This window comes from Mustela erminea, chromosome 8 (genome assembly GCF_009829155.1).
Source record: "Mustela erminea isolate mMusErm1 chromosome 8, mMusErm1.Pri, whole genome shotgun sequence".
Lineage (NCBI taxonomy): Eukaryota > Metazoa > Chordata > Mammalia > Carnivora > Mustelidae > Mustela > Mustela erminea.
The window spans coordinates 41,592,022-41,734,154 of NC_045621.1; the positions used below are offsets into that span (position 1 = coordinate 41,592,022).

At 50.5% G+C, this 142,133-nt stretch overlaps 1 protein-coding gene and 1 long non-coding RNA gene across 4 annotated transcripts; one reads left to right on the forward strand and one right to left on the reverse strand.

Moving 5' to 3' along the window:
• The first annotated feature begins 6,308 nt into the window (after window positions 1–6,308).
• On the forward strand, window positions 6,309–88,397 carry SH3BP4 (SH3 domain binding protein 4). Of its 3 annotated transcripts, XM_032355246.1 has the most exons (6): window positions 6,309–6,514; window positions 42,556–42,631; window positions 71,668–71,914; window positions 75,825–78,181; window positions 85,515–85,703; window positions 86,440–88,397. In XM_032355246.1, the coding sequence occupies exons 3-6, from the start codon at window positions 71,797–71,799 to the stop codon at window positions 86,662–86,664; spliced, it is 2,889 nt and encodes a 962-aa protein (XP_032211137.1). In that variant the 5' UTR covers window positions 6,309–6,514; window positions 42,556–42,631; window positions 71,668–71,796; the 3' UTR covers window positions 86,665–88,397. The 3 variants fall into 3 exon arrangements, with proteins under 3 accessions (XP_032211137.1, XP_032211138.1, XP_032211139.1); XM_032355247.1 differs by lacking the exons at window positions 6,309–6,514; window positions 42,556–42,631 and adding an exon at window positions 67,915–68,019; XM_032355248.1 differs by lacking the exons at window positions 6,309–6,514; window positions 42,556–42,631 and adding an exon at window positions 73,818–73,909 and having other exon boundaries at window positions 71,829–71,914.
• A 19,022-nt stretch (window positions 88,398–107,419) lies between these two features.
• LOC116597662 lies at window positions 107,420–113,025 on the reverse strand. The gene is made up of 2 exons (XR_004288728.1): window positions 112,822–113,025; window positions 107,420–107,515 (listed from the first exon to the last, which is right to left on the reverse strand). It is a non-coding gene; the product is annotated as an uncharacterized LOC116597662 (long non-coding RNA).
• Between the last annotated feature and the right edge of the window lie 29,108 nt (window positions 113,026–142,133).

Genomic DNA, 142,133 nt, shown 5'->3' on the forward strand with positions numbered 1-142,133 from the left:
GTCAGGGGCAACGGTTGAGGAGGGCTCTGAAGGGAGAAAGGTGATCAGAGAAGACCTCTCCCAGGACACAGTTGGTCAGAGATGGGACAATGTGAGGACCTGAGGCAGGGGCACGGGTTTGATAAAACAGCAGGTCCAAAGTTGCCGAGGCGGGCGCCTACTAGACCAGAGGGACCTGCCCAAGAGCCTGCTGCAATTATTCAAAATGGTGGAACCCAAGCCGACTTGCCCTGCCTTGCCCCTACTTTCCCATTGCTGACATTCACCTCCCTCCTCACTCTGCCTCCCAGCTTACCCTGGTGCGGCCCCGCACACCAGGCCTCCTGTCTCTAGGGAGACACTTCTTCCTTCATGACAGTCACTTCTATGGCTGTGTGTCTTTCCATGTCTGGTGGAAACAAGTCCTGGGGACTCTTAAAATAGTTCCAACTCTGAAGTGGGGTGATGAGAGTTAGGCCCACCTCAGTGAGTGGCTTTGGGGCTTGAGTACAGTTGCCCAGAGATGGTACGAGGTGCAAGGTCCCTGCCAGGGACTATAAATCGAAACTTCTATATTCCAGGGCTTCCAGTGATGCTGCCAGAATGTGTCCCTCTCTAGCCCAAATTCTTCCCTCCCTTCGATGAGCTCAGCTGGACCCTCTCCTGGCAATAGCAAAAGGCCACCATGTCTCCACATGGCTTCCCACCCATGATGCTTCCAGAAAAATCCTGAAGTTTAAGTCCCATTGGCTGACCTGAGTCACGTGTCCATCCCTAAGTTTTGGAGGTTCTGATTGGCAGCGCCTGAAGTTGGGGATGGGGTCATGACTCCCCAGAGGAAAACTGGATCCCAGTCAAGGAATGAGGGGATTCAGATGGCAGACAAGATAATCCAAACACACACACAGGAAGCCAGCAATTCAAATGCTTATCGTTAACTTTTGGGGGGTTAAAGACCACACGCTGAGCAGAACTTTATCTAGGCCCCCTGAAAAGTGTGCTATTGAAATGGTAATCTCAAGTACCAGGAAAGAGCAGTGAAGACAAAAATGTGATTAAGATGATAAAAAGACCAAGAAAGTTTATCATCACACAGAACGCTAAGAGAGGAAGGAAGCAGGATGCCAGGGTGGCTCAGTCAGTTAAGCGTCTGACTTCGACTCAAGTCGTGATCCTGGTGTCTTGGGATAGAGGCCTGTATGGGGCTCCCTGCTCAGTGGGGAGCCTGCTTCTCCCTCTGCCACTCCCCCTGCTTGTGCTCTCTCTCTCAGACAAATAAATAAATAAATTCTTAAAAAATATATAAAAATAAAAGAGGAGGAAAGGACCATGTGGAAAAGCCACGTGCATACCACCAAAGAGATCCAGGTAAATCTCAGACCTCCAGGCAGACTTTTCTGCTGTTCATGCTATTTTCTACTCACAAAATTGGCCATGGGTTGCAAAACTGTCATGTCTCTCTTCTGTTCCCAAACTGACTGAGCACTTTTATTAAGTTCTCACAGTTTGACATTGAAATACTCCCCGTGGGGAGGCCTGGCCTTATGCAGTTGGGGTCCTGGACCCCGGAGGACTCCCCGGCCTTAGAGCTAGCCTGTGTGTCCACACACACTTCCTGCCCCATGCCACACGCTGCTCCCTCCCTGCCCACGGCCCCTCCAGCATTCAAGTTTGGTACTGGCAGACCCTGCCTGGATGCTGTCCCCCTCCCATTTCTCCCCTGTAACTATTACAAATTCAACCTTTGCCACCCCAGCCATGAGGATGCCCAGCCCCACTTGCATCTAGGCTGGGGCAGGTGGCTATCCTGGCACACATTTGCCCTGGAACCACTCTATAGCCTAATTGCTCGTTCCCCAGCTGTGCGCTTCTTAGATAGAAGGATCTAGAATGTACTCCTCTTCTTATCCCCAGCGTCTAGCACACCACCTGATGTACAGTAAGCATTCTAGACATAACTGTTAAATGAGTAACTGAATAAAAATGAGTGAGAAAATGAATATTCATTAAGAAGTATTTCTAGAAATTTCCCGAAGAAAGTCACAGAACTCCCCTCAGCCGACTGTTTTGTCTGCATCCCTTCTGGATTCTGTGCGAGAGAATCGTGTGCTCCCTTGCTGCCCTAGTTATGCCCCTGTGTGTTTGGAGTAATTAAGGACAACAGCAAGATGGAGGGCTCAGTGTTACAGCATCTCGGGGCTGCAAGGGTGGAGGCTTCCCAGAATGGCAAGCGGGTCACCCAACATTTTTTGACAACAGACACTCTCTTAAAAAGCTAGTGCCTGCTCGAATTCTTGGCAAAGCAACTTTCTCTGAGCTGCCGCAGGAGGGTCAGAGGAAAGAGCAGCATCTGAGCACCCCACACTCCTACACAGGCGATGCGCTTTGGGGGGTCCAGCCCCCGCCATCTGTCCGTCCTCACCTGTCCCCATTCTTCACCTCACCTTTTCGCCCCAGCCACACAGGGTGGCATTTCAGTTTCCTAAACGTGAAAAGCTTTTTCTGGCCTCGAAGTCTTCACATGTGCTGTTCTCTCTGCCTGGCCTGCCCCTCCCTGGCTTCTTTCACTTTGGGTCTGATGTCATCTCTCCTGAGAGGGCCCTGTCTGGTGTCTCCTTTCTCAGCCCCTGGCGCTTGCCTTGAGAGCATGTGCCACCAGCAGGCTGGCCCCTCTCCAGTCTCAAATCACCGCTGGGCTCTCGGCACCAAGACAGTGGAGCTGATTCTGGCTCTCTCAGCCTCTGATTCTCAGGGCCTGGCACACAGTAGGTGTCTATTTGGAGAAGCCCCTAACATGAATCTTTGGTCGTGGCAGTTGGGGTGGATTAAGTTTAACCTATTGCTCATCGAAATAAAAGATGTGCATGTTCCAACCCCACCACGCACCCTTCCTCTAACTCACATGCATATTTTACTTTCCAACCCACAAGAGACCTTCTAGGACAGCATTTTCCCTTCATGCCCTTTTTAAGGAGCCCATGCTCAAGGAGAAATCTGGCAAGTCTGAAGCTTGAAGTTCACGTTCTCAGACCATCTCATCAACCCTTCCGCCTCAGAGCAATGTGGTCGCCCCCTTGGTAACTACTTATCAAGGAGTCTTGAAAAAAGATATTTCTATGTATAGCTGATGCAAAACTAGGATCGTTCTCTTGGTTTTTAAGTGACTCAAAGCACAAGTTGCAAGTGTGTGTGTGTGTGTGTGTGTTAGTAATAATGACAGTAGCATATGTTCGTAGATGGTCTATCTGCACACATTATCTCACTCAGTCTTTGTTAGCAAGCACTGCCCCCATTCTCAATGTCTTTGAGCATGTGTCTACAGATATGGGGTGTGTACACACATTCACACATGACCGTGGACTCTTGGGAGACGGTATGAAATTGGGGATCGATGCCCACTTGTTACACTACACCCATCTCTGATCGTTAGTATCCTTTGAAACAAACGTGCGTTGGTTCCACACCTAAAACACCAAGTTATTGATTTTGCTCTATGTGTTCCCACTAGAAATGCTTACTGAGTAACTGAACATTAGGAATATCATACCTTTTTTTCCCCTTTTGTCTTTGGAAGGGCAAGTAAGAAAAACTGGTGGAACGAGAAAGCATATACTCAACTGGAAGCAGTATCTTGAGATCTCCTTGACTTCCAGAGCCAGGAAAGGCGAAAGGGTCCACACACAAACCTCCGCCTAATCGTGTCACGTTGTCACCCAGCTCCTACCAGGCTCAAGTGCAATTCAAGCCGTGGTGGTAAAAGAATACACAGTATGCTCTCGTTTCTTCCGCCACTGTCTTTAGACATTCTGACCTCTGGGAATGCCTCTCCTAGAATGTAAAGGTGCTGATGGCATCGTGAAAGCCAAGTCCCCTTGGTACAACTATGGTCACCATCAGGCAGGCTCTCTGCGTGCTCCCAGGCAAAATGAGTGAGCGTTTTATTTTTTTCGCGTGGTATCCTGCATGTCCACAGTACTTTGTTCCTTGTGATTTTATTGTCTCTTCCTTACCGCTCAATGAGCTCAGCTTCTCCCAGACGAGACTCTGGCTTTCTTATTTGATTTATCCTTATGTGTTGCTTTTCCTCCCTGTATCAGCGTGGCTGTTGGACCATTTGTGGGGCCTCTGGGCATTGTCTTTTCATACCTTTTGTTTATTTCCTAATTTTCTACTAGTTTGTCTTTTCTTATGCATCACAGACATTTTTTACACAGCAAGGATGTCATTCGGAATAGCAGCTGAAATTTATTGAATGCTGATCTGTGCCAGCCATTGAATGCTAAACTGTGCTAATCTGCTAAACACTCCACAGGCGGCATTGAATTTTCATACTCGTATAGGAAACTGAGTCACAGAGAGGTAAAATAACTCACCAGAGACCAGAACCCAGTAGGCTCGCTCCTGGGTCAGAGCTCCCTGCACGTCCCTATACCACTGAGAACTCCCTGGGCCCCCGCCATGCCCCCTGGATGCCCTCTTCCTCTCTGAGGCTCCTTCCAAAGCCTGTGGCATACATTTTAAGGCTAACTGTATCCGTTTTCAGGAATTCAGTTGCTCACACCCAAATCAGAGCCCCCGATATCCAACCTTCTTGAACCACATCTCTGTCCTCCAGTGAATCCTTCTGCAACACAGACAGCAGATCAAGAAAAACAGATTCCTTAGGTTATGGGAGATCTCCAAGACAGAGGGAGCAGCAAAGACTTGGGATCCAGAAATTGCAGGGATTGAATTTAGGTTCATGTGCCCCATGAGATCATGATAAACATAAGGTCTAAAGTCACCTATCAAATGAGAGTAAGAATATCTGCCTTGCTAGGTAATGGTGAGAAACGCCTCCTGAGATATCTAGGTCTGGACCTGGTTGAGGATATGAGAGCTTTTGTCCCAGGGAAGACCTGTGCTTGCTCCTTTCTGCATTGTAGGGGGCCTTCAGTCCTGTAGGGGACTCCAGTCTTGCAGGAAGACAGCTGGCAGTCCCCCAGGTAGTTAGCTTCTAACCTCCAGAGTGACCTCAGGTCTAATTCTGGTTGTACTACTTTCTCACTGTCAAATCAACCCTCGGAGCTTCAGTCCACTCACGCGTGAGACGGACTAAAAGGAGTAGCCAAGTACGGGATTTTGGGGGGATTGTGTCATTCCATGGAAAGTGCTTGCCACACAGTAGGTGGTGGTTCAGTTTACTGAGCATTTATTGAACGCTTCTCAGGTGCCAGACATGGGGACACAAGCTAGACCAAGTATAAAAGGTTATGATACTATGTATTCCTCCAGCACTCTGCTCAGCCGGAAGTTCTCCTTTGTAATGTTCTATGTGACTTTCTTCTCGACTTACTTTACAACTTCGTGCTTGCCCCCCACCGTGTGTGAGAAACCGGATTCTCAGCATTAGGGACCACCCTCCGAGTCCCGGCTCACGCCCGCGGAGCCGTACCTCACCCAAGGGTCCCCGCGTGGGGATCTCCGAGAACGAGTGGGAGGATGGGGGGGTGCAAGGAGCACTGGAGCGCGACCAAAAGGTAACGATGAAGCTGCCTTATCTAGATCTGCTCGGTTCCAGGGCCCACGACCCCGGGGGGGGCGCCCCCCAGCCGTAGACCCCATTAGACGGCTGGCGCCCGGAGGAGGAAGACTAGGAGGCACCGAAGCGGGGTCCCAGCTGGGGCTCCGGGAGACGCGGCGCCATCCCCTGCCAGCGAGCTCGTTCCCGGGCCGGCTCCCCGCGGCCCCGCCTCCGCCTCGCCCCGGCGCCCTCGCCCGCCCCGGCAAACCACACTCCGCCCCGGCCTCCGGGTGGCCCCGGCCCGACTCCGCCCCCTTCGCGCTCGCCCCCGCCCCCGGCCTCCGGGCAACAAGGGCTCGGCCCGCCCCCTAATTATCCACATTTTCCCCCTCTCGGCCTTTCGGCGGCCTCAGCTAAGCCCCGTCCCGCCTTAGCACTGCCCCTAATTATTCCCACCCCGCCCCAGCCTAGCCTCCTCCTTCGCTAAACTCCACCCCCTTCAGCCTCGGCCTCCCCCCACCCCACCAAACCCCCCAGACCCCCCCAACTCATCCACACCCCGCCCCTGCCTCTGGGCCGCCCCAGATCGGCCACGCCCCCTCCGCGTTTGCCCCGCCTCCGCCCAATCGGCCTCGGGAGGCCTGCGCTTGTCCCCCTCCTCGTCTCCCTTTCTCCCTGTCCCCTGTCTCGCTAGGGACCTCGGCTCAGGCTCCGCCCTGCCCCCAGGCTCCACCCCCCGCGGAGACCACCCCTGCCCTCCCACCTGCCCCCCCCCCGTCCCCCGCTCTCGCCCGCCCCGCCTCGCGCGCCGCGCCCCCGCCCCCGCAGCCCCGCCCCGGCGCGGGGACCACCCTCCGCCCGCTGAGGCGCGGGCCGAGCGCTCGGGGCACTCTCGGCGGTCCGGGCCGCTCGCCGCCGCCGCGCGGATATTCGCGCGGAGATTCCCGCGGAGCCGTGCGCGCCCCCGGTCGGGCTGAGCTCCCAGACCGTGAGGAGAGCCGCAGGAGCCGGCGGGGACGCAATGCGAGCCAGGTAGGCAGGCGGCGGTCCGGCGGTCCCCTGCGGGCAGCTCCCGCCCAGTGCCCGGCCTCGCTCCCACAGAGCCTGCCGGGGCTCGGCGGGCTCTCACCCCTCGTGGGCGCCGATCGTTCCCCGCCGCCTGAGTTCGGGGTCCGGGTGCTCCGGCACGGCTGGCGCCGGGCGGCTTCGGGAAGCCTCTCTCCCCTTGCTGCCGCCCGGGAGCCTGGGTTACCCGGGCGCAGACGGGCGGGCCGGGGTTCCCGGCGCCGAGCCGCTGTCGGAGCCCCCGCGTGCGCCCGCGGAGCTCCCTCCCCCGGCCCTGGCGCCTCCTGGGCAGGCCCTGCGGGGTGGCCCGGCGCGGCGACCGCACGCGTCCCCGGGGCGCCCTCTCGCGCGGTTCTGGGGAGGAGAGGGGGGCGTGCGGTCCCGGGTTAAACTTGTTAGTGACAATGCATATTTCAACTTCGGAGATGCCTGGTTCTAGGATGGAAATACAAATCCCGGGTTGTGGCTGAGCCGTCCGGGGAGTGAGCAGTCGCGAGCTGACAGCGCGGGCTGCCGGCGGGTGGGGACGGTTGGAGGAGAGGCACGTTGTTCTCTAAGTGATGTTTCCCGGGAAGCCTGCTCCGCGCTGCGGATTGGTGGTGCCCGAGAGTGCGGGCGGCTCCTGGCCCGCGGCCGCTCCTGCAGCTGGGGGACCAGGCCGACGCTGGCCCTTCTCCGGGGTGCTGGGCGGCGCGAGAGCCGCGGGCCCTCTGCGTGCTGACCGGCTTGCGGATCCTCCCCAGCAGTGAGATTTCGAGAGGGGACGCCGGGCTGGATTTTATTCGTGCTCATTCTTGGCGAGTTAGTGCAGCAGATTTGTAGTGTGTCCTTTATCAGTAATAAGTTCGTATAACTTTTGTTTTGATCACAGAAGCAGTATATGCTTTGGGGAGAAAACGTGGTAACAAAAAGAAACATAAACAGTAAGACAGAAGACATCCGTGACCCCACTGTTCCTACCCGCCTTTAATATTTACATTCTTGGGGTCACAGGCTTGCGGATTTAATGAGTAAGTTGCAATTGGGGCTTCTCTTGCCTAAATCAAAATAATCCCTTTACACAGCTCTCCTCTCTGCAACCTTTCAAGGGTAGTGGTCTCTGAACACCTAAGTTTATCTTTAGTGGCCTGCCTCCCTTCTGAGCTGGCTCCCCTTTTGTGGGCCAGAGGTGGAGAGAGAAGGGAGCATCAGCCTAGAACGCTGGGTGAGACTGCATTGGCCTGGTTGTTCTCCGCCTTGCCCTGTGGTTTGGGTTCCTTGCCTTGTAAAAATGAAGGTAATGATTCTCAATCTGCTTCTCAGGCCACCATAAAAATTAATGGGTGGTTTGTGAAGCGTTTTGACATCCATGGATGGACAGCGACTGTACTTTAAGGGGCTAGGGAGCATTTTGCTGTTCACGTTGCTGTCATCATCCAGTGAAACAGCGTACCTTCCACCTGGCCCTCCTGACCAGGAAACAGATTCCAGGAATGTCCGGTGAAGCCTGGAGAACGTTCCTGGTTCTGGGCTCTTTGCATTCTGTCCAATGAGGGTGGCAGGCGGCGGGGGTTTGATTAGAAGGAGACGCACTCCCCAGTCCGCCTCCTCCTTCCTTGCTTTGTGCATATGGGTGGACTTGGAGAGGGTAAGGGGCAGGTCCCCCGTTGCCCAGGCCCGATGCTTGTCCATCTGTGGAATGCCAAGGCCATGCTGATCTGGGAGGGAACAGTTAGTTCTGGGAGGACTCGGAAAGTGAACAAACCTGGCTTCCTAGGGATTTGTCTTATGGCTCCCTTGTTTACTAAATGAACAATGAGCCGCTCAGATCTGTGGTGCCTGAGAAGCTTCTGTGAGCTTTAATTTTTTCCTGTTGTTCCAGGACTCAGGCACCACACTCCGTGGTCCTTTCCCACAATGGATAGCGACTCACACCATTTGTTAATTTCAGGTATGCAGAGCCCCAGTGGGGAGAGGCACACACAGGTTGCCTTTTGTTCCCAGGGCGGTGAAACCGAGCCTTGCTGGAAGAGCCTCTGTAGCTGGTCTGCGGGGCTTCATTCTGTCATTTGATAGTTTTCATTTTTTTATTGTTTGATCCCACCGGCACTTTGATCTGCCCGAGGTCTGGTGGCTGATCCCAGTCCAGACACAGGGGGATTTCCAGAAGGACCCAGAAAGGGGGCTGGACAAGTTGCTGCTAAGTGTCCTTAACTGGGCTGTCTGCCAATTAGTATTATGCTCTTAATTTTCTCGGTGGAGGGAGGAAGAGGGAGTCTTCCTGGATTTTCTCCTTTGCTGTTGTTTGCTAACTTGATTTCTGGTTACCCAGCAGCCTGGAAGTGCTTTCCTGTGGCTGCTGGAACAGACTTTTTCTTATTCTAATGGTTTCTCATCTGTTGATAAGGTATGCTAATGCGAATGGGGGTTTATGCCCTTGGGTCTTGAGGCCCCTCCCGCATTTAAATCTTCCGATCCCAGCCGGTTGCTTGTGGGAGGAGGCCACTTGGCTTCCCTCCGATTCTCAGTGGAGCCCTTGGCCCGAGCAAGGTTAAGAGCCACGGAGTTTGACCCTTGCTGTCCTCCCTGACTCTGGGCAGACCTCTCTGGCTCCCTGTTTCGGGTATCAAGCTTGTTTTGACTGATTAGCAGCTGCTGTTTTAGCAAGTGGGCCCTGGGCCAGCCACGTGGGTTTTCCTTAGCTTTGTTATTTTCAAATCCCGCACCTGTACTGGATGGCGGTGTGATTTCTCTTCTGAGAATTCCAGCCAGGCCCCTGGGATATTTCTGAAGGCCCTGGAGCTGGGCACTCGGACTTCTTTGTCCTGAGGTCACTGCCTGACAAGCCGGAACCGGCAAGGGTCACCGAACAGCTATGGAGACTTCACTCAGAGTGCTCTGGCCGGCTTTGCTCCTGGCCAGGAGGGGAGCCTGGTGCCGTCCTGTGTGGGGGCCTGAGCTGGGCTGCCCACCTTCTCAGGGATTGGCACACTATCACCCTCTGGAGGAGTGACAGAAGAATAATTCACCGAGTCCCCAAACACCCAGGGAACAATCCTGCTACTTACTGAGGATCTCTCAGGAAGCCTGAGCCTGCTTTTCAGTGGGCCCCCGGGGGCATCCGCGAGTTACATAACAGCACCTGATGCCATCTGGCCCAGTGTCTTAAGGGAAAGGATGTCAATACTCAGCCTTCTGAAGGCCAGGGCTCTTGGAAGGTATTTTAGAAATCTAGGGATGAGCGGTGTGTTTCGAGAGGGGAAGGGTGGATCCCACAGAGTGCATCAGTTCCCGCCCACCGCCCCAAAGTGGACTAGCGCCTGCTCAGACTCGACCATCAGTAAGCCAGTAGGATCTCAGGAAGGAGTTCACCTAATTTGAGATTTGGGATATTTTAGGGCTAGAAAGAGGTATCATTTGCTGAGGGCTTACGAAGCACCGGGCCTGGCCAGCACACGTTAAGATCCTCACCAAAATCATGAAGGGTTCCCTCCTACAGAGAAGCTGTGAGGATTTACGCAGTCCCCGCACAAGGGTCCCAGAGTGCTGGAGCCGGGAATCGAACCTGCGTCTGCCCAAGCCCAGCGCTCTTATTCACATCTCCCAAGGTGCTGACATCAAAAGCGCTCGTGCACGAAGACAGGTGCGTGAAGCCTCCTTACACAGTTACAGAACTTGCACTCTGAAGGTGATGAAATTCTTAAAGCCTGCAAAATGTTTGCAGCCTGAGCGGAAGGCAGCCAGTTCCACCTTTATTCCCGGGGATCTGCGCCCTCTCCCTGTCTTCCGCAGGGTCCAGGTTGGTTCCATTGGAAGACTGAGGTGTTGCCGTTGAGGGTAACACGGACGGGAGCCCCCGTGAAGTCTGTCCTTGTGCCCTGAAGCGAGGGTATAACGGGCAGACCGAGGTCAGGAGAATAAGATAAAGATTACGGGCAGTCTCTCTAGTAGGTGTAAGATAAGGATTCCACCTTCCACTTCGCAATGAAATAAATGACACACTCAGGAGATTATTCTTATCTGCTCATTAAAAGCTCAGTCTCTGGAGAAACTCGGCTGGTTCCTGTTAGCCCAATGCTTCTGAACAAATTGAAAAGAATACTTCCTGTGGAAGGATTTTTGTGGTTCCAGATTCCTGTGATTCATCTTCTCCTCTCTCCTTCCCCTTCCCCCAGGCTGTGGGACTCAGGGAAACCCTGCCCCATTTTTAGGAACCGGGAAGCTTGCTCTAGTCTCTCGGGGCCTGAAGGGAATACAGGTGTCCTTCCCTGGCTTCCCAGTGTCGAAGGCCCTTGTGCATGTGGTCTGTTGATAAACCAGCTCGGAGGAGGGGAACAAAGAGCCGTGACCGTTGCACCTGCTGGCTTCAGTGGTGTGGTCTAAACAGCACCACTCTGGCCCCTGGGCAGCTACCGGGTTGAACCACCCATGTGAGCCAGTGAGAGCCAGCTGCAGCTCGCCCTTCATTGCCCTGAGCCCACCAGCCAGCCCTCCTTAACAAACAAAGGGGGCCACATGGTTGCCTGGCTTCTGCAGGGACCGAGTCTGCCCAGCAGCTGGGCAGGGAGAAGATTCGGATGTCATTGGGTGGCGAGCTTTGGCCAGCTTCAAAGCATACTGTATGTTGAAATCACCTGGGAGGTGGCTTTTGTTTTTGTTTTTGTTTTTGTCTTTTTTTAAATCCATCTTTGCGTGCCTGATCATCCCCAGGGGAAAGCAGATCTCGGAGGGCGGGGCCTAGACCTGGACAGTTCCCCAAACCTCCCATCAGAATCCCCATTCTCCTATGTATCCAGGTTGCTCTACGCTGAGGGAGGGTGTCTATTGAAAGGAAACCAGAGGTGTGGTTTGGGACACAGGGCAGACTCTGTGTCGGAGGTCAGGAGGGAGTTGCCACTTTCCCCTTGTGGAGCTAGGGAAGGTTTTCAGGGCCAGGTGAGGCAGGCAGAGGCCCAGATCTTTCCAGTTGCCAACTGGAGATGTTACTCCATTGACCCTTTCTCTGCATGGCTCGTGATCCACGTACTTGTTCCTCCTTGGTCGCTCTAGCTGGTCTAGAACAGAAAGGGTCTTCATGGAAAAAGGGGGTCAGGATGAACCCAGGAGCTCTGTCCTTGGAGAGACTGCTACTTGGTTGGTTTGATGAGCTGATCTCTGATGTTAAAGCAGAGAACCAGAGTCTAGAGGAGCTTCCTGGGACCACCCAAGTGAAGACAGGAGAAGCTCCCTGGTTAAGGGTTTTGTCAGTCTGCACTTGGTTGCATACATAATTCGGATTATTTTTTCTCTGCCACAATTAGCAGTAAAATTGTTGTAAAATATGAGAGCTCCTTGGGAGGCAGCAATCCACGTGGGAAGGGGGGAGTGTCCTTAAACGTCTGAGCCAGTCCTGTTAGCAGGTCTGACACTAGCAAGAGGGAAGCCAGGCCCCTGGGGTGCAGAATTGAAGGAGGGGTCCCTGGGGTTGTTCACCTGCGGGGTCTGCCTCACTGACCGAGAACCCTTTGAAAGGGCCAGCTCAGGCGTCATTTCCTTGGGGTTGAGCCCGCGAGTGTGGAAGAGCTCCCTGGAGACTTGAACATGAGGCGGGGGGTCTGGAAGCATGCTTCCAGCTCACCTCATGAAGATGGGGCATGAAGGCCAAAGAGAGGGGGCAGAGAAGCAGCTGGAGGAGGGAGAACAGGCAGGGGGTGTCCCTGCAGCCGGGCTGCACATGGCGGGGGGGGGGGTAGAGGAAGGGCGTTGGGAGCCCAGCGCAAACAGGACAGTTGTGGGGTTGATCAGAGAAGCAGCAACGAGGGGACAGGGAGCCACTGGGTTTGGCTTGTTAGAACTGTGCAGTTATGGTAGTTGGAAGATACTAGGAAAAATAGAGAACATGGGAAAATGTTCACATAAAAGAATTAGGACTGTCATTTGATGGTGTTGAGACAGGAAGAACCCAGGGTTGGGTTGCACAGAGGGCCTGGGATGCCGGGGGGCCAGCCTACAGCAGTGCAGGGCAGTGAGTGACCTCACGCCCTGCGAGGGAAGGAGACGGACGTGGGTGGTTGTCTTCAGGAAGAAGAGGTTCAAAGACTTCCCAGATGCCTTTTCAGGCTGTTATGGTGAGGAGAGTCCTTGGCGCTTAAGACCTAATTCAGGCTCCTTCAAGAAACCTTTCCTTGACTCCCAAGGTCGGGAGCTGACTGCTGCTTCCCGCATGAACATTGTCCTTCTAGGCTGGGCACCACTGGTCACCAGTGACATTTTACTGACGGCCACATCCGCAGTGCCAGACAGCACGTCCCACGAATGTGGGACTTGACAGGTGGAGATGAGCTGACCAAGGTGAACACTGCAGGGGGCGACTTACCCTATAACCATTCGGAAGCTCCATTAATACTCTCTTCTTAGACGTCTTAGCAGTTCGAAGTGCACAATATGTGACAGAAGTAATTTCTGGCTTTTAAAAATTCTGGCCTGTGAATAGTAATCAGCTTACTCATAAATTCTGTCAAGTGGTACCCCCTCACTCTGACATTTAACGTTTTATTCAGAGAGCCTCACCCCGCCTCTGTTTACCCATTTTACTCCACTGCCCGCTTTGAAGGATTTGAATTTTTAATAGGTTTTAGATACAAAGAAGTAAGTGGGATATCCTAAAAAAAAAAAGTGCAGATGCATTCCAGTATTTTTTTTTTTATTACCCTGAGAATTGTTGCTTTGAGAAGGGGAGTCAAATATTTGCATGTGTCCTTTGTGTGAATGGGAAATAAAAGCACTGGGTTGGAATTTCACTGGAAATAATTACTGGAGCCGATATAATCCATATAAATAATTCACGAGAAGTGCTGGGCCCATGACCGAAGACCAGAATCGCTCAGTCAACGGTGGTGAGGACGGTGGGTGTAGGTAAACCCAGTCATCCATGGGCCCTGGTCTGATTCCCCGATCCTCCCCATGACCCCTATCCCATTACCCCTCTTAGAAGTTGGGATTTTTTTTTTCCCTTTGTGGTCTCAGAAATCAGTGTTGAAGATGTTCACAAGAGGAGAGCCCTGTCCCTCAGGGTCCTGGCTCTGTGCTGGTCGGCAGCTGTTGGATGGATGTCTTCCATTTGTAGTGCTGGACCGGGAAACCCAGGTTTCCCATTTCACTCACCTTTCAGGCCCTTGGAGAGGGTGCAGACTCCGGGTGGCGCACATCAGAAATGAGTTCTTGGGGTTTACGTAGGGTACGTACTTGGCTTGTATTTTGTTAGAACCACCTGTGATTTCGGGGCTGTTCATGTGGGGAAGAGCGTGGGGAAGAGAGAGATGCCCAGGGAACCTTCTGTGCTCTGTAACCCTGGCTGCAGCTGATGGGGCCCAGCCAGTCCCGGGGAAGGGTTGGGGGGGCCCAGGTGTTCTTTTCCTCTGGACAGGAGCTTCATGGGTTCCTTCACTTTGTCTTCTGTTTATAAACATTTTAAGAGCTTGAGAAATTCAGTTTCAGGTAATTTGACATTTAGGTGCTAATCTCTCAGAATCATAGTTACTATTTGAGGACATGCGTGCACACACACACTTGAGATACTCCTATCCGCCTCTTCACATAGGGATTTTTCTGTGGTTTTACCCAAATGGGTAAAAGGCTTTTCCTCGGAGTCAGGCCCTGTGCCGGAGTCTCCTGTAGATGGCTCTTTCTTTTCAATTAATCTGTGAGGGAATAGTCGGATTCGCACAACCAGAAGTCATATGTGCTTCAAGGAAAATCCTTATTAGGAATTAAGTGGCTAGGGATGTCTGAGTGGCTCAGTGGGTTAAGCATCTGCCTTTGGCTCAGGTCATGATCTCAGGGTCCTGGGATCCAGCCCTGCCATCGGGCTCCCTGCTCAGACAGTAGTTGTGCAGGGGTTGGGGGGTGGGGGGTGGTAAGCTTCTCCTCCTCCGCCTGCTGCTCTGCCCACTTGTTCTCTCCCGCTCTCTTAGTCCCACATACCTGTCTGTGTTCCATTCTTGCACTTCTGTTTCCTTCGAGTTTTGACACTGGATGACTTTTTGGACTTGAGACCCGGCTTTCTCCTCGGTAACATGGTGGCTGTAGATACTTAACTTCTGGGGCTGGGAAATGTTAGCGTGGAGATGTGGATTTCACCGCCTCATCCCCTCGTGTTGGGCTTTGGGCCCCATACCTATCCTGGGGTGTTCTTTTGTGAGTCCTGTGTGCACCGCGGATTTTTTCTTAAATACTGAGTAAGTAGAGATTTTCTGCGATGTTTCACCATCTGCGTTAAATAGGGCTGCAGGGCTTTGATAGTTTTAGGTGTTCGGTCTGACCTTTGAAATATGTACAGGCACAGTCTACGGCCATACCACCGTGAACGCACCCAATCTCGTCTGAAGTACATCCGGGCACAGACGAGTTGCGTGATGTATCGGTCAATGTCTCAGGAAGGATTTGCTCTCCCAGTCCTTGCCCCGTTGCTCAGGTTTCTGGGAGCAGGAGGAAATGCAAGGGACAGAGTCAGCAGGTTGTGCCCTGGCTGGTAGTGTGCGGGGACCAGCAGCGGGTCGATGGAGGCCCCTGAGTCTGGGTGTTCCAAGGCCTGACCGTGAGCAGGGGATGAGAAGCACGTTGTGTTTGATACAGATACTTTCTGGGTAAGCAGATTGTTTAGGGAATATTTTCTTGTAGTTTTCCTCCTTTTCTTAAAAAAAAAGAAAAGCCATTCCACTTGAGTTTTTTCCCTAATTACCCAGGTAATTATGCGTTGATCTTAAAAATCTTAGAAAATGCAAAAGGAGAAAAAAGTTCACATTGCTGGAACTTTGCCACCTCTGAGAACCAGTCTGGTCTGAACTGGATGTTTTTTGTCTGAGTTTCCAGTGTTGTCACATGGAAGTCTAGAAGCTTCCAAACAAAGCAGGATCAAAGAGTGGGGACTTGTTCTGTGCATAGCAATTCTTTTCATACGGATCTTTCAAATGAATGCTACACTTTTTAAAAACTGCTTTTTATCTAAAATTATGGTTGACTTATTTTCACATCAAAACACAAATTCGGCTGGGGCGCCTGGGTGGCTCAGTGGGTTAAGCCTTTGCCTTCGGCTCAGGTCATGATCCCAGGGTCCTGGGATCGAGCCCCTGCATCGGGCTCTCTGCTCAGCAGGGAGCCTGCTTCCTCCTCCCTCTCTGCCTGCCTCTCTGCCTACTTGTGATCTCTGTCTGTCAAATAAATAAATGAAGTCTTTAAAACAAAACAAAACAAAAAAACCACAGATTCAGATCCTCAAATGACTGTCGGATGGTTCCAGAAGGCACCCTGTTTAACAAATCCTTATTCATAGACAGTCCAGTCACTTGGAAATTAAAAAGAGCACTGCAGTGAACATCTCAGTACATATGTCCTTCAATACGTGGAAGTTTTTTCTTGGAATCACTTATTTAACACTGTTGTGCTCAATTCTACAAAGAATTTCTGATTATATTAGTAGTTGGATGAATGTGTAGTCACTACTCAGAAAAGTCTCCAAAGGCACTGATCTTGGGAAAAGTTTCCGTGACTGTTGTGTTCAACTGGGTGAACTTTAAGACCAGGTTTAGAAATGCTGGTACCCCATTTGTGGGGATTGATTCCCGACTGTCCAAATGCTCGGGCTGCTCATTTTGAGCTTTCAGGATGGGGTTGAGAAAGCACAGCTCAATTTGAAAATGTACACTTTCACGCCAGTTTCTTTTCTTTTTTTAAAGGTTTTATTTATTTGACACATAGAGAAATAGAACAGGCAGGGGGAGGGACACAGGGAGAGGGAGAAGCAGGCTCCCCATTGAGCAGGGAGCCCAACGCAGGACTCGATCCTGGGACCCTGAAGTCATGATCTGCACTGAAGGCAGATGCTTAGCCAACTGAGCCACCCAGGTGTCCTACCTACTCGCCAGTTTCAGAAACATCAACCTATGGGGGAAGGTGTGTGTCTTAGAACATGATATGTTCTTGGAAGGTGTATGTCTCAGAACACGGGAGGTATTTCTTTCTGGAGGTCCTCAGGGCCCCCTTGCTCCTCGAAGTGAAGGGCTGATGATTTCCCTGCGGTCAGCTTCAGGAAGGACAGTCACTGTCCATGCCCCCGAGGTCACGGCCTTCCGGGTGTCCGGTGCTGTGTGGGGAGGCGTCTGGGGTCCACTCTGTCAAGGAGGGCTGCTGTAGTTGGATCGGACGCAGGGCAGCGCCCCAGACTTGGTTTACAACTTCCAGGTTCATTAGGAGGAGAAGGTACTTTTATCCCTTCCTGGACAGGGAGGCCATCATTTGATTTCTAACTGCGGTCTGGTGTCACAGGGCTTCTCCATTCTGGCAAGAGGGGAAAACTAAATTATGGGTGGAATGTATTTTGGCCCGCCTTCTGAGCGTGGCTTTGCAGAGGGCCCTGGCTGCCACCTCCAGTCTTGGCACCACCGTGTCCGTGAGTCACCGCTCACCTATGGTGACATGAGGCAGCACTTTGGGGGCTGCCGGGAAGGCCGGAGGACTGCTCATTCACTGTGGTGGTTTGTTCTGGGGGGCGGGGAGCCCCTAGATTGGGTCTGAGAGCTGAGCCTTTTGTAACTGGACACTGTCCCTGGCCCTTTTGATGATCTGTTGGTGGATCGCATGGAGCCTGCTCTGTTCCAGGCGGGGGATGGGGAAACCACTGGGGAAGGCCTCTGTCCAGGCAAGTGGCTGCCAGTACGCAGGAGGAGAGGTCAGGGTTCCGAGGTGTACTGGGGGATCAGGACATGCTTCCTGCAGGATCCCCACTGAGTGAGGGATGAAAGAATTGGGCAGGCACCTGCAGAGGGTTTGGGGGGTAGTGGGTAGCTGAGTTAGTGCCAGAAACCCAGCGAGGTGACAACTTTCTGGAAGCACCTGTTGGGGGATACAAGGGTCAGGTGGTTGGATGGAACAGTCCTTCTGGGCTTCATTCAGTTTCGAACGTTAAGGCACTGGAAAAACTTGATTAAACATGAGGGCCTAGCTTGAAAGGGACCAGGGAGGTGCCCCAAGGCCCCACCCCTCATCCTGGACATCTCCCCACATTCTTCATCTGGGGGGCTCCCGGGACTCCACCCTGTGACCCACATGGCTGCCTCTCCCTCCCGACTTACTAGAAAAGTCTCACGAAATCATCTGATTGAATGACACTCTGCACTGTGTTAAGAGTTACCTTTGTTAATAAAATGACATCAGAAACTAAGCTAGCCGTCTGATTAAGAGAGCATTTTCATAGTCGAGAAAGGAAAAGGTATTGAGAAAGAAGGGGAGATTTTCCAGTGAAAGCAACATTGGAGGGACCCTGAGAAGCAGATCAGAGCACCTCTCCACAGTCAGCTGTCTCTGACCTGTGCCCCCAGGCCATGGCACGCAGAGCCGCAGTCAGGGCGATCCCTGGCTCTCCTTGTCAGGTTCTGAAACCCACCCGGCTGGGCCATCCTTCCCCTCCCAACAGCCCGCTTCTCAGGCCACAGGGGCCTGAGTCACTGGGAGGTGGCGGCTTTGCTGGCCATCCAGCGGATTTCTGTGTTTAACCCACATTGACCTGGCTAATCCCGGTTCTCCTTGGGGGGGTACCTTCCATGCCATCTTATGCCCTGGGAGGACCACCAGCTGTCCTCAGCGTGCTTGGAGTAAAACCATGACTTTTTCAAGGTGAAAACATATCTAAGAGCTGGAGCATGAGGTCATAAACACTGCCTTTTTGTCATTAGAGGAATTGTCGAGAAATTGGCTGCTTGCTAAATTGGGAGCCTGATGATTTTTCTGGGAAGGAGCTGGGTTATTTTGATAAGCAGAAACGTGGAGAGAATGGCAGTGATCCCCGAGGGGAGTGTGGTGTTGGAGGCCCGGAGTAACAGGTGAATGAGGCGTGCAGGACAAAATGCCGATTTATGGTTTCGCGGAGGACTGTGAATTAGGCACTACGGGAAGAATTTGAGCGAGTGTGACTTTGAATATGTCAGGTTGTTTGTAGCTGCCCTCTGCCTTCAGATTTTACTGCTGGGAATTGCAGATAGGCAGCTCTCTGGAGCCCGCAGACAGGCCTGGAAGGGAGTGCACAGAAATCATAGTGGTTTGGATGTGAAAATTGGCGGGCAAGGGTTGGGGTGGTCGCCCCCTGTCCACCCCCAGCTCCCTCCATTGACACCGAACCCAAGGGGCTCGTGAATGGGTCCACGGACCCAGCGAGAATCTGGAATCGTGGGGAGTAAAGTTTAGTTTTATGTAGCATTGGAGCCTGCGTGTTAAGTGACGGAGCTGTTTACTGAAACACGTGACCGTGGGCGCAGGGGCCTACACGTGCCGCTGTGGGTGTGGATGCGTGGTCCCTGGCGGGGAAGGACTAAGGTCACCGAGGATGACTCCGCCCAGGACGTGTCCCGCCAAGCGCAGCTGGGGTCAGCACCGCTGTGGGGTCGACTCGGTTTGACAGGCACCTCGTTTTCCATTGTGCTTCCCACACTGGGGGGGCGTCTGCGTCCTTGACCCCTCTGTATTGCTCTGACCTATAAGGATCCTCAGAAACTTGAGAAATGACGTCTTTTTCATAGACAGCAAGTAGTCCTGGTGTCAAATTAGTGTGAACATCTGCCTGGCCGAGAAAGTGTAAACACCCTCTTTAATTAAGCGAACATTATACTTGATAATAGAAATATTAAAAAACTGTGAAGCTGTGGAATGCCGCTTCACTAACAAATTGTGTTTCTATAGTTCCTCTCTTCTTTGGGTTGTTCCTGGGCGTTTTTGCGTAACGCAGAGAAGGGATGCTTGTAATAGTACTCCTAGCTAATAGTGGGAGTTAAGTCGTCACTGACATTTACTGTGTGCCATCCCATGGCTTTGTCCTTAAAACTGGTGTGGGGAGGGACTCTTACCGTCCTTGTGGAACAGGGGGAAACTGAGGCACCAGGAGGGTGGCGGACTTGCCTGAGCTGTGTGTGTAGAAGCCATGTTTGGATCCAGACTATCAACCGCTACCCTGCTCTGCCCCACACTGGGCACCTGGTCTCCCCCAGGGCAGGGAAATCCCGAGGCAAGCAAGGTGCTAACTAACCAGAACCAGACCAGGGAGCGTGGTGGGGGGGCTGCTGTGAGCAAGCAGGCAGGGTGAGGTCTCAGGTGAGATGGGAATGGACATGTGATGGCCACGTGGGTGGCCTGGATGATTCCAGTCCCCCAGCAGGAGTCAAGCTTGAGGATGGGGATTGTGGTGGGGGGGGACCCCAGTGCTGAGAGGGTGGGGAGCCCGTGAGCCTTCCCGTGTCATGAACGGCCATGGGACCATGTCCCCCTTATTTCCATCCATGCTGTCATTTGTCAAAAGCGTACCACGCTCTTGTTTAAGATCATCTGGAATCACGGATCCTCATGACCCTGAGTGGTAAATGTTCAGAGATAAGTCTTCATACCTAAGAAGTTTGCCTTCAGATAGCTCCCATTTTGTGGTGCCTTTCTGGTTAGCCCCTGTGTATTGCACTAAGAATTTGTACAGTGTGAGAAGCCCTTCTGCCCAAAGAGGTGAAGGTACCTCTGCTTTTTCTGCCACCCCTGGAGGAGCCCCACAGGCCCTTCCCTCCACCAACTGAGGGGGACCTGGTGGAGGGTCCCCCCAGGCCTTCATAATTGGGCCATGGCAGATGGAATGAATGGCAGGCTGGAAGGTCTGGAACTCAGGTTAGCTTTGTGGTAAAGGTGATGATGGATGGAAAGTTCCAGAATATTTGAACCCAGAGGGAATAAACGGAAGGGGCAGCATCCATAGAACCCTGGTGGGGACCCATGGTTATTATTGTGTTTTCATGGTCTGCCCCCCCACCCCCCAGGAATCGTCACGTGATGTCTGCCTAGAGCCAGCAGGACCCTACTTTTTCTGAGGAGTCTTTAGCTCCTATTTTAATATCGTCTTCAACCCAGGAGTCAGTTTTTTTCAAGTACTTAATGTTTTTCCTTTTCTGTTTTCCCCTCTTTCGTCCCCTTTATGGGCGACGCACTGGGGCTCCGTACAGGCTGCAGGAATGCCTCTCTTGTTTTCCAGTATTCCATGGATACTCTCACGGCAGTTGTATTTTCTCCAGGACAGGAAGTTGGCTGTGGGTCGATTAAATTCAGCTCATTGATGAGGTTGTGCTTTGCGGTAGGTGCCGTACGTGCCGGCGGTGGGACTATCGGATTTCGGGAGCTGGGCTCACGTTGCCCCACACGACTGCGGGGACCGTCCTTCTCTCCGGATTACCGCTGACCGTGTCTTCAACATGATAATCAGATCGTTTTGTCACTTCACAGTTTGGTCAGCGTAAAAATCCTCTTTAGCGTGTGTTCGGCGTTTCAGGTCCGGGTTTCTGACACTCAGCTGCCGCTCTTTGTGGGTCGTCTGGTTTCGGGTGGATTCCATGCCGTGCCTAAGCGATTCTGTTCACTGGCTGAAAGCCCCGTTTCTGGACCGTTGGTTCTGTCGCCACCTGATCTGAAGCGTTTGCTTCTCGGCCCTCTTAGGGAGCGCTTTCTCTTGGTTGGGGGTCAGTAACGGAGGACACGCCTGCTGGAGTCACCTAGGGCATGTCAGGAGTGTGTGCCGGGCTGGTTCTCATGGACTCCGCTCCTGGGGCCACCGGAGACTCTTGGCCAGGCTCCCATCCTTCAGCTCTCCTCTTCCCTCGGCCTGGTTTTCACTGAGACGTTTCGACGTGTGTGTGTTTGCGTCTGTTGTTACCCAAGTTTTGTTGCGTGGGGCTATCCCATGAGTGGGTTTTGCCGTCTTGTGTGCATATGGTTTTCATTGTGTATGTTTAATGCTTTCATCTGGGGATGACTGTGGGGTACAGTGAGGGTCTGGGCCCCAGCCGCCACCCCAGGACTCTCAAAGCCCTCTCTTCTCTGTATTGGGGACACTGCATGATACGGGTCCCGGTGGGTTTCTGTGTCCTGTCCTGTGTCACGCCTGGTGTATGCTGACGTCAGCTGTGAGTGGTGGGACTCTGTAACCCTCTCTTCTCTGTATTGGGGACACTGCATGACTCTGTAACCCTGGCCTCCTCGCACTCCTGCCGTTCCTTCACTGATTCCTTCATCACAATGGACACGGTTCCGCGGGGGCCTCTGCTCTTTTCCCAAGAACTGAAACTATGATGTGGCCTGCAGACTTCCGAGGCCTTCCTGAGTTTGTGGAGTAAGCCCAGATTTTCAGCATGGTGTGGCCTGCCTGGGGGACTGACTGTGTGGCCTTTGAGTAGTTTTAGTTCCAGCCTGCTCTTCCCTGCATGCCCAGACCGGTTCCTAAGGTTCCATCGTGGTCCCCGAGGTGATGCGTGTTTGGACCCCCGATCCCTTGCTTTTTCTGGCTCCTGCTGGGTGGGCCTCTCCTCACAAGGCCTTAAGGCTAAATATCCCTCCTTCCCCGCTGCATCTGTCTGTCTCACACACACACACAGAGCCTCAGCGTCCCGGCGTCTCAGTTCTGGTTGCCCCGGGCAGAACTCCATGGTCACCGGCATCAGTGCTGAGACCCGGCACAGGCAGCATCCTTACTTTTCTTGTGACGGTAATGGAGGTCTTGGCATATCTCTGAACGTCAGCAGGTTTAGACTCTGACCTGTCAGGGTTAAAACTATCACAAAGGTCCCTCCTCTAGAGAGTCAATTGGTCTGCAGCTGGGACCGCTGCCTCTCTAAATTTAAAAGCATCTTAAAGTGATTGCCCAGCCTGGACGGAAAAGCACCAGGTTAGAGTGACCCCTCCCCAGCCCCCCATTGGAATATGTGTCTCAGTTATCATTCTGGACATGATATTTCTAAGCTTTTGGTATACCTAAATCCATATTATAAGAATAACAAGTGCTTTTGTAACGATTCCAAGTGTTACAGACACATAGAGGGTGTAACATGAGTCTCTCTTCTCCCAGGGTCTAGACCACACCTGTGACCTTGACTGACCTTGACTTCTAGGGCTGACTCTATTGGGCCGCAGTGGATTCTGCTGACCTGTACCGCTCAGGTTTCTGTGTCTGTGTGTTCCCAAGTGGTGTGTAGGTAGAGTTGTGTTTTTTGTTTGTCAGCTTTGAGGGAGCAAGGTCACTTTTTGCAACATGAAACTATTGGCACGGAGGGGTTTTTTGTGACTGCTTCAGACCTGTCTTGCAGGTACCAGGCGGGAATCAAAAAGACTGTGTCTGTTTTACTGCAGGGTGTTTCCAGATAGACATTTACTCAGAAGCATCCTGAGACAAAGTAGGCTACTGTATACATGAACTACCTCCCTCTCTCGCTCACTCTCTCCTTTTAAAGATTTTATTTATTTATTTGAGAGAGAGCACGAGATGGGGGAGGGGCAGCGGGAGGAGGACAAGCAGACTCCCCCCTGAACTGGGAGCCTAACACGGGGGTTTGATCCCTGGACCCCAAGATTGTGACCAGAGCCTAGGGCAGACGCTTTAGTGATGGAGCCACCCAGGCGCCCTGTGATCTGTCTTTTTAAAAAAAATCTTACTTATTTTTGGGGCACCTAGGTGGCTCAGTTGTTGAGCATCTGCCTTTGGCTCAGGTCATGATCCCAGGACTCTGGGATAGAGCCCCACATTCGGCTCCCTGCTCGGCGGGAAGCCTGCTTCTCCCTCTCCCACTCCCTTGCTTGTATTCCCTCTCTCACTGTCTTTCTCTCTCTGTCAAATAAATAAACAAAATCTTTAAAAAATAAAATATTTTTTAAAATCCTATTTGTTTTTAATTGTAAAAAAAAAACCACATAATATGAAATTTGCCATCTTGATGGTTTTTAAGTGCGCTGTTCCATAGTGTAAAGTGTATGCACATTATTGTGCAACATCCCACAACTTTTTTTGTCTTGCAAAACCGAAACTTACCCATCAAACCACCTCTCCTCATTCCTCCCTCCCCCTCAGCCCCTGGTAATTACCTTTCCGCTTTCCGACTCTGATGAACGTGACTGTTTTAGCTCCCTTCTGTGGGTGGAATCGTGCAGTGTTTGCCCTCTTGGGACTGGGTTCTTTCACCCAGTGTAATGTCCTCCAGGTGCGTCTGTGCAAGAGCAAGTGACAGGATCCCCTTCCTTTCAAGGCAGGATAATATCCCATTGTGAGGGTAGACCCCGTGTTCTTGATGCATTGTCTACGCACAGATGTGGGTTGTGCTTCTGGCTCTTACGAATGGTGCTGCTATGCATGGGAATGTGCAGATATCTTTTGAGACCCCGCTTCGATGATTTTGGATGTACATACCGAGAGGTGGGCTCGCTGGGTCACGTCGGCGGTTCCATTGTTAATTTCTCGAGGCACTGCTACGCCGTTTGCACAAAGCTTGCACCTTTTTACATTCCCAGCTACAGGGTCACAAGGGTTCCAGCTTCACGGGGTCCCCAACAACTGCTGGGTTCTGTCAGTTTGGTAACAGCCCCCTGAAGGCAGGTGCAGTGATACCTCCTTGTGGTTTTGATTTGCATCAATGAGTATTGACGGTGAGTGTCTTTTCACGCTTGTTGGCTCATCTGCTTCTTCTAAATGGCATTTATTTACTTAGGTTTTCCATAAAGGGTTTTCAGCAACCCTTTTTCTTTACTCTATAGGTACCAACATGGCTTGGGGTAAAAAAAAAAAAAGATGCTAGTGAATTGTCCTAGGTGTCCGGGCTTCTCTCCCATCGCCCAGTTGCTGGGGGAGCTTATTTCTGAAAAGCCTGGTCAGAAGGAGGAGTTTCTTCTTGAAAAGAGGGAACATGCCTTCCCCCGGCGTTACTCCCAGAATGCCACCTCCCTCCCCTTGCAGATTGTTTAAAGAACCCATATAACGGAAGTCCACTGAGAGGAAGAACATGTGAAACACCCACATTGCCCTGGGGACCTGGAATCTGAGACTCAGAGCTGCCCAGGGCCTGTGAAAGCCGTCTGGTCCTTGTGAGGTCTGTTTGTGTACAAGCGGTCCGTGCTTACCGTGGTAGACTCGGAAAATGCAGCCTGCAGAAGAAATTAAAAGTCACCTGACAAGGGCAGGGGCATCTGGGCGGCTCATTCATTAAGCATCTGCCTTCAGCTCAGGTCATGATCCCAGGGTTTTAGGATCAGGCCCTGCATCGGGTTCCCTGCTCAGCAGGAAACCTGCTTCTCCCTCTCCCACTCCTCCTGCTTATGTTCCCGCTCTCACTGTCTCTCTCTGTCAAATAAATTAAAAAAAAAAAAAAAAGTCACCTGACAGCCTATAGCTCCCTCACTGCTGGGTAAATACCACTTGGACATTATTTCAGAAATGGGGTCATTCACACTCAGTCCTGCAAAACCTGCTTTTTCACTCAGCAGTGGTGGGGGACGGGCTGGCTGGCCCCACTGACGTCCCCTGCATGCGCTGGGTGACATCAGCGTCCAAGCGTGAGGTGGCGTGCTGTCTTCCCGGGGGCATCGTTGGCAGAACCTCTTCACGCCCCCAGGTTCCCTGAAAGCAGAAGCTCACCCACCCCTGCCTGCTCGAGCCAGTCTTGCCGGCAAGACTTCAGCAAGCGTCCCCAGCGACATCGACACCCTCGCTCGGCAGGAAGAGCGCAGTGCTCCCTCTGTTCTGAATTCAAGCCAGCCAAGTGTTACCCACCACCTCCCATGAGGCAGCACCAGCCTAGAGGCCATTCCCACTCGGGGGAAGAAATAGACGTTTGGGGCCCTCTGGAATGGACGGTGATTGCTTTCTCTCACTTCCCTCTGCCCTGCTCCCCTTTCCGAAGCCTGGATTTGGGGGGCTTACGGGTAGTACCGCCCACATGGAATGGGAACTCCTTAGCGAAGTGCTTTTCTGGGTCCAGCTTGACAGGTGTGGCTGGGAAACTTTGCCTGAACCTCCGAGAAGGAATGTTTTCCTTTATTGTGGGTCAGCACCTCACCAGCCACGGGGAAACTAGGTCAGAGATCCGTGAGCGCGGGGAACCTGACCCCACGTGCTCTCCTGGTGAGATACTGCACTGGGCAGAATGGGTGGGGTGCCTTACCCTGTGGACACGGGGCTCTGGGCTAACAGCGATCTGCAGTCCTGACTTTGAGGGACTTGCCCTTTCGGTGCTCAGGGAGACCGGGGGTTCCCACCCTTGCTGGCATGGACGAGCTTTCCTAGCTCAGAAATAAAGAAGGGATTCATTTCTGGGCACGGCTTCTCGGGCTCCTTGCTGCTTCCTCCCTCCTTGTGGCGGCCCCTGTGTTCGCTGGGTGGTGTTGGGGTGCTTTTTGGCCGAAGAGTGGGAGGAGGGAGGAAACTAGGTAGATCCGAGCCCGTCAGTTGCGCCCAGCCCGGAGTGGGATACGGTTCATACTACAGCAGGCCTGCCCGGCTGGGACGCGTGGCAATTCGTAATGGGGATAATCATAAAACTTCCCCTGATTACAGGCGCGTGTGACATGCGTCTGGCACACATCTTGGCCTTGCCTCTGGGAGCAGGCCGAGCGTGGCCCGGCCAGCAGCCGCCTTGCACTTTGCAGGGTTTGGGGCCTGGACAGGTGAGGGCTGGGCGTGCGGGGCAGAAATTGAACTGTCACAGCCACGAGGAGCCACGGGAAACCAGACCAAATGTCACGTGGTGTCTTGGATGGGATCCTGGAACCGAAGAAGGACAGTGGAGGGGGAAACCAAGGGAATCTGGATGACGAGTGGACTTCAGTTAATGGTAATGTGTCTGTGTCCGTTCATCCTCTGGACACACGTGTCATCCAGTGTGAGAGGTTAGTCATAGGGAAACTGCATGTCGGGGGGTATATGGCAACTCCCTGCGCTATCTTCACGTCTTTTCTATAAATTTGCATCTATTCTAAAATAGAGTTTACCTTTAAGGATAGACAGAAGAGTGTCAGGGAGGGAAGTGAGTGAGTAGTATGGCTCTTGGCCGGGCTGGCCCTCTGCGGGCACATCTGCGTTATGAGGCCCCACCACAGCTAGTTGGGGTTCGGGTGGCCTGCCAACCCTGGCCAGCGCTACCAGGCGCCCCCTGCCAAGAGACGCCCTGACCAGAAACAGCCCTTCTCTACAAAGCCAAGTGCAGTGGGCCCGGTCCTCTCCGGGTCAGGCAGTGGCTGAACTCTTTCCTTCAGCACGGTTCTTTGTTCTCCCCTGGGCCAGACATTTAGAGGTGAGCCGCTCTCCTGGCCAATGAGGGAGGCTTCCAAATACAGACACAGATCATCTTTTTGCCAGGTGAATTTGAGAAAGGGGGCAGGGCCGCCGAGACAATGGGCCCATTTATAAGCTGCTCTGACATTCAAGAGTCCAGAGCGTCTGGCTTCAGAGCGGGGTGGCAGGTGTTGGGGTGGCGGCCCCGCTAATCCTGTTAGCAACAGGAGGCTGATGCACAGACAACTGGAGGAGATTGTTTCCTCTGGAGACGGCCGATTAAAGTATGTACAGAATGCACTCAGGTGCTTGGAGGCCCCTGTTCCCTTGATGTTTTCCAGTTTATGCACTGAGTCGTGGCACAGGGATCGAACAGTGTCACACGCCCAACACCGGGAAGGCCACCGAGGGCACACATGCACACACTTACGGGCTCAGAATCTCAGGCAAGAAGCCTTTCTTACAGGACCCGACTTGAGAGCATGTAGACCAGTGCTGGTCTTGGGCTGCACCTGCCATCTTCCAGCCTGGAGCTTCTCAGAAATCAGCCTGGGATCTTCTTAAAATGCACATTTTGGCACCAGAGGTCTGGGGGGGGCGGGAGATGGGACTCCATGATCCCTCAGGGTTTCCATCTGGGCTGGTGGTAGTGGTGCCCCCTGGGAGGAGAGGGTTCCTGTTTCACAACTTGTCAGAAATTTTGTTAGAAGGATGAATTGGGAGTTAAGCCTGAGCCTGAGTAAAGGGAGAAGATTGTGCTAGAAAGTTCTAGAAAGAGACGAGGAGGTGGCAGGTGGGAGGAGCAGGGAGTGGCCAAAGTGGACTGTGTGTGAACGCGTGCGTGCGCGCATGGGATTCTGTCCTGTGAGCACCGAGGTGGCTTTGGCATTGCTCTAATCACTCCACACCTTTGAGTCACTCCCCACAGCAGCCCTACCAGGTGGACACTGCTTTTGACCCTTTTCAGAGAGGAAGGAGGTTTTCCTGCCTTCTCAGGCCCTGCAGGCAGGCGGGGGTGGGAACCCAGTCCTGAAGCCTGGACAGTCCTGAGTCCGTGCCTCAGCCCTGGGGCGGGGGAGGGGAGCACAGGTGGCGTTCCCAGCTGGTAGGTTCACACTCAGGTGCATTGAACCAGAGTTTATGGGCCCTGTGCTAGGGCAGCGCCAGCCACCTGTGGGCCTCTAGGGTCCACCCTTCTCCTGCACCCCAAAGACTCACGTGAGGTGACCCAGAGCCAGGGTGGCCCCTTTTATAGGGTCCTGACCATGCCAGGGACTCTCTTGTGGCTGACCAGGCTCTCCAGAAGGTCCTTCCCCTGGCCTCCCTTTGCCTCTCAAACCCGGGTCCATGTGTCTCTGTCCCCAGCTGAAACTCATGGCACATTTCGGTTAACCACAACATTCCCTGTACCGTCATGGGGGAAGCTGGCGCAGATTTCTGCATGCCTATACCATACGTTAGAACACATTTTCTGGCCCCTTCCCAGGGGGAACAGACTCTGCAGTTTGTAGAGGATTTTCCCAGGGAAGGCCTGGGTTTTAGGGGGCTGGACGTCCAGAGTCCTTATTCCTTTGTGTGCCTTCCTGCCTTTCAGAATGTTGCCTGGCTGTGGGATAGGGATCCGGAGGGAGAGCAGGGTGGCTGCTGCCACCCCAGGCCTCACGGTTGGCGGGTGGGGAGGGGGGTTGCTCTGCAGCCAGCAGTTTGGCCCCACTCCGAGGATCCCTTCATAGTGTGTGTTTCCTCAGGCCGTCTGGAGAGGGCTTCATTCACTCAGCCACTATTTGGGAGCCTGCTATGACGAGGGTGTACAGTGTCGGGCACAATGCAGGGTACCAGGCTCCCCTCCCCCTCACCCCGTGGGCTCAGGGACCAGACCCCCCTCCCCAAACCTCGGAGGCCTCGCTGGCGTTCGCTTGTGCCCGCTGACCAGAGCGGGAGCTCTGGCTGGGCCGGTTCCCTGCCGCAGACGTCACGTCTCTCTTCTGCAAGCCTGCGTAGAAAGTTCCTTTGTTCGGCAATATTGGCATGCTTGAATCAATGCCGTGGCCAAACAGGATGTGGGCTGGGTGACTCCCATGGGGCTCTCAGCCGGGGGTGGTTCTTGTTTTCAGTTGTCTTAAGAGGTAACACCCACCACTGCCACCGCCGCTACCACCAGGCACAGGGCGCTTCCCACCAGCGCTACCTCCAGGCACAGGGCGCTTCGGGGCCCTGGAGGAGAGCCCTTGGCCGGATGGGGGGCCTGAACTCTGCCCGCCCTCTGACCCCACCTTTAACTGCAGGGAAGGGAGTCGGGGAAGAGGTGGGGTGAATTCTGAGTCATCATCCAGCCCCTGAGAAGAAGGCTTCCAGGTAAAGCTTGGAGGCCTTGGAACTTGGTTTGCTAGGAGCCGAGAGAAGCATTTCCAGGTGGGCCCTGCTTCTCCGAGGAAGCTGGTCTGTTTTGTTTGTGGGGCAGGGTGAACGGGAGGCAGCTGCAGCCTTTCCTCGCTCTTCCTGAGGTGCCGGCAGGCCAGCCATGGGGTCCCCTAAATCTTAACGTCGATACAAAGAACACTTTGCGGATGAACAGAAAAATCACAAAAGCAGTGTACGCCTGGAGAGATTTGTACAGCCACTACCCAGGCTGAGAAGTGGAACTTCAGCTTTGAATTCCTTCCTCCCCCACCCCCAGTGCCCGTGTCCACTCACCATACCCCCAGTGTATTTTACGCAGTCTAGCATAAGCATTTAAGTAGCCCCTAACTTGAACTTGGTGATTTTTCCCCTGCTCTTTACAATTTCTTCACATAGCCAGTAAATTTGGGTCCTTAAGAATTGTCCATCGTTTTTCATGCTTGTGACGTGCATGTACATGGAAGCCCGGGCTTTCTGGTCTGTGGGTGGCCCACCCTGATAACGGGTCCCCACCTGATGTTCACACCCTTGCGTAATCCCTCCCTCTGCCTGGCATCCCACTTCTGATAGGGATCGCCCACTGATGGACGTCCCTTCATGGTTGGGTTACATGGGATTATAGCTTTCTTCTGGATGGCAGTCTCTGTCTTGTGCTTGCTTTGATCAAGTACCATGCCGTACCCAGAGTCCCACTTGGCAAGGACCCGAGGCCCGTGGTCCCGTAGCCAGCAAGAGCCTGAAAGCTGCCAGTAAGGACATGAGCCTTCGGATGGCTCAGGTCTTGACTGGAGCCTGAAGTAGAGGACCCAGCCAAGCCCGTCTGGATCCCCGACCCACAGAAACCGTGAAATAGGCATGTCACGTGTGGTTACGTGTTCCGCAGCACGGGGTGCCCAGTGCTTGATCTTCCCAGAGTTCCTTTCTGGCCGCACACTGTGTTCCTGAGGTTCACCTGTGTGGACAGGGTGTCGCTGTAGTTCATTGACTTTTACTACGGTGTAGTTTCCCTGTACGCTCGCACCTCCGTTTACTTCCACCCTCTGCCCTCGAGGTCTGGAGCTTGTTCACAGCCCTTGCTGTTGGCGGCTGCCTCTTGGAGCCTGTCACGGGGGGCTCTGCACACCCACCCCCGCTCCCTGTGGTTGGACTTTTCGGTTTGGGAAGAGGGAATTCTGATGGAAGGGACAGGCTCTCTGATTTGTTCTAATTTATGCTTTCTTCTGGACGAATCGCTCTAAACTAATGTTTTTCCGCTCTCCCTGGGGCTTCCAAGGTGAAGGTTCTTTCCTGGTTTTTAACTCCTTCTCCTTATTGAATTGGAGGATTTCTTTGAATTTTCTGGAAAATGAGCCTTTCTTGCTTGGCCACGCAGACTTTCACAGTGCCTGTAAGTCACATGCTGAATCCTGTCGCTGGGGGCCCATTTGCAGAATTACTTTCGAGGGTTCCAGTTCTGGCCGGTTGAGGTCCAGTCTTTGGGTGGCCCTGGCTGTCCCTGTGAAATTAGGCTCCTGTTTACTGTAATTCTTACTCCCTGTGGCGAGTCTGGCCGCTGGGTCTCCTTTGGGCCGCCCTGGCCTGGGAGTACTTTCTGCTGGAGGGGCTGGCGTCCACCTCTCAGTTTGGAGAAATCCGTGAGTCAGCGCTGGACCTGGGGCTCGGGGACGCGCCCGCCAGCCGCTCTCAGTCTACATTTGGCTCTGCGCTCTGGAGGTGATTGCTGACGGAATGCGGGTCTGGGGAGACTGTGCCCACATGTTGAGAGCAAGTGCATTCCTAGAGAAAGTTAAAATTAGAAAAAGCGTCTCCATTTCCTGCCATTCAGTGGCAGTTGGCTTGTGTTTGTTTGCACAAGGATTTTTCTGGTAACCGTCTGTAGTCGGTTTCTGGTGGAATGTGAGGTGAAGTCATGATTTTCGGGATGGAGGTGATCGGTTTCCATGGCGATCTTTGTTGTTGGAGAGTGACTGCTTTGTTGTGAGTTCTTGCAGATTATGCGGGAATGGAAAAATATTATTGAAACAACCCTTTCCTCTAGCCAGCAAGAATGTTTCATCATTTTTTTTTTTTTTTAAATTTTTTAGTGGGAAGTTACCATCTTTGTTAGTGAAGTCCAGGAGGAGTGGACCATAGTGGGCTTGGCGGCTGATCGCCCCACCTCCTCCCTGGGAGGCCGCCCCCCCACCCCTCCCAAGAGGTGAGGCGCCTCCCTTGTACAGCCCTGGTTTGTTTAGCAAATAGAAACATAGGACACCTAGGTATATCTGACTGTCTGGGACATCTCTCCACTAATACAGTTATTTGTCCTGCATTTGAAGTTCAGATTTACCTGGGTGTCCTGTATTTTCTCTGGAGACCCAATGCCCACCTCGGCCCCGGCTGTTCTTTGCGGTCCTTGTGCTGGGTCTTGCGTGGTGCCCAGGCCTCTGGGCGGGCTGGCTTGTGGCACTTGGGGACACACCTATGGCTTCCCCAGTTTTGTGTCATGTGGCACGTGGACAGTCCCCGGTGCCAGCGCAAGGCTGGCCTCTTTCGGCACCGCACCGAGGGAAGGAGCTCACCCATGCTGGCCGGCCTGGAAGTGCCTTCCTCTAATGGGGGTGTGTTGCCAGGAGCTGAAGTCACAGGCTTTGGGGGAGAGGTGGGTAGGCGCTGGGCCTTGGGTAGGGAGGGGCGGGGGAGGCATTCCCTGCAGCAGGAGGCGGGATGTGTGTGCAGGAGTTTTGGGCACGTGTAGCGGCTGACCTGCTCGGTGAAGGGAGTTGGCCGTGGGTACTAGGAGGCTGGAGGTGGACTAGGGCCAACTGAGGGAGAGCCTTGAAATGGCTCAGGAAAGCTAGGCCCCAGGCCCCAGGGCGGGTGAGCTGGGGAAGAGCAGATGAAGCAGGGGGTGGGCGGATAGGTTTGGTGCAAGAATAGGGGAGTGGGACCCCCTGGGAGCTGATGAGTTGCTCCAGAAGCAGACGACAGGTGGCAGGAACGTTCAGGCGACAGGTGCTAATAACGGAACTCTTACCAAGTGCAAGGTGCAGCCTTGGGGCTGGGACACAGTGGTGAGCGAGACAGGCGCATTCCTGCCCCCACAGGCGGAGCAGGTTAGTTTGTTCTGGACACAGACGCTGACCCCTCTGGGGGCTTCCGTAGGGCCATCCGAGCAAGCACCTGCTGTGTCCGGGCGTCCCAGCTACATGGGATGAAATCCCGGCCTTCATGGAGCATTTTCTTATAGTAGAAGAGAAAGGAAATAAAACTATCAACAGAATGTCAAGAGTGAGAAGTGAAGTTGGCTGCGGGATTAGGGGCTGAAAGTGTGCTGGTTTGGATGGGATATGGGAGGCTGAATAATCCCCCCGCCCCCGAGATAGTCCCATCTTAGTCCTAGATTGTGAATGTTTCTTTATATGGAAAAAGGGCTTTGCAGGTAGGAGTCATTTCAGGAGAGATGACCCTGGATTATCCTAAATATGATGTAATGACAGGTGTCACTTTAAGAGCGAGGCAAAGGGATCTGACCTCAGGGAGCGTCTTGTGAGGAGGGAGACAGGTGGTGGGCTTCGAGGATGAAGAAGGGCCCACAAGGCAGGAACACAGGTGACCACTAGAACCTAAAAAAGGTGGGGAAGGGGATGCTCTCCTTAGAGCCTCCAGAAGGAACCAGACCTGCCAGGGCCTTGACTTTAAAGTGTGTTTCAGATTTCTGGCCTTCAGGCTGTAAGAGAATGAGCTGGGGTTCCGGCCACCAAGTTGGTGCGAGGGGTTGAAGATAGACATAGAGCAGAGCCCCAAAGGCCATCGCTCCTGGCGCCTTCAGAAGGCTGTGGTGGGCTGGCTTCCTGACGAGTGGCCTGTGGCCTCGGGGCCTGAACCGGATCCAGGCCCAGTCTAGGGTCAGGAACTCCTTGGGCGTCCGGAGCTCAGATGGCCTTGGCCTTCAGCCTGGACGTGAGCCAGGGCAGACGTGTTTATTTTGAATGTAGAATGTCAGTTGGAGTGTGAATACCCTTTGCTTTTCTCCAGTTCAGGAGAGTGTGAATGTATCTCATTATGATGATGATGATTTTGGAGAGGGAGCTTCTGTGAGCAAGTAGGGAGCTGGAGAGGGAGGGAGACTCTCAAGCAGGCTCCATGCTTGGCCCAGAGCCTGCCACGGGACTCTATCCCACACCCCCGGGATCACGACTGGAGACGAAATCAAGAGTCAGATGCCACTCAGGCGCCAATGTATCTAACTAATGGAACAAAATATTGCCTTGGCTTTCTAAATTGAGAATTTCTGACACTTAGAATAGCCCACTGGCTTGGACCAGAGCCGGCGGCACATGCTCATTCCTATCACCCAGCTGTGTCTGTGCCTTGGCCAGAAGGCCCAGTGCTCACCGGCCAGTTTCACATTTGTGAATCCATCTGTTCTGGTTTGCCCTCTGAATGCAGAGCCTGATGTAAGGACTTGGGTTCTGGTGTGGGCAGGGAGCTGGTCCCTGGAAGCAGGAGAGGGGAGCCAGGAGCCGAGGGTGGGGAAAGCAGGCGCAGGGTGAGTTTCTGAGCTCAGGATCAGTTGTGCTAGGGACTGTCCTGAGGAGCCCTGTGAATAAGCCGTAGATTGGTCCCTCTGGAGGGTAGGAGGCTGGGGCACTGACCCCAGGGCCGGCCTGGGGAGTGTGTGGCGACTGTTCCTGGGGAACAAGAAAGGCCGCAATTTCAGCCCCATCCAGCAACGGCTGAGACAGCCAGCAAGGTCTGGCATGATGACTGCCCACCATCGGTGTGGCAGACGGTGTTCTGAGGATGGTCGGAGAAGGTTCAGACCTGCGTGACCATGAAGGCACACAAAGACAACGGGCTGCCCACCCGTGGGGGACTCAGCGTCCCCCATGCACCTGGCGTCCTCCCTGGGCACCTGCTGGCCGGCGCCTTCCCAGCCTAGAGCCCCGCATCCCGTTCTGTGCTCCGGCGAGCATTTTGCCCCTCATTGTCTTCCGTTTCCAGGCTTGAGTTTCCATGCCTGCTTTACTCTTCCTTCCAGTTCCAGAAGGCAGGACCTGAGTTTCTGACTTCCCTGGCTGTCCACTCTGTGCTTGAGGAGCAGCAGCGGCCCAGTGAGGGTTTCTGAGATGATGACAGAGTGGCCTGTTGACACTCTAACCTCCTGTCCCCCGACCCGAATGGGCCATGGCCACGGAAGCTCGGGCTGTGTATTTAGTCATTCACCTTCCGTGCTTCGTTTTTGATTGCTTAGGATGAAGGCAAGCCTAAGTAAACATCCAGAGCCGTCATTCATCATTCGGAGAGACGGGTCGGGGCAGATGGCTTTGTTGGGAAGTGAGAGATGGCGGACAGAACCCACCATTCAGGGCCCATAATAACCACCTGGCCTGCTGCGTTCTGCCCAGGACCCGATTCCATGTGTCTACGTTGTAGCTGGGAGCTGAGGGGACCCAGAGGAGGGGGAGTCCCCCAGCCCTGCAGCTGTTGTCCATGGAAATGCTTCCTGAAGTGCACACCACTCTGGTGGCGTTTTGAGTTTGCACGGTTTTCATAACTTTTTTTTTTTTTTTTTGGAAGATTGCGATTTTTAAAACGTCTTGGTTAAGAAGTAGGATATTCCCTGAGGTTGGGGACTGCTTTGCGTTTCTGGATAACATTGTGCTTATCTCACCAAAGAGATTTAGGAGCTGCAGATTCATTTTGGATAAATATTTAAAAATACAGAATGGCCCCCTTATTACTTTATTCAGGTCTCGGGCTTCAGAAAGTGTGTGTCCCAGCGACTCTGTTTCTGACCCAGTTTCTGTATATGCTTTGCAGGTATGGCTTGTTCTCTGAGGCCGGGGGAGGGGAGTGGTCTGTGATACAGAGCCAGATGAATGAATAATGAATCATTTTATGCTCTTAGAAAGTAAGCATTCTGCCCTTTGCTCTGCCACTCTGGCTGGGTTTTCTAAACAGCGAGTATTACCACACAGTCCAGCAGCGAGGCTGCCGGGGTGGAGGGGGCCTTTCCCCCCACCGAATAGCCCTCTAACAAAGCTCAATGGGGCGGGCAGGGGGTGCTTCCCAAGGCCTTAGTTGGAGATGAGTCAGGCGTGAAAGGGAACTGGAATCAGTTGGAAAAGCTGACCCCGGAGGCTCCAGCTGTGGGTCTCCCTCTCTTGCCTCTTGAACTGTTGCCCAGGTGACAGGTTGCCAGGGTGAAAATTTGACCCTAGGAAGGAGCATCTGAGAGGTCACATGGCTGGCAGCCCTGGCTGAGGTGGAGCCAACAGAGTGCGGGAAAGGAGGGTACTCCGGGGGAGGAGGTGGCCGTGGGGCTCTGGACGAAAGCAGCCGGCACTCATGCCCGGGCGGGGTGACTCCCCACCCTGCCCACCACCCTGCATTCATCACAGCGTTCAGAGAGAGCCAGGACTCCAGTCCCCGTCCTAACAGGGTCTGAGTCTTCTACCCACCAAGTCATCTGAAAGGCTTTCAGCCTTCTCCGCGTTTGTGGGCGAGGGTGGCGGGGGTGTGGGGGAGAGCTCTTGACTTTGCACCGTCTCCCAAGACGCACACCTGAACTCCCTTCGCCTGGTGCAGGCAGGATGTTTCATTTCCTCCTCCTTCAAAAGCCTTGGGAGGTTTTATAATTTATGTCTCGGAAGAAGGAACGAAGGAAGGAAGGGTGACATTGGGGCCCAGTCTGACAACTTAAGTCCTCACTCGGAGACATTGGTCTCAGGGCAACCTGCTTTGTCTTCTCTGCTTAATTCCCGTTTGACCGTTACTCTCTGTATCAGTCATGGGTGCTGGCCCGGCTCCCTGCCTGGTGACCCCGGCTGTCCACTTCCTGACCTCAGATCGGGGTCGAGAATGTCCCGTCTCAGATATGGGCGCAGCGGTACCTGCTTGCCCACCTCCCAGCGTCACTGTGGGAAACAGCCAAGAGACCAGGTAGGAAAGTACAGTATCAACCATCATATGTAGTACCAGTGGTTCTCAAAGTGTGGTCCAGGGACCAGGAGCATCGCCATCACCTGGGAGCAAGGGAGAAGAGCGGGCTCTCAGGCTGGCCTTGGGGCGGGGTGGGGGGGTGGAGCCCAGCCGGCTGTGACTGTGAGGCCTCCATGAGTCCAACCCGTGCGGGGATAACCACCACCTGCCGCCACTGTTAGCAGTTAGGTTCTCAACCTTGTGTTTCTTCCCCCAAGCATTTTGTGGGGCTTCTGTGCAGTTGGCGTTAGGTTATTTGTTCTTTCACGTTCCAAAGCAGGAAAAGAAAGGTCTTGCACGGTATGGAGAGCCCGGTTTTACATTGAGGACACCAAGGCCCAGACTTAAGTTAGGCCTTTTAAGCAAGGCCCCCAAGCTTGGGAAGGGCTGCGTCCTGCTGCATGGCCCACTCGTCCTGCCCACAGGTCCCTGCCTGGAGCCATCACCCATTTTATCCATGGGCAAAGTTAGAATCAAAAAGAATCAAAAGCCAGGATGCCACCCTTGGACAGTCCTCCTTCATTGCCCAGACACTGGACTTAAACTTCCCATCTCGCTGGGGAAGCCCAGGCTCGAGATGCGGGTCAGATTGCAAACGTCCTTAAGTGACCGCCCAGCTAGTTGGAAAAGTTACTCAAATCCTGGGAGAAGAAGAATGTTCCTTTTTTTTTTTTTTTTTTTAAGATTTTATGTATTTACTCATTTGGGGGTGGGAGGAGCAGAGGGAGAGGGATAAGCAGACTCCCTGCTGAGCCCGACCCGGGGCTCCATCGCACAACCCTGAGATCCTGAGCTGAGCTGAAGTCAAGAGTCAGAGGCCCAACCCACTGAGTCCCCCAGGCGCCCGAAAACTTTGCTTTTTTTAAATGCCAAAAGCCATGTCCGAGACTCTTCCGTTGGGTGGAGGTCTCTTCGGAGTGTGAGTCTGACAGCGCCGCCTCCTGATTTCCTCCTTGAAGTCCACGAACAACACAAAGACGCTGACAGAGGCATCTGTGTCCAGCTTGTTAATTTTTCCTCGAAGGTTCAATGTTGTCTCCTTTGGCAGCCCATTCTTAAGCAGTTCTCCTCAGTGGAGTCTGGGAAATGGTCCGCTGGACTGCTGTGGAAGCCACTCCTGTCTCACGCGTGGCCATTTGTTTCTGTGATAATTAAATGCCTACAGTTTTTCCAGAACAGGGCCCACCAGCTGCGGCCAGATGGGGTAGAGACCCAGAGGAGGAAGAGAAGCCCTGTCTGGCCGCAGGTGTGGGAGTCTATGTGTCTGAGACAGCAAGGGGACGGGTAGCACCGAGTCCTTCTGTCACACGCACAGGCACGTGAGCCTCCACGCAGGGAGGAAGGCCAGCCGGCCAGCTGCACACAGTCCTGATGACCACCGGCTCGGCTCGCTCCTGCGTCGGGAGCCCCATAGGAGCCCACAGGCCAGGATCGTGAATGGAGAGACACGTACATAAATCAGTGCAGTGTCTGGTTGTTTGTCTCAATCCCCCCTTTCCCTTTGTGCTTTAGTACTCAGTACGGGTTTCCTGCAGGAGTGGGGAAAGGAACCCATGTTCTGTAAATCACATAGTCTGTAAAATTCCAAATGCTGTGTAACTAGGGGAAATATCAGGGGACCAGCTCTGCATTCTGGGTAAGAAAATGTCACCACCTAAGTCGGGTGAGATTTCTGACGCGTCCCCTTGGCGGTATTTATCCCCCACTTGCCTGAACAGGCTCCCCGTTCATGGTGGTGTATGTGTGGGTTTTGATCACGTTGGACGTAAAGACCATTGCCAGTCTACCAAAGTGTTACTTACATATTTATATATTTTAGTTTTATTAATTGGCGCTCTTAAAAGGGACTGATTTCCTCTGATAACAGTGAAGAACGTGGGCTGAAGTCAGGCCAGGAGATCCCACTTTGTTCTTTTTTTTTTTTTTTTTAATTATATTTTATTGTATTTTTTCAGTGTTCCAAGATGCATTGTTTATGCACCACACCCAGTGCTCCATGTAATACGTGCCCTCCTTAATACCCCCCCATTGGGCTCACTTATCCCCCCCAACCACCTCCCCTCCAAAACCCTCAGTTTGTTCGTCCACAGTCTCTCAAGCTTCGTTTCCCCCTTGGATGGCCCACGTGTGCAGTGGAATATTACGCAGCCATCAGAAAGGATGAATGCCCAATTTTTGTCCCCCACTTTGTTCTGAGGCTCATGGTGCTGAGCTGCTCTTGGGGCAGGGGCGTGCCTTCCTGGCTGAGGTCAGGGATAGCAGCTCTAGGTAGCCCGGTGAGCTGACCGAATCTGTCTTTGGGACCATTATCTGTCTGGGTTTCGAGCCATGATGCCCGTTTTCTTCTTTTTCTCCTCCCTGCCTCCTCTTGGCACGGCTGGCATTTAAGCAGGCACCTCTGGGTATGTGCCCACTTTTGCCCTAAGCCAGCCACGGCCTGGCCCTTTTTGCCCCATTGTATAAGTAAGGCTCATACAGAAATGGTCAGCAGACGCTCCCGGTAGAAGGTGGGACAGAATGTTGCCAGCTCTGTATACGCGATGGGCATGACTCTTCATCACAACCTGACTTACGGACACTGGAATTTGAATTTCATGTAATATTCATGTCCCAGAATACTCTTAACTTTCATCTTCCACCTCCACTATTTTTAAAAATACAAAAACATTCTTTGTTCCTGGGTGGTACAAAGACAGATGACGCCCTAGATTTGGCCCTGGGGCCGAAGTTTGCCTCCGGTGGAGGACAAGAATTTGTCTGGTTCTGCTTTTTACTCTCGGTCTACTACTCTGGTGCCTTGCGGCATAAGGTGTAGGGATGAGGGAGAACCCGTTCCTGCCGTGGAGAGACACCAGAGATTGGCTGACATGGGGTACGAGAGATCCTCTGGCTGATGGAGCCATACATGTCCATCGTGGTGGCTTGGAAACCTTAAAAAAACCCTGTCATCCCCCCAGCAGCCCCTGAGATGGTCGGGATCGTGAGAATTCCTTTTCCGATTTGCAGATACAGCACAATGGCTTCCTAGGGCTGCCTTAGCGAAGGATTCGCTGGGCGTCGTGAGCACCAGGAATGTGTTGTCTCGTGGTGTGGAGGCCGGAAGTCTAAGATGGAACGTTGGCAAGGCTGGTTCTTCCTGAGGCTATGAGGGAGCATCTCCTCTGTGAGTCTGTCCTGCTTTTGGTGATTTGCTGGCTTTTTGTGACATTCACTCCAATCTCTGTCTTCGTTCTCATGTGGCATACCTCCGTGTGTGTGGTGTGTGTGTGTGGTGTGTGTGTGTGTGTGTACCTCAAAATTTCCCCCTTTGTAAAGACTCCCATCCCATAGGAGCAGGACCCACCCTAAGGACCTCATTTTAATGCCATTACCCGAGTAAAGACCCTATTTCCAAATAAGGTCACATTCTGAGGTCCTGGGGGTTAGGGCAAGACTCCAACATAGGAATTTGAGGAAGCATAGTTCCATGTATTAATAGGGGATGTGGAAAGCCTGGTTGAGTGTCTTGTTGGTGATTGTCCTGGAGTGAGAACGTAGGACAAAGCTGTCACCTCTGTCTTTGTATGAATATAGTTCCCGTCAAAATGTCATGAGCCTCTCACTGTTTATGCCCCCAGATTTCCAGACCTCCTCAGGTAAGGTAAACTCTCCATATCCGTGTCTTCAGCTGAGACTGGAAGCTGATAAAACGGCTACTGGCAGATGGACAGGGGACATCGGGCTGCGGGTGAAGACAAGGCGTGTTCAGAGACTCCCAAAGACAACACAATTTTGTGTTCTCTGAATTGCTTTTTGACAGTTTGGTGGTTCCCATCCACTTTGTCCATTGACAGCCCTGATGTTTCATGACACAAAATCAGGGAGTTGGGCATCTTCTAGACTTGGGACTTGATGCCAACTTGATGATCCCACATGAAGTCCTATGGTTTCTTCTGGGGGCCTTGGGGACTGGGGAGTATGGCCACTCCCTGGGGATAGCAGTGCTTGGTCCAGAGATCATGTCTGCTTTGCCTCTCAGGAGCGCTGGTCTTTGTGCGAAAACGTAGGACATTCAGAGGTGGACCACAGAGCTAGGGGGTTGGAGAGGGACCGACGGGTCCTTTCCACGTAATCCATTCCCCCCTGGACCTCACTGGTGGGACCATTCACAGCCAGATACCCTTCCCTCCCTGAGCTCCCAGCACCAAGTTGCCAAAGGGTTCCGTGAGTGTGTGTGTGTGTATGTGTGTGTCCTTGTGTACCTGTGCCCCCACACTCCCGTACCTGCCCAGAGTCCAGCATGACCGTCTGAGTCAGCTTGTTGGGCAACATTGGGTCCTCCCATGTTAGGTATGAGGTAAGAGTTGACCCAGTCACCCCTAGTCTGGGGAACCTGCCAGAGACTCACGGGATGAAATTAAACTCTACCTAACTGATCCTTTGGAATGAGCAAATGGCAAGCCCCAGAGAGCTCCCAAGGCCCTTCCCTCAAAATGCTAAGTGACTCAGCCCTTAAAGCAACAGGGAATACTCGTGTTGTGGTTAGCTCTTCATAAAGAAAAAACCTGGCAACTTTTTGCGGTTCTGATGACGTAGCGGTCTGCAGTTTCTCAGCAAATGTGTATTCTTGTGGCTGCGAGAGAGGCTTTGGGCAGCCTGGGGGTGCAGGAGGCCAAGGCAGGGAACAGGGGATGGGGGTGGGGGTGCTCCTCCAGGGAACTCGGGGCTTGCTGCTTCCTGACCACCTGGCTCGGCACGGGGGGGCTCCCGCACACAGACCAGAGCAGGGGAGCGAGGCTCCGCAGAGCTGGCACCCATTCAGAATGCGGCAAGAGATTCCTACGACCCCAGCCAAGATTTGGGGGAGGGGTGGGGAATAGGAAAGGAGGCATCCCAGTTTTATATAGGCTGGTGTTGTGACGGGAGGGATGACTTAACAATCAGAAAAAAAGAAGTGCTCTACGTCATGTTCTACTCACTGTGGAACAGATCAGCAAGAGAAGAGACGGGACACACAAGCCCCCGCAACCCTCTGCTGAGAAGCCAGGTCTGCTAATACTGTCACCGCCTCCTGTCCCTTTTCAGCATGTTCCCCGCTTTTTAACACGAGGAGAGCTCTCAAGTGGCATCGATCTTCCCGAGTGCCGCACGTGTCTGGACGAATATTCGAGAGTCCCACGAGTCTTTCTCCGACCCACAGGTAGCGAAGCAGACAAGCACGTCCACGGTCAGCGCGCCGGCTGGACCGCAGTATCTTGTTCCCCATGTCTTGAACATCCCGTCCCCAGCCCGGATTTTTCTGTCTCCTTTGGGATCTAAGTCTTTTGTCGTGTTTGAATAAACATTCTTACGTCGTTGAGCGTTGGTTGACTTTGATGGAGCTCTTCCCTTTGCCTTTGCGATTTTGGATGTCGCTTGTGCCACGTTCTGTTCCGTCTCGAGATTAACTGTGTCCATGGCGCATTTTTCTCTTGGCTTCGGGTTGATTTCTTTTCCTTTGTGCACACCTTGCTGTACATCTAGAGTCCGTTTTATTGTTGAAGCCCCGAAGTGGGGGGTCAGGGGGAGCAGCGTCCTGAAAACTGGCCAGCCGCCCCAGCGCTCTTGCCGTCGCATGGGAGATACCTGTTCGGAAGAGGGTCTGTCTGTCCCTGCCGTCTGTTCTCAGGGGAGGGGGCCGGAACGTCGCAGGCCCGGTGACCCTGCTGTGGGGAGGGCGTCCAGGATGCAGTTTCAGCCTCACGTTTCACCACGTGATTGGGCCAGGAGGCCAGGGGTGGGGGGTGGGGTGGGGGGGCAGTCCGGCATGGTGACTGTCAGTCCCGTCCCTCCGTCGCGCCATCCTGGGGTAAGGGATCCTTCGCAGATGTGGGCTGTGTAGCATCCCGTTGGTTGAGTGGGGCTGGATGCCGCTCCTGAGTGACCGGGAGTCGTGTGTGAGGAGGAAGCCCCGCTGCTGGTGGGGAGACTGGGATCCCTGGGGTTCAGGCATGAGAGGATTCTGTCGAATGGCCAGGCTCTGTAGCAGAAGTGACCGCAGGTGAGGGGAGACACCGCCCTGGGGGAAGATAGCAAAAGAGCCGATAAAAATAGTAAATAAAATAAATTAAAAAAAAAATAGCAAGTAACAGATTAAAAAATGGCAAATAAAAATAGCCTTGTTGCAGGCTGTGATACAGGTCTGTGTGAGAGGTTTTCTGGGGACGCGTGTGCTTGGGGTCTGCGTCCCTGGAAGGCCAGAGCCAGCCTCTGAGACCCCAGGGGAGGCCCTGCCTCCTGTTCTCAGCAGCAGGGAGCCGGGAGGGAGCAGCTTCTCATCCCTGCGCACAGTCTGAGAAGGGAGAGGAGGGGAGGGGAGGAGAGAGTGGGAGGGGTCTCCAACGCCTGGTCCAGGCCAGTACCTTCCTTCTGCTGGCCTTGCTCCTGCAGCAGTGATGGAAGGTGCATCTGCGGCCACATCGCCGCGCCCACCACTGTCCCCACCTTATCGTGTGAACACGGCTGAGGGCATAGTTCACCCTAGACGTGGAAGAGGGAAAGTGCCATCATGAGGTGTCGCTGACCAAGGCTCTGAATCCCACATTCCCCTTCTGTCTTGCAGCATCTGCCTTCTGTGGATGGGAGGACAGGTCCTGGGACTTGCACTCTGACGTCAGGAAGCGGGTGGCCTGTCGGAGGTAAGCTGTGCAGCCTGGGTGTTGGAAGAGCAGCTGTTCCCACCTGCTGTGTGTGGAGGCCACTGTGTTAGGGCCAGGGTGCAGGGACTCCTGCAGGGAGATGGGCCCCGTATGCCCGCACGGCAGTTCCTGAGGGAGGAGTCACTTCCAGAAGCTTCTTGGTCTTTTACAGCTCTGCAGACCTCTCCCTCACGGCTCTGTCTTCACATCCTTGTCAGCTCTCAGTTTCCCCAACCTGGGAAGGTCAGATGGCACCAGGGACTTCCCTTTCTGGTGCCGCCCTAGGAACATCTGGCTCTACCAGAAGACAGACAGACAGGCAGCTAGTTCTCTGCCCTGACAGCCATGGGGCAGAGCCGGGGTTGGCCGTCCCTTTCCTGTTTGCACAGAGGAGTTAGTCTTACAACAGAAGAGGTTATGAGCTCCCAAACAGGGGCCACCAGTGATGACGTGCAGATTGAGAGAGCTCCGTGTGGCCGTGGTAATGGCTCGCCTACGCCGGGACTCGGGGCAGGCGTCGGGCCTGGGAACACAGTGGCAGACTGGGCATCCTGCTGCAGCCAGGAAAGAGTGAATGGTGGCCTCATAGCACGTCCCCAAGTATTTTCTTGGCTGTTCTTTTTTTCTTCTTAACTGTTTACTGTTAAAGCGCAGTTGACATGCAGCGTTATGTTAGTTTCAGGTATACATCGTGGTGATGGGACAAGTCTGTCCTGGGCTCACTGATCCCAGGGTCACTGTGGTCCCGTCTCATTTCACCCAGAGGTGGGATGTTAGCGGCTCTGGGTTCTTTCTCCCTTGACCAGTGATAGAACAGTCACCGCAGTGGGGCAGCCTTCTGGGGATGAAGAGACTTCTGTGCCCTTGCCAGGGGAAAGGATCGGGTAGAATTAAATGGATCCTCTGCGTCCAGTGGGTGGAAGAGGCAGTTCACGAGGAGCCGCTCAGAGGCTGCCTCCTTCCCCATCACGTTGGAATAACAAAAACCCTTCCAAGTAAAATGGGGAGCTACCCAGATCGTTCCAGTTTTTCCTTAAGTCTTCCGCATCCTTTGTTTGACTTGGGATGGGTGACTGGATTTTGTTCCAAGGCTTTTCTCTCCCCACCCTTTCTATCAGGTCTCATTGTCTTCTAGTATCTGCTTTCCGACAGAAAGAATGTTGGGGGTGCCTGCACGTTACACGCCTGGGGCCTTTCCAGGAGTGATGTGAGGAATTCAGGAGCTTTGTGGTCCCAGGGTCAGTCCTCTCCACACTGAGGTCTCAAGACTTAAAATACTTCTGCCCTTGCCTTATAAGTACAGCCCCTTGCCCTGGAGGCTGTGGTCTGTTTGGGTTGCGGGGAAACCCAGCGAAAGGCATCCAGATTCCTCGCATTCTTTTGGCCTGGCACCAGCCGGAATGCCAGGATTTCTGAAATCAGCCAGCAGATATGCAGCTCGGCTCTTTTCTCTAGATAAACTTGACCGACACCAGTGGGTTGTGCAACATACTGGCTATCTGACCCCCAACGTGGTCTCCCCTCCGGGTTTCGATTTAGAGTGTAGCTTGGCAAGTGCGGGCCCACCACCCGCCCAGCCCCGGTGCACCGAATAAGGCCGGTGGAGGTTCCTGGGTCCTCTGCCCGGGACCCCGCACCTGCTCCAGCAGTAACCTGAGCTGTATTTATGTGGCTTGCTTTCTCTGGCACTGAACCAGGGTTCTTGGGTCTAGGAAGACGAAGCAGGTTGGTTGGATGGGGCCCTGGACGTGACCCAGAATGGTGCCTCTTGTCTCCATCTTGGCATAAAGGGCTCCTGTGGGCCTGGGAGGCTTACTTTTACCTGTTCTGGGGGAGGGGGGTGGTGGAAGACGTGCATCGGGCTGAGATTTTAGGAGAGTAGACGTGTGTCCTATGTCCTACAGCATTTAGAGAACTCATCGACTGGCCGTGGTCAAAACAAGGCATTGTGATACATGCAGCCAATTTTTGTGTCCCCCCCCCCCCACAACCCAGGAACATAAATGCGGTTTTCTGTGTGCATCTGTAATATTTGAGATCTGATTTATCTCCAGTTCACTGTGAGGTGGAGCTTCCTGGGGTTTCAGTGTGTATGTCCAGAATTCTGCCTGATTGTGTGATTTTCCGTGTCATTCCAGCAAGTCTCAGCCTGTTAGCGATCCCCTTGTTACTTCCATCAGAAATTGTTCATTAAAACACTTGCTCCAAGGCTGCGGCTCAAGGTGGTGGACCAAGTGAGGGAGCAGAAATGAACCCTACCTTTCTCTTCACTTTAAGACCGGTGTGAATGATTGTGTAACCAGCAGATACCAGAACTTGGCCTCAGCTTCTCAGGGAGCGTGCCAGCCAAGGACAGAGCCCAGTTCCTCCTCCAGGGGAGGCTACAGCTGGTTCCCACAGTTCTGCCAGTGGCTAGGAAGGCTTCAGCCAACTGCCTTCCCATTTTGTTTGCTCGAGCCCTGGAGGAGGGCCCTGTCCTGTCCGTTTTACAGATAAGATGTGAGGCTCATTCCCTAAGCCACCCCTTCCTGGCCCACGCCCTCCCCCCCTTATCTGTTCCTGGTTAGACGCACGCCTCATGCAGTCAGGGGTCCCCAGTCCCGTGCTGGCCCAATAAAAACAAATGACAAGCCATGAATGTGAGCCATCTTGCTAATTTTTAGAGGGGACACCAGCTTTTTCTCCTAGTACTGTTCATTTACCTAAAAGTCAAGGATATGATTCAAGAATGAGTTGATCTTAAATGAAGTTACCCTTTAGCCACCTGGACCCCTCTTCTCTCTCTGGGTAGGGCCCACTCTGGCCAGGCACCCTCGGCCTGGACTATGTGGAGAAGCACCAACGGGGTCTTTTCAGGGGCTACTTTTCAGCCCAGGGATCTCCAGACGTTTCTGATGGGCTGGAGTTTTGGGGGGTTTGTTTCGTTTTGAGGTGAAATTCACATAATATCCAGGAAGCACTTTAAAGTGTGCCGTTTCCTGGAATGGAGTGCCTTCTGCTCACGTCGGTGCTTAGCCAAGCCCCAGAAGAATCCCCTGTCCCGAAGTAATTATTCCCATCACCCCTGCCCCCATCCCCTGGCAGCTACTAAGCTGTGACCTTTGAGGATGGAGCTAGGCTCCAGTTCGTGTGGTAGGAGATCCTGCTGTCAAGACAGAGCGGCTCAGTCCGGCATGGTCGCCCAGGCCTGCTGGGATTGTCCCTGGCCAGATGCCCCCAGGGCACTGCGATCCTGCACCTGCTGAGGCCTGCAAGACACCCCCAGGGGCAAGGTCTGACCTCACATTGTCCCAGAGGGTGGCCCCCCCAGCCAGGCCTTGAATCTGAGATACGGCTCTGCCGAGGTCTCCCCTCAGTGCTACCTCACTCAGTAAAGAGTGCGGTTGAATCTGAGTGAGGTCAGGATCCGGCTCCGTGGAACCCCGGGGAATGTGGACACAGGAGAAAGCCGAGCCTCCCTCCAGGTGCTGAGTGACACTCAGAGCGGCATCCGCGTTCGTTAAAGCCTTGTGTGTTAGCCTCCTCGAGGCCCGCCCTCTTCAGCCTCCTTCGAGAGCGGGAAGTCTTGAGAACAGATGAGAAATGTTTAACGTAACTTGGTTTGGAGATAAAGGTGTGAGTGACAACTCCGCTATTGTTTATTTCGAGAGCCTCCCAATCTCTTGCTGAAACTCGCTCAGATTACAAAGAACTCCCCAGTCTAATCAGAAAACCCCTCATTTCCCTATCTCTCTGGCTTGACTTTTCTCTTTTATTAGTTCAGTACTTAAAGCCCACGGGGCTTTGGGAAGGGCAGAGTGAATGCATTTTATTCTGGGGTGAGAAAAGTTGTCTCTCTGAGCATGTTCCTCTTTTCTAAGTGTGGAAGGATTTCAGTTAGGAGTCCGTGAGCATTTTGCATAAATTAATTTCTTTGGAGCTCAGTTTTCTTGTCTGTAAAAATGGGACCAGTGTCTAGAAAGGTCTTAAAGATGAAAAGGAATTAAATATGCTCTCAGACTTGCTCAAGCGGAACAGGAGGGTGACTGGAAGGGTCCAGACCAAGCACTGCGGGCCACGGAGGACCCAGGAAGCAGGATTTGAGGCATGAAGCTGCTTTTCAGGAATTACATGTCCCGTGTGCGCTCCCCCCACTCCTCCCCACACCTGTGCGCCTGCCCCCTCACCTGGCCCGTGCTGCTCACCCAGTGTGCACCGGGCCCAGGGATGGCCGCCTGCCAGTGCACAGCTCTCCTCGGCGAGACCTGCCTCTGGGCCGCTTTCACATTTCCCGGCTGCCAGCCCTCAGAAGTGGCTTCAGCCAGCTCAGCCTTCTGAGCCAGTCCTCAGTGGTTGGGTTGGCAGGCGGGCTGCAGATTGGCTCCCCTGTAGGGGCGTCCATTGGTGATTCCTCAGGGGGAGCGTGCAGGGCCGTGGGGGCATCCCTGGGCCTGGCAGTGACCACTGCTGGTCCTCCTGGCCAGTGAGGAGCTGACCCGTGCTCTTCCTCACCTGGGCTTGTATGCAGTTTCCTTTCCTTCCTTCTTACTTCCTGCCCTCTCCTCCCCACCTCCTTCCTTTGGAATGTGGCACCACCTGCCACTTCGGGCAAGTCCAGAACCTTGCCTTTCTCACCTCTCGCCATCGTGGTGGTCCCAGAGGTCAGAAAAGAGATTAATATGACCCACTGGCCAGAGTGAATGATGTGGGGCCCCTCCTTCCAAGAGGTGAGCATCAGGCCTGCGGGAGGGCTGCGCGGAGGGCCCGTCTGGGTCTTCCTGGCACGCTCTGGTCCTGTTTTGTAAACTCCCATCACCATCAGGCAGATAGATGCAGGTCCAGAGTTCCACTTGTGATGCTCCTGGAACCTCTTTTCCACTCTGCCCACAGCGGGGAAAGCTTTGCATTTGGCAGAAGACGAAGCAGAGATTTTAAAAAAAGAAAAAACAACAAAGCCGGTGTCTGTCCTAGCTCAGTGTCTTCCCAAGGTCACAGTGTCTTCCCTTTACAACCTGGCCATCCGCCCTCCAGGCAGGCAGGGTCCACCCTCTCCGCCCTCCGCCTCTGGTGGGGGTTTGCTCTGCTGAGCACCTGTGCTGTGTGCCATTGCCCTGGTTTGCATGTGAATGGGGATCCCCATCCCCACTCCCATCCACCCCTGGGCCGCCCTGGACTCTGCACACAACTTGATCCTTTTTCCTTTCTTCCTTGTTGTCACCATAAATCCTGTTTATCTTCGCTGTTCCTGTGGGAGCTGGAATGCGCAGCCCCCTCTCTGCCTTCAGCTGTTAGCGAATTTAATGATCATCCATGGATGCTTAGTCGGCCTGTGGTGTCCTCGGGTCGTGCCCATCCTGTTTTGGGCCTTGTTCTGTTGAACATCATTTTTATGACAAGCAGGTCAGGGCACCTGGTGGCTCAGTGGGTTAAGCCTCTGCCTTCAGCCTAGGTCATGATCTTAGGGTCCTGGGATCGAGCCCCACATCGGGCTCTCTGCTCAGCAGGGAGCCTGCTTCACCACCCCACCTGTCTCTCTGCCTACTTGTGATCTCTCTCAAATAAATAAACAAAATCTTTAAAAAAAAAAAAAAAAAAAAAAAGAAGCAGCAGCAGCAAGCAGGTGTTTACCTGGGGTCAGTGGCCTCCTAGCATGGTCCTTCTAGAGGGCCTGCTACAGAACTTCAGGGGCACAGGTAGTTTCTGCAGAGAAAACCTGTCACCCTTACTGCATTTCTGAAAGTATCTGCACCTTCAGAAAAGGCAACAGCTCCTGACATAGAAGAAGACCAAAGACAGGCTTGTGGATAAGTGGGAGGTAAGAGGAGCAAGCTGGGGTCCGACAGGGGCACCAAGTGTTTCCTTTAGGCTGGAGTGCTCAGATGAAACCAACATCGAACTGGACAGAAACCAGTTAAATCTCTTCTTTCCTTCATCTCTTCGTTAATTCTTTTGCTAATTAAATGTAGATACTAAATTTGTTGATTTACAGATTGAGGGAGACTTGGCTTATGGAAATTCTTTGGATTGTAGTTGAACTCAGGCTTACTCAGAGCTACCCCTGATCATCAAAGGCGCTCTGCTGGTGGTTAATGGGAACCTAGCGTCCAGATCAGGGGCAGCATCCACAGTACTACCAGGCCATCCACGGAGCCTCCCAAGTCCTTAGGACCATACGGTGCTGAGGTCTAAAAGAGGAGTTAATGAATTGGCTTTCAAAGGAGGCTGGTTTTTTAATGAGTATTGCACAAGGTCCTGGGGCCCAAGTCAGATCTGGCAAAGAGGAAACCAGGAGGAGAAATGTTAAGTGTACAGTGTTTGAAGAACTCCCCTGTAGCTTCGTTTCACATATAAATTTTGCATAGCACTTTACAGTTTGCAGAGCTCTCTCCAGAGTTCGTGATCTGCTCAGGGGACGGCAGGGCAAGCCAGATATTAATTACTAATTTCATCATACAGGTGAGGGAGCTTCCTGGACAGTGATTAGAAGCGAGGCCAGATAGAAGCTTCTGACTTGGCATCATCACACAGGGGCCCCATAGCGGGAGGTCTGCAGTCAACTGGTGGAAGGTTAAGAGGGATTCTAGAACTGGCCGTCAGCGGAAGTCACCCAACTGTGGCAGAGTCTAGGGGCACCTGGATGGACCTGACAGGAGTGTTGCTCACCGGATTCCCATCTGGTTTGGATCCCTTGATTTTGGAGGGATTTCATGTAACTTCAGAATCAGGCCTCCATCTGCCAAGGTCCTAAATACTTGTCAGGGGGGCGGGTTTGGGTATAAGCCACGAGATATTAGTTGCCCACCTGGGGATGCCAAGTCACCCTGTCAGTGTTTCAGGGTACCACGTGTGAGTGGACGTCAGTGTGACCCTCGATGGGCCTGTGGATGGGCAGCACCCCCACTTTGCTGTCCTCCAGTGAGACTGAGCCAGTGTGACCTAGACAGTATCTTCTGGCCAGGGTCTGGCCCGCAAATACTGGACTCGAGAATGGGCTTCGGTTCTGCAGATGTAGGCCTTGGAGGCCCGGCAACCTGTTCATTGATCTCACGTGAAAAAAGCAAATGCTTTGGTGAGCGCACCCTGGCTGTGCAGAGTGGGGCCCTCTCAGGGGGACCCTTTTGCTCCCACTTGACCAGTGGGGCTCTGTAGGGGTGTTGCCTGGACTCCAGAGCCGACTGTTTGGGTGGCTGACAGTGATGCAGCCGCACTAACCGACCCTCTGTTGTGCCTCGGTTTGCCCATCTGTAAGATGGGAATGGGAGCTGCAGTTGCCGGCATGTGACGCCTTCCCGGCTCTTGTTGCTGCACATCGTGGGAGTTCTGGTTCCCACATTATGCAGAAGCGCGTCTGTGGGTGGAGCTAGACCCGCAGGGACGGGGCTTGGCTGCCGGCAGGAAGGCACTGAGTGCACCCACTCCCCTGGCCTCGCTCAGCTTGCTTGTGGGAGTCTGTTCCTGTTTTTGCTTAGTGAGTTGGAGTTGGGTCTTTAGAGCCCTAATAAGCTCCCAAGTGGTCCCAGCCGGTCCCCGTGTGGGGTCACTGCTGCGGCGGGTCACGTGCTTCAGGCTTTTGGTCGATGCCTGCCTCCTGTTCCCGGCTGCTACTTCGCCCGCTTTTCCTCTGATGCTTCCTTTTCTTTCCTGACCGCACGTGCGTTCCTTTTGTCCTTTAATGGGTTGTTGTGGATTATGACTAAGGTATGTCTCTGTGTATACCAGAGTTTTGCTGAAGTTTTGTTTTCCAGGTGTTTCCCATGCACTCAACATTTTAGCCCCAAGAGGGTATGTTTTAAAGTGTCCCGATTCCGCGGTATTTAGTAGAATCACAAAACTGTGCAGCTACCCCGTCTGTCTGGTTCCAAAACATTTGACCCAATAAGAGACCTGTGAGCCATCACTTGACATCGCCCTGCCTCCAGCTGCCAGCAGCCGCTAACCTGCTCTCAGTCGCTCTGGATGTGTCTGTTCTGGAACCGTATGGTAATGTGACTTTTTGTGACCGTCTTCTGCATTTTCCATGATGTTTTTGGGGGCCGTCCATGGTGTGGCATGGGTCAGAGTTTCCTCCTTTTTATTGAGAGGAAGACTCCATTGTGTGTATGGCTGAACACGTTTTATTGGTCAGTTTCTCCGTTCATGGGCAGTGGACCGTTGTTGCCTTTTGGTGATTGCCCGTAGCACTAAGACTCATTCTGTTTTGATGTTCTAACTAAAATGCTAAGAGCCATCTTCTCTGGTCTCCCGCCTCTTGGAGAGACCCCTGGCTTTGGATTCCAGCCCCGCACCCGGCTCCCATACCAGTCCCGAGTATTTACGAAACCTCCAAGACCCAGGACTTGACCCAATTGCCTCTTGATGACAGTCCCCTCAAATGGTGCTGATCTGAACGGTCCTCTTCCTGGCGGGACTCTAGAGTGACAGCTCAGTCTGTCCCCACCTGTGAAACACGAGGGCAAGGCCCAGTTTCACAGACCCTGCTACACCCTGCTACAGACCCACCTACAGTGGGTCCCCACTGTAGCAGGCTGCCTTGGGTCCACACTTAACCTATCTCCGCCTTTTGGAGGACCCCTCAGAAGCCACAGATATTTGCTGAGCCCACCTGACAAGATTCTGCAGGTTGAACACACATCTTACTGGCCAAACGTGGTGAGGGCCGGAAGGGAGTAGGGGAGCCAGAGCCTGTCGGCTTTCGGAACAATGCGCCGCCGCAGGGTCCCCATGTGCCCGAGCACTTAGCTTCCGTTATGCGGCTACACCAGGCCTCCCAAGGTTGTATCACCATGTCCTGGGCAGTGGGGGTGTGACTCCTGGGGGGCCGGGAGCAGGCAGAGCCCCTGCAGCTGTCCAGTTCTCCCCGCTGGCTCCAAGCACTAAGCCCGTCCTGGCCTGGACAGATGGAGGAGACAAGAGAGTGCTGCTGTCCTCTCTATGTTTGGGGAGTGCGCTGGACACCAGCTCTTCTCACCCAGGGTGCAGGTGCAGAAGGAAACAGGACGGCAGGTGGGCTGTGTGGTTTGGTCTTCCTCTCCTTTTTCCTCTCCTTTCCTTTCCTTTTCTTTTTTCCTTTGGAGATGGCTATGTACAGGGAAACCTCAGAAAGGCTACTTGCTGCTTTGGGCCATATCCTATCTAACATTCTCAGGTTTTGGTTAAGAATAGGTCATTCAGAAATCTGCAGAGTAGCATTTTTATGGGAAATAATGCATATTCCCTTTTATTTTTAATGGGTTTTAAGTGTGATACTGAAACATTCCAGAAAGGAACGTGTGGGATGAAGGCAGCCAGTCCTATAGGATGCTCAGGACCAGCTGTCTCTGCCCTCCGGGCTCACCTCACTCTGCTTGGCCCCTGGGGGCCGCCAGCCTGGGTTTCTGCTCCCTGAGGCTTCCAGGATCACCCCTCCATCCTGTGACTGTGCCCCGGGGGCCAGAGAAGGGCAGAGACGGAGAGGTAGTGGAGGAGGGCTCTGGGCAGGTGCCGTGACAGCAGCAAATGGTGTGCGTGCCATCACGGCTGAAGGTGAAGGTTTGGGGTACCACGCAACGTCTGTGTGTCCTGGGATGAGCTGGTTCTCCAAATCCGTTCCATCAGCTCCACTCATCGAACCTGCTTTGGAGAATTTAAGTTCGTTGTTAGGCTTTTTTCACCAGGCCTGCCTAGTGATACAGGCTTCCTGGTGTGAATTGACATGATCTCTGCTTTTCTGGGGCCGGAGTGATCCCATACCCAAGAAATCAAGTGGGGGACCAGACTGCAGGCAGTTGGGGTTGAGGGGTTCTAGGTGAGACGTGGGGAGTGGCTGAAGGCAGGCCAGCAGCAGGGGAAGGAGAGAGAGCTGGCCAGGGAGCCGGTCGAGTCTGGGGCAGTGACCAACAGAGTGTGGCCCTGGAATGAGGAGACCAAACCCTGCGTGCACCCCGGTTTTGTAAAGAAGGTTTTATTGGAACCCACATGTGCCCACCTGTTCGGTGTCTGCGCTGTGTTGGCTGTGAGGGGGCAGAGGTGACAGGTAGCTGTAGACAGAGGCCCACAAAGCCCGGAAGGTCTGTCCCTTTACAGCAGTGCTGGCTTGGGGACACGCAACAGTGTCTGGACACATTACCAGGGGTCACAGCTGGGTTTGGGGCTGCTGCCGGCATCTAGCGGGTAGAGGCTGGGAGGCTGCCAGCCGTTGCACGAGGTGTAGAACGTCCCCACAGCAAAACCTGCCCAGGCCCCAGATGGCCGGAGCCCGAGGTTGAGGATCAGTGCTTTCCAGAGACAGTCTTCTGTTCCACCTAGAGAACCGCCTGGTTGCGGGGGAGGGGGAATCTAGCATGGGTGATCTCTGGGCGGTGCCCTTTGCCAGGATGGGGATGCAGGGGTGCGGGGCAGGCCCACCTGCGTGCAGGGAGAGGAGGCCAGTGTGTTACCTTCCTGAGTGGCCGTGGGAGGCAGCTGTATGGGAGACATGAGTTTGGGCACCCCATTGCTTGGGGTGGTCTAGCTGTGGCTGGCCTCCTTAAGGAGACTGCCCCAAGCGGCAGAAGGACAGAGACGGACAGTGGGGACACTGGTCACTCTGGGCAGGTGGAGGAGGAGATGTCTGTGAAGGCAGGTGGGCCTTCATGGGGGCCTCCGGAGACCCCTGGCACCCTCGAAGGCCAGCCCTGAGAGAAAGGAGAAGGTAGTGGGAGGCCACCAAGTGGTCAGTCGTTAGAGAGCTGCCCAATGAGACACACACACACACACACACACAGGAAAGCACCCTTAAGACCTGGGTCTCCATGTGGGTTCACTGCTGACCCCAGTGAGAACAGTCTCTGAGCTTCTAGGCGGAAGAGACTTCCAGGCCGGCGGGGCGGGGGGTACACGGAGGGCCCCCGCAGGGACCCCAGGGCAGGTGGGGGCTGCATGAGGGTTTCCAATGAAAGGAAGGAGGCCCGTTTGCAGCTCTGTCCGCCAGCACCAGCCAGCGTGGAGCCCTGTCCGGGGCGGGCGATCCTGCAGGAAGGAGGCGGAGTGGCACAGGGCTCTAGGATAGTGGATGGCGCAGCCTCCCAGCTGAAGACAGCGGGGGGCCGGGGAGAAGAGGCCGCCAAGCATCAGCCCGGCGTCTGGGCACGAACCATGACAAACAAAGCCGACCTAGCACAGAGACCTTCCCAGCGGTGCCCTTTCTGCTCTGGAGTGGTTTCTTTCTTCTCCCGATCCTCTTTCTTAGCCTCTGTATGCAACAGTCACCCTCGGGTACCTTTTATGTTTAGTTGGAAGCAGAAGAAAAGCTTCTCCCAGCTCCCCTTGGCTCTAGGTCATCTGCTCCCTGGCCAAGCGCCTCGCCTGTGTCTGTCTGCATCAGAACAGCTGAGAAAAGCAGCCATGAATGACTAGAGGGGGTGTGGACCTGGCTTCCAGAGCCTCTGGTGAATTCTCTCCCCTAAGAAACTGTCAGGTCAATTGAAGTCCATTTTATCTGTGCCTGGTACAGACTTGTAGCACGGGCTGCTTGGAGAGACAGAATAATTCACAAGAGGTTTGCTAATGTATGCTTTGATTAAAAAGTAAAAGGAAAAAAAAAAGATACAGAGGGGAAAAAAAAAGGTGAAAGGAAAGAAATTTTTTAAAAAGAAATAAAGAAAAAATGGGAGCGACCATCTGACCATCCTGTTTGCTGAACCACAACAGCAGGACTTTGGGGATCCTGCTCTGGTCTCCAGGCGCTGGGCTGCTGTGTGCCCAGTGGGACAGCCCATGTTCTTGGAATTGTCTAGAAGTGAGCTGACCCCTCCAGTCCTCGTTCTAGGCTCATGCCAGGCTCGCCCTGTGGGCCCTGCCTCCCAGTAGCTGGAGACCTTGGCCCAGCTGCTTGGTTTCTCCAAACCTCGACTGCACGATGGAGGCAGTAATCGTCAGTCTCCGGAAACGAGTACACGGAAAGCACCTAGAACATGCCTGATGTGCAGCAGGTGTATGTGCTGGTGTTCCCCAAACCGTGGGACCAGGACCACAAACTGCATGGCTTAAAACAACAGAAATTCATTGTCTCAGCCTGGAGGACACAGAGCCACATTTCCTCGGGAAGAACCCATCCTCGCCCTTTCTCTTGTCTGACAGTTTCCCCTCGGTCTTGCTGATCCTTGGCCGGCAGCTGTGTCTCTCATCTGTCTCTGTCTTCACGTGGCCACCTGCCCTCTGTGTGTGTCTGGGTCTCTGTGTCCTTTCCTTTCCCTCACAGGGACACCTGTGGTTGGATCTAGGGCCCACCCTAATCCAGAATAAACATTATTATTATTATTTTTATCACATCTGCAAAGACCCTGTTTGCTGTTGTCAAATTCAAGGACGCCGGGAGTCAGGATTTAATGTGTGTCTTGGGGGACAGACTGTTTAGCTGGCCATGTGAGCGTGGTTATGTGCATTACCTGTAGTAAGACTTCTGTTGGGCCTCACGTCCTTGTCCTCAGCATTTCTAGGAGCCGGCTCTGAGCCGGAAAGCTTGTCTTTGTGCTGTGTTCTTGGAGCAGTACCCTGAAATGGGGCAGATGCCCCATACCTACTTGGTTGACTTAAGGAAGATAATGCCCCCCACCCCCGGTTTTCAGAACAGCATTCTGCATTAAACAGGTGTCAGGAAGGCTATGAACATAAGAAGTCTTGCTTTGGAGTTCACATTCCTGAACGGTGAGACTGGAACCGCCCACATGCCCTGCACTGGTTCAGGTATTTGCTGAGTGATGGTTACTGAGTGCAGAGCACTGCAGTGGCCACGGAAGGGCACCGCCCTTGCTGGCCCAGGACAGCCTGGCTGGATAGGCACACAATTACATAAAGCCACAGGCAAGTGTTTAGGTCCTATTGTAGTAGAGCCCCGGGGTGCCAGGGCTGGTGAGTGTAGATGTGGCACTGACTCTGATGCTTACTGTTTAAGGAGCCTGGACATCCCCTGGCGGCTTCCCAGGGGCCCCAGCATGGGCTCACATGGGACCCCCAGGGATAACTGGCTATAGGAGACACAAGGACAGTGAGAATGTTCCTTGGCTTCTGCAGACAGGACCCGCGGTGCCCTCTGGATCACAGCACAGCCCAGGGACCGAAGACCGGGCTGGGTGACCCAGTTTGCCGGACAGGTGGTCGTCAAAAGGGCTGTGTTCGCCAGTTGGGAGTGGGCTCCGTAAAGTTCCTTTCACGGGAGCCGAGGCAGAAGGCAAAGTTAACCTCTCCAGTGTCACCTTTTAGTGTGTTCTCAAACGTGTGTCTTACATAAAGAAAGCTCCAAGATGGGTTTATGCCTCACATCTGAGTGGGGCATGTGAATTTCCTTCACTAGGAAAGTGGGCTCCTGCTCTCACTCGTGGCGAACCGGAGAGCATGAAGCCTGGCCTGATCCCAAGTGTATTGTCACCTGCCCAGCCTGTTGGACCCGGGTGCCCATGCACTGCTGGGACAGGAGCCAGCTCAATGACCGATCTGTAACCATGTTCCTTAATGTACAGGGCCCACAAGTGTCCCTCAAATGGCATGTCCATCAGGAACCTCGAAATGTGAACTTGTTGGAAATAGGGTCCTTGTAGAGGTGACCTGTTCGGTTCGGAGGAGGTCGTGCGGGAGTTGGGTGCCCATCCCAGGAGTGGTGTCCTTAGACGTCAGCCGTGTGCAGATGGGGAAGAAGGCTGCCTGGTGGCTGAAGCGGAGGTAGAAGCACCCATAAGCCGAGGAGAGGCCAGGCTGGCCTGTGGCCCCTCACTCCAGGAGGGAGGCCTGGAACAGAGTCTTCTCCAGAGCATGTGAGAGCACGTGTACCCCTGACACCTTGCTTACAAGAGACCGCCCACCTCTAGAACTGGGACCTTTAAAGGCCTCTTTAATGTAGTGATTTGTTCTAGCCTCATCCGCCGTTGAGCCCAGGGTGCCGCCAGGAGGCACGGGACAGCGTGGGCTGTGGGGCCCGTGCAGTGGGCGGGTGGGGTTGGGGGTGTGCACACGGTATGAGCTGTGCTGGCCAGGTGAGCCTCTGCCTGGGTTACAGACCTGTCTCTTGTTGACCTCAGTGTTGCCTGGGGTTTCCGCAGAGACCTGAAGAGTGTGTCCTGCTTCTAACGATGAATCGCGGTGTGCCGCGGGGTCGTCCTGATACAGTTCTCCCAGCTGTCGACTCTGTTCAGACAGTCTGGTTCAGTTCACACTCACACTCAGGGACGCTTGCCTCGTTCTCTCCTGCCTGTGGATGACAAGGCATCTGCACATGGCCGTAACCGCAGCAGGACAGGGTCCCCGGATTCCTGAGGCTGCGCAGGCTGCCCTGCTGGGGCCCACTGGGTCACTTACCTCTTAGGACACACGTTGATCTCTTCAGGGTCCAAGTGTTAAGACGGAGCTGCCCACTGATGAGCAGAGCTCCCCTCGCCTGGGCATTCAGGTCTGCCGCCTGTGGGGGAGCCGTCATTTCGGGAGTCCTGTGTGTGTGTCTTGTGCATGGCTGTGGAAGAACTTCACCTCCAAGAGTTTCGTGTTGTGGGTGTGCAAGGCTGGTGTGCAACCCCCAGAAAGTGCTGCTGCTTCCGGGACCTTCGTGATGAGGACTAGGGAGTGGGGGGTCAGTGACGGCAGAGCTGTTTATAGACCATTGGTTGAAGGGTTTGGCCAGCAGAGGCAGGGAGACAATTTTCCAGGCAAGGGAAACAGCACACCTGCTGAGTGTCAGAGGTTAGACCGAGGCAGGCAGTGGCAGACATGAGGACTGTCACAGTTGAGAGGCCGGGTGGGGGATGGTGGGGATGAAGGTGGTATCTCGGGGGTTGAACTAGGGCAGATTTTTTTCCCAGTAATGAGGCATGTAGCTGGGGGTTCAGAGGGCATTGGAGAAGGATCGGGTTCTTACAGGTAGAGTTTGCTTGGGCCTGGAGGAGGCCAGGCGGGGGACCCACCGTGGGCAGTTGAGGTTAGGGGAATGGGAGCTGGGGTCCACGTGGGGGGACTGCTGGCGATTCTTGGGTGGCCGGGTGTGGCAGTACCCGTCCTGTCTGCGCGTCAGGGTCACGTGAGAGTGTGGACACGTCTCTGGCCTGGGACATGCTGCTGTGGGAGCCCTTTGGGGCACAGGCATGTGGGCAGACGTGACACCCCCGGCTGCTGGTGGGGAGATGCCAGGGGTGTTGGCGAGCGTCCTACCGTGTGTGGGACAGAGCGCGATCCCGTCCGAGAGTTAATGTGCCGGGACTGGGGACCCCGAGCTCAGGGGGGCTGGCACTGAGCACGTAGGAGCGGGTTTTATCCACTCACCCGGAGGCGGTGCGTACTATTGTCCCCCTTTTATAGAGAGGAGCTGGAGGCACCGGGAAGCTGAGTGACTTGCCCAGACTGAGCGGCTTCAGGGTCAGGGATACCAGGGATTAAAGGGGAGGTCATCCAAGGTGAAAATGTGGTGACTTTGGTTTTGAATAAACGCTGACGTCTCCAGGTGGAAGTGCAGAGAATTTGTGGTTTGTAGAAGACCAGGAACTGGAGGCCCTGGTTCAGAGCTATCTGGGGACACCAGTGCTGTGCCCACTCGTCCTCATTCTCCAGGGAAGACCTTGAGGAATGATAGTCTGAGTACCCACTGTGTGCTCTTCTTGCAGGGTCGGTTTGCTCCTGCAGGTGACAGAGGCTCAGAGAGGTTAGGTAACTTGGCCTAGAGCACACAGCTAGACCTGGCGTATACACTCAGATCGACCCAAGGGCCCTGTGTTTCTTCCTTTGTGCTAGGCCGTCTCTGCAGTTCAGTCCCCACTGTGGTCCGAGGCGAAAGAGGAGGAAGACAGGGTGATCACTTCATAATTTCTCCAGCACCAGGTGAGGAGACCATGGCCCGTGGCAGAAGACCAAGCCAGGACTCAGCAGGGCTTGCGCGTGGAGGCTGGGGGGCAGCGTGCACACTGCAGTCTTGCTCTGAGAGAGGGCAGGAAGGGACCTGCTTATCTCCCAGGCTGCAGTGAGGGAGGCCTCCAGGGAAAAGGAAGGGCAGATTAGCTCACCAGAACAGCCTTTCCCTGGTCTTTGTCCAGAATTACTTTCTTTGGATGCATCACAGTAATAGTGAGATCACGTTTGAGCCAGAAGACATGCAAACCCTCAGTGCCGAGCTGTTGGGGCCTCGTGGCCCGCCAGGCACGGTGGGTCTCCAGGCCTCCGCTCTCGCTGCCTACACGTGCGGGCAGCTGTCAGCCCTCCTTCCCGGGCGCCAGGCCCCGGAGCATCTTTGCCACCGTCCAGGGTCAGCTGGGCTCTCCTGCCTCGTCGGCTCGGTGTCTCTGGGGTAGCGCCGGTGGCTTCTGTTGCCTTATCTCTCGCCCTCAGTGGCTGTTCTGCTGGGCTCCTAGCAGCTGCTGAAAATTTCTGTCCGGGGTTTTGCCTTCCTGTTTGGTTTCAGCACTGTGACTCCCTGGGGAGTTGACTTGTTCTCCTGAATGTTGGCGCGTGGACTGCTCCAGACTGGCCGGGCCCCCAGAAGGCACTTGACACTGGCTGCCAGCTCTGTGGGTGGCGCCCAGGGCGGGGTGGGGGGCAGTCTCCCCTGACCTTGCCCGTGGCCGAGGGCCCACCACTTGCTTCCTGTTTTCCAGTGGTCCGAGCGTGTTCTCAGTTAACCGTGATGCCCAGACACCTCCAGTGTCTCCATGTGAGCAGCTTGTTCCAAAGCTCCATTTAACTTGGTCGCCACTAAGAAACACCTTTGCAAGGGCCCTGGGGTAACTTGGCAGGAATTTTACAATAATATTTAGGGTGTAGAAGTTTGGTTACCCGTGGCCTGCCAACATCAGACTTCTTCAGGAGTGTGCAGTGAGCGGTCATCAGTGATGGCCAGGTAGTTTGGGATCCTGGAGTGTTCTGAAAGTGTGGAGGCAAGGTCACATTTTTCAGTACGGTCTGTAACTCTCTCGTTTGGGGCCTTATGTTTGTTTCTTGGCGTTCAGTTGTATTAGATGTGACAGAGAGAGACACGAGGAGAGAGAGGCTGGAGATGTTTATCTTCCTGGGGCCACCAAAGCAAAGTACCACAAACTGGGTCGCTGAAAACAACAGAAATTCACTCTCACGGTTCTAGAGGCCAGATGTCTGGGATCTTGGTGTCCTTAGGGCTGGTTCCCTCTGAGGCTGTGGTTCAAGGCCTCTCTCCTCGGTGTGTGGTCAGCTGCCTTCTCCCTGTGTCCTCACATGGTCTCTCCTCTGTGTCCAAATTTCCCCTTTTTGTAAGGACCCCAGTCACAGTGGACGGGGGGCCCCCCTGATCACCTCATCTGAACTTGATCCTCCACAAAGATCCTATTTCCAAATAAAGTCACATTTGTAGGCACAGAGGGGAGCCATGCCTCACAGGGGTGGTTCCGTGGTTCAGGCTCCTTACAGAGAATATTAGAAAAATGGGAACACAGAAGCCTCCACAGCATCACTCCTCCCTGGCCTGGTGGCATTTAGGTTTTCACCAGAAGACATTTGTTCCTATGCATGACTTGCTGTGTTATCCTAGAACCCAGACCCACGGTTGGGCCTGAAGTTGCTCTAACCATGGAAATACGGTGCAGCGAGTACCATCAAACCTTCATTCCATGGAACCTGCCATTATAGCAATGGAGATAAAGTTCCCGAAGTGATCAGTGGCTTACAGAGAAATTACACTGGCTCATTTGATAAAGCAAGTGTGAACCCAGCTAGATGCAATCTTTGCCGCGGCAAAATCACAGCGTTCTGGACCACGATGGTGCAGTTAGGAAGCAGCAAGGCCATGTTAAAAAAGAAAGTGTTTCACACAAATTCAGAGCACTTGCTGATGGAAAGTACAAGGCTTGTGTGGGCGCTGGGTCATGACGACAGCAGCACTTCTTACCTCTGTGGACCGTTGACTGTTCCCCAGGCCCTTTGTACTGTGTGTGGGCATTGTCCGTTGTGTGAACCCTCAATACAGTTGTTCCTTCCTCTTGTGGGAGGGGACGGTCGGGCATACAGAGGTCAGGGTGAGTGTAGCTGCGGTGCTGAGTGGTTAGATGGGCCTTTGAAGCAGTGAGCAAGACCCGAGTGGAAAAAGCGGTCAGCAAAGTGAAGTTTTCAGGGACAGAGTTGTCTGCTAGAGGGAACTGTGAGTGCAAGGGTCCTGCGGCAGAAAGGAGGTACACTTGGGAAATGAATGTACCAAGAAGGAAACAAGGTCATGGAGGGCTGGGCAGGGCCAGATCATCCAGTCCCGGTAAGGAGACGAGATTTCATGGAATCCCAGTAGATGGGATAGATTTATTCTAAGCGCAGGGAGATGCCGCTGGAGAGACTTAATTTGTGAAGAGGCCCCCAGCTGTTCTAAGGAAAGTGGCTTAGCTGTGTGTGTTTGGGGCTGAGGGCTGGGGGGTGAAGGGAACAGGATTTGGGAGACCAGGTGGGAGGCTGCTGTAGTGAGTCAGGGCAGAGAGAAAGTGCTCAGATAGAAGCAGATAATAGAGAGAAGGGGTCAGATCAGCTCACATTAGCGGCAGAATTGCCTGGATTTGAGGGCAGAGTTGAGTCTTTATGACAGAGAATGTGTGGTCCCCAAAGTTTAATTTATTCTCTGTTCCTTTACAGAAAGAGTTTGCCTCTCTTTGATTTACGCTGCCCTGGGACTCATTTTTAAATAAATGAGCCGAACCGTGTGTCTGGAAGGAAAGAATAAAATATATAAAGGTGTCACTTCTTACCAGTGCCATGCCAATAGAATCCCAGTGGGGTTCCTTTTGTGGGAGAATGACGAGGTGGGAAGACATCTTATTAAATTATTTTAAAGTTCATTTAGAGGAAAAAAATAGGTAAAAATAGCTGATAGGAGACTTCAGAATATCAAAGTGCAAGTCCTTCCAGGTAACTGTGCGTGATCAGACTACCATAGTACAAAAGGCTGATGTGGTTCTAAAAATATGCAGGCTAGTGGCACAGAATAAACCAGCTTCAGTCCCCAGGGTCTGCACACATTCGGAATGCACAGGGATGATGACATCACATCGGTCGGGAGGGGATGAATTAATTGTTCGGGACGCGACAAGGGTGATCGCTTAGCCGTTTGGTAATGAATTTCATAAAGTTCCTCACCGGGCAGCAAAATAAATTTTGTCCATTAATGTCAGTAGACAGACCACTTTTTTTAAGTTAAGGAGAATAGATGGGAATGTTTATCAGATTTTTCATGGAGGCAGACCTCTTTGTGTTTCAAGGCAGAATCACGGAGGGAAGACGGATATGGCTGCCGAACTGAGACTTGGTCACCAGTTAGGAAGTGGATCTGAGTGTGTGCAAGTGACAGTGGGGAAGACAGTGGCGCAGAGAGGTTGAAGTATTAGACCCTCATTGAGCCAAGGATACAAAATAATAGTCCTAAAGCAGGAAGTAAGAAGTAGTAGTTTCAAGATTTTTCTGACTGTCACGGTCCCAGGAATATGAATTTGAACTTCAGTATTCTGTTCGCCACTTGTCCTGTTTAGCTAGGCCTTCCTTAAACTGCTCGGGGGAGGGGATGAACACTCACTGCTGCCCAGAGCCTGAATTGCTGCAACTTCCCAGGAAAGCATCTGGCAATGCTTCACCCTCTGCTGGAAAGTCATGATAAGAGCGTAATCCGAAATGCTGAGGAAGATGAGTTACAGAGATGGTCCTACCACTGGGTCATCTACAGCAGCAAGAATCTGGCTCCTGCTGGGAGAAGCGGGGATCAGGCTGTCCTCCAGCTGCTGGCCCGTCCGGAGCTGGCCCCTTCATGAAACGATCTGTGTTGACATTCCCTTCTCACGCCCCTTCCCATCAGGCAGCCCGTGTTGGTTGGTTCGCGGCAGGAATGTCCTGGACCTGTCTGTCCAGCATCTGCGTGCATTGGGGGCTGTTTTCTAGCTGGGCTCTTTGGTGGGCTCGGCCCCGTTCTGCCGCCTGTGGAGTCGTGCAAACACCGCACTCATCCCCACGGGACCCTTTTGGCACCCGCTTCTGCTGCCGTGTCTTCAGGATAGGAAAGTCCTGCCTTGAACTTGAGCCTCAGACACGGCGTCTGTGTGTCATCAGCGAGCATGGTCAGTCTGACCGGCCCTACACGACTGGAAGCCATGTTCTCGTCTCTCCTTGTCTGAAGCTGGCATTTTAATCCGAGTCTCAGAAAGAGGCCTCAGGGGGACAGCCCTCTCAATAAAACCAAATAAGCCTCAGTTGACTCATCTGTAAAATGAGCAGCACCGACTAGGTGTCCGCATCCCAGAGGGGTATCTGAGATGAACTTTTTTTGTTTTTTTAATTTATCTATTTGAGAGCGAGCACGAGCAGAGGAGGGGACAGGGAGAGGGAAAAGCAGACTCCCCGCTGAGCAGAGAGCCCGATGCAAGGCTCAGTCCCAGGACCCCCAGATCCTGACCTGAGCCGAAGGCAGACACTTAACAGACTGAGCCACCCAGGCGCCCCTAACATGAACTTTTCACAAAGCTTTTTAAGGTAACGTGTACTAGGAAAGATATCAGTGTCTCTAAGGGAGATCTTTTTAAAGGATAGACTGGCTTCCTTTTTAAAGCAATAGAAAGCTGCCTTCTTTAAAATAACTTCCTTAAATAAACTTCAGTTATAAAAAGTGTGTTGCTCTAAAGAGAAGTACCCGTTTGGTTTTTTGTGTTTTTCTTAAGAAGACAATGAATCCGTGACTAACATTGACAAACCACAGCCCCTTCGAGCGCTGGTGTTTTGATGAGTATGTTGTACAGGAGTCCTGCCCCCTGACCAGCAGCCCCAGCCCAGTGAGGGGGCCTCTCTTCTCGCGATTAGAACAGTTCAGAGATAATTAGGCTCGTTCCTCCTGCTCACCGACTGGCGACTGGGTGGGGTTGGTAAGTATTTCTCATCTGGGCTGGTCACAAGATCCCCCTCACAGCCCGTCTGCCACCAGCTGCGTCACACGGTGGCCTGGCCTTCCCATGTGACTCCGGGGGGCAGACCGCAAACCAGCAGACCTCCTGAACCCCATTCTTGAATGAGCAGTCAGCGGGCCACACGTGGGTTACTCTTTGAACCGTCAGCAGCAGCAGGGTCACGGGGTGGATGAAGGGCCGCCATCGGAGCGTCCCTGGTGTGATGGGCAGACCAAGACGTCTGTGGGCTTCGGGTCTCCTGCTTGGCAGGAAGATGTGACGGAACCCCCCTCATTCTCCTCGTGCTGTCGGTGTCCTATATGTGCCCAACAGCTGCGTGATCAGGAGGGCAGGAACTGGGTCCCCCATCTGCTGCGCCGTTGGCGGGCCCCCGTGCACTCTGGTGCTCGGGAATGGGTTGGCTGAGACATTGGTCCGTTCCGCAGGCGGCATCAGACACAGCATGAGTCAGGCATTGAGCCGAGCCCGGAACAGAGATGGGATTCCACGGGCAAAGGCGCTGTTGGACGGGGGTCCCTCTCAGATGGGCAATTTTAATGGGGAGAGACATTAGGACCCCTGTAGGGTCTTCAGGAACAGGGGTGTGGAGGTGGGGAGCTGGCAGGGCACAGTGGCTGGGTTTGGCGAGAGTGCTGGAAAGACAGAAGGAGGTGAGATGCAGCTGTGGCCAGCAGATGCGTGAGTGTGTGCAGGGCTGGCAGGACCAGCTGGGGGTTGGCGTTGTCCTACACAGACTGGAGAGAGGAGCCCGGGATAGGTTTTTACCCAAGGAAAGAGTGGGATGGATCTCATCCCCAGAAGGAACTGTCCCCCAGCTGGGCGGCAGGTACTGGCCAGTGAAACACCATGCCGTCTTGCTGGTTTCCCCGGCCCTCCCTCCTGGGATGATAGAAACAGCAAGTTAGAAATGCAGATGTGCACTCCCCTCCCCCCCCCCCCCCTGCCAACACACATACACTGCCCATGGTGCCCTGGGTGATGGTTCCTGATCTGAGACCCCAGGGCTGCTGCCTAGGAGATGCCTAGGACTCAGGACCGGGGTGCGTGATCCTCGCAGCTGGCCTGTGGGGGACTCCAAATGGCAGTAGGCCACTGCCCTCAACTACACTGGGTTGTTGAACTTGAAGTGAAGCCCACTCTGGGTGCTGGTAAGTGATGCTAATTCCCTGGGGTCCTCTCCAGCGGAGCCTGCTCTTTGCACCCCCAGCAGGAGGCAGCCCTCTTCTGAGGGTTATTGTCTCGTGCTGAAGGTACCCACAGGCCAGGTTCTAGAAATGAGACTCCCGATGTCAGAAGCCTCCACCACTGTAGTGCAGGAGGTTGGGTTTCGCTGGGCTGGGCTCTCGTAACCAGAGCCTTGGCTGTCCCTACCCACTAGAGAGACCTGGAAAGGGGACACTGGTCACGTGCTGGCCTTCCACTTGGGTTCTTACCCAGACCAGTCGGGTCAGGGGTCAAGATGCAGAAAACCAGGGAGCTGGTTTGCAGACTGAGCAGTCAGCTCCAGGGCCGTTGGCCTCGGAGGGAAAGAGGTGGTGGGGATGTTTGTGGACAGATGGAGACAGAGGCTCTGCCTGGCCTCGCTGGGTCACTGCCAGCCCCGCCTTATGGTGTCCTCAGAGTGACTGTGAGAGAGCTCAGGCCCGACGGGCTCATGGGCATGCCTGTGGGCTTCTCTGCAGCCAGCCCCAGGGGATCAGAGCCCCAGTGTGGGTGTCTCTGAATTATTGTGACTCTCCAGAGCTCAGTGTCATTTGGGGAGTGAGCAGGGTGAGCAGACGGCATGGAGTTTCTGTCGAAGGTCTGGTGGCTGAAATCACCCAGAGCAGGTTGAAACTCATGTTTTCTTTTTAACCTGGAGGAAATCTGATGCAACCAACACGCCACTCTTACTCCAGAAATGAAAATCAAATGTGGGGATGAGTCATCACCGGGAAGGCGCGAACTGAATTCGCCAGGGAGGAACCCAGAGCAGGCAGCATGTCCTGTTGCTCCTGCACCTTTGGGTCAGGGGACCCTGGGCGGGGTGGGTCACTGCACCCCGGGGCCCTGAGTAAGGGACCCCGCAGATGCTCAGGCTCTTAGGTTACTCCTGGTGGCTTTGTGTTTGCCAATGTTCTGGGGCGGCTCGCTGGCGGATCAGCCCCCACACGACCGTTCTGTGATTCTGGAAGCCGAGGCAAGGGCGGGTCGGCACGGGCAGCTGAAGGCTTGTTTGTAGGTTCCCGAGTCTGAAAATAATTCTGTGTGAGTACGGCGACACTGTTGTCTTCGCAGGCCAGCCTCCTTGTTCCTGGGGAGGAGCCAGGACCAGGCTCTTTTCTCCCCTCATGAATCAGCCTTTATACTCAAGCAAAGAAAAACTCATTAGTTGTGAGTCAGACACAAGTAAGCTTTATGCCCCTCCTGTCTTCCCAGACCTGACTTCTATCAAGAGGGTGGAGAGTGGCTTCTGGGGTGCAGGCGTGGCATGGGAAGGATGGGGGCCGGAGAGGGGGTGGAGTGGTTCCTCCCACCCTTCAGAGAGCTCCAGAGGTCCTGGGCCAGCCACCCTGGGCACGGGTGCATGCCGCTGCAGGGTGTCCTAGAGAAGTGACCCACCCTGGGGGAGGTTGGCAGGACTTGGAGGCCAGGCCATCCGGGCACGTCTGAGCTGCCAACCAGGGAGCCCATCGGTGATTAGGAGTGTGTAGCTTAGATTTCCAAAACAGACTAGAATTCCTAAATTTCACCTGGCATTATATAATCGAGTCACAAGGCCATCAGGGGACACTAGACATTCACTGGGGATTTTGACTCTTTAAAAGACGAGAGAGATTATCCCAGGGATACTTGTCAAAATATCTCTGAAGCATTTGTCTTAAATTTTTTTAATATTTTATTTATTTATTTAGAGAGAGAGAAAGAGCAGGGGGAGGGGAAGAGAGAGAGAACCCCGGGCAGACTCCACGCTGATCATAGACCCCAGTGCAGGGCTCAGTCCCATGACTCTCAGATCACAACCCAAGCCGAAATCAAGAGTCCGACACTTAACTGACTGTGCTACCCGGGCACCCCCTTTGTCTCATTAAAACAGAATTCATCATTGGTGATCAATGCAGGTCTCAACGGCAGAAGGGGGGACAGAAGCAGAGCAAGTCCTGTGGCCTCCTGGAGCTTACTTAGGTTCTCTTGGAGAAATTGGGCTGGTCACAGGAAAGCACAGGATCGGTGGTGTTGATAAGGAAGATAGGGAAAGAGGGTGGAGTTAGGGGTGTTGCTGCTGTAGCAGATGCCTGTCCTGTTCATTAGGTGACATTTGAGTAGGGCCTGGATGAAGTGAGGGATCAGGTCTGGTGAAACCTAGGCATGGGCCTCCCAGGTGAGGAGATAGCGGGTGCAAAGGCCCTGAGGAAGCACTTCAGGAGAAGCAAGGACCCATAATAGGAGGCCTTGAGGGCACCGTAAATACACTCAGGGCTCAGAAGCTTTCGGAGGGTTGTGAGCCGGAGGGTTGTGAGCCGAGTCCCAACTTGTAAAAACATTCTGACGGCTCACTGAGGGGCAGGCTCAGTGGACTTGGTGGAAAGGAGCCGATTACTGTAATTGTGGAGGTGCTGAGGTCAGGTGGAGGTCATGTTCTAACTGGGCTGCTGGGGAGGGAGACCAGGCTTTTTTGGCTGGGTGAACATGCCATTCAGCCATGACTGAGATGGTGAAGACTGGAGGGGGCTTGGGGCAGCCTCCGAGCTGGATTTGGACCTGGGAGGTTCAGGACGGACGCCCCTCAGTCTTCAGGAGACCCTCAGTGAGCTGGGTCTGGGGTCCAGGGGTCACATGTTTGCTGAGCAAGAACCTGGCCTTGTCTCCGTGGCCCGTGAGGGGGCTCAGCTGCTTGGGCATTTGACCCTGTGGCTCCTTTGAGCTTTTCCCAGTCCGAGGGGAATGCGTGCGCATGTTCCTGACCGTGTCTGGGAAGGCAGGTGATGAATGTTCCCTAATACTGCTTTCCTAGGGCTTTTTGGTTTGATTGCAGGCATTTTAAAACACGTATGTAAATGGAAAAATAACAAAAATAAAGTAGTAAGTAATTTAAAAATAATAAAATGGGGAATAGTGGGAACTACCTTGGGTAGATAGTAAAATGTTGAGTAAATACAGTAATCGCTAGCAGTCGTATTCTGTGCCATAAAATAAAGTCCTGCATCTTCACAAACTCCTTATTAAACAGATCTGAGCCTTGTGTCCTTTCCCCCGACATGACTTTTCTGGTACAGCAGGGACTGACTCAGGAGGCCTGCTCCGTGAGCCCCAGCGACTTGAACTTGGAGCTCAGGGACATGGACTGCAGGTCGGCGCCCGGCGCATGAGTCAGCGGAGAAGCCTGCGGGCCTGTGAGCAGGAGGGTGGAGGGAGAGGGTGGAGGGGGAGGACTGGTTTCCTGGAGGCACAGGTGAGGGGCGTGTGTTCCGGGAGCAGGCGCTGAGCAGCACGGGGCACCCTGGAGAGGCAGCGGGCCACGCGCGGCCACAGACTCACCTGGGTGTGGAGGTCAGTGAAGCCTGGAAGGGCAGGTGGGAACCGAGTGGCGGAGGGCTCCGAATGCTGGGGCAGGGCTCTGAATGCTGGGGCAGGGCTCCGAATGCTGGGGCAGGGCCCCGAATGCTGGGGCAGGGCCGTCTGACTTCGCTGATCTAAAAGCAGGGAGCTGTCCTGCACAGTTGAGCGGGACAGTGACGGGGCCTGGAAGGACAGTTTGGGAGCCAAGGGCCCCTGATGGAAGGGGCAGCGGACGAAATCGGGTCCCACGGTCGCTGGCAGCGAAGGCCCGGTGCACTCTGGGTTTGGAAAGAAGTGGTTGTTAGCAAGTGGGTAGAGCACGGAGCGGTTTGGTGGCCGCCGCCTCTTGAACAGGTTCCCCCAGACATCTCTGCACGCCGGGCTCTGGCACGGATGGAGGTGATGAGCCGCTCTGCGAGCTCTCACCCTGATGGTGTCGGGTCAGAGAAGGTTCCAGGAAGAGAGTCTGCCAGGCTTGCCCAGGGGCCAGGGGGGCTGCCCGCTTTGCTGTGAGATAACATCCCCGAGGACATGGGCGAAGGTCGGGCCTCGTCTGAGGATGGAGTCCCACACGCCTGAAGGAAAAATGGCCATTCTGGGCCTCCCACAGGGCCCTGAGCCCCATGGGACCGATGCCCCGTCCCACAGGAGCGGCCGCGTGAGTGAGCGCACTGAGGCTCGGTGGGCACGCGGTGCCGCCGGCTGTACGGCCATCACTTCCGTGTTGTGGCTTTGCTCTGGCCGATGAAGTGAGGTGGTCAGAACCATACGGCTAGTGGCTCTCCTGCTCCTTGAATGGCGCCTCTGTTTCTAAAAAGACTGCGGATCTCTTTATGTCACTGCTAACCCCTTTTCCTGGTTCTGCACTGGCTCAGGGCAAAAACTATGTCCCCATCCCCAATGAACAGAAACAGCTGTCTCCAGAAATTCCGGTGGGGTCCAGTGATGCTTTCTGCTCAGCCCACCCCTGAGGCCCTGATTCACCTGCAGGCTACCTTCCCGGTGGTGATAAGGAATGCAGGAATCCCGTCGCTCTTAGCATGTTTATCTCTAGTTCTTTGGGGTTTTTTTTTTTTTTAAGATTTTATTTATTTATATGACAGAGATCACAAGCAGGCAGGGAGGCAGGCAAAGTTAGAGGGGGAAGCAAGCTCCCTGCCAAGCAGAGAGCCCGATTCAGGATTCGATCCCAGGACCCCGAGATCATGACCTGATTCGAAGGCAAAGGCCTAACCCACTGAGCCACCCAGGCGCCTCTGTTTATCTCTAGTTTTATCTGCCAACCTGCGGATTCTTCAGGTGCTCGCTGGGAAGCTTGGTCCTGTTCTGTAGGAGCCTCCCGGGACTGGCTCCCACTGTCCCCACCCTGGATTAAATCAGACCCCACCGACTCCCCTCCAGGACTCCAAGGGAGGTGGGGCTCATCCAGGGGCTCCCACCCCGTCACCACGGGCACCTGCATCCCACCCGCCTTCCCGGGACTTCCCCAGCCAGCCTCGGGGTCCTTGGGGCCGCACCAGCATGGGAGTGAAGGCACCGCTTTGCAGTAATGTCTCACGACGGTGCCCGTTTTGACTTTTCTTTTAAACCCTCCATGAAATAATTTCTTGTGGCCGCAAGTGGAAAATCAGCTAATATACATTGAAAAAGAGTGGGAGGGCAGGTGTGCAGCCGCCTCCTTGTTCTGGGTCTGTCTGGAAGCTTGGTCAGAATGGACTCTTCTGGGAGACCCTTGGGCCCCCTTTCCTCAAGCAGACCTGTGCTGGGGCCCGTGTGTCCTGAACAGGAACTCCATAACGAGGAGTGCATGGACGGGTTGGGGGGGAGGATGTGGTGGACGCAGCAGGGAGAGCATCGAGCATCCTTTGGCACAGGTATGGTCCAGAGCACTTGCCCTCCTGCTCACCCAGTCCTCGGAGCAGCTCTGCACCAGGTGGGGAGCCCCTCACGGGATTTCACAGCTAACTGGCTTTCCCCCCGATCCCACCCGCAGTTTCTTTGGCTGTGTCTGTCTGCGGTTTCTACCTGTCCTTCTCGGGCCCCGCTCCCCACATACGAGTCCCATTTCCAGCAAGTGAGACTCGTCTTTCAGGTCGGAAGGATTTTCACATTCTCTCGTCTCAGTGATGTAGATTCACGGTATGGTTTTTTTCTGCGCTGCCCCAGGTGGGCTTTGCTTGCCTTCCGGTGGCCCCTGTCTCTGGCCTGGGGGGCCGGTCTCTACGTCCAGCTCGGTGCCACCTTCCCTCCAAGAGCATTCTGCGGGGAAAGGCGGTATTCTGTAGGAGAGAAGGAAAGAACTCGTCCAGGAGCCACGGCCCCTGGGGGTCATGCTGAGCCAGGCTCAGGACAGCCGAGGCCCTGGAGGCGAGGGCGTGGACTGTCTTTGAGCCCTGATCCTTGTTCATGCACCTTACAAGGATCATATTTATACTTCGCACAAATCAGTCAGGATGGTTCTGTCGTCACTCCGCATGACAAGTACAAAAACTGAGCCTTGGTGGAGTTAAACATTGAACACAGGCTGTCCCCACCCACGAAGTGGGGGTGTGGGCTGGCAAGGCTGGGGTGTGCCCCCTGCACGGTGGGCGCTCAGCCTGGCCTGCTGCGTGCGGAGCGTGGGGGAAAGGCGGCCGTGGAAGATCCCCCACCCCTGGGGCCCTCCAGGTCCCTCCGACGAGTGAAGGCGACGCACCTGGGCCAGAGGCCACCTTCCCAGCCATCTGTGGATAGCGTAGGCAAGGAGCAGCCAGGTTACGTGACCCCTGTTACCATTGTGTGAAGTTCGCCTGCCCTCAAGGTGCTCTTATGCCGTTTCCCTTGAAGGGCATGGGGAATTCGCTGCTTTGAAATTGGCTCCTGCCCGTGGCCTGGTGAGGGTGTGCCCATGGCCAGTCACGTCCCAATCTCCAGAATCCTCCTTCGTGCCCCTTCCAGAAAGAAACAGGCCTTAGAGCCATGATTCGTGTGCTCCATGCACAGACATTCTCGGGCGGCTGGCCGAGTCTGTGTACCACAGCTTCACCTGCGCACGGTACCCAGGGGTGACTTCGAGGCAGAGATGGCTGTGTGTGTGTTTTATTTGGGGTTGTTGTTTGTTAGGGATCCAGGGAGGATTTCAGGGGAGTGTGAGCAGGGAGCAATCCCCCCCGACCCCGCTATGGTGGGGCCACAAGAGGCACCGTGCCGGGAGCTCCTCTCCCAGGTGTGGGAGCCACAGCAGGAACCGTGCCAAGAATGGGACCAGCTGCTGTCAGGACAGACGGATTTATTTCTTCTTTCCCAGACCCTGAAACTGGCTGTATGGACCGTGCAGATCCTGTCTGTCCTCCTCTTTCACTGTGATGAGCAGGCTGGCCAGGGGCTAGAACAAATGTCCCAAACCCTGTTGTGCCCCAGGGTGCAGACAGCAGGCCAGGAAACGCGGGCTGGTTCTGTGTGCCGACAGGACTGATGAGATGGACGTAAGGTGCCCAGAGAATCCAGGGAGGAAGCCCTACTCTGCCCTCCTGGGCTGGGACGCGTTTCTATAGGAGCAGCCTCTGGAAGAAAGAGGATTCCCATTTCCTATGAAATTACTGTTCAACCCATGTTCACTTGCTCAAGGGACGTTCTCTTGTGTTCCTCCCCCGCCTTCAGGAAGAAGCTCATTGCCAAGGTGACCCCATCCCGCGGCATGGTTGCCTGAGAAGAGCTTCGGCAGGTGCCGGGGGTACCTGGAGGAAGAGTGATGAAACCTTAGCCGTCCCCCCGGGAAGATAGTTCGAGATGGCGGCTCAGCGGATCCGAGCTGCCAACTCCAGCGGTCTCCCTCGGTGCAAGTCCGAGGGGACCCTGATTGACCTGAGCGAAGGGTTTTCAGAAGCGAGCTTTAATGATGTCAAAGGTGAGCTCACAGGGTACCCTGGGTGGCTCAGTGGGTTAAGCCTCTGCCTTTGGCTCAGGTCATGATCTCGGTCCTCGGATTGAGCCCCGCATCGGCCTCCCTGCTCAGCGGGGAGCCTGCTTCCTCCTCTCTCTGCCTGCCTCTCTGCCTACTTGTGATCTCTGCCTGTCAAATAAATAAAAATCTTTAAAAAAAAAAAAAGGTGAGCTCGTGGGGACAAAACTGTGGCTGGGGGAAGCAGATTGGGGTTTGCAGGTGCTCAGAGACCCAAGGACTTCTCTGCCTTAAAGGCTGCCAAGTTCCCAGTTAAACTTTAGCTCTCTAAACTTCACCGACCATAAATCCAGCCTTAGAACAATAACCACTTATCTTGGGTTTTTTTTTTTGGTGTGTTGGGAGGTTTTGAATATTGCCCTGAGTAATGCAACTTCTTCATGCAGAATGTTTTTGTGTTTTCTCTTGTTGAGAGTTTTGGTGACATTAAGGTAGGAAGCTGGGTGCTCAGGATACTCGGGGCAAGGACAGAGTATGCCAGCCAAGGAAATATTCAGAGTTGCTACAGAAGAAAAGGTGGTCTGGGACTGGGGTCAGCAAGCTCCCCCTATGAGGGTCACCCACAGCATACTGTAGTCCTTGCAGGCCCCAAGGGTGCCACCACAGCTATTCCTCTGCTCTTGCAGCTCGAAAGCAGTCAGAGAAGACAGTAAGCAGTGGACATGGCTGTGTTGCAATAAAACTTTATTGACAAAAACAGCAAAGGGGCCGTTGTTGGCCAATCCTTGCTGTAGAGGTGGCCCCAGGGGTGAATCACCCTGAGCCTCCGGTTTTCTCTAACAGCCATGTACAGCTGGGTCAGTGAGGTGGGTGATGGGTACTTGTGGGTTGTTTTCTTCCGGGAAGTCCCCTCTGACCTTAGTATGTGCTTCCATCCAGCAGCTTCCCTACGGCGTTCACCACAGCATGTTCGTTACCCGCTGGGCCATCCAGAGTACGAGCTGAACAGTGGGAGCTGCTCTTGGCCTTCATAGCTTTAGCCCCTAGTGCTTAATGAATAGTCCTTGAACCAAACTTCTCTCTCCCTGCTAACACTGTGGCCCTCTTCCCTGTTGTCCTAAAAACCATATGCTCCCCGTTGTGTCTTCCTAATCGCTTTTCCCTTCACTGTATCCTCAACTTCTTCCTCTTCCGGTCTGTGCTTTATGCTTGGAGCCCTGGGCATTGCGTTTAATGTTCTTCACACGAACAGACTGGCAAAGGAGGTCAGGAGATTTTTATTAATAAGAGCGGCACTGTTACCAGGAATTGCCATAAATAATGGGACCCTTTGTTTTTCACAGGCTGGTAAAGGGCATCGTCTTCTTACTTGATAGCCCAGCTAATCATGCTTAAAGGTAGAAATGGGGAGCATCATTTTGTGGGATTTGGGCTGGGTTCTTGAAATAGGAGAGCTGAATTTTTTAAACAATGACCATGACTTGAGAGGTGTTAGGGACCTAACAGAACACCATGGATATGGGGAAAAGACAAACGAGACAGCCCGGGATGCCAGCTTGGTTTGTTAGCCGAGGGCATGATGCCCACAGAGCCGCTGGACCCACTTCCCAAGGTAGCTCTGCCCGATGGACAACAGGCTTCAAGGTGGGGATTTGTTGGCCAAACGGCCCGCTGTGAAGCCTTCCACCCCCTCATTAGCGTTCCACCTGCACCAGAACTGAGGCAACGGGGTAAAAACTGTAGGACTCAGTGCTTTGTGACACACGGGGATTTTTTTTGTATTAAAATCAAGGATAGCTGTGAATCTGGACAGTGTTCCTCAGAATTCATTAAGATGGGATTTGATAAGGATTCTTCTGCATTTGATTGGGTGGAAGCCCACCTGGTGTCCCCGGGTGCCCGGTGACAGGTGACTGATGGAGGGACCCATCTGGAAGGAGCTCACACCAGAGTCCTCCTCCACGGAGCAGCCCAGCAGGGAGGAGCACCATTTCCCACTGGGTGAGCCGGATCCTTGAGTGAAATGTGTTACTGTACTGCTTCTTTACTAAGGAGAGTGCTTGGAATTTTAAGTGAGCCCATTTTTATTCTTCAGTCTGGTGAAACTAAAGTGATAATTTGCACTGATACATTTTCTTAGGCTAATATACAAAGCCTGCTTAATAGCTTTTGGGTTTTAATTTTAAAAATATCACTCTAAGGGAATTGTTGCGGGGAACATAATAGGGATATAACTTCTGAGGGAGTCTAACAAGATTTTAATAGCTGGCAAGCTCTCGGATTTTCATTGGGTTTTCATTTTTATGTGACATTTTCATTAGATGTGTCAAAGAAACAAAAAGTGGTTTATATTACTGGAGACGGTGCCTGGAAAACAAACGGAGAAAGATCCTTTTGTCCCCTGACCCCAGCCTGACCCATCCCCTGTCCCGCCACCTCTGCCTCAAAGGCATTCTCTTTTTCTTAGCTGTTTTATTCACTCCCCTCCCTTCACTGTAAGCGATTTGTTTGGGGCACACCCAGGGAGAACACCTTGGCCCCGTAAGATGGATAAAGGCTCTCTGTCGCATGCCTGCAAGATGAACATTCATCCCAAGAATATTGGTTGAACACCTGCTATGTGACAGGCTGTCTTCCAGGATTACCACTGTGAGCAAAACAGACCTTAAGGGAGCTTCCATCCTAATGGGGCAACATAGTCCTCCCCACAGAAAAAAAAATGTATGTATATGATGTATCGTTTAATGGAAGTGCCATGGAGAAAATAAAATTAGGAGGGGTAGATAGGTCCACTTGAACGTAATAACCCTTTGTGGGTCCTTACCTGGGGCTAAGCATCTTTATGCTAAGGGCGCTATCAGAAAACCTTATCTTCAGCAGAGTCCACTGAGGGAAGAATCTTAGTTCCTGAGGCCACACGGCTTCTCAAGGTCTGGATTACAGCCGAGGCACAGTGAGCCCAGGGCCAGATTCCCTGCCAGCACTGCACACGGAGGGTGGGAGGTGCCGGCCTTCGCCGCCCAGGTTATAGCCCTCTAGATACTCCTCTAACCTGGTTCATGGAAATAGGAACTTCCTGCTTTATTTTCCAAGACTTGGCTAAGGAAATTCAATTCAGTTTTCATTATTTGTTTTCAGAGGAAAAGGAAACCGGCCGAAGGTGTTCTAGAGGGCCCGTTGGATAGACCAGAGCATGTGTTGACTTAATCGTGTGTTAGAGACGATACGGGAAACACACGGGCCTGTCTTCCTGTTGTTAGTTACAGGACCCCAGAATATTAACAACCTCTGTGACACAAGGCACACTTGGGGTGGGGACTTAGTCCTCTCTGATGGAACTTTCCGCAGCCTCTGGACCTAGTCTGTCGTGTATGAGAGGGAGAGAAGACGCTTCGGTATTTGATTAACCATTAGTGTTCAAAGACACACACCCCTGGTTGAGATGACTGACTTCGGCCACTCCGACTGCTGTTGACCTCCGTAACCTGCGTCGTTGAATGGTGCAAACCAGAAATTAGCTCGAGTCACTGTTCTAAGTGTCGGGGTTTTTCAGACTTCAGCTTTGGCTCAGAAATAACATGATTGCCACGAGACATAAAATGTTGTTTTTCCAGGTATGTGGGAAAGGCGGTTTCCACGTTGTCATTCTGAATGATCATTTAAAGGAGGCTGAAAGAGGCTGGCCTCAAAGGGCTTAGTTTGGTGGAGATGGGTTCAGCTTGTCAAGGAACCTTCTTCCACTCCGCTCACATGTTCTGTGTTGAAGGCAGAGGGTGTCACCCACTCAAAACACTGAGAGCTGCTTTGGAAGCTCTTCATTGCCCATCCCCGGCCACAGACAGTGGGTCACTCTGCTCAGTGCCCTGCATGCCTGTGGGCCTCGCCCTCACCACCTGTCTCTTTGTGTTTTACGCAGTGCCTTCTCCCAGTGCCTTGCTAGTAGACAATCCCACACCTTTTGGAAACGCAAAGGAAGTCATTGCAATCAAGGACTACTGCCCCACCAACTTCACCACGCTGAAGTTCTCCAAGGGGGACCACCTCTACGTCCTGGACACGTCCGGCGGGGAGTGGTGGTATGCTCACAACACCACAGAGATGGGCTACATCCCGTCCTCCTACGTGCAGCCCCTAAACTACCGGAACTCCACTCTGAGCGACAGCGGGGTGATTGACAATCTTCCAGACAGCCCAGACGAGGTGGCCAAGGAGCTAGACCTGCTCGGGGGGTGGACAGATGACAAGGGGTCCAGCAAAACCTATAGTAATAACCCTTTCTGGAACGGGGTCCAGACAAACCCGTTTCTGAACGGGAATGTGCCGGCGACGCCCGGTGTGGACGGGCTGACCCCCAGGAGCACCGTGGATCTGCTGCTTTTTGATCCAGGCGTGTCCTCGTTCACGGAGTCCAGCTCCGCCACCACCAACAGCACCGGGAACATCTTTGACGAGCTGCCAGCCGCGAACCGCGTCCAGGCAGAGGCGCCCGGCAAGCGGGACAACCCGTTCTTTAGGAGCAAGCGCTCCTACAGCCTCTCGGAGCTGTCGGTCCTGCAGGCCAAGTCGGATGCCCCCGACTCAGCAGGGTTCTTCACGGGCCTGAAGTCCCCCGCCCCAGAGCAGTTCCAGAGCCGGGAGGACTTCCGAGCCGCCTGGCTGAGCCACCGGAAGCTAGCCCGCTCCTGCCACGATCTGGACTTGCTGGGCCAGAGCCCCGGCTGGGGTCAGACCCAGGCGCTGGAGATGAGCATCGCCTGCAAGCTGGACAGCTCCGGGGGCGCCGTGCAGCTGCCCGACACCAACATCAGCATCCACGTGCCAGAAGGCCACGTGGCCCCTGGCGAGACGCAGCAGATCTCCATGAAAGCGCTGCTGGACCCTCCACTGGAGCTCAACAGTGACCGGTGCAGCAGCGTCAGCCCGGTGCTGGAGGTGAAGCTGAGCACCCTGGAGGTGAGAACCCACATCATCCTGGAGATGAAAGTGTCGGCCGAGGTGAAAAACGACATTTTCAGCAAAAGCACGGTGGGACTCCAGTGCCTACGGAGCGACTTGAAGGAAGGGCCCTATGTCCCCATCCCCCTCACCTACAGCTACGGGGACACGGTCCAGGTCCAGCTGGACAACCTGGAGCCCTGCATGTACCTGGCCATCGTTGCCCACGGCCCAAACATTCTCTACCCTTCCACGGTGTGGGACTTCATCAATAAAAAGATCACCGTGGGGCTCTATGGCCCCAAACACATTCACCCATCCTTCAAGACCGTGGTGACCCTTTTCGGGCATGACTGTGCCCCAAAGACGCTGATGGTCAGTGAGGTCACCCGCCAGGCCCCCTGCCCTGCCCCCGTGGCCCTGCAGCTCTGGGGTAAACACCAGTTCGTCCTGTCCAGGCCCCAGGACCTGCACGTCTGCATGTTTTCCAACATGACCAATTATGAGGTCAAGGGCAGTGAGCAGGCCAGAGTGGTCAGGGGATTCCAGATGAAGCTGGGCAAGGTGAGCCGCCTCATCTTCCCCGTCACCTGCCAGAACGCCAGCGAGCTGTCCGACTTCACCCTGCGGGTCCAGGTGAAAGGCGACCAGGAGGCCATCCTGACCCAGTTTTGCGTCCAGACCCCCCAGCCACCCCCTAAAAGTGCCATCAAGCCGTCCGGGCAGAGGCGGTTCCTCAAGAAGAACGAGGTCGGGAAAATCATCCTGTCCCCGTTTGCCGCCACCACCAAATACCCAACATTTCAGGACCGCCCGGTGTCCAGCCTCAAGTTCGGCAAACTGCTCAAGACCGTGGTGCGGCAGAGCAAGAACCACTACCTGCTGGAGTACAAAAAGGGCGACGCCATCGCCCTGCTCAGCGAGGAGAAGATCCGGCTGAAGGGGCAGCTGTGGACCAAGGAGTGGTACATCGGCTATCACCAGGGCAAGGTCGGCCTGGTGCACGCCAAGAACGTGCTGGTGGTGGGCAGGGCCAGGCCGAGCCTTTTTTCGGGGCCCGAGCTGAGCACGTCGGTGCTGCTGGAGCAGATCCTGCGGCCCTGTAAGTTCCTCACGTACATCTACGCCTCCGTCAGGACCCTGCTCATGGAGAACATCAGCAGCTGGCGCTCCTTCGCCGACGCCCTGGGCTACGGGAACCTGCCGCTCACCTTCTTCTGCCGCGCGGAGCTGGACAGCGAGCCCGAGCGCGTGGCGTCGGTTCTGGAGAAGCTGAAGGAGGACTGTAACAACACGGAGAACAAAGACCGCAAATCCTTCCAGAAGGAGCTCATGATGGTGAGTGCTCAGTGGGGAGCCTGGGGCCTGACCGTCCGCTCTCAGCGCCTCTCCCTGCACACTGGGGCGTGGGTTGGTGAATCACCGGGCCGGCATCCGGGCGCGTCTTCACTTTCTGGAACGCACAGGGCTTAAGTGTGCACGTGCACCTGGAGGTCATTTGGGGAGCCCCAGACAGCTCAAGAGCCACCACGGAGAGCACCGTTCAGGTGGCTTTCTGCTGGATTCGCGCGCTCCTTGAGGTCTCTGATGGACCCCTCAGGGCTTGGTGGAAGTGGGGGGCACAGGGAGACTCTCAGTCCAGTTTGCCTCTGTTTTGATGTCTTGGGAGAAGATCCGTGTTTCATCAGATTCCTACTAGGATCTAGGACTCTGACGCTTTCAGAGCTGCCGCCCCAAAGTTTAGCTTTACTTTGATAAGAGTTTCCCTATCCTCGAGGTTTCCACGTTTCTCTCTCTGTCTCCTTTTTGTGTGTGTGAGTAGGGATTGAGGATGGCCTCTGTTTCTCCGGCACGGCTGGGAATTGCAATCCTGAGACTAGGAGAGGGCGAGGTTGGTGTCATACCACAGGACACGCCCAGGCCTCTAGCCAACGGGGAAGGCATTCGCTCAAGTCCCCCACGGCCTCCCACGGCCTGGGCTCTGCCACCCTCTCCCAGCTGTGTGCTTCTCGTGGCCTGTCATAGAACACTGACCTGCAGAAGCTTGACGGTACCCTCTTGGCATCCCACCTTGCATCTGGTGGACGTTGTTTCCATGGCAGAAGCATCCTCTGTCTCCTTCCCCATCTTCCCAACCTGTCCCTGGGGCTTCTTCCTGTGGAAACCCTGGTGATTCGATCATTGGCCTTCCTTCCTTGCTCCCCCAGGCTCCACACCCTCTTTTTGCCTTCTGACTTTTTAAGAGATGAGTCTCAGCACCTCAGAATTTCTGCCACCTGTATTCTCCCAACTGCCATGCGGCGAGAGCAGCTGTGGGAACGGATGAGTCGGGTATGCGTGTGTCTGAGCATGCCCCTGTTGCTGTCGGAATGCCACTGAGGTCCGTCCATGGCACATGCAGCTCTTGGCTGTCCTGGGAGCCAGAAGCCAGAAGGGATACCGTCCCCTGCAGGCTGGGGAGAGGCGGGGCTGCATCCCCACCGGCTCCCTGCGGAAGGCCCCTCCCCTAGCTGCCCACGAGCTGTGGCAAGCCCAGCAAGGCTGGTGTCCCCTTGGATGGACCCGGCTCAGTGGTTAGAGGTGCACATCCCTCTCTATGCCCTCGAACTGCGGTTTGCTGTAGATTATAAAATCGGGTGCTTTCATGAACGTAAACAACACTGATGGCTCCTTGATTACAGCCTAAGACGCCCTCACCTCCAGTGGCCGGAGCTGGGGAAGGGGACAGTGGGAGCAGCCCTTCCCACCTGGGGAGGACTGATGACAAGGGAGGCCCTTTGCTTACCCACGTTCCCTCACCTCCTTCCAGGTCTTTCCAGACTTAAGTGGTGGCTCTTTCTCTTCATGTGGGGGCCTTCTCTGACGGCACATGTTTGGGGGCCATCCCTGGGTTCCTATCAGGCATGGGGGTCTCTCCGGGGCCTAGTCGGGTCTGCTCGGAGGTTGGCAGTGTTTTCCCTCGTTCATCTCCTGGACTAAATCCGTCACCATCCTGAGAGCGGGTAGGTTAGAATGTTGGCTGAACGTCTAGAAATCACAGGCCGATTTGTCCCCGTGTGTTTCAGAGGTCACTGGAAGCCAGGTTCCATTTCTTGCCACACTCGAGTCTCTGAATGGTGGCTTCCCGCAGCCTCGGGGGGTCCACCAGCCCTGCAGCTGTCACGGCCCCTCGTGTGGTGGCACGGTTTTCTGTTCAGGTGGGACTCTCTGGTCTGGAAAGAGTGAACCCATGGGAAGGGGTGAAGGTTTGGGATCGTAGGTTTGCAGGGAGATGGGAAGGGAGAAACATCGTTCTGTCCTCCCGCCATCTGAGGGGGGTCGGGCCTGGGCCCACGCTGCTCCCTTGGCCCAGAACTCTTCCCCGCAGACCCTGGACAGAGGCTCTTCACATCCCCTGGTGCCAGCCCACAGGTCGTGCCCTCAGACCTTTTCCGTGCTCTGCTTCATCGGTCCAGATCACTGTCTGCACTGTGCTTTCCCCAGTCCCAGGTGGCCTTGTTGCCTCGAGTTCGTGTTCTTGCTCTTGACCTCATCAGATATAAACACTGCTCAGGTTCTCGGGCCCCGACCTGCGCCGCGTCCTGTGGTCAGACCGTGCTTCTGCTCTGGTTCTCCGGGTGCCTTCCCTCCTGCCATCGTTGCATGGCCTTGAGGGGCGTCTTGCACAAGTCCGTGGACTCCCGGTGTGCCCCTGCCTGCCCTTTCCCACCCAAACTGTGCAACCACCGCCAGGGAATGCTGCCCCCGCCTTGCCCCCTTGCCTTGTTGTGGAAGCCGCAACCATCCGTGCCAGAGGATGGCCACCCCGCCGACCGTGCCCCCAGGCCGGACTGAATGCAGCGGGGAGGGAAGGGGCGATGCGGGGCTGCTGCAGGGAGTGGGCAAGATTGGCACTGAACGAGGCAAGTAGCCAGGGTGGACGGAGCCCCTGGGGACCTCTGCCGGTAGGACTGGACTTGTGGTGGCGGGTTGGGGAGAGGTCAGGAAGGGGTCCTCAAGGATCACGGAGTGGAAGGTAAGGGGTGGAAGCTTCCGACACGGAGCAAGGAGGCGCCACCACAGACAGCGGTGCAGGTGTTTCCCAGCTGCCTCCTGTGTGCGCAGGGGCGACACCGGCTGCTGGGCTTTCTAAGGGCAGGGGTCCTTGATGTGAGCGAGGCGTGGAGTGATGAGCACGAGGGCAGGACACGCTTGCCGGGAGCCCCCTGTGTAGACCAGGGAAAGGTGAGCAGGCCCGATGGTGGGGGCTTGTACTGGTGCAAAAGCCCACTCGCCGAGGCGGGGGGCCGCCAGGTTGAAGGCACAGCGTGAGCAGGATCAGGGTCCCGGAGAGCAGAGATGGGGGCAGACCAGAGACCACACAGTGATCCTGGAGGGATGGTATGTGGGGTGTGGGGCCACCCGCACCGGATCGCACTCGAGCTTTGCTCTGTAGGCACAGAGAGGGGTACCGTGTTTGGGAGAAGAGAAGGGGAGCCAAGCTGGATCCAGGCGTGTCCCTGCGCCTTGCCACACCCCACACCCCCTGAGCCCCTCAGAAGCCGCTACCCATCCTGCCAGGAACCCCGCTCCAAATGTCATTCCTGCAGAATATCAGGAGGGCGCCTGGGGCGGAGGACCCCGTTTTCTAGATACTCGTTTCTAGATCTACGTGTGTTCAGGAGACGAATCGGCTGCTCATTTTTATCAGCGGTGAGAGGTGTGGCCAGATCCGAGGACTGCCCGGCGGGGCCGCCCTCCAGGTTGGTGCGGAGATTGCCTGGGCCGCTCGGCTCCAGTCCGCTGCTCACCTTCGCAGCCATCAGAGGGGCCCCTCTTGCAATCAGGCCTTCCGTTTCTGGCTGCAGTGCGCGCTTTCCCTGCTCCCGTGCAGGTCGGCCCCGGGGCCCATGGCCACTCTTCCACGGCGTCATTGGTGAGAAGCGGTGTTTTCTTGCCACGGGCCCGGCGGTGTGGCCCTTAAGAGCTTCAGGGGCCTGTGTTTGCACAGCTGTCTGGGCTCATCCTGGGTTTTGTTTGGTCTTGAATGGAAAATGGTTTTGTCGCTGGGGAGTACACAGCTGGGAGTGACAGGAAGTGGGTGGCAGGTGCTGTTACTGTGGCGATGGACTGTCCCGAGACCCCTCCTCCCATTTGCCAACTTTGGGCTCCCTGTTGGGACTTTTGTTTTCGCGAAAGGGAGAAAGCAGAGCCTGTTCTTTGCTCTTGGCAAGGTGAAGTTCTTGACCGCGTCTCCTGCTGCGTCTGGTGCCAAACACGTGCTTGTGTGTGACGGCACCGAAGGAAGGGTTGGGCGGGGAGGGAGCAGTCAGGGGCGTGGGTGGGCCTGCCAGGGGGGCGGTGGCGGGCGCTCAGGGCTGGGGCTGGAGCCGCTGGGCTTCTGAGTCCGGGGGCGGACTCTTTGGAGAAGGTACTCTGAGAAAGAGAAGGTTCCTCTAGTACATATATCAAGGGAAGGGTACCTGCTTCCAGGAGTGGAATAAAGCCCAAGCTGATGGAAATGAGGGGTGAACTGGAAGATTCCAGGGGTGGGGTGGGGTTGGAGAGGACAGTCTGGAGTGATTCTCCCGGCAAAAAGCCCCTGATTACCCCCAGAAAGAGGGCAGTTAGCTAACCACTGCGCCTATAGGGGTTCCTGGGGTTCTTCTCATGTTTGCATGTCTTGGGAACAGAAGCATGGGTGGGGTGACCATACAGCAAAACCGAAAGGATACCTCATTGTCTTTTCATAAGAGTAATTCCTAAAACGGGGCCTCGCAGACTGGCTCCTGGCCACCTGCTTTCGTAAGTGAGGTCACACCGGACTGAGCCGTGCCTGCTGCTTCCCACACTGTCTGTGCTGCTTCAGCCCCACACCGGCCGATGCAGGGGCTTGTGACAAAGACGGCAGGGCCCGCAGAGCCGAAACCTCTGCCCTGTCTAGCGCTGGGTCGAACAGGTTTGGTCACCTGGCTCAAATTCCCGTTCGCTCCGATCAGATTGCTGCCAGGGTCAGCCTCGTTTCGAATGGGATTTTCTGGGATTACCTGTGGGCATTGGTGTGTGTGTGTGAATTGAAGAGGAAGCTACAGGGAAAGGAGCCCGAGCCTCCTGCTGGAAGCTTTCCCCTGCTAGGACCCGGCAGCACCCACAGTATGCCCTTAAAAAAATGCCTAAATGCCTCCTGGGTGGTGGTGTGGCCGCTCCGGGGCCGTCGAAACCCGCGCCAGCTCATCCAAGTGTGAGCAGAGCTGAAATTAGTAAACGAAGGTGCTTCCGTCCGCGTTCATCCTGCTGCTCACGTGGAGCCCCGGTCCTCGCCTGTGGCCCAGGCACAGAGCCATTGTCCTCACTCCCGCCAGGGGCGACCCCAGTCGGAAGCGTGACTCTGGTGTGTTCTGTTTCCTAGAAAAGGAGGCCACCTCCAGAGCTGGGAAGCCACGGGCAAAAGCCAAGTGCAGACGCGGAGGGACTGACCGTCTGCTCTGTCGGGGAGGGGACCTGCCTGCCTCAGCGCCTTTGGGGCTCCAGACTCACCACATGGCAACAATTTAAATCCAGGGTCCGACCAGGGTATCGCACGTCCCCCGGCCACACACGGGGACGTGCGTGTGTTTAGATCCTCTGAAGCACGGATCTACTAAACATCGATTTTTTTCTTTTTAAACAACATCACTTGAATGCCTCAAAATTCAGGAAAAAAGGGACCCTTTTCTGAAATGAGTTGAGAAGTCACATAGTCCAGGCCCGTGTTTTCTTTGGTTCCATCCCTGACGTCAAGGAGTGAGTGAGTGCCCACAGAATTTGGGCAAAGGCCTGCCTCCACCTCTGTCCCCTCAGGGACCCTGGACAGGCCACCTGCAGGTGTTGGGCCTCTCTGTTGCTCCCTCGGCTTTGTCTGCAAACTGGGGTGAGCCTGGCGCCTGCCTGACAGGGGTTCTGAGGAGTGGATGAGGCCCTGCCCGGCTCATCGTAGGAGCTCAGTCCTCTTGGCTTATTCCAGAACACAACAGAACCAACCCAAACAGGACCACGGGACCCTCACGCACCCCCTCCGGCCCACCGCAGTTCCAGCTAGCCGCCACCAGAGGGACCCATCACCCCTGCTGCAAACTGCAGAGGTTCCCGGGCTGGGGCATGCAGCTCCTGCATTCCGCCAGAATGCATTGCCAGAAAAGTCACCATTCCTCCATCTTGCTAAGCTCCCCCAGGATCAACATGAAACATAGATGGGGATATTCCGTCTCCGTCAGGGATTCAGCAGACGGTAGCTGCGCTCAGTCAGGGTCGCCCGCCATCTTCGCAGGCCAGCAGACAAAGTTCTCACAGGGTGTGGGTGTCCGGCTCAGTCAGGAAGGGGTTGCTGGGCCGGCTGTTCCCAGCATGTGCTCTTGGAGTCTTGGAGCGACAACAGCAGGTCCCCAGACAGAGCCCAGAAGGACAGAAAGAACACCATGTGACTTGTTCTGCTTCTAGCCTCTCCAGGCTGAGGCTGACCTGTCTGAGGGCCTGGGAAACTGTCTCCAGGGGGCCTCTGAGGCCCTTCTGCACCTCACGGTGGGTGGACCCGGGGGCCTGCTGGTTTGTGCTGGCTGATTTGGTTTTGTTTCTTTAAGACCCCTGCCTGGGGTCTCGCAGAAGACATTGGACTGTTGAGCTCTGCTTTGGAAGCTTGCATGATCCGGCCCCTTTCCTGGGGCGGGGTCGGGGGGGAGCGAGCATGGGGACCCGGTGGGGATTTGGGCCGGCTCCGTCCCCTTGCCTCCTTCCTTCCCAGGGTGGCGGGCGTTTGTTTATTTCCCTCCGGATTCTCGCCACAGTTGGTGACTGTTGGCCTGAAGACACACTAGAAAGTTCTTTCAGCTTTGGCCAAGGGAGCAATCCTATTGATTGCAGAAAGGGTTCTGATGGTGGTCCCTCGGGTTTAGCCTCCAGCCTCTCCATTCTCACCCTCCTCCCACCCTTCCACCTGGGGTCTTCACTTTGCCCTAAAACCTGACAGCCCAGATGCCTGTGTCCAGCTGGTGCCCGAAGCACGTTCCCCCAGCCTAGCTCCTGTTCCGGTCCCCTGAGCCCCAGGTGTCCGGTCCATCTCAGGGAAGCATCACTGTGCCCAGCTGATCCGAGGGAGCGGAAACAGGGCCAGCAGCCCGCATCCGCCCTCGCCCCATGGGTCAGCATCCTGGGGCTGCTGAGACAACGCGTCACAGACAGGGTGGCCCAGGACAACAGAGACGTGTTCTCTCCCGGTGCTCGGGGTGTTGGCAGGCCTGCTTCCTCCTGGAGCTCGGAGGGACTGTCGGTCCAGACCTCGCTTTTGGCTCCCAGTTGCTGTGACAGTCCTCCATCCTTACGCATCTCTGTCTGTCCCCTTATAAAGACAACCAGTCATTGGACGAGGGCTGCCCTAATCCACCGTAACCTGGTGTTAATGAGTAGCAGCCACAAAGACCGTGTTTCCGAACACAGTCTGAGTCTCCAGGTGGATGTGACTTTGCAGGGAGAGTACTGGCAAACCCAGTCCACCCTGCAAAACTCATTGCTTTCCTTCCATCCTGTGGGTGTCGGCCATGCCTGAGTTCAGGGGGCACTTTCTAGGTCCTAGAACCTTCGGGAGAAAGAGCCCATTGCCCTTGCTTGAAACCGGAGCCTGCCCTCTGACCTGCCCTGTGCCCTGCTCCTTCCTCCGCAGGCCTTACTGAAAATGGACTGCCAGGGCCTGGTGGTCAGACTCATCCAGGACTTCGTGCTCCTGACCACGGCGGTCGAGGTGGCGCAGCGCTGGAGGGAGCTAGCCGAGAAGCTCGCCAAGGTGTCCAAGCAGCAGATGGACGCGTACGAGTCTCCGCACCGGGACAGGAATGGGGTCGTGGATAGCGAGGTGAGCCTGGGCGAGGAGATGCACTCAGCTCTATCTGCTGGAGAGCATGTGGACAGGGACAAGTGAGTGGACGTGAGAAGGGGAGGCTCTCCCTGAGCGGGGGGGTGAGTGTCCTCTTTCCCTGGACTTGGCTGCGCATCCCGATCTTCAGGGACCTTCCGTCAGATGGAGCAGCACATGAACGGAGCCCTTTGTGGCCACTTCTGCCTGGTCTCTGGCCAGGTCTGTGTTGGCTAAACACCTGGTATGTTGTGAAACTTGGGTACCTGCTCACAGGTTCTTTGTAGTCTCACTTGGTGGCGGAGGTTGCTTTAAGCTTCTGGAAAGTGGGGTCAGGCCAGGAGACGTAGGAAGGAGGAAATCCCAGAACAAGGGTGTCCTTTATTCACTCAGTGAATTTCTAAAGAAATGGCCCACCTGGAAAGTGCTGCAGGGATTCAAGGAGAGAGAGTCCTTCCTGTCTCCTCAGATGCCCTTTGCTACATACCTGCTCTTGCACAAAACACCTTCCCTCGGAAATGTGCTGGCTCTGGACAGGGTCTGTTCCTCCTGTTTCTCTAGGTTTGTCCCTCGCTCCAAGGAGAAACATAAATAATGAGCAAAGGAACTGCTTAATAGGATCAAATAATAATAGGATGAAATAATAGGATTGAAGAATAGGGTCAGATCTCTTACTGTCCACCATCTTCTCTCCCCCCTCCCTTCTTTTATCTTGGACGACTCCACCACCATCCAGGCCATGTGGAAACCCGCCTATGACTTTTTATTAACCTGGAGCCACCAGATCGGGGACAGCTACCGGGATGTCATCCAGGAGCTCCACATAGGTCTGGACAAGATGAAAAACCCCATCACCAAGCGCTGGAAACACCTCACTGGGACTCTGATCCTGGTGAACTCCCTGGACATTCTGAGAGCAGCTGCCTTCAGTCCCGTGGACCACGATGACTTTGTGATTTGAGTGGGTTCCCTCACACCCACCGCTGCTCTGGGCACTGCACCGTCAGTCTGTCCTGGATGCCCACGCCGTCACATGGAGCGGGGGAGGGAGGAAGGGCCAGCTGCTCAGACGCATCTGGGGTCCCTCTAGGGCTGGGCCCACACCCAAGGACCAAGCACACAGCAATGCTCCACCGCCCTCCTCCATCGCTGGTGGGGGCCGGGTGGGGGTGCCTAAGGGAATTTCTACTGCAGGTCATTGCCAATCACATAGCTTTCTACTTGTTAGGTGTAAATTTAAATTGAAAACTCCTTTTTTTAAAGTTTAGGGGGAGGCAGTTGAGAAAGGTGGTATCTCATTTTTTTAAAGGACCATAAAGGTTTAAAAAAAAAAAAAAAACACCTTAATAGGAGAGGATGCTGTTGAGGTTTTTATGTTCTATAAAGACCTTTTTAAATTATGTCACAGATGTATATATGTATTTAAAGGTCACTGGGGACATTTGTGATTCCCAGCCACACTTAGCACGTGGAGAGACGCTTGTTCAAGTGTTGGACCCCTTTTGCTCTCTACTTGTAAAAAAGGGTAAATCAAATAGGAACGTGGTTTTCAGTTGATGAGTCCGGCGCTTGCCCATCCTTTCCAAGAGTGTCCTAGGTCCTGCTGTCCCCTCTCAACTTGATTCTCTTCTGTCTCTTTGCCTCGTGTTACAGGAAATGATCAGTAGACCTTCTTCGAGCTTTAGTGGGACCCGAGCCAGCAGGTGCCCATGAGCTGAGAAGGCAGCTGGGAGCTGGTATTCGTCCTGGCCCCCACCTGCGTGCAGTCCTTCAAGAGAATGGTGCCATTGGCCGTGTGGGGGTTCCCACAGCCATCAGCCACCGCTGTCCTGTTTCTCCTTGGGGGCGGGGGAGGGAAGCCCTGCGCCAGCGTGTGCACAGAGGGGTCGGCTGCCACTAGCCGACTCCACTTCATTCATTACAAAGTCAGCCCCTGTTCCTTCCTGGCACACCCCTGTGGCCTAGGAAATAACATAGGGGACACCGACTTTTTTCTGTCCAAGAGAAAGATGAATAGGCTCCAAGCAGGATGAACGTTTTCCAGAAAGGAAACTGTTTCCCACCGAAAGTCGGGGACTCAGAGCGTTGCACTGATGCCCTTTACCGCTGCCGATCTCTGTGATTGTACATGGGCACACAGTGCTGGGCTCTGCCATCCTGCTGTGCTGGTGGCAGCTTGGGAGGGGGGGATGGGGCAGGACGGAGGAGCTACCTGGCAGATGGAGAGGGATGATTCCGGGTATGTACTAGGACACTCAGCCTGCTTGTGTGGCTTGGTGGTGGGCCACTTGGGATTCCTGGACCTCATTCTCTCTATCTGCTGTCTTGAGATGTGTTATGTTAATTACCTAGTGTAATCAGTGGGTGATCCCTATTGGGCTGAAACATTCTTATGTATCTGCTGATTCAGATCCTGAAGATCATCTGGCTAGGAACACACAGAAAAACACTATGTTTCTTAATGCTGCAAGAACCAGGACACGCGATTCCCCAATCATCCCACGAAGTCACCATAAACTCCGCTTCTCTCTCCCACCATCATTGTTTCAGAGGTATCTCTCGCCTTCTCCCCAAAGAAGAAGCAAAACCAGTCGCACCTTAAACCGTGGATATTTTTCCTCAGGGGCTTTAAATAGTTTCCTATGCAACATGTCTTGTAGCACAAAAATTAAATTCTACAAAAGTTGCAGTAAATTTTATTTGGATATTTTAACCTATTGTGTGTGTGTGTGTGTGTGTGTGCGTGTTTTTCTGTACACAACCAAACTTTAAATAAAACAATAAAACCTTGTGAAACCATCTGTGCATAACGGCTCCTTCCCAAAGAGCCGTCCCTCGAGGACAGTATGACCGTTGGTTCAGCAGATGACTTATATTTTTACCGAATATTCTGTAGTCTGGTCCAGGAAGCTTAGTTAAAATCTCTAGTTCTCCAGACGCCTGGGTGACTCAGTCAATTAAGCATCCAACTCTTGACTTTAGCTCAGGCCTAGGTCTACCTCACAGTCAAGAGTTCAGGCCCGGTGTGGGCTCCCTGCTGGGCATGGACCCTACTTAAAATTAAAAAGAAGAAAAAAAATCTCCAGTTCATTATTAATGTTAATTCTGATATTCAAAGTAATAGTCATTTGCGTATAAAATTATGGTGTTGGCAGGTCTTTTTAAAGACCAAATATTCAGGAAAAGGATTTGGTTAAAAATTTTTTTTTTCCTGAGAAGAAGACATTTTGTCCATAATAAATTCCTGCCTCGGTCCTCACTTGACTGTCATACGGTCATGTCACATGGGACCGGAGCCAAATCGCTCGTGATCACCAAGCTCCCCACGCCCTCTATCACCTGTTTTGGCAGCCAAGCCCAGGCTCTGTCCTAGGACAGCCTTCCCCACGAGTTGTCACCAGATCCCAGCCCCCTGTCGTCTCCCGTGCATTTCTACTGCCACAACGGGACCTCGGTCTTTGCCTTCTCTCCCTTCGCTCTTCTTACTACTCACTACTCAACACCCTCCCCGCCACCTGGCCACTCAGCTCCTGCTTCCTGCTGTATGGTCTGCTCCTGGCTCATGCTCAGGCTTGGCTGCGCCTCCCGAGAACGTTCAGCAGCAGAGCTGCTCCCTGGACCATCAGCCACACTGAGCTCCTTGAGGTCATTGAGCATCTGAACGCGTTACTGAACCCCCAGAGCCTGGTGCCACGAACGTATTGTGGGAGGGAATTGACTGTGACTGATGGAAACGGTCCTTCAACGCAGATAGCTTGGCTATCGGGGGGCCTAGGGGAGGCTTCGTACTGGGTTTACAACCAGTGTAAGACCTATTTGGCCAGCGATGAGAGCATTGGACTCAGCAGTTTGTGAAATGTTCGAAGGGGGGAGAACATGGCAGGGATGGAACTCAAGTGTACACCAAAAGCAATTAATTTACCTAATAGTTCATTTCTGGCCATGAGGGAAATGCTGTCAGTTTGGTCCATGATTTATGCTATAATAAAATTCAATTTTATGTAAAATAGATTGAAATGGCATCATCTGAAACAGTAACCTGAATTCAGGGGAAAAAAGAGTGTCGCCAAGTGCCCAGGCTTTGCCACACCTGCGGTCTCTGAAAGGTTTGCTCCAATTCATCTTCGTGATGACCTTGTTTTCAAAGAGGAGGGAAGCAGCTGGGAGTGGGGGGAGCAGCAAACAGGCCCAGCTGGTGCAGTGGCCAGTGCAAGCTCCGTCCACCCCCAGCTGTGCACTCCCACCGCATCAGCAAAGAGAAACCCAACAGCACACAGGCCATTGTCTGAGAAGCAGGTGCCTGGGAGCGAGCGGGCAGTGCCACCGACCGCTGTGCTCTGGGGGACCAGGGGACCAGCCAGCAGGGTTGTTCCTCCACCCCTCACAGACCTCTGCTGGAACATGTGTGCGCAGTACACATTTTACAATCTTACAATTTCATGTCCATTTCCCTAAAACCTCAAGTATTTAAAATATTTGCACTTAGTCCAAATTATTCCTTTCTTAAAAATTTCAGCTTTATTGAAGTGTACTTGAAATAGAAGCAAACATCTTCCACTTTGAAGACCCCGGCATTTCCAGCAAAGAGTTCGTCCTAGGTTGGGTTGCACAGTACTATAAATGGGCGTCACTACAGAACTGTATTGAACTACTTAAAAGGGTGAAGACGATAGACTTTCACTATGTGTTTTTTGCCGCAATTTTTTTTTTTTTAAGTGAAGGAAGAGTCCCGGTTGCCCACAAGCCCAGCTCGGTTATGGAAATCAGGGAACGGATTGGAGTGGGTACAATGCAGGACTTTAAACCCTCCCGTGGACCCCTTTGGCACTTGGATAAAGCTCTGAAGTCCTCGCAATTAGGTAAACACATAAAATAAGCAAACCCGGGGCTTACAAATGAAAGCAATTACATTTACATGCAGTTAGCAAAAGGTTTTTTTAATTGTCACGGGGATATATATGCTATTTTAGGCACCAAATAACAACATAGTAGCAGGTCTCATCCACCATAAACTTACAGAATAATGATGAGCGTTGCAAGTATCTGAGCTTGAGAAATCATTGACAAAATCACAGGGATTCCTCCTAGAGGTCCCTTGCCTCCGTGCATGCCCGGAGGAGATGCTAATGTTCAGTTAGAGGTTTATGAAAATGAAGATGTATTTTTTTTCCTTATTTAAAAAACCAGGAAGCTCATGGTAAGGAAACTGACATCAGATATGCTCGCTAGTTGCTTCAAAGGATTTGCAGGATGTTTTCTGCCTCAGCTCATCCAGAAGAGTATTTTTAAAGCTTTGCTCCTCTGATCTGTTACTCTACCTAGCAAGGCAGAAGGGAATCGAAGGAATAAACTAGTCGTGTCTGTGACTTTCTAAATATCTGAAGTCATTTTCCTTAATTTCCCAATTCAGTTGCTTTGCATTTTGGAAGAATATCTGTCTAGTCAGGTCCTACGTACGCAGTACAACTCTCGCTGTAATCTTCACTCCAGGGCTCAGCAAGGGACAGCCAGAACAGGAGTACACATGCGGCATAAGCCTTGTGAGATGTGGGCAGCTTGGTGGGAGGGCTGCTCGCCCGGTGCATGTCCTGGAAGCCAGTTTTGCACACACACAGCAGGAGGGAGAGAGGAGCCAGCTCCTGGCCCTCCAGGATCTGTATTCCAGGAAGGAAGAAGCAGACCTTTGAAATTGAAGGGAGACGGCCGCATTATTATTGAAGCAGCCCAAGAGAAGATTAAAGAAGCCACAGTGCTTCCCCTCTTTCCCCCCCCCACACCCACTCCCATTATAATGATTTTTTTTTAAAGATTTTATTTATTTATTTATTTGACAGAAATTACAAGTACACTGAGAGGCAGGCAGAGAGAGAGAGAGAAGGAAGCAGGCTCCCTGCTGAGCAGAGAGCCCGATGCGAGACTCAATCCCAGGATCCTGAGATCATGACCTGAGCCGAAGGCAGCGGCTCATTATAATGATTATTAATGAAGGCTTCTGATTCGATCCCTTCCATTTCTCTTGGGGTTTCTCCTTCGATCCTGGCCCCCAGGACAGTCCTTCTAAAACAAACCCATGCCCCCTCTGTTTCACACCCACCTTCAGTGGCCCCCATGTTTCAAGGAGACGAACAGGGGCTCTCCCACGCCCACGTGTCGGTCGCTGTTGGCCCCGACGAAGCTTCCACCTGCCCACTCAAAATGAGAGAAATAAGCACAGTGGACTGAGGCTTTCCATTCAGACAAACTTATGCAAATCAAATCATTGTTCCTGGTCCTGAGATTAAGCTCTCCATTCCTTTTTGGTGTTAAAATGTCCTTTATTTTAGTAACTGATAAGGAGAGTAAATTGTAGGAGTAGTGGTTCTTGGCGAAGTAAAATGTTGGCCGATGACCAGCATCCAAGCATTTTTTTCTTAAGACTTGAATTTTTGGACAAACAAGGGAGAAACAACATGAGACTGACTGTTTCCGTGGCCCTCTGCCCTTGTGGCTGTTTCTCCCAGACCACCCTCCTCACTGTGGTAACAAGGGCTTTCTCGCGTTCTCTAGGTGCTCGGCGTCTTGAGAATGCTTTCACTCTATTTGGAACCCAGAAAACACAAACTCGCAGCTTCTCTTGCAGCTAAATGCAGGCATGTGACGAGTGGATCTCTGACTCAGAGACCAGCAACTTGCAGAGGGAGCCAAGGGGGTGGTGGAACGGTCGGGGCAGCAGTGGTCCCGGGTCCTCGACCCTCCCTGACATACGTGGCGCGCCTTCCTCATCAGGCCAGTTCTGGATGTCAGCACCGAGCGTGGCTCCTCTCCCAGCCCCCGGGGAGATTGACCTAATTATCTGAATAATCCCCTTTCCAGAAGCATCAGCCAGGGCCAATTTCTGTTGCTTGCAAACACGCACCTGGGCTTCTGACGAGTTTTATTCCTTCGGGGTTCTGCTCTGATCATCAGAGTCCCGTGGGAAGTCTTCTTGGATGCACCAAGAAAAACCCAACCTGTTTTCCTGCAGCCCTCCGTCCTTACCACAAATATAATCCGAATCTTTCCATGCATTTGCACCTTGTGTCCCACAGACCACAAACGGAGCGAGGAAGATGCCACAGTGCCCAACTCACACCCAGTAAATTCTCGGGTGTGTGGCTGGCTGAAGGAAGAGCGCCCCAGGGGCCACGACGGAGCATCCAGCTGGAGGGAGGCTACACACGAGGGCCTGAATAGCTTTGTGTGTCTTTGTAAGGATTTCTTTTTATCAAACAAATACAAGTTTTACGGGCAAGTCAATTCTGGATATTTTCCAGAAGTTTTTACTCTACTCGTTTTAGTTCACCAGTCTTCCCACTGTGACATCACATGTGTTCAGCTCAGCCGAAACTCACACTTGGAATAACAAGTGTTTGCGTTGTGGTTCGCACATCCGCGCCTTTTCCTACATTCCAAATGCAAAGTCATTTCACACCCAAGGTGTGGATGGTCACACCTAGCTGAGGATAGCAGACGTGGAGACACTTGGTGAGCATCTGCGGCCCCCCGGGGGAGATCAAGTCAGGCCCCCCTGACACCTGAGCAAGCAGGGGGCAGGCGGCACAGTTGCCTGGCAACCCCACCACTCCCGGGGCCGCCCTCCAGAAGAGAAGGGATATGGAGAAGTGACTCACTTTCTCAGAGCCTGGATAGAATCAACGTCTATAGAATGAAGACTTTAGTAGGATCCAGGCTGACGAGTCAGCTTCATGCCTGGACACGGAAATTTACGAATGCAATCCTGTGTGTGGACAGAAACGCTGGACGCAGGTATATTCTTTGTGCAGCTGGTAAACTCATAAGGATAGACTGATGTGTTAAAGTATATATATATATCTTTGGAAAATCAGATTCCAGTTCTCTAGGTCATCTTGCAAAACACCTTTACGTATACCTAATTATCACATTTTCCGGGTGAGAGATGAGTCGAGAAATTAAAGACAGAAAAAGTAATGGATATGGGTGAGGGACACAGGCTCTTGACCTAGTTAGAAATAATTTATACAGACTTTGGAGATTTACGTCTTTTTCCCAGACCCTGGGAGAGAGCTCTCATTTTTCAAATATTAGGTTTGTGCAAAATCCATAGACAGATAGCAATGGCCAGTGTCATGATGCCATACGCAGGATATCCAGAGCTATCCAAACAAAAATAAATCCGCTGTGCATTCAGAAATTCATACCAAAGTAAAAGCAACTCCATTTTCTCTTTGTGACATGTAATATGTATTCCAAAATGATGCTTAAAATGTTACTGGAGATCTCTGGCGCCGTCCGGCAGCATTTCTCCCTGAGTGAAAGAGCTTTGCCCCACACTCACACTGCCCTTCCAACAAGGCAGGCAACTAGCATCGTTACTTTCGAAATGTCTTCAAAACGTAATACTTTACTTCGTGCTATTCAAACGTTTTGATACTCTTATGTGGGTATTTTGCAGGTCAGTCAGATTACAACAGACGTCTGGTTAAAATATCATTAGTAGTTTGGAATCCTAGTCGTCTTCTGCCGAAAACTCTGGGAGGAAGTGAAGGGAGTACCATCCTAGCTATCTTGAGAAAGAATTCAGCTGTATAAGATCGTTTTTTAGACCGTAATTGCTGTGACCATTCACCTGATTTTTTATTTCTAAGTGAAGTCCGTGGACCACCTGAAGGAGACTCATGGTTTGGGGGCACACGGGGAAGAAGCATATTAAAAATGCAGATTCCAAGGCCTTCCTGGACTTTTAGAACCAGATGCTTGTGAGGGCCCAGGAATCTGCGTTTCCCCGGGTTTTCCATCTGAGTCCGAGGTGCGCTGTGAGGGAATGCTCAGTTTTTAATTGTACGCCAAACCCTAGGCAGAGAAGGGGAAGTGATTTCTGTTTCTGCAGAGAAGTGGACGGGCGCGGCTTCTGCGTTGTGATGTCCCCCGTACCTCTGGGGCCACGGCTCCAGACTCCTGAGCCTCCACACGCTGTCTCACTTTCTTCTACCTCCTGCTGAACTTTAATTAAAATCCAGGCAACTCTTTTCACGGAGGCTTCCCTGATACGAACCGTGTCACAGGCACCCGTAGAGCTGTCCCTTCCCCTGGGGGCACAAAGGGGCCGCCGGCTGGTGCTTAGGGGGGTGTGGGCTCCATGCCCTGGGCCTCCCTCCCTTCCCTGGGCCTCCTCGGGCTTCCTGTTTGGCAGACAGGGACTGCTGTGCCCTGCTGGAGACCGACCTCCGCAGCCCCGGCCTGAGGTTTGGGCCTCACTCAGTGTTCTGAATTCAGGGGCTAACATTCACAGCCGGGTGTGGGGATTTCCAGCTGCCTCCTACCTACCTCCATGGGGGACCCTGTGTGGGCAGAAGCCAGTTCGCTCATTTGGTTAACATTGGTGCTGAGGCAAGGACTCTGGAGAAGCCCCTCCTGCTGGCCAGAGCAGGCTCAATGACTCCCATGTACCCAGGAGGTGTAGGGCATTCTTATATGTGTGCACCTGTGTGTTGTACCTGCACAGACATCCAGAAGGATTCTGAGGCAGGCCTCCCAGCATCGCTTACCTGGCGTGACGACTGGCCTTTACACCAAGGCCACCGAGACTAATAACCACCAACACTTGGCCCCCGCTTTGTGCCTGTCATAGTCTTAAGAACTTTAGAGATGTCCTTTTTAAGATTTTATTTGTTTGACAGAGAGACACAGCAAGAGAGGGAACACAAGCAGGGGGAGTGGAAGAGGGAAAAGCAGGCTTCCTGTTGAGCAGGGAGCCCAATGAAGGGCTCGATCCCAGGGCCCTGGGACCATGACCTGAGCCGAAGGCAGATACTTAACTACTGAGACAGCCAGCTGCCCCAGAACTTTAAAAATTTTAACTCATTTGATCCTTGCAACATCCGTGTAAAATAGGTACAATTAGCCATGGTTTACAGATGAGAAAGTAAGGCGCAGAGAGGTTAAGCAACTTCCCCAACGTCACACAGCTCTGAAGCATGGAGCTGAGACCTAAGGACCAGGCAGCTTGGCTCCAAGGCCCTTGTTGTCCCCCTTTCCTGCCACACCCAGGTGATGTTTTCCTGTGAGCCCAAATCCCCAGCAAGAGACCGAAACTGTCACGTGCATCGTTGCAAGTGGTAAATAGCAAAAATTGTATTTCTGACTTCAGAATGTTTTACGTGGAGATGATAAAAGGTAGAGAGGTTTGCAACAGGCCTTTCATTTTTAATTTCCTTTGGTGAAACAGATGTAATTCGTTCCCGTTCTGTCCGCATACATCAGGGGCTGCCTAGAAGTCAGCGCAGAGGACGGCTAAAGGAAGAGTGACTTTAAAATCTGCTGTGATACAAATGTCCGTCGCTAATGGGACAGTTAGATGAATTGTGGTACATTTATATAGGGGAATACTGTTCAACCAATACCTATTCAAATGGAATAGGCAGCTCTGTAATTACTGGTGCAAAAGGGTCTCCAAGATACAGTAAGTGAAACAAGATTTTTTCATTTATGTTAAAAGTAAAAAACAGGGCCATACACGAAGCACTCTTAGAATGACATTACGACACTATTAGAATTATGCTTAGTGGGGCAGGGAGGTCGCTGGGGCCTGGAGATCTGCATTTGGGGGAAGAACTTTCTGTTGCAGATCTTTTCTGTGCCTTTTGATTTCTTACCCTATAATGCTGATATTTTCATACTTCCACATATTTTTTGCTGCAGATAATAACGTATGAAATGAGAGTAATTTAGAATTGGCTCTGGGGAGACAACGAATCCCTCAATTTGCAAAATTAAAAAATCGAACAAGTACCTAATTTGCATATTGTTCATCAGTAAAGTGGGTAAAGATAGGCAGAAAATCAAAACTGATTTATATGCCCAGAACTGGATATTTTCAGCCAGGGTACCTGGATGTTTTCAGCCAGGGTACCCAACCAGCCAGACCTGGATGGGTTTCTGGGGGTGTCTAGGGAACCCTCAGATAGTGTGCTGATTTTTTGTTCATTTTGCTCTGTGCACCCCCTTCGGAGGATGTCTGGAATTTTTAACAGGTTGGTAATCCGCAAAACTGTGACAACCACTAGCCTAGAAGCCATAAAAAGATGATGTCCGTGTAAAAGACTATATACTAATTCAGAGTTTTAATGAGTATCCCAGAGGGACCCAGCAGCGTGATGCTAAGTGGGGGTAAGAGGAGAGCCCAGCAACACTGGTCATGGTCCCAGCCGGCACCCAGGGCACAGCCCGCCCACAGGCTCTCAGCAACCACACACCATGCATGCCCTACATACAACGTGCGTCATTCTGTCTGTCTGCCAGGACTGCACTTGGCTGCATGCCACAGAAACTAAGAGAGACTATGGGCAGGGGGGAGGGGTTCATTTTTCTTACTGACAAGTTGACCAGGTGGGTGAGTGCTCAGGGGCTCATGCTCCTGCTAAGGGAGCCAGCCTCCTTCTATCCCCGCACAGCCGTCCTTCGCGTGGCTTTGTCCTCTGCTCAAGAGAGCTCTCGAATTTCTAGGCGCCAGGTCCTTTCTCCAGGCAGTCATAAGGGGAGAGGGCAAAGAGCCTGGGGTCATCCCACTAAGCATGTCTCCTTTTACAAGGGAAACGAGAACTTTCCCAGCAATAACACTCAGTAGAAATCCATCGTGTTTCGCTAGCCAGCACACTGTCACACAGCCAGCTCTGGAGGAGGGAGCCTGGGAGTGGTCCGCTAGTCGGTTGCAATAACCATACACCAACTAGAAATCCTGTAAGGAAGAGGCACAGACTCCAGTGGAGATCCTAGATGGAGTTCCCCTGTGCGTGTGGAGCGTGCGTAGACGGCCCGATCTTCCTGCCCTAAAAACAGGCCTAAGAGCCTCATGGTGAAGGTGCAGCCGGGGGTTCTAACTTATGATCTGCATTTTTCAGTGCCATTGGCATCAAAGGTAAATGCAATTACATGACTTTAAACTCATCACTGTAATTTCTGTAACAGGGACTCACACAGCAGGGATGCCTTAAAGGATTCCTGATGAAAGCGACATGCTTTTTTTTCTTTTTTAAGTTTTAATTGAGATGTAACTGACCCAGCGCCATACACATGTACAGCTTATGAGTTAAGTGAGTGAGGTTTTTAAGTTTAAAGCCAAATGCATTTTAATAAAACCAGCATACAGTGAAACAGCCAACAGGGTTTGGTTCACTTGGAGTCACAACCAGAGCTCCAATTTGGAATAAACTGAGTGCACCTGTTATCCACCAAACACTCCAGGAGCCTGGCCCGCCTGCAGATTCTGCTCTCATTCTTCACTGTAAAAAAAAGCAAGGATGTCTTTTGTCTGAGCTCTTTTCCTAGATACGACCAGATGCCAAAGCTCCTCCTAACTGAGGGCAGGAAGCCTGGGGTTGGGGCCGCAGCAGGGAAGGAGCCTGTGAAGAGTGAGGTGGTTCGACTAGAGAATGTGGGAGCCGGAAGTGATGTGATGTAGTCTTGAACCAAATGGCCAAACGGGTCGTTAAAGGTACAGACAGCGACTACCCACAGAAGCAGTAGATGCCCCCTGACACAGGATTGAGTCCAATGAAGTGATACTGATTTATCATCACCATGACGTAGTCTTGAGTTCTAACCAGAAGTGTCCTCCTTGTGGACTGGCAGCCGGCCTCCTGGGATCCCACCTCCCACGGCCATCTCTCTCCCGACCCCAGCTGCCTACAGTCCAAGCTGCAGCATCCAACAGCCAGAGAACTTCTCAGGTGAGCTGCCTTTTTGGGGATGCTTTGCTAAGAAATGTCTGCAACATGGTATTTCTCCAGAAGCCAAGAACCCACCAAAGGACAGTAACGTCTTAACGGAAACCAAGTATGAATATAAACCTAAAGCCCTTCTCCCCTTTGGAAATCTTCCATTTTCTTTAATATCACTCTGAAGCTTTAATATGAAAATCTTGTATCTTAAAGTGATGCGACTGGAAAGCCATCTTCAGGTTTTCCCTCCTGTCCATTACAACGTAATATTTCTCCTAAACATGGAGGGTTTATCTGGATCCAGATTTAATACAGGAGGAAAAATTGTTTGGGTCTATCCTTGCTGAATTACCCACAGTTTAGGCAAAAGAGTGAAATTTTATTTTCCAAAAGAAAAAATACACTCTCAATTGCATGGTACTTGCCCCACCTTCTGGAGAAATGATTGGAGAATGAGTTCTGACAGAGCTCCTCTTACATGGTTACCCATGACGCTATTTTATAACTCATACAGAGCATCTTTGATTTATGTTTTCTGCACGCCCAAAGGAATAATGATAGGGAGACTATCATTTGGGGGAAATATCAGTTCTTTCATTTAGTTTCATTTAGTTTTAGTTTCTGAAGATACATTTAAATCTGTGTTTCTCTAACATAAATATTAGTTGCTTATCACAGCTCTACAATATGTTAAAGAGGTAGATTTCATGTAGTCTGATTCTTTAGGGTATTTTGAAACATTCTCTGACAGCTTGTGAGTCTTTAAAATGTTTCTATGGGAGCTGCATAAAAATTAAAGAGAAAGGCAATAAAAAATGCAGGGACCTGTAAGTGCTCTTACTGGGGCTGCCCATAAATGTTTACCGGGGGGTCTGCACAGCTTGTCCTCACACACTCGCTCTGAGAAGAGGCAGCCAGAACTCTCCTCTCTGGATAGAAGTGAGGAGACCCAAATGACATCTGGTCAACCCAGAGAACACTAAACTTCAGCAGAGACTTCCCGAGGACGAGAGGACCAGGATAGGTCACGTGTGATACCTGCTCTCAGTTCTCTGAACCCTCCTAGACATACACGGGGTCCCCTCTTTGGAGATGGCTTTCTCCCTTGCACCCCCTGGCACTTCCCTGGGAAGCTCCTTCTCTAGCACCTCTCTAGGGTTCCCCTCCAATCCTCAGGCTTGGCCAGGTTCCTTCATGAACTACTGGTAGATCCCGTGACTCTTTCCTCCCAAGAACTTACCCTACTTTGTCATTTAAATGTCTTTAACGTAACTACTTCCCTGACTTAAGCCTCTCCTACAGGACTCTGGGCATGTGCCTGGTCTAGTTCTGCTGACTATGGTGCCCCTGGTGGCCAGTATTGAGCAGCACAGTAGACACTTGTGGTAGGAAGGGGAGGGGAAGGGACAAGAGGGTCCCACTGCTGAGTCACTCAAATTCTCACAAGGATAGTCTGACAACTCCACAGAGCCCAAAACTGAAGCTGAGCACAGTACTTAATTTGCTGGTTCTTTTGATTCTATCCACACACGGTGAGAATCTCCTTCATCTGAAGAACTCAGCCCCCTCCTCGCTGCTCATTCACTTTTAAGCTGCATCCTCTATTGTACTTAGAATTGCTTAAAGGAACAAAACTGCCATCATATTTTATAAAACCATTTCATACCAGAGATCTGAATGTATGGTAGGCCCCTGAAAACTGCCTGTAGGCGTCTAGTTCTAATATCATTACCTGTAGTTTTATAGCTCAACTTTGTCAAAATGAAGGGCTGCCATCCATAAACAGGAACTCTGTAGAAGTTCCTTTTAGTCGTCTGGGAAAACTTACGGGCTTTAGCTGCACTTAAGCACCTTTTGCTTTGAAAAAAAAAAAAAATTCCACTACTGTTTTTTCATCCATACATTATCCTGAGTTAAATGAAGAAAGACACAATAAGGTCTAACCTCTGCAAAGTCAACCTAAAACCTCACTTCAAGGGAAATAGGATCGTCTGTGTTGCCAGTGGAAACCAGTGAGGAGGCCAGCTCAGAATGCTGGAGATACAGCTACGTGTATCTCTACGTGAGTGGCTATTGCCGGCTAGCATTCTGCCTGTCTGCCCTGCATTGTAGGACAACCCTTCCACCCAGAGTGGTCAGATGTGACCTCGACCAGGCCAACTACTCCACCAGCATATAGAGAAGCCTGCGCCATGCTGGATCTGAGGGTCTGAGAGCGCAGGATGGGCAGTTGTGAAGAGAAAGTGTATAGGAATTCGACTGCCCCTCCTCTCTGTCCTTGCTCTTGAATAGGCTCATTTGTTTTGAATTCGAACTCATAATGAAAGTGGTTTATACCCATATCTGTCCACTGTTATTGGACATTCAAAGCTTTCTGCATGCCACTGAGACCAGTGCATGTTTATATAGTGCCGGATACAAACACTATTATATATGGGTAGTGCATGTGTCCAATGAGGGAGGAGGGAGACTTCTGGGGTTTTGCAGGTTAGCTTGTTCATTATTTACTCTAACGATCGGATTTCCTTTAAAGGTCTTTGAGACCCATAGGAGTTGATTCCCTCTTCTGTTCTGGTTTATGGTTGTTTTGTTTTTCTATTTGTCCTTTTTTTCCTTCTTCCTGCAAAGATAACAAATGAATTTAAGAATAAAACAATATAATGAGTCATGGTCACTTCTTCCCTTAGGTGTATACTAGCCATAAAACACTGTATGTTTTATACTATATGTATAAACACTAAAATGTGTTATAAAAATATATTTTTGTCTAGACCACATCTCTGCCTTGGTTCATTTAGAAGAAGAAGTTTCTAGACTGATTAAGCATTTTTTTTTTTTTTTAAGAAATGACATATTTAGGCTCTTGCTTCCCAGAACCTGCCTACCTACCATAAACTAAACAACTATAAAACTGGACAAATTGTAGAAGACAATGGTGTTCAGATATTGGACCAAAGTCAGGGCAGGATTTTCAGAGAAGAAAAGCAAATAAGGTGAATGCCACTATTGACCCAGATTTCTGCTGGAGGCACTCTCCAGAGTGCGGCACAAGGAGAAGAAATCCAAGTGAATCACAAAGAGCCCACTGAGTTAAGGGTCAGGGACTAGAGTTCAGGGAGTTCAGGATCTATGGAGCAGAGGACTGGAATGGAATAAGCTACACAGAAAAATCGCTCTTTGGAAGGTCTCCTTTGGTATATGTACATAACTGTACATGAAGACCCCCCTCTCCTAGCTGAAAGTTGAACTTTCAGGGAAGGAACAACTACAGAGTCCCACCCAGTCCCCATCCTTAATTTCTGCCCTCAGTCTCCCATTTGCTCCTCTCTAGAAAGATCACCAACAAAGTGATAACCAGCAGCTATGTCTCCAGCAGAACTACGTAAAAAAAACTTTTTTTTTAAAAGAGCAATTCTGGAGATTGTAAGCCAAATAATTTCCAGAGCTCACATAGTTCCAACCAGTCCAGTGAAGAGGCCTCGTTGAAGATACAGGGAGTTCAGAAAAGAATGCAGAAAGTCATGCATTAGTCACAGACAAAACTAGCCACAGAGTAAAAATGACTCTAAACCTGTCACACACAGAAAAATTAAAAATGAAACTCTAAAAGATCAATTTAATGGAAAAATAATTTAACTTCTTGCCAAAAAAACAAAGAAACAAACAAAAAACACTGCAGTACTATTTAAAGGAAGGCAACAAAATGTGGGCACTCAATAATGAAATGTTCACAATATCTGATACCCAATCAAAACTTTCTAGACACACAAAGTTGTGAGAAAATGTGACACATGGTCTGGATAAAATCAGACATAGAGACAGACCCAGAAATGCTACAGATGATGGAGAGATGATGGACTTAGCAGAGAAGGGCTTTAAAACAGTTATAAATATGCCCCAACATTTTAAGGAAAGGAAGAACATAATGAGGAGAGAAATAGAACATAGAACCATAGAAAACTGTTAAGCTATGGATAATATAATGCAAGAAATACAAAATTCTCTATACCTTTGCTAATCCAGGGGATTAGCTTTTAATATTAAAACATTTCAAACACTCAAAAATAGAAGAATACAGTGAACTTTGGTACCCAGCACCCATTTTGACAATCACCTACACTCTGTTCTTTGTGTTTATCTGTCTTCCTAAAACTTCTTTTTTTCTGGAACAATTAAAATAAATCCTAGATATCATATCATTTCACTCATAAATACCCCAATATTTATGTCTAACAGATAAGTGATCAAAGCTTAAATGTACCCACAATACCATTACCCCACTGAAAAGATTACCAGCAATTTATCCGTGTTACCTAATAACTAATCTCTCATCAACTTTCCTGATTATGGTAGGAAATTGGAATTGGCCTTTATGGTTCATTTGCTCTATTTATTGCTTTCAGCTGATGTGTCTCTTAATTCTCTTGTAATCTTAATGGTTTTGTCTCCTCCTCTGGTTTTTCCATGCCAGTTATTTGTTGGAAACAAGCTAATCATTTTCCAGGTCATTTGCCTGACAGAATGTCTCACTTTTTGATTTGGCTGGCTGAATCACTGGGGCATCATTTAAATTTATTCTAAACCTCATATTTTCTGTGAATGGGTAAATCTAGAGGCTTGATTAGGTTAAAGTTCAATTATAATAATACTTCACAGGTATTATTGTACTGCAAACTTCTCATTGCCCAGCTTCAGGAAGCACAGGTTGTCTGGCTGTCCCTCCTTTGGTGACATTAAGATAGATGAGAGCAATCAGCTGTTGCTGGCCTGATCCAAATCCATTATAAGTTCCCCATCGACTCTGGTTTTAGATCTCCCTTGGAATTATAATTTCAAAATATCTTGGACAATTTGAAAGTTGAGGTATTGGACTTGTTTTAATTGGTCAATGTTGATTCATTGTATTTTTTTACTCAGACAACTCCTCCTTGACTCAGCTCCCCAACCCCTTGCCAGGCCTCCTCACTGGGTCTTCATCTTCTCCTGGCCATTCCTTTGCCCATCTCATCAGGCCCTTTGGACTGCTTGATGCAGGAATCATTCCATGCTCAGCTCCTAGGAACTGTCTCCATGTTCCAGGCCACAGGTAGGTATGAGATACCAGGCCCTGATTCCAGGTCACCATGAAACGTCCATGGGCAGGCTGCCAAGCCACCAACTGCACACCCTTTCCCCATCACAGTTAATACTGCAGAGTGGGGGAAGTTTAATGAAGCAGCAAGTCTGTTCATTCCTAGCCACTTTTAAATTTTCAGATCCTCTTCCTTAGATACAGGAATGAGTCTGCTCAGGTTGGGTCTTAGACCCAGTTTGTGGAACAAACACTGTCCCGAATTAGAATGGGCCTCCCCTCCCCAGTTGGGTCTTTGGCTTTGGGCTACCTTGTGCTCTTCTACTCTCCTTCTTACGATGCATTATTTCCAAATGTATACTTGGTGGGCTCACTCCAGAGGCCATATACATGGGCCACAGAGACATGCCAAGATCTAGCACAATCCTAAGATGAGCACAGGTCAGGCTGGCTGGCTTGTGGGAGTCCTGCCTCTGCCGACAGAGTAACAGGAAGCAATGAGGTCACTAACCATAGAGAGATGCATTGTGCTGCCAAAAGAATGCTTTTCCAAAAGGTTTTTCTTTGTTTTGTTTTGCTTTTGTTTTTGTTTTTGGGTTTGTTTGTTTTTTTTTAAAGAAAATAATGTAAAAAATATTTTTAGTAGTAATCCAGGCAACTTTGTGAAAAATGTTGAAACCCCTCCCCGCAAGGAATTCCTATGAATCTCCCTAGAAAGCCTGCAAGACTCAAGGAGTGCTCCCCTGCAGGGCGCTACAGGACACCCTCCCCATGGGAAACTCCTTCACACATCAGGTCCTGATCAAAGACATGCTTCAAGTTTGGTTTATTTTTGACCAGTTTGTGTCATCCACTGCCTTGGGGGGAATCTAATGCAGAGCCACTGTTGGAATGGTGGGGGTGCCGGGATGGACCCAAGTTCACTCACTGCCACGACCATGGTCGCAGTGACATTTTAACATTCACAGCACCCCGAGGGGCAAGTGGTGAGATCAGCCTATCCTTAAGTCAGAATTTTGTCCTCAGCCCAGCCTTGGGTCACAGACACTTCTCTCAGAAAGGTATAGGATGCCAGGCCCTGATTCCAGCCACCCTGCACCAAGGGGGAAATATTCACACCTTGGAAACCCATCTAGGGAAGAACATGGGACTCTCCTACTAGTGATTCTTGTAACACTTTATTTTATCTTTGGAATAGTAGAGACATCCCTTTCCATCTTAGCAACAAAGAGACCATCAGTTCCCACTGTGTTCCTGGCCGCATAGCTTTATCAAGACCACCGGAAACCTCCTTCCTCAGTCTGATTTACCCGCGGCCAGCGTCCTGGGCTGCTTCCTTTCTGCAGCTAAAAGCCAGGGGAAACCAAACACTATTTTACTATACCTGGCAAAGAGTCTCCTATTCTTCTTTAGAATGAATTTATTGCAGTTGAATTTCAGCTCATTTTGTCTCACTCAGGGAAGAGCTGCTGAGTCTACATGACAGTTGGCCAGGACACCTGAAGAGTATGAGCCTTGGACCACTGAGCAATTTTGTGTCTGGACAGTCAGCCCTTCACCATATGTGGCTGGAATTGGGTACTATGCAACTCCCCAGTTCTTGTCTCCTAGGAATACGTGATCACTGGGGCCAAGTCCTCAGACTCCCCACGTCCGGCTACCACACCCTATCTCCATCCCACTGCTGCTCTCTCCTGGGACTTCCGGAATGGCTGAGCTATCTCTTCCCCCAGGTTCCGTTTCGTCCCCTTCCTTGCTCTCTGCAGTTTGTCAAGCGCCCCTTTGCCATTGCTTCCATGCAGACATGCACTCTTGGCACCTGCCCCCTGGCACTGGAAGGAGGGCAACTGCTTCAGTCAATAGAATATGGCAAAGGGAGGCTGTGTGACAGCTGAAACCAGGGCAAGAGTCCACATGGTTTCTGGAACATTCACACCTGAAGTCTTGACTGCTACGTAAAAAGTCCTATTATTCTGAGCCCCCATGTTCTGGGCAGGCCCACATCACAGTGAGGCCATGCGGAAGTGCAATGGTCAACAGTCCCTGCTCAGCCCAGCCCAGGCACCAGACAGGTGAGTGAACATCACTGCAGAAGTTTCCAGTCACTCAAGCTTTTTGCATTGTGGAACAGAGACAAAACATCCTGCCTGTGCCCTGCACGCATTCATGACTCACAGAATCCAAGAACATGAGAAATGGCTGTTGTTTTCCACCTCGACGTTTAGGGAGTTTTGTTCAACGGCGCCCAATAACGAGAACAGTGCTGAACGTCTCTGCTGCTTGGTCTCCATACATGTGGGGACAGTCCTTACTTTTATCTTCTCCTCCCGTGTCTTCCCTCTCTTCCAGCTAGCATCCATTATGCCTGCAGAAATCCTGAACTCTTCCTGTCCCTTCTAGAAAAGCCAAAGGAGCGTACTCAACTGTTTAATAATTAACAGTCCATCTTTTGCAAATCCGTAGAAATGTGCCAAAGAGCGAGCCCACAGGAGCATGGGTGGTTGATGAGGGAGGGGAGGTCCGTGCGTGGCCATTGGCTTCACTGACCTGCATTTTTGATGATCTGAGATGATACAGAGGAGAAGAAGTGCATCTAAATACGGGGAAAGTTATGCCGTCAGGACGTTCCTGGTGGATTTATCGCCATCCTCCCTGAGTATGGATAGAGTTGCTTAGAGTCAGGGAAATGGCTTCGTCCACGCGATGGAGTTTGCAACCACTTAAAATGATGGCGTGGGGACAGCAGAGTCTGTGGTGGGACATTGCACCGTGTGGTTGCTGAGCAAACCAGCCATGTATGCGTTGAAAATAGTTCCAAGAACGATTTTAAAAGAAGAATAACAAACCCGGGACACAGCGCTCACATACCACAGGAAACCTAGACTAGAACACTCACTGCAGCCCTGGGAGCCTTAGCAAAGCCATGGAAACAACACCAGGCCAGCCGGGAGAAGAGCAGACCGGTGAGCTCTATCCGTCCACAGCATTGCAGCAAAACTATGCAGAAAGCAAAAGTAAGGTTTGGGTGATTAGCCTCTGGTGGATGAAGGCAGCAGGATGTAAAGGTGGCAAAACCACAGGCTATGTGTAGGTCATTGCTAGTGACCCAGCTATTGCTTTGGGTAGTGAATTCTCAGGTACTTACAAATACCTAAATAGGCAAATAAACGGGGGGAGGGGGGGAGGGGAATCATTCATGCGCCAAGGCTGAGTGTGTGTCCAGGAGCAAAGATGAGGCTTTATCTGGTCCTGCAGGCATGAGGCCCAATGGGGCAAAGAGGGAGCATGAATACGGCAGGAGGGAAGGCTGGAAAGGAGGTCGAGACAACTTTTTCCAGAGGCTGAGCCATGGAGAGGGGAATAAAGCAAGGACGGTCACCAGGGGAGTGGACAAGTTCACAAGGTGGTGCTGCGCGTGTCTGTTTTTAGTCTGTGGGCTAACGGGAATAATCAAGCAGCTGGAAAAATGATGATGCTGGAGAGAGGGAGGTTCAGGACCAATGTCCTCGAGGAGGCAAGAGGGAATGTGACTTGGTATCAGGTAGGTATCTCTCTTGGGAACAAATTCTTCTCCCGGATGGTTCTGTCGGAGCCCCCTCCCCACCAGGCAGGGCGTTGGCGCCAGCCCAAGGAGTAACTGAGACTTTTCCCTTGTGCCCACACAGCTCAGCTTACAAGCTGACTCTTCTCCCAGAAGCTGTTTTCTCATTTGCGTGGATTTGATAGCCACAGATCCAAACTACCCCTCTCCACCTGCCTGCCGTTCCTCCAAATCCTGCCTTTGTCCACATCATCCTCTTGGGAGAAGGAAGATGGGCCACATGCCTGAGGGGAGCACACTCAGCAGCCATTAAGCCACTGACTGTTTTGTGGGATCCACGATTGGCGCACAGAGGGACCCCCAGGCTCCCTGTACCTGCTCAGACCCACCTGCTGCCTCCCCATTCACAAACCCTGAGCTCCTGACAGCGGGGCGTTCCACTTTCTCCTCCATGCTGCTCCCGAGGCTCTTTCTTCCTTCTCACCTGGAAGAAACAGTCCACACCATTTTAGGCTTAGTTCAAAAGCTGCCTCCTACATGAAGCATCCCCAGCCTTCCCTGCCCCACCCCAACCCCAACCTGTCCGGCCTCTCCCATGCTGCCCATGGCTCTGTGTCCTGGCCAGCAGCCAGACTCCCAGGGCCTTCTTCACCCCTCCCCAGAAGCAGGGCTCCTGATGCTCCCCCTTCAGAGAGAGGCTGGGGGAGCCGGGAATCAGGCCTACCCCTGAGTCAAAGTCATCAGTCAAAACTGAACCTGAGTGACCCATGGTTTTACTTTTCTGAAAATCTTTGTTCTTTAAAAAAAAATGGACTTCTCTGTTTGTAAAACAGTTCTGAACCCAAAGCTGGAAACAGATACTTCCAATTCCTTCTGGAACATTCTTCCAGGGCTTATCCTGGAAACGCCCTCCTCAGCTCCCTCTCCTGCCTCCTCCTCCAAGGAGGCTCCTGTCTATGGGGCTACACTCCCCTACTTCAGGCCTCACCCTGCCCTGGCCCAAGGCTCAATCTTGCCCATTCCTGGATCCAGATGGGCGTCCCCCCATTCCCTATTCTTCCCCCTTGCCCACCCCTCCCGGTGATAGGTGATAGGTGCCTCCCAGCCCCAGTGCCCACCTGCCCCATAGGCCCAGACCAGGGGAAGAGGCTGTCCCCAGCACTGTGCTCCCTTCTGCTCCCCAGGGACCTGGGCACAGGAATGAACCCTGACGAGAGGGGATAGAAAGGCTTTAATTGATTTTTCCTCTCTCCAGGCCAGCTTCCTTTACTCCCTGCCTCCCACCCCAGACCCTTCCCCACCCACAAAAAGGTGGGCTGGAGCAGCAGGAGAGGGTGGGACCTGGTTTTGCATGCTTGGTTTCTAAGAAGGATCTAAAGCGGAGCAAGAAACCCAGCAGAGGGACCCACCACCGTACTGTACCCTACACAGCCCATACATTTCCCAACAGTTTACATCTCCAGCTGTGCAGGGAGAGTTGAGGAAGTAGGGCTGGGCCCTTCAGAGCAGAGATGTCTCACAGCGTTCCAGCCTGGGGCATGCAAGGGGTGGGGTGGGGGGACCACATCCTGTGGGCAGAGGGGTGGAAACCTCTGAAGGCTCTCGGACTCAGGGCTGATCCTCCTTTCAGGAAACAAAAGCCCAGGGCCAGACGGTTTCCCAGGGGAATTCTACCAAACATTTAAAGAAGAACTAATTCCTATTCTCCTGAAACTGTTCCAAAAAATAGAAATGGAAGGAAAACTTCCAAACTCATTTTATGAGGCCAGCATCACCTTGATCCCAAAACCAGACAAGGATCCCATCAAAAAAGAGAGCTATAGACCAATATCCTTGATGAACACAGATGCGAAAATTCTCACCAAAATACTAGCCAATAGGATCCAACAGTACATTAAAAGGATTATTCACCACGACCAAGTGGGATTATTCCAGGGCTGCAAGGTTGGTTCAACATCCGCAAATCAGTCAATATGATACAACACATCAATAAAAGAAAGATCAAGAACCATATGATACTCTCAATAGATGCTGAAAACGCATTTGACAAAGTACAGCATCCCTTCCTGATCAAAACTCTTCAAAGTGTAGGGACAGAGGGCACATACCTCAATATCATCAAAGCCATCTATGAAAAACCCACCGCAAATATCATTCTCAATGAAGAAAAACTGAACGCTTTTCCACTAAGGTCAGGAACATGGCAGGGATGTCCATTATCACCACTGCTATTCAACATAGTACTAGAAGTCCTAGCCTCAGCAATCAGACAACAAAAGGAAATTAAAGGCATCCAAATCGGCAAAGAAGAAGTCAAACTATCACTCTTTGCAGATGATATGATACTATATGTGGAAAACCCAAAAGACTCCACTCCAAAACTGCTAGAACTTGTACAGGAATTCAGTAAAGTGTCAGGATATAAAATCAATGCACAGAAATCAGTTGCATTTCTCTACACCAACAACAAGACAGAAGAAAGAGAAATTAAGGAGTCCATCCCATTTACAATTGCACCCCAAACCATAAGATACCTAGGAATAAACCTAACCAAAGAGGCACAGAATCTATACTCAGAAAACTATAAAGTACTCATGAAAGAAATTGAGGAAGACACAAAGAAATGGAAAAATATTCCATGCTCCTGGATGGGAAGAATAAATATTGTGAAAATGTCTATGCTACCTAAAGCAATCTACACATTTAATGCAATTCCTATCAAAGTACCATCCATCTTTTTCAAAGAAATGGAACAAATAATTCTAAAATTTATATGGAACCAGAAAAGACCTCGAATAGCCAAAGGGATATTGAAAAAGGAATTTTCTGATCCCGCTCTGCTCCCAGCAGAGGAATCTCCCTTCCTTCCACTCCCGAGCCAAATAAGAGATGGGTTTCCGCAGCAACCGAGGAAACATCTCAAGAGAGCGGTTATGTTGTTTTGAAGTGTTTTGAAATCTTATCAATGGTTTCCAGGGAAACCCAGGATGAGGACTCAGAGGCTCTGCTAGGTAAGTTTAAGATGAGGCTCAAGGGAATGTATCTGAACCCACAGTATGCAAGGACTCGGCTGTTTATTACGGCAGAAAACTATAGATCTCTCTCACATCTGACATTTTAATTTTATTGACAGCTCGGGCTTATGTGAAGTGACTGCTTGGAGAGGTCAGCATCATTCAGACCATGATGTAAGAAATTACACAAAGCTTAAAAATCATGAAATTTGTGAATCCCATGGGACTGGAGATTTAATTAACAGCGTATATTACACTTTGGGAAAATAAAGTTCAAAAGTTAACAACCCAGCTGCCAAATTTGGGGTAGAACACTCTGTAAATCAAATGATGGTGCAATGACCAATTAATTGGCTCAGAGCAAAATGACCACGACCTTTGATGTTTCCTCCCAGACCACCCACTCTGTCTTGCCCATCCTTCCTACCATACTCAACAGTCAAAACCGTGGCAAGTCTGAATCCCTCATGGATATTGGATTTTAATGCACTTTTGGTTTTGGTTTTGCATCTGCTGAGATTGCTGGATGCTTTTGCATTTCTGCAACAAGCAACATCTTTCCCTTGGTCCCTGATCATCTCTCAGATCCTCCCACTCCCACATCTCAAATTCTCCTTTGCCCTTATTTGCGTGTGAATATTTAGGAAGTCTCCTGAGCTCTCTGAAGGCTGCTCAAAGGAACAAGGGTGGAAAAGCAAAGTGCCAACATGCTGGCAGTCTGGGCAACCTCATAACACCACCTCTCTTGAGAATTATCTTGTTTAATTAAAATTAAAGTTTATATTTTAATTTCCTAAGTAATATTTTTCATTGTCATGGTGCTATATACATTCTTTATATAAAGTGACCTTTTATTGTCCCTGGATTTTCTTATTGGAACCAAATTCAGTGACTATGAGAAGAAACAGATGAATCTACACATAGTTAGATTCACAGACACACAGACAAATGCAATTCAAGTAACTTTTGGAAAGTTTGCTCTGGCTGTGCACACACCATGGGATATATTTTGAAGACAAAAGAGCTGCAAAGAAATCTTAAAATTTATATAACAGGTTTGTTTTCCGTAGCAATATTGATATAATTACAAAACACTATTTCATGTGTATTCTAGGATTGGGTAAATGCATCAGTGTGCAAATGTTGGAAACAAGGAATCTTGCTGTGGGAGGAGATAAGCTAATATGAATTGTGGGGATGTGAACAAGAACCCTCCGATGTTGGGTTGGTGGTAAAGTCATCATCCACACAAACTTATAATTTAAATATATATATATATATATATATATATATATATATATATATATATATAATCTCTCTCCACCAACAAGATATGGAAACAAGGACACTCAACTGCAGTGAGCACACTCAATGCCCGGAACCTGGTTTCTAAATTTCTTTCTCCACCAAAGGGAAAGTTGACTGACTCTAGGCTTGCAGCAAGGAAAATACAAAATCTGTCTTACAAGGTCAGAAGGGAGGTCCCCAAAGGCTGATGTGGGCATGCAAAAACAGCTCTCTTGAAAGGCCTCCCCCTGTACACATTTGGGCTGTTTTGAGGTTTTAAAATAAGTTTGACTATAAACACAGTGAATTTTTTAGAAAGGTTATTTGCAAATCCAAAATAATAGTTTAAAAAGTGGTGAGGGGACAGGTCCTCTTTATGAAAGAATGTACTCATAAATAGAGAAGAAACAGTAGATCAGAAAAAAAATCACAGACTTAACTATTCAGAGATCACCCCTTGATGTTTAAAATCATTAAGTGCAAGGCTTTTGTGGAACATAGTCACATGGGCTCAAAATGTCATTCCACAGATTAAAGGATGATATATATTTAAAAATTATAACTTCTTGTCCCCTGTAATGGGATGAAGTCATGTTTGTCATGTCTCTCTCTCTCTTTTTAAGATTTATTAATTTATTTGAGAGAGAGAGAATGAAAGTTGGGGGTGGGGGCAGAGGGAGAGAACCTCAAGCAGACTCCCCGCTGAGTACAGAACCTGACATGGGGCTCGATCCCATGACCCTGAAATCATGACCTGAGCCAAGACGCAAAGAGCTGGACACTTAACTGACTGACCCACCCAGGCGCCCCAGTCATGTGTGTCACCTGATGGGAGGTGCTAATCCACACATCACCAATGTGACATTCCTTCCAAAATGTCTCTCTTCAAATCTACCTTGAGCAGGCAGTGAGACAAATACGAGCCAAATTAGGGGATATTGGAAAAAAGCCAAAAAGCCAGCCTGGACTCTTTAAAAATATCAGTCATGGAAGACAGTAAACAGATGGGCCACTTAAGATTAAAGATGAAGAAAAAACCATGACAACTGAACACAATTTAGGGTTCTTGATCACAATCTCTCCTTAAAACAAGCAGGAAGGATGTAATTGGGAAGATTTGGATATGGATTGACTATTAGGTAATATGACTATATTAAAGTTGAATTTCTTGGGTACCGTAGTGGTAGAGATGCTTAGAAAAACAATGAATGTCCTCATTCTCAGTACTTAAGAGTGAAGCACCAGAATGCTTGCAAATTCCAAATAATCAAGTAGCTCAAGGGGGAGATCACAGATGCAGACATGCGCACACATAGGTATATGAAGTGTGCCATATTACAGTGGACACACAGAGAAAGAACAAATGGGGCAAGGTGTTCATTGATGGATCAATGTATAGATTATTCTTTCAACTTTGCTAGAAGCATGAACATTTTCAATACAAAATTTTGGAGAAAAGTTAAAAACTTGGTGATCTTTCTTATCTTACCCCGAATGAGGTGTCTTAAAATACCAGGCTTTCATCTCCCAAGGTTCTGCAAGGCAATAACAGTTGGAAATCAAGGCATCAGGTGGGCCAGGCTCTTTCTGAAAACTTTGGGGGAGAATCCTCGTTTCTTCCAGCCTTGGGAGGGTCCAGGTTCCTTGGCTGGTGGCTGTGTCACCACAGCCCGTCTCTGCCTCCATCCCTCATCTCCTCCGTGTCTCTCTCCTGGCTGTGATGTTCTACTTTATCAGACAAGATACTCCCTTCCGGAACACTGGGTAGAAGATAAAGATCTTTGTGTAGTATTTCTCATAACTGTATTGGAACGTACAATTATCTCAAGCTGAAAAGGTTTTGTTTTGTTTTGTTTTGTTCTTAATTGGCAGAAGCAGAGAGACTGAGGGAGGAGGAGTCTGTGGGTCTTGGCATCTGATTAGCTGCGGGCAGAATGACAGGTTGGAGGTGGCGTCATGGTTTCACGCAGGGATGATGGGAGATGGTAGAACCAGAGCGAAACCAAGGACAGGAATGGATGAGCAAAACCTAGAGCCAGGCTAGGAGGATGCATGGTCAGTAGGATGGGCTTTGGGGACTGGAAGCCCTTGTTTCTTTGTGATGCTAGCACCATCAGCCCACTGGAGCCACCTGATGTAGAAATGGGTCATTGCCTCTAAGGCTAGAGGGCAGACTCATGGGAACCAAAACAGAAATGCAACTCGGCCCGAGCCAGAGCCAGGGCCAGGATGAGAGTGAACACACTCCCTGTCTTTCACCTTTAGCAAAACCAGGTTCAAGGGAGGGTCTGTCTAGGCTCTGCATGAACTATTGTTGAGAATGGCTGTCTCCAACTCCCATGTGTAGTAATTCCAGCCTGCAGGAGAAGGTGACCTCTTGCTATTGGCCTTGCTCCCAAATCCTTGAAGGAAAAAGTTCTGACTGGGTGTCCTGGGGCCGGGTGCCCTTGCCACCGTGGCCGGCGTACGGGGTCACTTTCCGCGGGCCTGGCCAGAACCCCACAGAGTGCCACAGTCTGCGGGACTCCCCGTGAGCTGGGACATCTCACAACGCATTGGTCACAAAGGTCCTTAAAGTGCCTTATGTTCAGTCCAAGGATCTTATGAGAGTCGTAGAATTAACCACATTTTCTTTTTTCTTTTCCAGCATTATGTTTTAGAAAAACTTCTTGCCAATGGGACCTGAAGCAAACATTTAGATTGGCTTTGATTAATTGACCCGGACCACCCCAGGTGGTCCAATCCCCAGGTCTTCTCAGGATCAGAGTTTCATTTTGTTATCAAATCCTGATCTAGACAAATAAAAGTCATTCTTTTATGAACGTGTAATGATTGCTCCTTTACAATCCCTTACACTTTCTAAAATCATTACTGATTTTTCTGGTAAAACTTACTTGGCAATAATTTATGGTAGAATAACCTTTCCACACGAGGCCATTTTTCTTTAATGGAGAAACACGACTTCCTCATGGTGACGGACGCAGACGTAAGCAGCTGGTGGTCGTTCTCCGGAAGTCCGCTGGGATACGTTGGGCTGTCTGCTGCAGGTCCTGAGGCACCATCACGTGGGGCTGGGGACAGGTGGTAAGAATCAAAGGCACGCCTACGAAGCTGTGGCAGGAAGGTAGACTTTTTCTTTCCTTTTCTTGTTTGAAAGTACAAGCAAACCTTCTGGGAGAAGGATTTCCCCTCCTGTGTTGGCGTTCATGGAGCCAAGTCCCAAGCACCACACATCTGAATAAATAAATAGATCTGCTTCCTAGATTTGGGATTTGTTGGTTTAATCCCACAGTTCTGCCTCCTGGTGATCCTTCGTTAATTACATGCTCTAGAAACAAAAGAACTTTGTATTCTTTAATCATGGAATTTCCAAAGCATCAAAGCGGACAAGGAAGTTTTCCAAAGCTCTTTGATTCCACCCATCTTCCTCCCCTTTGGGGTGTCTACCAGTGAAGGGGACTAAAGGTCAACCACAGAGGAGGGGGCACCCCGGGAGCAGGGAGGACCGGCTACCGCATTTGCGGATGGTCGCTCCTGCAAATATGGTTGAAAGGTTGTCTTTTTTTTTTTTTTTAAATAAGAGCTTTGAGCAACCTCAGGAGTTATCTCTGTCCGGGCTGGCAGCTGGGGGATGTGGGTGATACAGAATGAAATGACATTCCGAACATGCCATTTCTGGTGCGGAGTAAACACATTCTGCAAAACCAGGTTCAAGGGAGGGTCTGCTTAGGCTGCACATGAACTATGGTTAAAGAGCCGGGGACCCTCTAAAACTTGATTGTGAGGTCTTCACAGTCCTGTGAGCGGGATTTTCTCTCAGAAATTAGGTCAGAATTGAACTAAAAAGAATCCCAGTGCAATGCAATAGAGAAGAATGGGTGGGACGGTGTGTGGGACAGAAATCTAAGGCGGTTCCCAGGATTCCGGTCCCCTCCCCATCCCCAATGTGGGTGCTGTGTGTAGTCCTCTCCTAGGGAACGCTGCGGACTGTGACCCACAGGGGCTAATCACTCTTAGGTCGAGGTTACGTCACGTGACCAGATGACGGCCCTTCTTTGCGTATGTGACCTTATCCAGGACTCTGTCACGCTGAGGGGCTTTCTGTAAAGGGTGGACCACAAAGGCCTCTCTGATAAGATGAAATTGGGACAAGTCCTGAAGGAAGCGAGGTGCACAGCCGTGCATTTGTCTGGGGTGAGGCCAGAGGCCAGAGTGTGCGTGTTGGAGCAGCGGGAGGCTGGGCTGGGGTCGACAAGAGGTCCCTGTGATTTGCAGGAATCAGGAGGCCTGAGCACCGGTGGAGGGGGAGGGAGCACTGTCCCTGGGGAGAGCACCATCACCCAAAAGGAAAGAGGTCCATGAGTAGCTTACCCTGTTGAGAGATGCAAAGGAAGTTAACTCTTCCAAGGGGGGTCAGAGAGCTTTGTTAGATCACGAAGGGTAGTTTGGGGATGGCAGACCTAGCCCATTCTCGGTGAGGTATGGCCATTGCCACTGGCTTACTGGGTAATATTGAGGAAGCCATGTTGCTTCCTTGAGCCTCCTTTCTCTCCCTCACACAAGGAAGGAGTTGGATTGAACCAGTGATTTCCAACCCGGTGACTTGGAGGTCTAAGGGCTACAAACCAAACAGTTTGTTTGGAAGGAGACTCGCGTCCTATGGAGCTGTGTGGGTCGGAGCGTTAGCCTGAACCACAGGTACAGTAGAGATCCAGACAGAGTTTCACCATAGCCTGTGTAATGGAAAGGGGTGATCGGGTGAGGTGGCCATTGACCCTGGCGCACAGGGAGCTGTCCTGTGGTCCCTGCCTGGTCTGAGCCTGAGGAAGAGCAGAGGTCGTTCGGTACTCCTGCACAGACCCTGAGCGCTGCCTCTGTGGGGAGAGATACTCAGCATTTCTGCTGCCTTTAGAGACTGTCCCATCTCTGAGTTACAGCTCTTCTGAGATGTGTGTGTGCGTACATCCATGCCTGGATGCACATGTGTGTATATGTGTGTACATGTTGGGTTATGGATATGGATCCCTGCATGTATGTGTACACATGTGTGTGAGTATGAGTCTGAGTGTGTACGTGCGTGCTGTATGTGATTATATATACATGTGTGGGTGTTTGTGTGGTATTATATGTGCATGTATGTGTGCAGTTGTGGGCCGATGTGGGGTCTGTATATATGTGGTCTATGTGCATGAATTATATGTAATTGTGTGTACATGTGTGTTGTGTGTGCATGTGGTGTGTGTTGTGCACATGCATGGTATGTGTGCATATAGGTATGTGCATTGTGTTGTGTGTGTGCACGTGTGTGTACACATGTAGGCTGTGGACACGTGTGAGTGTGTGTTCCTACAGTTCCTACAGTTACCCACAGAAGGTGAACCAGAGGAAGAGGAGGGGGCTCGGTAAAGCTCACAGGAGATAGGCATGGAGGGCCATCCCCTGGGAGGGTGTGCAGGGGGAAGGCGCCACATTGAAATGTTACATGTCACCAAAGAATTACTGAACTCTACATCTGAAACTAAGGAGGTAATATGTTAGCTAATTGAATTTAAATAAAACTTAAAAAAGAAAAAAAAAGTTAAAAAATACATAAAATGTTATGTGTCCAATGTTAAAATGTCCATACTACACAAAGCCATCTACAGTTTTAAGACAATCCTTATCAAAAGACTGACAATGTTTTCAGAGAGCTAGAATAAATAATCCTAAAATTAGTATGGACCCGTAGAAGACCCCAGATAGCCAAAACAATCTTGAAAAAGAAAAACAAAGCTGGAGGTAGCAGAATTCCAGATTTCTAGTTGTACTACAAAGCTGTTGTAATTAAAACAGCATGGGATTGGCACAAAAATAGGCACACAGATCAATGGGATAAAATAGAAAGCTGAGAAATAAACCCACAGTTATGTGGTCAACTAATCTTTGACAAAGGAGGCAAGAATATGCAAGGTAAAAGACAGTCTCTTCAGTCAATGGTGTTGGGAAAACTGGACAGCTCAATACAAAAGGATGAAGCCGGACCACTTTCTTACACCATACCCAAATATAAATTCAAAATGGATTAAGGACCTAAATGTGAGACCTGAAACTATAAAAATCACAGAAGGCACAGGCAACAATTTCTCTGACATCAGCTCTAGCAACATTTTTCTAGAGATGTCTCCCGAAGCAAGGGAAATGAAAGGAAAAATAAACTATTGGGACTACATCAGAACAAAAAGCTTCTACACAGCAAAGGAAATAATCATCAGCACAACTAAAAAGCAACCTGCTGAATGGGAGAAGATGTCTGCAAATGACATATCTGATAAAGGGTTAGTATTGAAAATATATAAAGAACTTAAACAACTCAGCATCCAAAAAACAATCCAATTTTAAAAAGGGATGAAGACATGAATAGCTATCTCTCCAAAAAAAGCGATACAGATGGCCAACAGACCCATGAAAAGATGTTCAACATCATTCTTTGTCTGGGAAATACAAACCAAAACCACATGAGATTTCAGCCTCACACCTGTCAGAACGGCGAAAATCAACATCACAAGAACAACAGGTGTTGGCGAGGATGCAGAGAAAGGGGAACTCTCGTGCTCTGCTGATGGGAAGGCAAACTCGTGCAGCCACTGTGGGAAAACAGTATGGAGGTTCCTCAGAAAGTTAAAAATAGAACTACCTTATGATCCAGCAATTGCAATGCTAGGTATTTACCCAAAGAATACAAAATATTAATTGGAAGGGACACATGCACCCCGATGTTTATGGCAGCATTATTGACAATAACCAAACTACGGACACAACCCAAGTGTCCCATTGACTCCCACTGACTGATGAATGGATAAAGAAATGTATCTATATATGTGTGTGTGTGTGTAAGCACATATGTATATTGAATATATATATATACTTATATATATACATACACACACACAATGGAGTATTATTCAGCGGTAAAAAAAAGAATGAAAACTTGCCATTTGCAACAACGTGAATGGAGCTAGAGAGTATAATGCTAAGTGAAACAAGTCAGTCAGAAAGACACATGCCATACAATTTCATTCGTATGTGGAATTTTAAAAGCAAAAACAAATAAGCAAAGGAAACCAAAGAAAGAGACAAACCAAAAAACAGACTCTTAACTCTCGAGAACACACTGATGGTGACTAGGAGGGAGGTGGGGGGTGGGGATGGAGGAAACCGGTGATGGGGATTCAGGACGGCACTTGTGATCAGCACCCGTGGATGTAAGTAAGTGTTGAATGACTGTATTGTACACCTGAACATAATTGAACACTGTGTATTTACTATACTGGACCCAAACAGTTTAATTAAGAAAAAAAAAAAAAGAGTTGCCAGCCAACAGGTCACAGTCATCTGACCTCTTAAATCCTGATTTCCGCTCCTGCTGGAGTCTGACAGGAAAAAAGGAGGGAAACCACTTCTCAGATTCCTCCCGTTTGGCCCTTCCCACTCTTCTGATGAGAAAGAGAGGGCAGGTCACAAGGAGAAAAGCCAGGGAGTTCACCTCCTGCCAGATGCATGGGCTGGGCAGGAGAGAGTTTCCACCATGAAGGGAGGAGCTGGGGGTCACACCTCTGTCCCAGGCTCCGCTGCCTGAATTCATGCTCCCTGAGGCTGCCCAGGGCTCAGTCCTTCTGTGCCCTCCTGTGACTGCGACGCTTCATTGAGCCATTTTCCGGCCGTCGTTAACTCTGGAACAGACCTTGCACTCGCCTGCTCTCTGACTTTCCCTTTCTTTATTTTGTTTGACCCTAGACCAATAAACAGAAGAAGATCTAATCAGGGTGCTTCAAGTTACTTGAAACGGTCATCTAAATATGGACCAATTATCATTCAGCTATTTCCTCCGCCCTCAGCAGTGGGCGATCAAGTTTAAGCCAATCTTTGCTGAAGTTTGGGCAAAGATAAGTGTTTTCTACTTAAAGGACAGGATGTGGATGATACCAGCACATAGGGATGGGAAAGGAGAATTGTGTCCTGAGAAAACTCACTTCAGAGGGAGCAGCCCCGCGTGCATGGCCGCCCAGGACTGCTGTGGGGAGTGCGATGGCTCGCCACTGACCCACTGTCCAGCCCCTCTGACGGTGGATCACCCAACACCTCGCCTGTCCCCAGGAGCCTGTGGGCAGGAGACAGACCACAGTTCTTGGACTTCTGTGCTTGAGTTATCACCATCCAAGATGATCACTCTACTTTCTCCCTATCTTCTCTTAGGACTAATTTTTTTCCCCAAAGACATTTTTCTTCAATGAACCCCAGGCTGGCAATCCCACTACTGGAGCCAGTCTTGAGCACAGAAGTGAGCCAGGCCTGGTGTGGCGGCTCTCACAAGATGCTGCTGGGAATCTCCGGAGGGTGTCGACAGCCTTCGGGTGGCAGAGTCCAGCAGAAAGTCACACTAGTCAGTCTTTTGGATGGTGCCCCCTTCCCCTTCTCACTAAGAAGGCTGCACCTCTGCGCTCCTCCTCAGTTCCCTGTGCACAGCAGGCGCCACCTGCCGGCCCTGAAGCCCATTTTTTTTTTTTTTTTTTTTTTTTTTTTCCAGTCCCTCACTGCTTGGGGACCAGAGTACTAAGATCCCAGCCCTCCGGTTCTCTAGCAAAGTTGCTGATGGATTCTGACTCTGAAGGAGGCAAGGGGAGTGGCATTCTTGGACTCCCAGCTGTAGAGGGTCGCAATTATAGCAAACACTTCTCCTAACCCGATATATATAATGAAGAACACACAGGCTCCCCTTTTGCTCAGATGCTTGCACTTGGCTCCAGCACAGAGTGACCCTAAGTTCTAAACATCTCTTCTTGTGAATAGTGCCGTCCAGGTCCCAGGGAATCGCTTCTCTGTAAGTCTTTGGCCTTGAGAGCAAAGGCGACTTTATCCTGAAGTGGGGAAGGTTTGTAGGTTGTGCAAATGAGCTGTCACAGACGGTGAATGCAGGGAGCACTGTGGGCCCTGAAGAGTAAAAATCCAAAATAAATCCCCTGTCACGTTCTCCCCTGTACAAGCAGGGATCCGAGTGCCTCTTGTATCACCAACTATCATTTCCAACAGTCCTGAGCATCCATTTTCTTACTTCCCTGTGTTCCTATCGGTGCTTCTAGAAATATTCCTGGATAAGCAGGTGCTCAGAGGACTTGCATATGGTAGCAGAGGAGCAGTTTTCCATATCAGACCATTTGTTTCATGTTTCATTTGCCCACACAGAGTCCTTGATGTAACACATACGAACCAAAACGACTTCTTTATCTTTCTCTATAAAACTTGATATTGCTGGAAGGAGTGGTGGAAATAATATGAGTGACATGATAGATTATATGGTCAGATTAAAACATTTTGCAGTGTTTTATGCTACAATAATTATCTATTTTATAAAGCCCTGTGACGATGCCTGAACAAAACCTGTAAATTTCCAGTACGTTCCTGAAGTGAAGTATTGCTTTAAGACTTTTATTGACGATTTCAGTTGCTATGCTTTAGCAGATGGAAGTTTCTTAAAAATCAAACTAATAAAAAAGATCTGAGAACCCCAGTGACTCAAAAACATTTGTCTACTTTGTCATTACTATCAATAAAATGCAGATTATATGAAAATATTGATTATAATGGCATAATTAGTGTGTCTTGCTGAAATGAAAAGACAGAAATGTATAGACAATATATGACTTATGAATTATTATGTTATTATAATTGCTTTTCCAACAGCATAACCTAGCTACAGGACAGTCAGACACACAATACTCAGAAGTCCCATACTTCACCAGCTTTCTGTCATTCTTTTAAAAATTGTATTTATTTATTTGACAGGGGTGGGGAGAGAGAGTGTGAGCACAAGCAGGGGGAGAGGAAGGCAGAGGAAGAAGAAGGCTCCTGGTGGAACAAGTAGCCTGATGCAGGGCTCGATCCCAGGACCCTGGGATCATGACCTGAGCCAAAGGCAGACACATAAGTAACTGAGTCACCCAGGTGCCCCAGCTTTCAGTCATTTCAGATCGCAGCTTTACAAATAAGCTCAAGAGGCCGGGGGAGGTTGGCAACACACAGCATTGTGGCTAAGAACTTCAAGAGAACGGAGTTTCAGTCGATGAGGAGTCCTGGAGAAGAGGATCTTTTGGGGTGTGACACAGAGGTACCATGAGCTTTGATATAGGAGCTTGATTGACTCCAGGTATTCCCAAATCAGCTTCTGGAAAGCCTCCTCCTCTTCTCCAAGTAGAAATGTGGAAGTTGTAGTTGACAATGACAACTGTCATGCATCCCACTCCAAGACTACAGGACATGGGGGCTTTGTCCTCCTGGTGAAGGACTCGTAGGGTCCATCTTTACAGAGGAATACCCCTTCACGGGATAGTTCAAAGCCACTTGCCACAAACAGTATGGCAGTTCCTCAAAAAATTAAAAATAGAATTATCATATGGCCCAGCCATTCCACCTTTAGGCATATACCCAAACGAACTGAACGCAGGGTCTTGAAGAGATGTTTATACAACCGTGCTCATAGCAGCATTATTCACAATAGCCAAAAGGTGGAAACAACTGAAGCATTCATCAAATGCCGAGTGGATAAACCGAGTGTGATATACACATGCAACAGAGTATTACCCAGTCTTTAAAAAGAAGGAAATTCTTTTTAAAAAAAAATTTGACAGACAGAGATCACAAGTAGGCAAAGAGGCAGGCAGAGAGAGAGAGGGAAGCAGGCTCCCCGCTGAGCAGAGAGCCCAATGCGGGGCTCGATCCCAGGACCCTGAGATCATGACCTGAGCTGAAGGCAGAGGCTTAACCCACTGAGCCACCCAGGTACCCCAAAAAGGAGGAAATTCTAAACCCAGCTATATTAAAGAACTTTGGAGCTATTATGCCAAGTAAAATAAGCCAGACACAAAAGAACGATACTCTGATGCCATTTCCATGAGGTGCCTAGAGTAGTCAGACTCATAGATACAGATGTTGGAAGGTGAAGCCGGGGGAAGGGAAGTGGTGAAGGATGTTGGTGATGGTTGCAGGACAAGGTGAATGTACTTCATGCCTGTGAACTGTACACTTAAAATGGTGAAGTCGGGGGGTGCCTGGGTGGCTCAGTGGATTATGCCTTTGCCTTCAGCTCGGGTCATGATCTCAGGGTCCTGGGATCGAGCCCCACATCGGGCTCTCTGCTCAGCAGGGAGTCTGTTTTCCCCCTCTCTCTCTGCCTGCCTCTCTGTCTACTTGTGATCTCTCTCTCTGTCAAATAAATAAATAAAAATTTAAAAAAATTAAAAAACAAATGGTGAAGTTGGTACGTTTTCTGTAAGGTCACCTAGCTGGAATTACGCAGTGCATAGCCTTTTCAGGCTGGCTTCTTTCACTCAGCAGCATGCATGGAAGTTTCCTCTGGGTCTTTTTACGCCTTGATGTTCCATTTCTTTGGAGTGGAGTAATATCTATTCACCTCCTGAAGGACATTTTGGTTGCTTCCAAGTTTCTGCAGTTGTGAATAAGGCTACTATAAACATCAGGGTGCATGTGTTTGTGTGGACGTAAGTTTTCAAGTCCTTTGAGTAAACACTAAGGAGCACTGTTGCCAAATCATACTGGAAAAGTATGTGTAGCTTTGTAAGAAATTCTCAAACTGTCTTCCAAAGTGGCCGTGCCATTCTGCTTTCCCACCAGCAACATGGGAGCGTTCCACTTGCTTCACTCCCTCATCAGCATTTGATGTTGTCAGTGTTCCAGATCTTGGATATTTTAAGAGGTATTTAGTAGTCATTTTTATATATTTCTGTAAAGCTTTCCTTTCTACATTGTGGCCAATATGCCTGTCCACGGAGAAGTAAACCTCATCAGCTGGAATGCCCAGTGAAATGAAGCCTTCCGATTTCCAGGGAAGAATTCTAGCCTGCAGGAGCAAGACGACGTGCAGGGATAACCCAAGGCAGACCGACTGTGCACTTCTTGGACACCAAGCCCTGTGGAGAGAGCTTGAATGCTTAAACTCTGTTAATTGCATGGTAGCCTTTCTCTCACGAGTCCCATTTCCAGCTCCTTAACAGAAAGGCATTTCACGGAGAGGCTACCATCTCAGCCTACCTAAGCGGCCAGCATAGATTTGTAATCTTAATAAAACCAAGACTGGCCTTTTATTCTCTGGAGGTGGCAGAGATTTTATGGTATGTAGGATAAAAATGCAAATGGGTCCTTTACAGCCTTTTGAACTAGAAATCTGGGAAAAGTACCAGCAGGCCATAGCTGGGGACTGGGGTCAGGCTCATCTTAAAGTGCCCTGACCCTCCTGGTCCTTCCCACAATTCTTTATTCATGTCCTCCCAAAGCGAAAACTGTGAACAGACAGGGACTGTGTGACTCGCTAAATTAAAAAGTACTAAAAAGTGACTTGCTTGGTGTGATAGTTAGTTCCATGTGTCAACTTGGCTCGGTTATGGTACCCAGATGTTTGCTCAAACACTCCTCCAAATGTTGTTCTGAAGGTACTTTTTGGATGTGATTACTATTTAAATCAGCAGACTTTGAGTAAAGCAGATTCCAATCCATAATGTGGGTGGGCCTCCTCCAATCAGCTGAAGGCCTTAAGCAAAAACACAGAGAGCTCCTGAAGAGGAAGGATTTCTGCTTCTAGACAGCCTTTGGACTTGAGCGGCAGTGCCTACTCTGTGCTCCTCGCTGGCCCTTCTCTGGGTTCCCCATGACCAGGGCAGAGCCCATGCCTCCACCAAGTCGGACGTGTCATGCATCATCATTGGGATCAGATTCCAGATTTTGTAGGTGTTGTCCAGTACATTCTCACCTGCCTCCACAACCCCCTTTATGCTGCAAAGGCAAAGCTGTCTATCCAGTGCTCTTTTGGTGTTCAAATTATGTGACGTAAAAACAAAGGATATAGAAAGGAGATATAGAAATCCCACTCCAAGTGAGAGTGATCCTCCCCAAACATAAACAAAATAAAATTTAAATTAAAAAAAAAAAATCACTGAGACTTGCACTCTGTAATTCCAAAGCTGGCAAGCCGAATGAATTCTAGCTTGTCTTTGATCTGTCGTCCTATGGTAGGGACACTTTAACTGTCAACAGCAATCCTATCCATCCTTTTAAAAAATTTCATGGACCACATCACTGTTCCTTTGCATCTGGACTTCTGTGATTTCTGTGTTGTTGTTATTTCCTGTTGGAATGCCGTGTGAGCTGTCCAGTGGTGACACTGGTGCCTAAAGGTATAGGAGAAAATCTGTGCCCTTAAAACAAGTCACAGGGCTACTGGCGATGAGGGAAGCTAAAACATTAGTCTATGCCTGGCTCCTATTTTAGGAGAGGCCACTGCCAAAGATTAGGGATGGTGCTGGGAAATAAAAGTATTGTTGAGATGGGTGATGCTTTACATTTAAAATACAGAATCCAGGAAGGACAATGAAAAATGTGAATAGTGTCAGCTGCAGGGCAGATGACATGCTCATCTTGAGCCTGATCCAAGGTCCCGTCTGTTGTGGAGAAGCTGGTGACACTCACAGAGGGAAGCTAAGAGAAAGCAGAAAGACCAAGCTGATGCTTAAGGAGCTGACGAAGGCAGGAGGGAGGAAGAGCAGAAAGACAGCTGGGGTGGGTGTTCGAGAAGTGTTGGGGTTTGCAGAGAGAACAGAAGAGAAGAGAGGAAGTGGCGGAGTGTGTGAGTTTTATGGCCTTGCATGCTCTTTCGCAGACACACCGTGGTGGGCAACCTTGAAGGACACCACAGGTGGCTGGACTGGGCCATGTGGGTGCTGAGACATACTGGGGTTTCACAGGGCAGAGAAAGTCAGCTGAACGAGCCTTCATGACCTGTCCATTGTTGAGACTTATCTGATCAGATGTGAGCATGAGAAAGTGTTGACTGAGCCTGGCTCTCTGGTGAGACTCAGAAACAATTGTGCACAGTCCTAGCCCACTCATACCCCTGCTGGACCCTACTTCTTCCCAGCCACGTCTGGTCACATCCTGCCTCCTTGGCCTGGACTTCAAGGTCATCCATATTCACACCCACCTCTCCAGCCCTACTCCCAACAGTGAAACCATGGTCCTGCCCAAGGCTCGCAATCTCCATGCTGGCTCCCTGCTCCCCCAGGCCTGCCCTTCACCGCCCCCCTACTTGCAGCTGCTCCCGTTTCTGACTTGCCTGGTGATTAGCCCAGACTCCAGAGTCTGTCTCCCACATTTGGGAGCTTTATCCCCTCATCCCTTAGATCTCCTGTAGCACTAACTGGCTCAGCCTTTAATATTGGTGCTTTCTGGATGGTGCATTATAGACTGGTAAATTCTAAATCGTTTAAATTAACTCGTAAAATCCACTATTATTATCATTCAACTCTTGTAACAGGTCAGTTAGCCTTGATCAGAGTTGTCATCAATGTTATTGGAAAGGATACATATAAGAGAATAATATAATGGGGAGTTTTCTAGCAATACTTTTTTTTTTCCCCCCAAATCAGAGTAAGTCTTTTTCTGAAGAAATGGCACAAATTCTATCAAATCACTCTGCAGGATTTCCCCTAATCCTTCTCATGTGGCATAAGAATGAAGCATGAAAGGCCCACCACTTAATCTTACAATTACTCTCTCCCTACATTCTCTTAGCAAAACCAGCAAACACAACATTCCAAGTCCTGGCTATTTCATGACGCTGCTTGGTAAATTATGTTACTTTATCTGCAATGCTATACTTCCCCCTGGTGGAAATAAACCAGCTATAACAACTGTAATCTTCCTTTTCCTGAATCCACGGGCATATTGGGAAAGGACCAGGGAGGAAAATCTAGTCTGTTTATCTCCAGACTTTTCATCCCGAAACTAATTGTTTCATCTCCTTTGGCCCCAAGTTTGAAATATGTTCTTGTGCTTTATTTTCCTCCCTACCTACAGTGTTGTATATAGTCTTGCAATTTATCTATTTAAATTAATTTATCTTCCTATTAGAGTTAACACGCAATATTATATTAGCTTCAGGTGTACAACACCGTGATTCAACAGTTGTATACAGTACGAAATGCTCACCAGGGTAAGTCTGGTTACCATCTTTCTCCATACGACGTTATTACAACACGATTGACTGGATTTCCTCCTCTGTGCTTTACATACCCTTGTATGGTCTTAGAATTTTTTCACAGCATTATACAGATGAAAAGGTATATTTTTGGAAAGATATTTTTATCTCCCCAAATTTAATGTATTAATTAATGATGTTTTAACCTTTTTTTTTCCTTAAAGATTTTATTTATTTGACAGAGTAGTTTCAATCCCCCCCCAGAGACAGAGTAATAATTGGTCAGTCGGGAGTTTTCTGACCAGTGCTAATGAGATAAGTCACATGGGTCCTATCCATCCCCCAAGAGAAGACAAGGTGATCCACCTAATAAGACCTCTTCCCCTTCCCCCTAAAGGAAGGTGACCAGGTCTGAAGCAATCTTTTATTTTCGCTCATTAATTGTTCTTTTTATTTTCCACCTATAAAATCCTCCTATTTAATGCATCACTTCCTTCCTACTTGCTAGATGGGATGCTACTTGCTTCATAAATCGTCAGATAAAGCTGATTAGATCTTTAAATTTATTCAGGTGAATTTTGTTTCTTTCTCTCTTTTTTTAAGATTTTATCTATTTATTTGACAGAGATTACAAGAAGGCAGAGAGGCAGGCAGAGAGAGAGGAAGAAGCAGGCTTCCTGCTGAGCAGAGAGCCCGATGCGGGGCTAGATCCCAGGACCCTGGGATCATGACAAGAGCTGAAGGCAGAGGCTTAACCCACTGAGCCACCCACGCGTCCCTGAATTTTGTTTCTTTAACAACACGGAACTATATCTACCAAAAGATTTGCAAGTTGTCTCCGCATGAAACTATAAATGTGTTCTTGGATTGGAAGACCCAACATGGGAAGAGGTCAGGTCTACTGAAATTCATCTATAGACTGAATGCAATCACAGGCAAAAGATCGGCAGGTCATTTTGGGGCACATCGACCAGGTCACTGTAAATTTTATGGAAATGCAAAAGACCAAAAGATCTTGAAGGGGAATAATAACTTTGAGAAATATACTCTCCTGGTTATTAATGCTTATCAAGAAATTATAGGAATGAAGATTATAGAGTATAGGTATAAAATCAAACTACAGACCAAACCAGCAAACAAACATAGATCAAACTAACAAAGTAGAGAGCCTAGGGAGGGCTCTGATAAAGTTGTCACGACACAAAGAGTGGATGGATGTTACGGCTTTTGTCTTACTGGTGATGGGTCAGTTGTATATCTATGTAACTAGAACAATGCATACTGACCCCTCCCTTACACCATATACAAAAAATCAAGTAACTCGTAGGTAGATTACAGACCTATATGAAAGAGGCGAGTGATGAAGCTTCCAAACCAGCACTATTCAGAGAATTTCTGCGGTGATGGAAATGCTCAGAATCTGAGCTGTCCCATGCAGTGGCTACTGGCTGCAGGGGGCTGGGAAGCATTTGAAATGTGACTAGTGCAGGGGCGCGTGGGTGGCTCAGTGGGTTAAAGCCTCTGCCTTCCCCTCAGGTCAGGATCCCAGGGTCCTGGGATCGAGCCCACACTGAGCTCTCTGCTCAGTGGGGAGCCTGCTTCCTCCTCTCTCTCTAAAATGTGACTAGTGTGGTTGAGGAATTGGAATTTATCCTATTTAAATTCAATTTGGGGTGTGTTGTTGTTGTTGTTGTTGTTCTTTGCCTTTTTTTTTAGAGAAGGAGGTAGAGCAGAAGGGAGGGGATGTCCCCTTGTATGAATCTGTGGTTTTATATTCACATCCATTCTTCTGTGGGGTTTTTTTGTCTTCTTGTTTATTCAGAGTAAACAAAATCTTAATTTCATGATATTGTTCCCATACCAGTCATACCTGTTGCAAAGATCTTTAACCAAGGTCTCCTCTGCCTGTGGACATTGTCTACGTGGTACTTAAGTGAACATAAATCTTTAATTTGGATTTATCAAATCATAATTTTCTCTCTGGTGTTTGGACTGTTTTGGCTTTCTTTGCCTAGGTCCAGATTCCATCTTGTCCCTTTGCCTTTTCTAAATAGGTTTAATAAGGTGTAATTGATGTATAATAAACTGCATATATTTAAAACATATAATTTGATAAATTTAGCAACACACACACACCTATTAGATAATCACAATGAAGATAATGAATCTGTCTACCACTCCCCCAAATTTTCTTCCAACCCTTTTTAATTCATCCCTTTGTCTCTCACCCCCATCCTTAGAAATCACTGATTTGTTTTTTATCACCACAGGTAATTTTGAATTTTCTAGAATTTTCTATAAATGGCAGCAGAAGTATGTCCTTTTTTTAATGTCTGGCCTCTTTCATTCAGCATAACTATGCTAAGATTCATTCATCTTGTCATAGGTGGGTTCCTTTTTCCTTTTGAATTACTGAAGGGTGTCCCATCATCCATTCTGCAATTTGTTTATCCAATCACTTAGCGTTGGACATTTTTGTGTTGTCTCACGTTATTGGATTATTATAAATAATACGGTATAGTACTTTATAACTTTCAATTCATTTTATTATAAATAATAATGCTTGACTTTGTTTAGGAGTCTTGTACGTTTGTGCATGGAAACATTTCTATTCTCCTTGGGTAGATACCTAAGAGTGTCCTGGCTAAGAGGGGCCAGAGTTTTGGGGCTAAGCCGGAGTCTCACCATGTCCAGGCAATAGGCTGGGTGATCTTGGGGTCACCCGGTGTGTTCCTCCTTTCCCAGGGACTGCTATTCTCTGTTTCTTGTTGGCCAGTGTTCAAACCATTATTTCACATATTCTGTTCAGTTTTTTGGTTCTCTAAGGTGGTGGTGGGGTAAATCTATTCCCTACTATTATTCTGTCATGTCTGCACCCAGGTGTTCTCCCTAAGTTGACTTTATAATTTCTCCTTCTACATTTAGGGCTTCAGTCCATCTAGGGTATGCCTTTATGTAGGCTGTTATGTAAGGTCCACTGTTGTTTTCCTCTACATAATGGGCCACTTCTCCCAAGGCTATCCACTAAATCATCTGTCTCCCCCCCTCCACCACTGAAACCATCTTTGTCGTACATCAGGTTCTCAGTTTGTAGGGCAAGAGATCTCTGTGCCCCATCAGCCACTCTCTGCCCACAGCCAGTGCCACACCACACCTGCCACATTACTGTGTCTTTGTGCTAATTTGGTAGGACACGGCTGTCAAGTTTCCCTTCACTATAGTAAATCTCTCTTCTTCTATAGATCGGAAATATATTATTAAATGATGAAGCTGGTTAAAACTGGAAAAAAGTCTTTCTGAAAATTTGAATTCAATTTCAAATTTCAGAATTCAAATTTCCAGAAATTCAAATTTCTGAAAATTTGAATGCAATTTCTTGGAATTTACAGAAAAGTCAAGGGAGAATTGATACATTTGTAAAGGGATATATTCTCTTCCAAAGAACAGTCTTACCTTTTCGGTTTCAATTTTCATATATATTCTTTAGAACTCTTTCTTTCATAGAGCTCTCACGTAGAAGGAAAGTGTTTGGTATACCTGTGTCATTGAGTTTTCATAATTTGTTTTGGAGTCTAGAAACCTTCCTAAAATCATTATTTCTAAACAGTTTTAGAGGGAGAGAGTCAAAGAGAAATTATTCCCCAGGCTCGTTAAAAATAGCAAGCTAGATTTTATTCAGACTACTGCTGAGAGGCAAGTTATCAGTAGAGAACCAAGCTCAACTCCGATGTGTGCGGAGGTGACTCAGTAAGTCAAAGGGGGGAGGAGGAGGAGGAAGGAGAAGGGTAGGAAGCAGACAATTCTAAAAGGTGGGTAAGGGCTTGGTTAATGACATTAGGCCCTCGGTGTCTACTACCTGGTGCTTGTTCAGTAAGGCTCCTACCCACATTTCATTTCATTACTGTTTTCATTATTACTGGGTTCTAAGTATTTCATTATTTTAAGGAGGCATACATGAGATCATTTGTGATGAAAGTTTGTAGTTCTTACAGACCAAGGTCCATAAAAGGTCTCAAGGGCAGCCTCTTTGTCAATAGGACCATAGTGATGGGGGAAACAAAGGGAAAAGAAAAATTAAATGTTCTTCCTTCTTACAGCCCACTGACAAGTCCTTGAAACAGGCAGAATGACATTCCTCTAGGAACTCAGCTGCCTTGATGTTAAGGCTTTGCCAAGGGCAAAAGGCAACCTTAGCTGGACCCCCTAGGATCCTGTAAGTCTACTTTAACATATAAAAATTCCTTTGGAAACTTCCTTTATCTCTAAACCCCCCAAGATACATGTCAGCAATCATCCCCCAAGCATATGGTCTACCAATATACATCTGAAGGGTCTCATGACTCAGGTTTGATTAGACAGTAATAAAAGACTTTTTCCTAACAGCAGCCAGACAACTCAGGGTCCTAGAAAACTTGCTTCCAAAGTTCCTTGGAGACCTATGCTGTCCCTAACCCACTACTAACTTGAAAGTTTATAATGGGCCACTCCTCATGACGCCAGGGCAGCTCCTTCTGCCGATAGGGTCCTGTCCCCTTGTTTTAATAAAACCACCTTTTTGCTTCAAAGATATCTCAAGAATTATTTCTTGGCCATCCACTCCAGAACCCCAGTGTATTTCCTGCATCAATATCATCTGCAAACAATGCAATTTTATATCAACACTTCCAATTCAGCACTCCTTGTTTTTTGTACTTGGCTTACAGGTCACCACCAGTATTTCTTTAACCCATACTGGACACCCTTACCTTAATCTCTATTTTTTAAAGCCAATGTGTCTCAAGTGTTTGGCTGAAGGTTGTGGAGTCCTTTGCATTTTCTGGTTTGCTGAGAAGACTAATCATAAACAGGTGTTGTACATGTTGCGATCACAAGTTTTATGTCATAGAAAAGAGTTTCTGACTCTGCAGAGATAAATAATTCTAAGGGCTGTCTCATTGTGCTATTAATGTGGGAAACTACATCCTTTGATTTTTCCCTTTTTTTTCAGATTTAACTTATTAATTTATTTGAGAGAGAAATGGCATGCGTGCTTGTGAGGGTGGGGAGAACAGAGGGAGAGGGACAAGCAGACTCTATGCTGAGTGAGGAGCCCTGTGTGGGGCTCCATCTCAGGACCCTGAGACCATGACCTAAGCCAAGATCAAGAGTCAGACACTTAACTGAATGAGCCACCCAAATGCCCCTGATTTATTTGATACTAAGGTATCCTTGCAGTGCTCAGACAAACCTCACTGAATCAGAATATAACTCTACAAATATCTTAGTTTATGTTGACGACCATACTACTTGAGACTTTTGCGTGATTGTCCAGAAGTGAACAGGACTATAAAATACCGTTTTCGGTACTACCTTAGCCAATTTTAGAATAAAAGTTACACAGCATGATTAAAATTAATGTAGCAGCTTTCCATTTTCTGGAATAACTTATACAAAATAGAAATTTTCTGTTCCCTGAGAGTTTGGTTAACTGGCCGACTGAACCTATGGCCTATTGGGGGAGTGATTGGTCTTTAAGGACCATTTCAAGTTTTCATGTTTTTGTTCTTCTGTTCAAGCTTTCTATTGCTTCTCACATCTAATTTCACATTCTACACTTTCCCAGAAATTTACCTCTTAACCCTTATTAGAGTGTAGATGTTCACAATATTCTTAGTTTAAAATCAGTGGTTTCCCATCTGACCACTCTCTCCATATAGTTTATTTGCAATTTTTACTCTTTAATCTTAATTATTCTCGCTAGAGGTTTCTCTTGTTTTTCTTTTCATAAAATCAACTATATGTTACTAATTATCTATATTTCTATTCTCCTGTTTCTGGCTTTGTCTTTGTTGTAGACATCTGACATCATCTCTGTGACTCCCCTTCCTTTCGATTTGTGTTTGATCAGATGTTCTTTTTTAATTTTCCAGGTACAATGCTTAACTTGCTTGGTTGCAATGTTTCCTATTTTGTAATAAACACATTTATTCGTTTTTCTATAAGAACTGATTTCTCTGTTTTCCAAAACACATTAACACACATTTCATTTCATTTACTGTTTTCATTATTACTGGGTTCTAAGTATTTCCTTCTTTTAAGAATGGTTACTTTGAAATCTGATCTTTATTTTGAAAAATTAGTTTGTAGTCAGTCACATGGGATTTTTTAGGTTTTTTTAATTATTTCAAAATATATTCTATTATAGAATTTATGAAGACTTCCTTTTTAGACAAAAGAAGTCTTTTTGTCTAAAACATGCTTTTGTGGATATTTTATGGGCCTGAAAGCAGTGTTTTCTCTAGTGCTGGGAATAGACTTCAAGCTCAATAATTGTGCTATTCAACTCTTATTAAATTTGACCAGTATGTGTTATTTGTTGCCAAATCTGTTCTTGCTTATTGTATTTGATATTGTAATTAAACAATTTATGTATGTTTAATTACAACAAACAGAGGAAATATGATGACCAAGGTAAACAAATGAAATAGGACCACCAAAACCGCGTTCCCAGGAAATCGAAGAATCCTTTAGAAAGGAAAATAAAAGCAATTTGCTTAAAAAGGCATATGGAATTCAGTGATGAGGTGTTAGTGAGATCATTGTAAAGGAAGGGGGGTGGGGGCGGAACATCTAGGAGGATTCCACACTTAGATTTTGCCTGGGTATCCTTAAGGACACACTTGACTTCACAGAAAACAAAACCGTCCATCCTAAAAAATGCATCCCGGGTACAGTTCATGTAGGAAAGATGACTTAAAACTCCAGTCAGAGCCAAGGCATCATATGAAAACAGTGTCTATTTTTATTTATGATAGGTTTTTTAATTAAAATAAAATATTTAAATTACACATGTATTTTTTATGACTTCCTCCTTTTAGTTTTTTGATTAACCCACCAATTAATCATTATTACTGTGTTAGAGAAAAGGGCATCTACCACATATTATTCACGTGAATATTAGAATATCTGTAAAAAAAGATTGATGGCCAATATTCTAAAACGTTAACCGTAGTTCTAGCTCCGTGAAAGGATTTTATCTTCCTGCAGCTTCCGTCTACTTGACGTATTTTTACGGCAAGTTTGTGTTATTCTTGTAACCGGAGGGGAAATTTCTTAAATGAAAAAAAATAAGAAGTACTAATAAAATTAAAAGTAGGGAAAGAAAGAAACAATAAACAAAAACAGTATAACTTACAGTACTTTACAGATCTCGAAACACTTATTTGATCTTTACAAAAGCCTTACGGATCAGCTACTCTAAAAGACCGTCTTCTTTCTCTTTTAAACCGATGCAAAAACAGGTTCCAAAAAGCTGAAGGGCTAGCCCATGGTCACTGTTCCTGTTATCTGTTTGTCAAAACCTAGTGGCTCAGCTGGGTGGCTATATTTTGGAGGTCTCTCCTGGGGTTGCTGCCACCTGGAGGCCTGCTGGGTTGATGATCAAGATGGTGCCTTCCCATGGCCACCACTGATGCTGGCCCTGTGCTGGGAGCTTGGCTGGACCTGGATCCAGAGGGCTTACATGAGCCCCTCTGGCAGCACGGATGCCAGATTCTTAGAGAGAGACACTACTAGAAGTGAGTCTCGATGAGCCTCAGGCAGAAGAGGCATGTCTTCCAGAAGATCCTCAAAAATCCCAGAGCATCATTTCCACCACCTGCCATTGTCCAACCAGTCACCAAGACCAGCCTGGCTTCCAGAAGAGGGGACTTAGGTCCCCCTCTTGATGGAGCATGACGTGGTCACACCACAGAAGAGCTTGCAGAATAGGGGACACTGTTGGGGCCGTCTTGGAAAATAGAATGTGTTTCCATGGTCACAAAGCTAAAGATCATTAGGACCAGGATGACACTGGTGTTCTTTCTACTGCAGAACACCCTCTGTCAGTAAGATTCACAGGTGTGAACCACTGTCCCACAGAGTCTGAAGGGATGGAGGTCTGGTAAGCCTTTCACTTCTGCACTTATTTTTAATAAAAACTATTTGAGGGCAATTGTATGTTTTCGTGTAGCATCAGGACTGGTATTTTAAAAGTTCTTAAGCCAAATTATAGAACATGCCTGTGATTTCCCAAGGGTTCGAGGGGGACTAGGAATTCACACTTGGTGGTTTCTCTTCACATAGAAGTCAGTGTGTTTGGATTGCTGATTGGTTATCGGTAATAAAGTGATTTCCCTAGGCATGGAAAAAAAACTTAGTAACTTCTTTGTCTATTAAAGTCATGAATTGCTTCAAGCAGCTTCCTTCTCCTCCAGGAATCTAAAACAAAGCAAAGAGTGACTTTGATGGTCTCCCTTATTTCCCCTGGAGCCCGCATGACTTACGTTCTTCCTTTCTCTCTTCTCTTTCCACACCCCAAATTTCCCTCTGAAGAAGTCTCTTGGGAGCCCAGGTCCCTGGAAGATTCCAGAGCGCGGGTTGACAGGTGGCACCTCAAGGTCAAAGGTCAGCATAAGCCTGGGGAAGTTCAGGCCTGGGTTGGCGGGGGACACCTAAGTATTTTTTTCTTTCAAGAGATATGGTCTACTTGGTTTTGTTCCTCCAGGGTTTTAACAAGATTAAAGAGTGCTTTTAATGAGCAAAACCAGAATCTTTTGACAGACTATCTAGTAATCTGTCATATTCATCAGGACTTTAAATTTCGCTCAGTATTTGTTTCCCTCATTACTGCTTAGGGTGATTACGGGACACTTACTTTCCAATTACTTTCATTAATTGTCGTCTTCTGCTATGCATTAAATTCAAAGCACACTTGACAAACTGTTGGGGGCCGCCTTCTTCTCCACCTGCTGCTTCACCAGAGCTGCTGAAAGACGCCCCATAATTCACTTGCTGAGAGCACCTCCTTCCTCCCCTGGCCCCCATCAGCTCTGCTCCTCTGCTCCCAGAGTCCGTGGGGTCAGAGACATCCAGGAGGGAGCCCAAGGGGCAGGAGCAGGGTGGCCCTCCCTGCTGGGAGATGCTGTGAAGCAGCACAATTTTTGTTTGGAGAGGGGTCACTGTGGGGAGGTGGGGACTGTGAACATAGCAGGGCCCGTAGGACAACCAGAGCAAGTTCCATCAGATGCTCTGTTTCTTGAGTGGATCCATGATGAGCTGGGGTTTTCAGAGTCATTTCTCCTTGTAACCAACATGCACCCATCCACCTAAGGGCATAAGGGGCTAACCCCGAGAGTCACGGGCACCCTGGGGAACACTGACATAGGGCAGTCCAAGGGAGGACCCACCACATTTGACCTCTGGAGCAGTTTGCATTTCAACAACTCCCTTTTTGGGGGACAAAATTAATTTTTATAATAATTACAAAATCGATGTAGGTAGGCAGGGTATGTCTGAGGACCCACAGAGGGGGTCCTAAAAAACTAGCCAAAAGGGTGCTTGGCTTTATGCAGGATGGAAATCAAACTTGAGCCAACAGGAAGTGAAAGTGGAGTTTATTGAAGATGCAGAAGGAGTGAACAAGGGATGTGGACAGAGCATCTGGGAGACCCAGAAAGGAAAAAAGCATGAGTCTCATCTTTGCCTGGGGTCTGGAGTTTTTATTGGAGATTGTGCTTTGGTGCCCATGTCCTCTTAAACATCTAGAAACTGGTCAGAACAAGGACTTGGTCCTAGAGTCCTCCATCTGTACTCATTCCCTCTTGGTGTCAAGGTGTTTAGAGCAGAGGTCTTGGAGACATTTTATGATGGCCACGTCCCCCAGCCTTTAGCTGTTTTGCTGGAAGCCTCCAAAGTTATCGTTATCTCTTGGCGGAGAACTGGGAGAGTGTCGCTCTCGACCCGCAAGAACGACCCGTAGGCGAGGTGAGTGGCAAACTTCTTTATTCACAATCTTCAGCCGGGGACCCCTACCCAGTCTAAGACCCCCAAGTATATATCCCCCAAGTGCGAACTATATCCAATCAGAGTATACCACGACTAACAAAACTACCAATCAGAAGGACTATCTATGTGCATGCATCGTGCTCGTGAGCACGTACGTGACTCCATAGGTTTTCTTTGTTCTACAGATCATGCGCCTTTCCCTTGACTCCTGGTATCTATCAAACGTCACCCGCGAATGCACTCACAGTCCTTGGGTTAATCTCTCACTCCTCCCACTCCTCAGACCTCGCTTAGTACGTGACTCCTTGCTCCTGCTGCATGGCTCTCCACAGGAGAGCATATGCTATTTGCATTACAAGGCTCATGCAGAGTGGGTGGGGGAGCAGGTGTTAGGAAGAATAGAAGCCAGAAGAGGAGCAAAGGTGAGAAAAAGGCTTTTTTTTTTTAATAGAAACTGTTCAGTTTTCCTGCCTCAAAATGAAGCAAATGATAATAATGACCAGAAAAGAAACACAAATGGTGAAAATTTTCTTGTTCCAAATTACATAGATATAATCATACTTAAAAATAAATCATAATAATCAAATAAGTATTGTGGTACAAAAAAGGGAAAATACACACACTTCTTTTTTTCAATTGTTCTAAAATCTACATAATGGTTTAGACTTTGACCCTGTGGATATGGTTTGGTACGATATTTATTTTTTTACCTCATTATTTTTTCCGGTTTTATTGAGGCTCAATTGACATAAAACACGGTCTGAGTTTTGGCTGTTCACTCTCAGATTTGGCATGTGTGTACATTGCAAAATGATTGCATGGTAACTTACCATCCAAAACCTCGCCTAGTTACAAAGTTTTTTCTTGTGATGAGAACTTTTAGGAACTTTTAAGATCTATTCTTTTAGCAGTAGATGTCTGCGACAGTCTGATAATAATAATTTACATCAATAATTGTCCAGTAACCAACAAGCAGTTTTTAATAAAACTGAAGTGTCTACAAAAGACACAATTCAGGCAACTGCTAAATCACAGCCCTTCTGTACATCTTATCTTGATCTACTCTTTAGTTTTAAAATAAGCGAAGAGTATACATTATATTTTCAGGATATTCAAATTCAACACACAGCTGCTGGTAGGAACTAAAATAAGTAGAAGAGAAGGGGCATAAACCAGAGCCTGGTTCTTCCCTGTCACCTCTCCATTTGTTTCATGAATCGGAGTGAAGGAGGAGTCACAGTTCCAGAGTCGTGGAGCAAAACCAGGGCTTCTCCATGATAACTTACATGTGTAATACAATGTTATTAATGTGCAATTTGAGGCTTTCTATCACTTGTAAGAGCCTATTTAGCCAGAGCAATGCCATCCGGTTAAGCAGTGATTTTGTTGTTTATGTAGTAAAACTTAAACAGTTCCTGCCCCCCCTGGCCCCCAGGGGACTGACTTAAAAACAAGTCCCAGAAACCAGTCCCAGGTAACAAAGCCCAAATACAAGGGTGGGTCAGGCCACCTGGAGGTATTCAATCAGTGGGGGCGCATACTGTCTCCCTAGCTACAAAGAAGTATGGGTCCTGCCCTTTGGGCTCCTTTTGGGCACCAATTCTGACCAAGGTGATAGGCTAGTTCAAATATCTACTATAGGGTAAATTGTAATTCAGTTGATCACTTATGTGTGACCTAACATGACTGTGTAGCTCTCTCTGTGTGTTACAATCTCATTGGCCACCTGTGCATGGCCAGGCCCAACCACATGGCCTTTGCCCTTAAAAGCTAGTCTGTAACGCAGAGAGAGGTCACCTCTTTGCAAGAGACGGTCCCGGCCGGTCAGTTTGATTCTTGATGCTTGGCGCAAAATAAAGCTTTGCTTGACCTTCACTTTGTATCAGCCTCGCTCCTTTAATTACCAACCCAACATTGGGGGCTCGTCCGGGATTAAATGACAAGAACTGAGCCAGTATCAGAATTTCTGGGAAAAGCCTCCGGAGGGAAGATCTCCAGATTTTATTCTGTGAGATCCAGTCTGTCTGCCTGGTTGTGGAGCTCCAGGGTATGGCCCACCGGGGAGAAGCTGGATGCAGCATTGCTCTCCAGGGCTGGAGTGGATGCAGGCACTCCCCATCCCTCTTCTGGTAGATCGCCAGGGGGTTCAAGTCACCGTAGGTCGTCAGGGGACCAAGAAAATCCCCACCAGCAGGTGGTTGCAGGAGACCAAGAAAATCTCCACCTGTCACTGGGTCTGCGGTTGTCTTTGTCTTGTCTTTTTGTTGTCTTTAGTATTGCTTGTTTCTAGGGAACCAAAAAATCCCACCAGTGAGTATTTCTAGGGGACCGAGAAAATCCCCACCAGCGGCAGGTTCTGGGTAAGGGCTGCAGGGTCTGTGGTTGTCTTTGTCTTGTCTTTTTGTTGTCTGTTGCATTGTTTGCTGTGTTTGAAGAAATGAGGCAAGCAGAGAGTAAGGGGACTCTGACTTTCATCTCTCTGTTCCTCCTAATAGATGTGGGGCTTCTCCCTTATTCACTTCTTGTGTTAATGGATGACTATAACTGGAGCCAACTGTAGTTAGGCTAACTCGAAACAGAGACTTTAAGGAATATTCCCAAGCAGCTGCCAAAACTCCCTTTGTTTTGGGGAAGTTCCTTGCCTTCTCTGGCCCAACGTGGACTGCCTAGCCCCTCCCCCTTGCTGGCAGGAAAGCATTGCATCTGCTCCTCTCTTTTAGCTGATGAGCTCTAGAACTGGGAACCCTTTCTCTGCCTTCTGATGGCACTTTGTTCTGTTCTTCAGTGTCAGGAAACAAAAAGAGCACCCCCTGGACCTAACACCCCCACCCCCGGATCGTCCCACCCATGTCTCAGGTAAACATTCAAAGTGGAGTGGGCCCAGGTGGAAAGTAAATCAGTATTTGAACTAAGTTAAGTTTGTTGGATTAATTAGGATGGAAATGTTGTAAGGGCCTACTTAATCAGAGGGAGCCATTTTGTTGTTTATGCAGTAAACTTAGATTGACCCTATACAGTAAACTTAGATTGACCCTGTCCCTCCCAGAGGAACTTACTTGCAAAGCCCAGATAGAGGGCGGGTCAGGCCAGGTAGAGACAGCCAATCAGTGGGGCGCACATACTGTCTCCCTAGCTACCAGCCCCAGGTAGCAAAGACCAGATACAAGGGAAGGTCAGGCCAGGTAGAGACATCCAATCAATGGGGCACACATATATCTACTAGGGTGAATTGTAATTCAATTGGCCGCCTGTGTGTGACCTAACATGACAGTGCAGTTTTCTCTGTGCGTTGCAATCTCATTGGCCTGTGTATAGCCCGGCTAAACTACCTCTATAAAAGTTAGTCTGTGAGGCTGGGAGTTGTTGCCTCTTTGGAAGAGATGGCCCTGACTGGTCAGTTTGATTCTCGATGAAATAAAGCTTTGCTTGGCCTTCGCTTTGTATCAGTCTCGCTCCTTTGATTATGGACCCTAAGAGTGTCTTTTGAGTTAACAGCAGTAATTGTGAAACTTAAAAGCTTTTATTTAAGGTCAAATAATCTCGTGTTATTTGTTAAAATCTGTTAGCAAAGAGATGGCTGAACTCATGGTTAATTGTCTGTCTCAGGGTTTTAATGGGTAATTGTAAAGTAGCTTTCAAAGTCTTTAGTAACCTGAAACTTTAAATCAAATGGGATAAAATGCTAGAGCGCTGGTTTCTGGAACTAGGTTTGTGCTTTTGAAATCTGTTGGTAAACATGTTTTGTGCTTAACTGGTTCATAAATTTGCCTTCTAAGAATTCTGTTGTAACAGTTCACAATTGGTTAGTATTTTGTCTTCACTAGAGATTGAGATGTTTCTAAAAAAAAAAAAAAAAAAAAAATGTAAATGGTTTTCTCTTTGCCTGCCCAGAGTTGTAAATGAGATCTCTTTGACTCATAAGGCTATTCCTTGATATGCTAAGTTACTCAGGGAGTACTGCTAAACCAATGATAAACCTTGGGTTACATTTGGGTAAATGCTGTAACTACTCTAGAGGTTCTATACATTTCGTAAAGTTTTAATGTTTTGATAAGGGTCATCACTTGATATTTAATCATATCTATTCTGAGTTTTTGTCATTTGTAATTGTCTTAATTCTCTTGTAAGATAAATTCCACCTTAGAGGAAATACATATGGGAGACTTTCAGGACAAATAAAGGTCTTTGATATGTTAAAATCCTGGAACTGAAATGGGTAAGAATTTCCAGAAGTAAGAGCTGTATTCAAACTAAACCAGAATTAGCAACATGGGACTAGATGAACTGAAAGATTGTAATGTTGCCTCTCTTGATGTTTTGTCTTATTTTAAGCATTATTGGTTCTATAATGTTTGCTCTTCCAGACTAGGGAAGCTTTTTCTTATCTGTAACTTAAAGAGATGTAAAAGTACTCATTTGTAAACAAATCAAGGCATTCAACTCTTTCTCTCTATCTGAACCCTCTGAAAGTCAAGGCCTCAGCAAGTATTCTTTCTTCCATGGCAATCGGTCATTTGCATAAGTTCAATAAGAATCTGTTCTCCTTGTAACAGAACATCATTGGAAACACTGGTAATTTTACCAAAGCTTTGACTGGAATGTCATATTTGAAAAAGACTCAGATATGACCAGACAGCTTAAAGGAACTAAGGTTGACTTTATAAAACCTGGAGCCGTAAAGCCCTTTGGAACTGTTGGCCTGACACCTTGCTTACAGAGTTCCCAGCAGCCTCACCAGGTGAGTAAAGAATGTCACTTCTTGGCAGGTACAGAAACCTCAGGATACTTTGAGTACCTCAGGAAGAGGAATTTGCCCAAATTGACAGGTATTGCAGGCATGTCTAATGGCAAGTATGTGGCTTGGCTTCTGTCCCGGAGAGTCTACTAAAAGTTCAACCTAGAGATTCCTTATAAGAAGTTCCAGCAAAGCAGATTCTAAAAGATCTATATGATCACTTACTGTTCTTGCTGAGCTTATGTAAATAATTAGGCCAAGTTTGTTAAAACTAGACTTGTTTTTTAGATGAATTAGTCCTGATCTGGCTATCTCTGGAAATGAGAGTTATTTTAGAGAGAAAAATTATGCTTTAATAACACACCTTTATGGATGTTAAATTCTAGATTTGATTGTTTTTAAATGTTTGTTTACCTAAGCTAGACAACTTGAGGTAAACGTCAGAGAAATTGCACGATAGCTCATTTAGACGATCTTGCTTTTGCCAGTCAGCCAGCCCCAGATATAAGAACACTTCAGAAAATTGAAGGATTTGAAAAGAAGAATCTGACTGAGTTAGTGGGAATAGCAGAAATAGTCGCTGAGGACTATGGGTCACGCTTGTGGGAGATGAGAGCTCTCTTACAGACTCCGAAGGAAAAAAGGTATTAGGTATCAGCAAAGAAAGCACAGCTTTGTCAAGCCACGCCACTTATTTAGGCTTTGATCTCCACGAGTGAGTTCCTTGGGACGGTGGACTAATGCAGGCTGTAGATACCGCGGTTCACGGAGATGGCGCGACCTCTCTATGAACTGGCTAAGGGAGGACTCACTATGATAGAGTGGACAGCTGAGGCAGAAGGAGCATTTCGGGAATTACAAACAGCCTTACTGAGTGCCCCAGCATTGGCCATCCCAGATGTTACCAAGCCCTTCCACTTGTATGTGGATGAAAAGGCAGGGGTGGCCAAAGGAGTTTTGACTCAGATTCTGGGGCCTTGGCAAAGGCCAGTAGCCTATCTTAGCAAGAAACTAGATCCAGTAGCAGCTGGGTTCCCCTCTTACCTCCACATAATTGCTGCCACAGCCCTCCTGGTCAAGGATGGAAGTATATTTACAAAAATGGACTAAATTCGACTCTAAAGGGGATTGGGCTAAGACTAAAACAGGAAAGTTAATTCTTCCTCAAAGATTAAGAAGAAATTAGTAAGCCAAATATATCAGGGCACTCATTTGGGGACATGCAAGCTTAAGGAGCTTATGG

Excerpts from the sequence above, each read along its gene's own strand:
- SH3BP4 (XM_032355246.1), top strand. The coding sequence starts at position 71,797 with ATGGCGGCTCAGCGGATCCGAGCTGCCAACTCCAGCGGTCTCCCTCGG. Across the intron at positions 71,915-75,824 it reads GAGCTTTAATGATGTCAAAG|TGCCTTCTCCCAGTGCCTTG; the intron begins GTGAGCTCACAG and ends TGTTTTACGCAG. Across the intron at positions 78,182-85,514 it reads TCCAGAAGGAGCTCATGATG|GCCTTACTGAAAATGGACTG; the intron begins GTGAGTGCTCAG and ends CTTCCTCCGCAG.